Source organism: Heterodontus francisci, chromosome 34, assembly GCF_036365525.1.
Source record: "Heterodontus francisci isolate sHetFra1 chromosome 34, sHetFra1.hap1, whole genome shotgun sequence".
In the NCBI taxonomy this organism is placed as follows: domain Eukaryota; kingdom Metazoa; phylum Chordata; class Chondrichthyes; order Heterodontiformes; family Heterodontidae; genus Heterodontus; species Heterodontus francisci.
Genome location: NC_090404.1, coordinates 43,925,206 through 44,051,721, shown reverse-complemented (window position 1 = coordinate 44,051,721; position 126,516 = coordinate 43,925,206). Strand labels below are relative to the sequence as shown.

Sequence of the window (126,516 nt, the reverse complement as noted above, 5' to 3'; positions counted from 1 at the left end):
ACTCCAATATAAAACAATGAACATTATCACCCCCCAAACTGAATATAAAACAGTGAACATTATCACCCCCCAAACTCCAATCCAAAACAGTGAACATTATCACCCCCCAAACTGAATATAAAACAGTGAACATTATCACCCCCCAAACTCCAATCCAAAACAGTGAACATTATCACCCCCCAAACTCCAATCCAAAACAGTGAACATTATCACCCCCCAAACTGAATATAAAACAGTGAACATTATCACCCCCAAACTCCAATCTAAAACAGTGAACATTATCACCCCCCAAACTCCAATCCAAAACAGTGAACATTATCACCCCCCAAACTGAATATAAAACAGTGAACATTATCACCCCCCAAAATGAATATAAAACAGTGAACATTATCACCCCCCAAACTCCAATCCAAAACAGTGAACATTATCACCCCCCAAAATGAATATAAAACAGTGAACATTATCACCCCCCAAACTCCAATCCAAAACAGTGAACATTATCACCCCCCAAACTGAATATAAAACAGTGAACATTATCACCCCCAAACTCCAATCTAAAACAGTGAACATTATCACCCCCCAAACTCCAATCCAAAACAGTGAACATTATCACCCCCCAAAATGAATATAAAACAGTGAACATTATCACCCCCCAAACTCCAATCCAAAACAGTGAACATTATCACCCCCCAAACTGAATATAAAACAGTGAACATTATCACCCCCAAACTCCAATCTAAAACAGTGAACATTATCACCCCCCAAACTCCAATCCAAAACAGTGAACATTATCACCCCCCAAACTGAATATAAAACAGTGAACATTATCACCCCCCAAACTCCAATCCAAAACAGTGAACATTATCACCCCCCAAACTCCAATCCAAAACAGTGAACATTATCACCCCCCAAACTGAATATAAAACAGTGAACATTATCGCCCCCCAAACTGAATATAAAACAGTGAACATTATCACCCCCAAACTCCAATCTAAAACAGTGAACATTATCACCCCCCAAACTCCAATCCAAAACAGTGAACATTATCACCCCCCAAACTGAATATAAAACAGTGAACATTATCACCCCCCAAACTCCAATCCAAAACAGTGAACATTATCACCCCCCAAACTGAATATAAAACAGTGAACATTATCACCCCCCAAACTCCAATCCAAAACAGTGAACATTATCACCCCCCAAACTCCAATCCAAAACAGTGAACATTATCACCCCCCAAACTGAATATAAAACAGTGAACATTATCGCCCCCCAAACTGAATATAAAACAGTGAACATTATCACCCCCAAACTCCAATCTAAAACAGTGAACATTATCACCCCCCAAACTCCAATCCAAAACAGTGAACATTATCACCCCCCAAACTGAATATAAAACAGTGAACATTATCACCCCCCAAACTCCAATCCAAAACAGTGAACATTATCACCCCCCAAACTGAATATAAAACAGTGAACATTATCACCCCCAAACTCCAATCTAAAACAGTGAACATTATCACCCCCCATACTGAATATAAAACAGTGAACATTATCACCCCCCAAACTGAATATAAAACAGTGAACATTATCACCCCCAAACTCCAATCTAAAACAGTGAACATTATCACCCCCAAACTCCAATCTAAAACAGTGAACATTATCACCCCCCAAACTCCAATCCAAAACAGTGAACATTATCACCCCCCAAACTGAATATAAAACAGTGAACATTATCGCCCCCCAAACTGAATATAAAACAGTGAACATTATCACCCCCCAAACTGAATATAAAACAGTGAACATTATCACCCCCCAAACTGAATATAAAACAGTGAACATTATCACCCCCAAACTGAATATAAAACAGTGAACATTATCACCCCCCAAACTGAATATAAAACAGTGAACATTATCACCCCCCAAAATGAATATAAAACAGTGAACATTATCACCCCCCAAACTGAATATAAAACAGTGAACATTATCACCCCCCAAAATGAATATAAAACAGTGAACATTATCACCCCCCAAACTCCAATCCAAAACAGTGAACATTATCACCCCCCAAACTGAATATAAAACAGTGAACATTATCACCCCCCAAAATGAATATAAAACAGTGAACATTATCACCCCCCAAACTCCAATCCAAAACAGTGAACATTATCACCCGCCAAACTGAATCTAAAACAGTGAACATTATCACCCCCCAAACTCCAATCTAAAACAGTGAACATTATCACCCCCCAAACTCCAATCTAAAACAGTGAACATTATCACCCCCCAAACTCCAATATAAAACAGTGAACATTATCACCCCCCAAACTCCAATCCAAAACAGTGAACATTATCACCCCCCAAACTGAATATAAAACAGTGAACATTATCACCCCCCAAACTCCAATCCAAAACAGTGAACATTATCACCCCCCAAACTCCAATCCAAAACAGTGAACATTATCACCCCCCAAACTGAATATAAAACAGTGAACATTATCGCCCCCCAAACTGAATATAAAACAGTGAACATTATCACCCCCAAACTCCAATCTAAAACAGTGAACATTATCACCCCCCAAACTCCAATCCAAAACAGTGAACATTATCACCCCCCAAACTGAATATAAAACAGTGAACATTATCACCCCCCAAACTCCAATCCAAAACAGTGAACATTATCACCCCCCAAACTGAATATAAAACAGTGAACATTATCACCCCCAAACTCCAATCTAAAACAGTGAACATTATCACCCCCCAAACTGAATATAAAACAGTGAACATTATCACCCCCCAAACTGAATATAAAACAGTGAACATTATCACCCCCAAACTCCAATCTAAAACAGTGAACATTATCACCCCCAAACTCCAATCTAAAACAGTGAACATTATCACCCCCCAAACTCCAATCCAAAACAGTGAACATTATCACCCCCCAAACTGAATATAAAACAGTGAACATTATCGCCCCCCAAACTGAATATAAAACAGTGAACATTATCACCCCCCAAACTGAATATAAAACAGTGAACATTATCACCCCCCAAACTGAATATAAAACAGTGAACATTATCACCCCCAAACTGAATATAAAACAGTGAACATTATCACCCCCCAAACTGAATATAAAACAGTGAACATTATCACCCCCCAAAATGAATATAAAACAGTGAACATTATCACCCCCCAAACTGAATATAAAACAGTGAACATTATCACCCCCCAAAATGAATATAAAACAGTGAACATTATCACCCCCCAAACTCCAATCCAAAACAGTGAACATTATCACCCCCCAAACTGAATATAAAACAGTGAACATTATCACCCCCCAAAATGAATATAAAACAGTGAACATTATCACCCCCCAAACTCCAATCCAAAACAGTGAACATTATCACCCCCCAAACTGAATCTAAAACAGTGAACATTATCACCCCCCAAACTCCACTCTAAAACAGTGAACATTATCACCCCCCAAACTCCAATCTAAAACAGTGAACATTATCACCCCCCAAACTCCAATATAAAACAGTGAACATTATCACCCCCCAAACTCCAATATAAAACAGTGAACATTATCACCCCCCAAACTCCATATATAAAACAGTGAACATTATCACCCCCCAAACTGAATATAAAACAGTGAACATTATCACCCCCCAAACTCCAATCTAAAACAGTGAACATTATCACCCCCCAAACTCCAATATAAAACAGTGAACATTATCACCCCCCAAACTCCAATCTAAAACAGTGAACATTATCACCCCCCAAACTCCAATCTAAAACAGTGAACATTATCACCCCCCAAACTCCAATATAAAACAGTGAACATTATCACCCCCCAAACTGAATATAAAACAGTGAACATTATCACCCCCCAAACTCCAATCTAAAACAGTGAACATTATCACCCCCCAAACTGAATATAAAACAGTGAACATTATCACCCCCCAAACTCCAATCTAAAACAGTGAACATTATCACCCCCCAAACTCCAATCTAAAACAGTGAACATTATCACCCCCCAAACTCCAATCTAAAACAGTGAACATCATCACCCCCCAAACTGAATATAAAACAGTGAACATTATCACCCCCCAAACTCCAATATAAAACAGTGAACATTATCGCCCCCCAAACTGAATATAAAACAGTGAACATTATCACCCCCCAAAATGAATATAAAACAGTGAACATTATCACCCCCCAAACTGAATATAAAACAGTGAACATTATCACCCCCCAAACTGAATATAAAACAGCGAACATTATCACCACCCAAACTCCAATCTAAAACAGTGAACATTATCACCCCCCAAACTCCAATATAAAACAGTGAACATTATCGCCCCCCAAACTGAATATAAAACAGTGAACATTATCACCCCCCAAACTGAATATAAAACAGTGAACATTATCACCCCCCAAACTGAATATAAAACAGTGAACATTATCACCCCCCAAACTGAATATAAAACAGTGAACATTATCACCCCCCAAACTGAATATAAAACAGTGAACATTATCACCCCCCAAACTGAATATAAAACAGTGAACATTATCACCCCCCAAACTGAATATAAAACAGTGAACATTATCACCCCCCAAACTCCAATATAAAACAGTGAACATTATCACCCCCCAAAATGAATATAAAACAGTGAACATTATCACCCCCCAAAATGAATATAAAACAGTGAACATTATCACCCCCCAAACTCCAATCCAAAACAGTGAACATTATCACCCCCCAAACTGAATATAAAACAGTGAACATTATCACCCCCCAAAATGAATATAAAACAGTGAACATTATCACCCCCCAAAATGAATATAAAACAGTGAACATTATCACCCCCCAAAATGAATATAAAACAGTGAACATTATCACCCCCCAAAATGAATATAAAACAGTGAACATTATCACCCCCCAAACTGAATATAAAACAGTGAACATTATCACCCCCCAAAATGAATATAAAACAGTGAACATTATCACCCCCCAAAATGAATATAAAACAGTGAACATTATCACCCCCCAAACTGAATATAAAACAGTGAACATTATCACCCCCCAAAATGAATATAAAACAGTGAACATTATCACCCCCCAAAATGAATATAAAACAGTGAACATTATCACCCCCCAAACTGAATATAAAACAGTGAACATTATCACCCCCCAAAATGAATATAAAACAGTGAACATTATCACCCCCCAAAATGAATATAAAACAGTGAACATTATCACCCCCCAAACTCCAATCCAAAACAGTGAACATTATCACCCCCCAAACTGAATATAAAACAGTGAACATTATCACCACCCAAACTGAATATAAAACACTGAACATTATCACCACCCAAACTCCAATATAAAACAGTGAACATTATCACCCCCCAAAATGAATATAAAACAGTGAACATTATCACCCCCCAAACTCCAATATAAAACAGTGAACATTATCACCCCCCAAACTGAATATAAAACAGTGAACATTATCACCCCCCAAACTGAATATAAAACAGTGAACATTATCACCCCCCAAAATGAATATAAAACAGTGAACATTATCACCCCCCAAACTGAATATAAAACAGTGAACATTATCACCCCCCAAACTGAATATAAAACAGTGAACATTATCAGCCCCCAAACTCCAATCTAAAACAGTGAACATTATCACCCCCCAAACTCCAATATAAAACAGTGAACATTATCACCCCCCAAAATGAATATAAAACAGTGAACATTATCACCCCCCAAACTCCAATATAAAACAGTGAACATTATCACCCCCCAAACTCCAATATAAAACAGTGAACATTATCACCCCCCAAACTCCAATCTAAAACAGTGAACATTATCACCCCCCAAACTGAATATAAAACAGTGAACATTATCACCCCCCAAACTGACTCTAAAACAGTGAACATTATCACCCCCCAAACTCCAATCTAAAACAGTGAACATTATCACCCCCCAAACTCCAATCTAAAACAGTGAACATCATCACCCCCCAAACTGAATCTAAAACAGTGAACATTATCACCCCCCAAACTCCAATCTAAAACAGTGAACATTATCACCCCCCAAACTCCAATCTAAAACAGTGAACATCATCACCCACCAAACTGAATCTAAAACAGTGAACATTATCACCCCCCAAACTCCAATCTAAAACAGTGAACATTATCACCCCCCAAACTCCAATCTAAAACAGTGAACATTATCACCCCCCAAACTCCAATATAAAACAGTGAACATCATCACCCCCCAAACTCCAATATAAAACAGTGAACATTATCGCCCCCCAAACTCCAATATAAAACAGTGAACATTATCGCCCCCCAAACTCCAATATAAAACAGTGAACATTATCACCCCCCAAACTGAATATAAAACAGTGAACATTATCAACCCCCAAACTCCAATATAAAACAGTGAACATTATCACCCCCCAAACTGAATATAAAACAGTGAACATTATCAACCCCCAAACTCCAATATAAAACAGTGAACATTATCACCCCCCAAACTGAATATAAAACAGTGAACATTATCACCCCCCAAACTGAATATAAAACAGTGAACATTATCACCCCCCAAACTCCAATCTAAAACAGTGAACATTATCACCCCCCAAACTCCAATATAAAACAGTGAACATTATCACCCCCCAAACTCCAATATAAAACAGTGAACATTATCACCCCCCAAACTGAATATAAAACAGTGAACATTATCACCCCCCAAACTGAATATAAAACAGTGAACATTATCACCCCCCAAACTCCAATCTAAAACAGTGAACATTATCACCCCCCAAACTCCAATCTAAAACAGTGAACATTATCACCCCCCAAACTCCAATCTAAAACAGTGAACATTATCACCCCCCAAACTCCAATATAAAACAGTGAACATTATCACCCCCCAAACTCCAATATAAAACAGTGAACATTATCACCACTCAAACTCCAATATAAAACAGTGAACATTATCAGCCCCCAAACTCCAATATAAAACAGTGAACATTATCACCACCCAAACTCCAATATAAAACAGTGAACATTATCACCCCCCAAACTGAATATAAAACAGTGAACATTATCACCCCCCAAACTGAATATAAAACAGTGAACATTATCACCCCCCAAACTCCAATATAAAACAGTGAACATTATCACCCCCCAAACTGAATATAAAACAGTGAACATTATCACCCCCCAAACTCCAATATAAAACAGTGAACATTATCACCACTCAAACTCCAATATAAAACAGTGAACATTATCAGCCCCCAAACTCCAATCTAAAACAGTGAACATTATCACCCCCCAAACTCCAATCTAAAACAGTGAACATTATCACCACTCAAACTCCAATATAAAACAGTGAACATTATCAGCCCCCAAACTCCAATATAAAACAGTGAACATTATCACCCCCCAAACTGAATATAAAACAGTGAACATTATCACCCCCCAAACTGAATATAAAACAGTGAACATTATCACCCCCCAAACTGAATATAAAACAGTGAACATTATCAGCCCCCAAACTCCAATATAAAACAGTGAACATTATCACCACCCAAACTGAATATAAAACAGTGAACATTATCACCCCCCAAACTCCAATATAAAACAGTGAACATTATCACCCCCCAAACTGAATATAAAACAGTGAACATTATCACCCCCCAAACTGAATATAAAACAGTGAACATTATCAGCCCCCAAACTCCAATATAAAACAGTGAACATTATCACCACCCAAACTGAATATAAAACAGTGAACATTATCACCCCCCAAACTCCAATATAAAACAGTGAACATTATCACCCCCCAAACTGAATATAAAACAGTGAACATTATCACCACCCAAACTCCAATATAAAACAGTGAACATTATCACCCCCCAAACTCCAATATAAAACAGTGAACATTATCACCCCCCAAACTCCAATATAAAACAGTGAACATTATCACCCCCCAAACTGAATATAAAACAGTGAACATTATCACCCCCCAAACTCCAATATAAAACAGTGAACATTATCACCCCCCAAACTCCAATCTAAAACTGTGAACATTATCACCCCCCAAACTCCAATATAAAACAGTGAACATTATCACCACCCAAACTGAATATAAAACAGTGAACATTATCACCCCCCAAACTGAATATAAAACAGTGAACATTATCACCCCCCAAACTCCAATATAAAACAGTGAACATTATCACCCCCCAAACTCCAATCTAAAACAGTGAACATTATCACCCCCCAAACTGAATATAAAACAGTGAACATTATCACCCCCCAAACTCCAATATAAAACAGTGAACATTATCACCCCCCAAACTCCAATATAAAACAGTGAACATTATCACCCCCCAAACTGAATATAAAACAGTGAACATTATCACCCCCCAAACTGAATATAAAACAGTGAACATTATCACCCCCCAAACTCCAATCTAAAACAGTGAACATTATCACCCCCCAAACTGAATATAAAACAGTGAACATTATCACCCCCCAAACTGAATATAAAACAGTGAACATTATCACCCCCCAAACTCCAATCTAAAACAGTGAACATTATCACCACTCAAACTCCAATATAAAACAGTGAACATTATCACCCCCCAAACTCCAATCTAAAACAGTGAACATTATCACCCCCCAAACTCCAATATAAAACAGTGAACATTATCACCCCCCAAACTGAATATAAAACAGTGAACATTATCACCCCCCAAACTGAATATAAAACAGTGAACATTATCACCCCCCAAACTCCAATCTAAAACAGTGAACATTATCACCCCCCAAACTCCAATATAAAACAGTGAACATTATCACCACTCAAACTCCAATATAAAACAGTGAACATTATCACCCCCCAAACTCCAATCTAAAACAGTGAACATTATCACCCCCCAAACTCCAATATAAAACAGTGAACATTATCACCCCCCAAACTGAATATAAAACAGTGAACATTATCACCCCCCAAACTGAATATAAAACAGTGAACATTATCACCCCCCAAACTCCAATCTAAAACAGTGAACATTATCACCCCCCAAACTGAATATAAAACAGTGAACATTATCACCCCCCAAACTCCAATATAAAACAGTGAACATTATCACCCCCCAAACTCCAATATAAAACAGTGAACATTATCACCCCCCAAACTCCAATCTAAAACAGTGAACATTATCACCCCCCAAACTCCAATATAAAACAGTGAACATTATCACCACTCAAACTCCAATATAAAACAGTGAACATTATCACCCCCCAAACTCCAATCTAAAACAGTGAACATTATCACCCCCCAAACTCCAATATAAAACAGTGAACATTATCACCCCCCAAACTCCAATATAAAACAGTGAACATTATCACCCCCCAAACTGAATATAAAACAGTGAACATTATCACCCCCCAAACTGAATATAAAACAGTGAACATTATCACCCCCCAAACTCCAATCTAAAACAGTGAACATTATCACCCCCCAAACTGAATATAAAACAGTGAACATTATCACCCCCCAAACTCCAATATAAAACAGTGAACATTATCACCCCCCAAACTGAATATAAAACAGTGAACATTATCACCCCCCAAACTCCAATATAAAACAGTGAACATTATCACCCCCCAAACTCCAATATAAAACAGTGAACATTATCACCCCCCAAACTCCAATATAAAACAGTGAACATTATCACCCCCCAAACTCCAATATAAAACAGTGAACATTATCACCCCCCAAACTCCAATATAAAACAGTGAACATTATCACCCCCCAAACTGAATATAAAACAGTGAACATTATCACCCCCCAAACTGAATATAAAACAGTGAACATTATCACCCCCCAAACTCCAATCTAAAACAGTGAACATTATCACCCCCCAAACTGAATATAAAACAGTGAACATTATCACCCCCCAAACTGAATATAAAACAGTGAACATTATCACACCCCAAACTCCAATCTAAAACAGTGAACATTATCACCCCCCAAACTCCAATCTAAAACAGTGAACATTATCACCCCCCAAACTCCAATCTAAAACAGTGAACATTATCACCCCCCCAAACTCCAATATAAAACAGTGAACATTATCACCCCCCAAACTCCAATATAAAACAGTGAACATTATCACCCCCCAAACTGAATATAAAACAGTGAACATTATCACCACCCAAACTCCAATCTAAAACAGTGAACATTATCACCCCCCAAACTCCAATATAAAACAGTGAACATTATCACCCCCCCAAACTCCAATATAAAACAGTGAACATTATCACCCCCCAAACTCCAATATAAAACAGTGAACATTATCACCCCCCAAACTGAATATAAAACAGTGAACATTATCACCACCCAAACTCCAATCTAAAACAGTGAACATTATCACCCCCCAAACTCCAATCTAAAACAGTGAACATTATCACCCCCCAAACTCCAATATAAAACAGTGAACATTATCACCCCCCAAACTCCAATCTAAAACAGTGAACATTATCACCCCCCAAACTCCAATCTAAAACAGTGAACATTATCACCCCCCAAACTCCAATCTAAAACAGTGAACATTATCACCCCCCAAACTCCAATCTAAAACAGTGAACATTATCACCCCCCAAACTCCAATCTAAAACAGTGAACATTATCACCCCCCAAACTCCAATATAAAACAGTGAACATTATCACCCCCCAAACTCCAATATAAAACAGTGAACATTATCACTCCCCAAACTCCAATATAAAACAGTGAACATTATCACTCCCCAAACTCCAATATAAAACAGTGAACATTATCACTCCCCAAACTCCAATATAAAACAGTGAACATTATCACCCCCCAAACTCCAATATAAAACAGTGAACATTATCACCCCCCAAACTCCAATATAAAACAGTGAACATTATCACCCCCCAAACTCCAATCTAAAACAGTGAACATTATCACCCCCCAAACTCCAATCTAAAACAGTGAACATTATCACCCCCCAAACTCCAATATAAAACAGTGAACATTATCACCCCCCAAACTCCAATATAAAACAGTGAACATTATCACCCCCCCAAACTCCAATCTAAAACAGTGAACATTATCACCCCCCAAACTCCAATATAAAACAGTGAACATTATCACCCCCCCAAACTCCAATCTAAAACAGTGAACATTATCACCCCCCAAACTCCAATCTAAAACAGTGAACATTATCACCCCCCAAACTCCAATATAAAACAGTGAACATTATCACCCCCCAAACTCCAATATAAAACAGTGAACATTATCATCCCCCAAACTCCAATATAAAACAGTGAACATCATCACCCCCCAAACTGAATATAAAACAGTGAACATTATCACCCCCCAAACTCCAATCTAAAACAGTGAACATTATCACCCCCCAAACTGAAAATAAAACAGTGAACATTATCACCACCCAAACTGAATATAAAACAGTGAACATTATCACCCCCCAAACTCCAATATAAAACAGTGAACATTATCACCCCCCAAACTGAATATAAAACAGTGAACATTATCACCCCCCAAACTCCAATATAAAACAGTGAACATTATCACCCCCCAAACTCCAATCTAAAACAGTGAACATTATCACCCCCCAAACTGAATATAAAACAGTGAACATTATCACCCCCCAAACTCCAATATAAAACAGAGAACATTATCACCCCCCAAACTGAATATAAAACAGTGAACATTATCACCCCCCAAACTCCAATCTAAAACAGTGAACATTATCACCCCCCAAACTGAATATAAAACAGTGAACATTATCACCCCCCAAACTCCAATATAAAACAGTGAACATTATCACCCCCCAAACTGAATATAAAACAGTGAACATTATCACCCCCCAAACTCCAATATAAAACAGTGAACATCATCACCCCCCAAACTGAATATAAAACAGTGAACATTATCACCCCCCAAACTCCAATATAAAACAGTGAACATTATCACCCCCCAAACACCAATATAAAACAGTGAACATCATCACCCCCCAAACTGAATATAAAACAGTGAACATTATCACCCCCCAAACTGAATATAAAACAGTGAACATCATCACCCCCCAAACTCCAATATAAAACAGTGAAAATCATCACCCCCCAAACTGAATATAAAACAGTGAACATTATCACCCCCCAAACTGAATATAAAACAGTGAACATTATCACCCCCCAAACTGAATATAAAACAGTGAACATTATCACCCCCCAAACTCCAATATAAAACAGTGAACATTATCACCCCCCAAACTGAATATAAAACAGTGAACATTATCAACCCCCAAACTCCAATATAAAACAGTGAACATTATCACCCCCCAAACTGAATATAAAACAGTGAACATTATCAACCCCCAAACTGAATATAAAACAGTGAACATTATCAACCCCCAAACTCCAATATAAAACAGTGAACATTATCACCCCCCAAACTGAATATAAAACAGTGAACATTATCAACCCCCAAACTCCAATATAAAACAGTGAACATTATCACCCCCCAAACTGAATATAAAACAGTGAACATTATCACCCTCCAAACTGAATATAAAACAGTGAACATTATCACCCCCCAAACTCCAATCTAAAACAGTGAACATTATCACCCCCAAACTCCAATATAAAACAGTGAACATTATCACCCCCCAAACTCCAATATAAAACAGTGAACATTATCACCCCCCAAACTGAATATAAAACAGTGAACATTATCACCCCCCAAACTGAATATAAAACAGTGAACATTATCACCCCCAAACTCCAATCTAAAACAGTGAACATTATCACCCCCCAAACTCCAATCTAAAACAGTGAACATTATCACCCCCCAAACTCCAATCTAAAACAGTGAACATTATCACCCCCCAAACTCCAATATAAAACAGTGAACATTATCACCCCCCAAACTCCAATATAAAACAGTGAACATTATCACCACTCAAACTCCAATATAAAACAGTGAACATTATCAGCCCCCAAACTCCAATATAAAACAGTGAACATTATCACCACCCAAACTCCAATATAAAACAGTGAACATTATCACCCCCCAAACTGAATATAAAACAGTGAACATTATCACCCCCCAAACTGAATATAAAACAGTGAACATTATCACCCCCCAAACTCCAATATAAAACAGTGAACATTATCACCCCCCAAACTGAATATAAAACAGTGAACATTATCACCCCCCAAACTCCAATATAAAACAGTGAACATTATCACCACTCAAACTCCAATATAAAACAGTGAACATTATCAGCCCCCAAACTCCAATCTAAAACAGTGAACATTATCACCCCCCAAACTCCAATCTAAAACAGTGAACATTATCACCCCCCAAACTCCAATCTAAAACAGTGAACATTATCACCCCCCAAACTCCAATATAAAACAGTGAACATTATCACCCCCCAAACTCCAATATAAAACAGTGAACATCATCACCCCCCAAACTGAATATAAAACAGTGAACATTATCACCCCCCAAACTCCAATATAAAACAGTGAACATTATCACCCCCCAAACTCCAATATAAAACAGTGAACATCATCACCCCCCAAACTGAATATAAAACAGTGAACATTATCACCCCCCAAACTGAATATAAAACAGTGAACATCATCACCCCCCAAACTCCAATATAAAACAGTGAAAATCATCACCCCCCAAACTGAATATAAAACAGTGAACATTATCACCCCCCAAACTGAATATAAAACAGTGAACATTATCACCCCCCAAACTGAATATAAAACAGTGAACATTATCACCCCCCAAACTCCAATATAAAACAGTGAACATTATCACCCCCCAAACTGAATATAAAACAGTGAACATTATCAACCCCCAAACTCCAATATAAAACAGTGAACATTATCACCCCCCAAACTGAATATAAAACAGTGAACATTATCAACCCCCAAACTGAATATAAAACAGTGAACATTATCAACCCCCAAACTCCAATATAAAACAGTGAACATTATCACCCCCCAAACTGAATATAAAACAGTGAACATTATCAACCCCCAAACTCCAATATAAAACAGTGAACATTATCACCCCCCAAACTGAATATAAAACAGTGAACATTATCACCCTCCAAACTGAATATAAAACAGTGAACATTATCACCCCCCAAACTCCAATCTAAAACAGTGAACATTATCACCCCCAAACTCCAATATAAAACAGTGAACATTATCACCCCCCAAACTCCAATATAAAACAGTGAACATTATCACCCCCCAAACTGAATATAAAACAGTGAACATTATCACCCCCCAAACTGAATATAAAACAGTGAACATTATCACCCCCAAACTCCAATCTAAAACAGTGAACATTATCACCCCCCAAACTCCAATCTAAAACAGTGAACATTATCACCCCCCAAACTCCAATCTAAAACAGTGAACATTATCACCCCCCAAACTCCAATATAAAACAGTGAACATTATCACCCCCCAAACTCCAATATAAAACAGTGAACATTATCACCACTCAAACTCCAATATAAAACAGTGAACATTATCAGCCCCCAAACTCCAATATAAAACAGTGAACATTATCACCACCCAAACTCCAATATAAAACAGTGAACATTATCACCCCCCAAACTGAATATAAAACAGTGAACATTATCACCCCCCAAACTGAATATAAAACAGTGAACATTATCACCCCCCAAACTCCAATATAAAACAGTGAACATTATCACCCCCCAAACTGAATATAAAACAGTGAACATTATCACCCCCCAAACTCCAATATAAAACAGTGAACATTATCACCACTCAAACTCCAATATAAAACAGTGAACATTATCACCACCCAAACTGAATATAAAACAGTGAACATTATCACCCCCCAAACTGAATATAAAACAGTGAACATTATCAGCCCCCAAACTCCAATATAAAACAGTGAACATTATCACCACCCAAACTGAATATAAAACAGTGAACATTATCACCCCCCAAACTCCAATATAAAACAGTGAACATTATCACCCCCCAAACTCCAATATAAAACAGTGAACATTATCACCCCCCAAACTCCAATATAAAACAGTGAACATTATCACCCCCCAAACTGAATATAAAACAGTGAACATTATCACCCCCCAAACTCCAATATAAAACAGTGAACATTATCACCCCCCAAACTCCAATCTAAAACAGTGAACATTATCACCCCCCAAACTGAATATAAAACAGTGAACATTATCACCCCCCAAACTCCAATATAAAACAGAGAACATTATCACCCCCCAAACTGAATATAAAACAGTGAACATTATCACCCCCCAAACTCCAATCTAAAACAGTGAACATTATCACCCCCCAAACTCCAATCTAAAACAGTGAACATTATCACCCCCCAAACTCCAATCTAAAACAGTGAACATTATCACCCCCCAAACTCCAATATAAAACAGTGAACATTATCACCCCCCAAACTCCAATATAAAACAGTGAACATTATCACCACTCAAACTCCAATATAAAACAGTGAACATTATCAGCCCCCAAACTCCAATATAAAACAGTGAACATTATCACCACCCAAACTCCAATATAAAACAGTGAACATTATCACCCCCCAAACTGAATATAAAACAGTGAACATTATCACCCCCCAAACTGAATATAAAACAGTGAACATTATCACCCCCCAAACTCCAATATAAAACAGTGAACATTATCACCCCCCAAACTGAATATAAAACAGTGAACATTATCACCCCCCAAACTCCAATATAAAACAGTGAACATTATCACCACTCAAACTCCAATATAAAACAGTGAACATTATCAGCCCCCAAACTCCAATCTAAAACAGTGAACATTATCACCCCCCAAACTCCAATCTAAAACAGTGAACATTATCACCCCCCAAACTCCAATCTAAAACAGTGAACATTATCACCCCCCAAACTCCAATATAAAACAGTGAACATTATCACCCCCCAAACTCCAATATAAAACAGTGAACATTATCACCACTCAAACTCCAATATAAAACAGTGAACATTATCACCACCCAAACTGAATATAAAACAGTGAACATTATCACCCCCCAAACTGAATATAAAACAGTGAACATTATCAGCCCCCAAACTCCAATATAAAACAGTGAACATTATCACCACCCAAACTGAATATAAAACAGTGAACATTATCACCCCCCAAACTCCAATATAAAACAGTGAACATTATCACCCCCCAAACTGAATATAAAACAGTGAACATTATCACCACCCAAACTCCAATATAAAACAGTGAACATTATCACCCCCCAAACTCCAATATAAAACAGTGAACATTATCACCCCCCAAACTCCAATATAAAACAGTGAACATTATCACCCCCCAAACTCCAATATAAAACAGTGAACATTATCACCCCCCAAACTGAATATAAAACAGTGAACATTATCACCCCCCAAACTCCAATATAAAACAGTGAACATTATCACCCCCCAAACTCCAATCTAAAACAGTGAACATTATCACCCCCCAAACTGAATATAAAACAGTGAACATTATCACCCCCCAAACTCCAATCTAAAACAGTGAACATTATCACCCCCCAAACTCCAATCTAAAACAGTGAACATTATCACCCCCCAAACTCCAATCTAAAACAGTGAACATTATCACCCCCCAAACTGAATATAAAACAGTGAACATTATCACCCCCCAAACTCCAATCTAAAACAGTGAACATTATCACCCCCCAAACTGAATATAAAACAGTGAACATTATCACCCCCCAAACTCCAATATAAAACAGTGAACATTATCACCCCCCAAACTGAATATAAAACAGTGAACATTATCACCCCCCAAACTCCAATATAAAACAGTGAACATCATCACCCCCCAAACTGAATATAAAACAGTGAACATTATCACCCCCCAAACTCCAATATAAAACAGTGAACATTATCACCCCCCAAACTCCAATATAAAACAGTGAACATCATCACCCCCCAAACTGAATATAAAACAGTGAACATTATCACCCCCCAAACTGAATATAAAACAGTGAACATCATCACCCCCCAAACTCCAATATAAAACAGTGAACATCATCACCCCCCAAACTGAATATAAAACAGTGAACATCATCACCCCCCAAACTCCAATATAAAACAGTGAACATTATCACCCCCCAAACTGAATATAAAACAGTGAACATTATCACCCCCCAAACTCCAATATAAAACAGTGAACATTATCACCCCCCAAACTGAATATAAAACAGTGAACATTATCACCCCCCAAACTCCAATATAAAACAGTGAACATTATCACCACTCAAACTCCAATATAAAACAGTGAACATTATCAGCCCCCAAACTCCAATCTAAAACAGTGAACATTATCACCCCCCAAACTCCAATCTAAAACAGTGAACATTATCACCCCCCAAACTCCAATCTAAAACAGTGAACATTATCACCCCCCAAACTCCAATATAAAACAGTGAACATTATCACCCCCCAAACTCCAATATAAAACAGTGAACATTATCACCACTCAAACTCCAATATAAAACAGTGAACATTATCAGCCCCCAAACTCCAATATAAAACAGTGAACATTATCACCACCCAAACTCCAATATAAAACAGTGAACATTATCACCCCCCAAACTGAATATAAAACAGTGAACATTATCACCCCCCAAACTGAATATAAAACAGTGAACATTATCAGCCCCCAAACTCCAATATAAAACAGTGAACATTATCACCACCCAAACTGAATATAAAACAGTGAACATTATCACCCCCCAAACTCCAATATAAAACAGTGAACATTATCACCCCCCAAACTGAATATAAAACAGTGAACATTATCACCACCCAAACTCCAATATAAAACAGTGAACATTATCACCCCCCAAACTCCAATATAAAACAGTGAACATTATCACCCCCCAAACTCCAATATAAAACAGTGAACATTATCACCCCCCAAACTGAATATAAAACAGTGAACATTATCACCCCCCAAACTCCAATATAAAACAGTGAACATTATCACCCCCCAAACTCCAATCTAAAACAGTGAACATTATCACCCCCCAAACTGAATATAAAACAGTGAACATTATCACCCCCCAAACTCCAATATAAAACAGAGAACATTATCACCCCCCAAACTGAATATAAAACAGTGAACATTATCACCCCCCAAACTCCAATCTAAAACAGTGAACATTATCACCCCCCAAACTGAATATAAAACAGTGAACATTATCACCCCCCAAACTCCAATATAAAACAGTGAACATTATCACCCCCCAAACTGAATATAAAACAGTGAACATTATCACCCCCCAAACTCCAATATAAAACAGTGAACATCATCACCCCCCAAACTGAAAATAAAACAGTGAACATTATCACCCCCCAAACTCCAATATAAAACAGTGAACATTATCACCCCCCAAACTCCAATATAAAACAGTGAACATCATCACCCCCCAAACTGAATATAAAACAGTGAACATTATCACCCCCCAAACTGAATATAAAACAGTGAACATCATCACCCCCCAAACTCCAATATAAAACAGTGAACATCATCACCCCCCAAACTGAATATAAAACAGTGAACATTATCGCCCCCCAAACTCCAATATAAAACAGTGAACATTATCACCCCCCAAACTGAATATAAAACAGTGAACATTATCAACCCCCAAACTCCAATATAAAACAGTGAACATTATCACCCCCCAAACTGAATATAAAACAGTGAACATTATCAACCCCCAAACTGAATATAAAACAGTGAACATTATCAACCCCCAAACTCCAATATAAAACAGTGAACATTATCACCCCCCAAACTGAATATAAAACAGTGAACATTATCAACCCCCAAACTCCAATATAAAACAGTGAACATTATCACCCCCCAAACTGAATATAAAACAGTGAACATTATCACCCCCCAAACTGAATATAAAACAGTGAACATTATCACCCCCCAAACTCCAATCTAAAACAGTGAACATTATCACCCCCCAAACTCCAATATAAAACAGTGAACATTATCACCCCCCAAACTCCAATATAAAACAGTGAACATTATCACCCCCCAAACTGAATATAAAACAGTGAACATTATCACCCCCCAAACTGAATATAAAACAGTGAACATTATCACCCCCCAAACTCCAATCTAAAACAGTGAACATTATCACCCCCCAAACTCCAATCTAAAACAGTGAACATTATCACCCCCCAAACTCCAATATAAAACAGTGAACATTATCACCACTCAAACTCCAATATAAAACAGTGAACATTATCACCCCCCAAACTCCAATATAAAACAGTGAACATTATCACCACCCAAACTGAATATAAAACAGTGAACATTATCACCCCCCAAACTCCAATATAAAACAGTGAACATTATCACCCCCCAAACTGAATATAAAACAGTGAACATTATCACCACCCAAACTCCAATATAAAACAGTGAACATTATCACCCCCCAAACTCCAATATAAAACAGTGAACATTATCACCCCCCAAACTCCAATATAAAACAGTGAACATTATCACCCCCCAAACTGAATATAAAACAGTGAACATTATCACCCCCCAAACTCCAATATAAAACAGTGAACATTATCACCCCCCAAACTCCAATATAAAACAGTGAACATTATCACCCCCCAAACTGAATATAAAACAGTGAACATTATCACCCCCCAAACTGAATATAAAACAGTGAACATTATCACCCCCCAAACTCCAATCTAAAACAGTGAACATTATCACCCCCCAAACTGAATATAAAACAGTGAACATTATCACCCCCAAACTGAATATAAAACAGTGAACATTATCACCCCCCAAACTGAATATAAAACAGTGAACATTATCACCCCCCAAACTCCAATCTAAAACAGTGAACATTATCACCACTCAAACTCCAATATAAAACAGTGAACATTATCACCCCCCAAACTCCAATCTAAAACAGTGAACATTATCACCCCCCAAACTCCAATATAAAACAGTGAACATTATCACCCCCCAAACTGAATATAAAACAGTGAACATTATCACCCCCCAAACTGAATATAAAACAGTGAACATTATCACCCCCCAAACTCCAATCTAAAACAGTGAACATTATCACCCCCCAAACTCCAATATAAAACAGTGAACATTATCACCACTCAAACTCCAATATAAAACAGTGAACATTATCACCCCCCAAACTCCAATCTAAAACAGTGAACATTATCCCCCCCCAAACTCCAATCTAAAACAGTGAACATTATCACCCCCCAAACTCCAATATAAAACAGTGAACATTATCACCCCCCAAACTGAATATAAAACAGTGAACATTATCACCCCCCAAACTCCAATCTAAAACAGTGAACATTATCACCCCCCAAACTGAATATAAAACAGTGAACATTATCACCCCCCAAACTCCAATATAAAACAGTGAACATTATCACCCCCCAAACTCCAATATAAAACAGTGAACATTATCACCCCCCAAACTGAATATAAAACAGTGAACATTATCACCCCCCAAACTCCAATATAAAACAGTGAACATTATCACCCCCCAAACTCCAATATAAAACAGTGAACATTATCACCCCCCAAACTCCAATATAAAACAGTGAACATTATCACCCCCCAAACTGAATATAAAACAGTGAACATTATCACCCCCCAAACTGAATATAAAACAGTGAACATTATCACCCCCCAAACTCCAATCTAAAACAGTGAACATTATCACCCCCCAAACTGAATATAAAACAGTGAACATTATCACCCCCCAAACTCCAATATAAAACAGTGAACATTATCACCCCCCAAACTGAATATAAAACAGTGAACATTATCACACCCCAAACTCCAATCTAAAACAGTGAACATTATCACCCCCCAAACTCCAATCTAAAACAGTGAACATTATCACCCCCCAAACTCCAATCTAAAACAGTGAACATTATCACCCCCCCAAACTCCAATATAAAACAGTGAACATTACCACCCCCCAAACTCCAATATAAAACAGTGAACATTATCACCCCCCAAACTGAATATAAAACAGTGAACATTATCACCACCCAAACTCCAATCTAAAACAGTGAACATTATCACCCCCCAAACTCCAATCTAAAACAGTGAACATTATCACCCCCCAAACTCCAATATAAAACAGTGAACATTATCACCCCCCAAACTCCAATATAAAACAGTGAACATTATCACCCCCCAAACTGAATATAAAACAGTGAACATTATCACCCCCCAAACTCCAATATAAAACAGTGAACATTATCACCCCCCAAACTCCAATCTAAAACAGTGAACATTATCACCCCCCAAACTCCAATCTAAAACAGTGAACATTATCACCCCCCAAACTCCAATCTAAAACAGTGAACATTATCACCCCCCAAACTCCAATCTAAAACAGTGAACATTATCACCCCCCAAACTCCAATCTAAAACAGTGAACATTATCACCCCCCAAACTCCAATCTAAAACAGTGAACATTATCACCCCCCAAACTCCAATATAAAACAGTGAACATTATCACCCCCCAAACTCCAATATAAAACAGTGAACATTATCACCCCCCAAACTCCAATCTAAAACAGTGAACATTATCACCCCCCAAACTCCAATATAAAACAGTGAACATTATCACCCCCCAAACTCCAATATAAAACAGTGAACATTATCACCCCCCAAACTCCAATATAAAACAGTGAACATTATCACCCCCCAAACTGAATATAAAACAGTGAACATTATCACCCCCCAAACTCCAATATAAAACAGTGAACATTATCACCCCCCAAACTCCAATCTAAAACAGTGAACATTATCACCCCCCAAACTGAATATAAAACAGTGAACATTATCACCCCCCAAACTCCAATATAAAACAGAGAACATTATCACCCCCCAAACTGAATATAAAACAGTGAACATTATCACCCCCCAAACTCCAATCTAAAACAGTGAACATTATCACCCCCCAAACTGAATATAAAACAGTGAACATTATCACCCCCCAAACTCCAATATAAAACAGTGAACATTATCACCCCCCAAACTGAATATAAAACAGTGAACATTATCACCCCCCAAACTCCAATATAAAACAGTGAACATCATCACCCCCCAAACTGAAAATAAAACAGTGAACATTATCACCCCCCAAACTCCAATATAAAACAGTGAACATTATCACCCCCCAAACTCCAATATAAAACAGTGAACATCATCACCCCCCAAACTGAATATAAAACAGTGAACATTATCACCCCCCAAACTGAATATAAAACAGTGAACATCATCACCCCCCAAACTCCAATATAAAACAGTGAACATCATCACCCCCCAAACTGAATATAAAACAGTGAACATTATCGCCCCCCAAACTCCAATATAAAACAGTGAACATTATCACCCCCCAAACTGAATATAAAACAGTGAACATTATCAACCCCCAAACTCCAATATAAAACAGTGAACATTATCACCCCCCAAACTGAATATAAAACAGTGAACATTATCAACCCCCAAACTGAATATAAAACAGTGAACATTATCAACCCCCAAACTCCAATATAAAACAGTGAACATTATCACCCCCCAAACTGAATATAAAACAGTGAACATTATCAACCCCCAAACTCCAATATAAAACAGTGAACATTATCACCCCCCAAACTGAATATAAAACAGTGAACATTATCACCCCCCAAACTGAATATAAAACAGTGAACATTATCACCCCCCAAACTCCAATCTAAAACAGTGAACATTATCACCCCCCAAACTCCAATATAAAACAGTGAACATTATCACCCCCCAAACTCCAATATAAAACAGTGAACATTATCACCCCCCAAACTGAATATAAAACAGTGAACATTATCACCCCCCAAACTGAATATAAAACAGTGAACATTATCACCCCCCAAACTCCAATCTAAAACAGTGAACATTATCACCCCCCAAACTCCAATCTAAAACAGTGAACATTATCACCCCCCAAACTCCAATATAAAACAGTGAACATTATCACCACTCAAACTCCAATATAAAACAGTGAACATTATCACCCCCCAAACTCCAATATAAAACAGTGAACATTATCACCACCCAAACTGAATATAAAACAGTGAACATTATCACCCCCCAAACTCCAATATAAAACAGTGAACATTATCACCCCCCAAACTGAATATAAAACAGTGAACATTATCACCACCCAAACTCCAATATAAAACAGTGAACATTATCACCCCCCAAACTCCAATATAAAACAGTGAACATTATCACCCCCCAAACTCCAATATAAAACAGTGAACATTATCACCCCCCAAACTGAATATAAAACAGTGAACATTATCACCCCCCAAACTCCAATATAAAACAGTGAACATTATCACCCCCCAAACTCCAATATAAAACAGTGAACATTATCACCCCCCAAACTGAATATAAAACAGTGAACATTATCACCCCCCAAACTGAATATAAAACAGTGAACATTATCACCCCCCAAACTCCAATCTAAAACAGTGAACATTATCACCCCCCAAACTGAATATAAAACAGTGAACATTATCACCCCCAAACTGAATATAAAACAGTGAACATTATCACCCCCCAAACCGAATATAAAACAGTGAACATTATCACCCCCCAAACTCCAATCTAAAACAGTGAACATTATCACCACTCAAACTCCAATATAAAACAGTGAACATTATCACCCCCCAAACTCCAATCTAAAACAGTGAACATTATCACCCCCCAAACTCCAATATAAAACAGTGAACATTATCACCCCCCAAACTGAATATAAAACAGTGAACATTATCACCCCCCAAACTGAATATAAAACAGTGAACATTATCACCCCCCAAACTCCAATCTAAAACAGTGAACATTATCACCCCCCAAACTCCAATATAAAACAGTGAACATTATCACCACTCAAACTCCAATATAAAACAGTGAACATTATCACCCCCCAAACTCCAATCTAAAACAGTGAACATTATCCCCCCCCAAACTCCAATCTAAAACAGTGAACATTATCACCCCCCAAACTCCAATATAAAACAGTGAACATTATCACCCCCCAAACTGAATATAAAACAGTGAACATTATCACCCCCCAAACTCCAATCTAAAACAGTGAACATTATCACCCCCCAAACTGAATATAAAACAGTGAACATTATCACCCCCCAAACTCCAATATAAAACAGTGAACATTATCACCCCCCAAACTCCAATATAAAACAGTGAACATTATCACCCCCCAAACTGAATATAAAACAGTGAACATTATCACCCCCCAAACTCCAATATAAAACAGTGAACATTATCACCCCCCAAACTCCAATATAAAACAGTGAACATTATCACCCCCCAAACTCCAATATAAAACAGTGAACATTATCACCCCCCAAACTGAATATAAAACAGTGAACATTATCACCCCCCAAACTGAATATAAAACAGTGAACATTATCACCCCCCAAACTCCAATCTAAAACAGTGAACATTATCACCCCCCAAACTGAATATAAAACAGTGAACATTATCACCCCCCAAACTCCAATATAAAACAGTGAACATTATCACCCCCCAAACTGAATATAAAACAGTGAACATTATCACACCCCAAACTCCAATCTAAAACAGTGAACATTATCACCCCCCAAACTCCAATCTAAAACAGTGAACATTATCACCCCCCAAACTCCAATCTAAAACAGTGAACATTATCACCCCCCCAAACTCCAATATAAAACAGTGAACATTATCACCCCCCAAACTCCAATATAAAACAGTGAACATTATCACCCCCCAAACTGAATATAAAACAGTGAACATTATCACCACCCAAACTCCAATCTAAAACAGTGAACATTATCACCCCCCAAACTCCAATCTAAAACAGTGAACATTATCACCCCCCAAACTCCAATATAAAACAGTGAACATTATCACCCCCCAAACTCCAATATAAAACAGTGAACATTATCACCCCCCAAACTCCAATATAAAACAGTGAACATTATCACCCCCCAAACTCCAATCTAAAACAGTGAACATTATCACCCCCCAAACTCCAATCTAAAACAGTGAACATTATCACCCCCCAAACTCCAATCTAAAACAGTGAACATTATCACCCCCCAAACTCCAATCTAAAACAGTGAACATTATCACCCCCCAAACTCCAATCTAAAACAGTGAACATTATCACCCCCCAAACTCCAATCTAAAACAGTGAACATTATCACCCCCCAAACTCCAATATAAAACAGTGAACATTATCACCCCCCAAACTCCAATCTAAAACAGTGAACATTATCACCCCCCAAACTCCAATATAAAACAGTGAACATTATCACCCCCCAAACTCCAATCTAAAACAGTGAACATTATCACCCCCCAAACTCCAATCTAAAACAGTGAACATTATCACCCCCCAAACTCCAATCTAAAACAGTGAACATTATCACCCCCCAAACTCCAATCTAAAACAGTGAACATTATCACCCCCCAAACTCCAATATAAAACAGTGAACATTATCACCCCCCAAACTCCAATCTAAAACAGTGAACATTATCACCCCCCAAACTCCAATCTAAAACAGTGAACATTATCACCCCCCAAACTCCAATATAAAACAGTGAACATTATCACCCCCCAAACTCCAATATAAAACAGTGAACATTATCACTCCCCAAACTCCAATATAAAACAGTGAACATTATCACCCCCCAAACTCCAATCTAAAACAGTGAACATTATCACCCCCCAAACTCCAATATAAAACAGTGAACATTATCACCCCCCAAACTCCAATATAAAACAGTGAACATTATCATCCCCCAAACTCCAATATAAAACAGTGAACATCATCACCCCCCAAACTGAATATAAAACAGTGAACATTATCACCCCCCAAACTCCAATCTAAAACAGTGAACATTATCACCCCCCAAACTGAAAATAAAACAGTGAACATTATCACCACCCAAACTGAATATAAAACAGTGAACATTATCACCCCCCAAACTCCAATATAAAACAGTGAACATTATCACCCCCCAAACTGAATATAAAACAGTGAACATTATCACCCCCCAAACCCCAATCTAAAACAGTGAACATTATCACCCCCCAAACTGAATATAAAACAGTGAACATTATCACCCCCCAAACCCCAATCTAAAACAGTGAACATTATCACCCCCCAAACTGAATCTAAAACAGTGAACATTATCACCCCCCAAACTCCAATATAAAACAGTGAACATTATCACCCCCCAAACTCCAATATAAAACAGTGAACATCATCACCCCCCAAACTGAATATAAAACAGTGAACATTATCACCCCCCAAACTCCAATATAAAACAGTGAACATTATCACCCCCCAAACTCCAATATAAAACAGTGAACATCATCACCCCCCAAACTGAATATAAAACAGTGAACATTATCACCCCCCAAACTGAATATAAAACAGTGAACATCATCACCCCCCAAACTCCAATATAAAACAGTGAACATCATCACCCCCCAAACTGAATATAAAACAGTGAACATTATCACCCCCCAAACTGAATATAAAACAGTGAACATTATCACCCCCCAAACTGAATATAAAACAGTGAACATTATCACCCCCCAAACTCCAATATAAAACAGTGAACATTATCACCCCCCAAACTGAATATAAAACAGTGAACATTATCACCCCCCAAACTGAATATAAAACAGTGAACATTATCACCCCCCAAACTCCAATATAAAACAGTGAACATTATCACCCCCCCAAACTCCAATATAAAACAGTGAACATTATCACCCCCCAAACTGAATATAAAACAGTGAACATTATCACCCCCCAAACTGAATATAAAACAGTGAACATTATCACCCCCCAAACTCCAATATAAAACAGTGAACATTATCACCCCCCAAACTGAATATAAAACAGTGAACATTATCACCCCCCAAACTGAATATAAAACAGTGAACATTATCACCCCCCAAACTGAATATAAAACAGTGATCATCACCCCCCAAACTGAATATAAAACAGTGAACATTATCACCCCCCAAACTGAATATAAAACAGTGAACATTATCACCCCCCAAACTGAATATAAAACAGTGAACATTATCAGCCCCCAAACTGAATATAAAACAGTGAACATTATCAGCCCCCAAACTGAATATAAAACAGTGAACATTATCACCCCCCAAACTGAATATAAAACAGTGAACATAATCACCCCCCAAACTGAATATAAAACAGTGAACATTATCACCCCCCAAACTCCAATCTAAAACAGTGAACATTATCACCCCCCAAACTGAATATAAAACAGTGAACATTATCACCCCCCAAACTGAATATAAAACAGTGAACATTATCACCCCCCAAACTCCAATATAAAACAGTGAACATTATCACCCCCCAAACTGAATATAAAACAGTGAACATTATCACCCCCCAAACTCCAATCTAAAACAGTGAACATTATCACCCCCCAAACTGAATATAAAACAGTGAACATTATCACCCCCCAAACTCCAATATAAAACAGTGAACATTATCACCCCCCAAACTGAATATAAAACAGTGAACATTATCACCCCCCAAACTCCAATCTAAAACAGTGAACATTATCACCCCCCAAACTGAATATAAAACAGTGAACATTATCACCCCCCAAACTCCAATCTAAAACAGTGAACATTATCACCCCCCAAACTGAATATAAAACAGTGAACATTATCACCCCCCAAACTGAATATAAAACAGTGAACATTATCACCCCCCAAACTCCAATATAAAACAGTGAACATTATCACCCCCCAAACTCCAATCTAAAACAGTGAACATTATCACCCCCCAAACTGAATATAAAACAGTGAACATTATCACCCCCCAAACTGAATCTAAAACAGTGAACATTATCACCCCCCAAACTGAATATAAAACAGTGAACATTATCACCCCCCAAACTGAATATAAAACAGTGAACATTATCACCCCCCAAACTCCAATATAAAACAGTGAACATTATCACCCCCCAAACTCCAATCTAAAACAGTGAACATTATCACCCCCCAAACTGAATATAAAACAGTGAACATTATCACCCCCCAAACTCCAATATAAAACAGTGAACATTATCAGCCCCCAAACTGAATATAAAACAGTGAACATTATCACCCCCCAAACTCCAATCTAAAACAGTGAACATTATCACCCCCCAAACTGAATATAAAACAGTGAACATTATCACCCCCCAAACTGAATATAAAACAGTGAACATTATCACCCCCCAAACTCCAATATAAAACAGTGAACATTATCAGCCCCCAAACTGAATATAAAACAGTGAACATTATCACCCCCCAAACTCCAATCTAAAACAGTGAACATTATCACCCCCCAAACTGAATATAAAACAGTGAACATTATCACCCCCCAAACTGAATATAAAACAGTGAACATTATCACCCCCCAAACTCCAATATAAAACAGTGAACATTATCAGCCCCCAAACTGAATATAAAACAGTGAACATTATCACCCCCCAAACTCCAATCTAAAACAGTGAACATTATCACCCCCCAAACTGAATATAAAACAGTGAACATTATCACCCCCCAAACTCCAATATAAAACAGTGAACATTATCACCCCCCAAACTCCAATCTAAAACAGTGAACATTATCACCCCCCAAACTGAATATAAAACAGTGAACATTATCACCCCCCAAACTCCAATATACAACAGTGAACATTATCACCCCCCAAACTCCAATCTAAAACAGTGAACATTATCACCCCCCAAACTCCAATATAAAACAGTGAACATTATCACCCCCCAAACTCCAATCTAAAACAGTGAACATTATCACCCCCCAAACTGAATATAAAACAGTGAACATTATCACCCCCCAAACTGAATATAAAACAGTGAACATTATCACCCCCCAAACTCCAATATAAAACAGTGAACATTATCACCCCCCAAACTGAATATATAACAGTGAACATTATCACCCCCCAAACGCCAATATAAAACAGTGAACATTATCACCCCCCAAACTCCAATCTAAAACAGTGAACATTATCACCCCCCAAACTCCAATATAAAACAGTGAACATTATCACCCCCCAAACGGAATATAAAACAGTGAACATTATCACCCCCCAAACTGAATATAAAACAGTGAACATTATCACCCCCCAAACTGAATATAAAACAGTGAACATTATCACCCCCCAAACTCCAATATAAAACAGTGAACATTATCACCCCCCAAACTCCAATATAAAACAGTGAACATTATCACCCCCCAAACTCCAATCGAAAACAGTGAACATTATCACCCCCCAAACTGAATATAAAACAGTGAACATTATCACCCCCCAAACTGAATATAAAACAGTGAACATTATCACCCCCCAAACTCCAATATAAAACAGTGAACATTATCACCCCCCAAACTCCAATATAAAACAGTGAACATTATCACCCCCCAAACTCCAATCTAAAACAGTGAACATTATCACCCCCCAAACTCCAATATAAAACAGTGAACATTATCACCCCCCAAACTGAATATAAAACAGTGAACATTATCACCCCCCAAACTCCAATATAAAACAGTGAACATTATCACCCCCCAAACTCCAATATAAAACAGTGAACATTATCACCCCCCAAACTCCAATCTAAAACAGTGAACATTATCACCCCCCAAACTCCAATATAAAACAGTGAACATTATCACCCCCCAAACTCCAATCTAAAACAGTGAACATTATCACCCCCCAAACTCCAATCTAAAACAGTGAACATTATCACCCCCCAAACTCCAATCTAAAACAGTGAACATTATCACCCCCCAAACTGAATATCAAACAGTGAACATTATCACCCCCCAAACTGAATATCAAACAGTGAACATTATCACCCCCCAAACTCCAATCTAAAACAGTGAACATTATCACCCCCCAAACTCCAATCTAAAACAGTGAACATTATCACCCCCCAAACTCCAATCTAAAACAGTGAACATTATCACCCCCCAAACTGAATATCAAACAGTGAACATTATCACCCCCCAAACTGAATATCAAACAGTGAACATTATCACCCCCCAAACTCCAATCTAAAACAGTGAACATTATCACCCCCCAAACTCCAATATAAAACAGTGAACATTATCCCCCCCCAAACTGAATATAAAACATGAACATTATCACCCCCCAAAATGAAGATAAAACAGTGAACATTATCACCCCCCAAACTCCAATATAAAACAGTGAACATTATCACCCCCCAAACTCCAATCTAAAACAGTGAACATTATCACCCCCCAAACTCCAATATAAAACAGTGAACATTATCACCCCCCAAACTGAATATAAAACATGAACATTATCACCCCCCAAAATGAAGATAAAACAGTGAACATTATCACCCCCCAAACTCCAATATAAAACAGTGAACATTATCACCCCCCAAACTCCAATATAAAACAGTGAACATTATCACCCCCCAAACTCCAATCTAAAACAGTGAACATTATCACCCCCCAAACTCCAATATAAAACAGTGAACATTATCACCCCCCAAACTGAATATAAAACATGAACATTATCACCCCCCAAAATGAAGATAAAACAGTGAACATTATCACCCCCCAATCTGAATATAAAACAGTGAACATTATCACCCCCCAAACTCCAATCTAAAACAGTGAACATTATCACCCCCCAAACTCCAATATAAAACAGTGAACATTATCACCCCCCAAACTCCAATATAAAACAGTGAACATTATCACCCCCCAAACTCCAATCTAAAACAGTGAACATTATCACCCCCCAAACTGAATATAAAACAGTGAACATTATCACCCCCCAAACTCCAATCTAAAACAGTGAACATTATCACCCCCCAAACTGAATCTAAAACAGTGAACATTATCACCCCCCAATCTGAATATAAAACATGAACATTATCACCCCCCAAACTGAATATAAAACAGTGAACATTATCACCCCCCAAACTACAATCTAAAACAGTGAACATTATCACCCCCCAAACTCCAATCTAAAACAGTGAACATTATCACCCCCCAAACTGAATATAAAACAGTGAACATTATCACCCCCCAAACTCCAATCTAAAACAGTGAACATTATCACCCCCCAATCTGAATATAAAACATGAACATTATCACACCCCAAAATGAAGATAAAACAGTGAACATTATCACCCCCCAAACTCCAATCTAAAACAGTGAACATTATCACCCCCCAATATGAATATAAAACATGAACATTATCACCCCCCAAAATGAAGATAAAACAGTGAACATTATCACCCCCCAAACTCCAATATAAAACAGTGAACATTATCACCCCCCAAACTCCAATCTAAAACAGTGAACATTATCACCCCCCAAACTCCAATATAAAACAGTGAACATTATCACCCCCCAAAATAAATATAAAACAGTGAACATTATCACCCCCCAAACTCCAATATAATACAGTGAACATTATCACCCCCCAAACTCCAATCTAAAACAGTGAACATTATCACCCCCCAAAATGAATATAAAACAGTGAACATTATCACCCCCCAAACTCCAATCTAAAACAGTGAACATTATCACCCCCCAAACTCCAATCTAAAACAGTGAACATTATCACCCCCCAAACTCCAATCTAAAACAGTGAACATTATCACCCCCCAAACTCCAATATAAAACAGTGAACATTATCACCCCCCAAACTCCAATATAAAACAGTGAACATTATCACCCCCCAAACTCCAATATAAAACAGTGAACATTATCACCCCCCAAACTCCAATCTAAAACAGTGAACATTATCACCCCCCAAACTGAATATAAAACAGTGAACATTATCACCCCCCAAACTCCAATATAAAACAGTGAACATTATCACCCCCCAAACTCCAATATAAAACAGTGAACATTATCACCCCCCAAACTCCAATCTAAAACAGTGAACATTATCACCCCCCAAACTGAATATAAAACAGTGAACATTATCACCCCCCAAACTCCAATCTAAAACAGTGAACATTATCACCCCCCAAACTCCAATATAAAACAGTGAACATTATCACCCCCCAAACTCCAATATAAAACAGTGAACATTATCACCCCCCAAACTCCAATCTAAAACAGTGAACATTATCACCCCCCCAAACTCCAATATAAAACAGTGAACATTATCACCCCCCAAACTCCAATATAAAACAGTGAACATTATCACCCCCCAAACTCCAATCTAAAACAGTGAACATTATCACCCCCCAAACTCCAATATAAAACAGTGAACATTATCACCCCCCAAACTCCAATATAAAACAGTGAACATTATCACCCCCCAAACTCCAATCTAAAACAGTGAACATTATCACCCCCCAAACTCCAATATAAAACAGTGAACATTATCACCCCCCAAACTCCAATATAAAACAATGAACATTATCACCCCCCAAACTCCAATCCAAAACAGTGAACATTATCACCCCCCAAACTCCAATATAAAACAATGAACATTATCACCACCCAAACTGAATATAAAACAGTGAACATTATCACCACCCAAACTGAATATAAAACAGTGAACATTATCAGCCCCCAAACTCCAATATAAAACAGTGACCATTATCACCACCCAAACTGAATATAAAACTGTGAACATTATCACCCCCCAAACTCCAATATGACACAGTGAACATTATCACCCCCCAAACTCCAATCTAAAACAGTGAACATTATCACCCCCCAAACTCCAATCTAAAACAGTGAACATTATCACCACCCAAACTGAATATAAAACAGTGAACATTATCACCCCCCAAACTGAATATAAAACAGTGAACATTATCACCCCTCAAAATCCAATCCAAAACAGTGAACATTATCACCCCCCAAACTCCAATCTAAAACAGTGAACATTATCACCCCCCAAACTCCAATATAAAACAGTGAACATTATCACCCCCCAAACTCCAATATAAAACAGCGAACATTATCAGCCCCCAAACTCCAATATAAAACAGTGAACATTATCAGCCCCCAAACTCCAATCTAAAACAGTTAACATTATCACCCCCCAAACTGAATATAAAACACTGAACATTATCACCACCCAAACTGAATATAAAACAGAGAACATTATCACCCCCCAAACTCCAATATAAAACAGTGAACATTATCACCACCCAAACTGAATATAAAACACTGAACATTATCACCCCCCAAACTCCAATATAAAACAGTGAACATTATCACCCCCCAAACTCCAATATAAAACAGTGAACATTATCACCCCCCAAGCTGAATATCAAACAGTGAACATTATCACCACCCAAACTGAATATAAAACAGTGAACATTATCACCCCCCAAACTGAATATAAAACAGTGAACATTATCACCCCCCAAACTGAATATAAAACAGTGAACATTATCAGCCCCCAAACTCCAATATAAAACAGTGACCATTATCACCACCCAAACTGAATATAAAACAGTGAACATTATCACCCCCCAAACTCCAATATAAAACAGTGAACATTATCACCCCCCAAACTGAATATAAAACAGTGAACATTATCACCACCCAAACTCCAATATAAAACAGTGAACATTATCACCCCCCAAACTCCAATATAAAATAGTGGACATTATCACCCCCCAAACTGAATATAAAACAGTGAACATTATCACCACCCAAACTCCAATATAAAACAGTGAACATTATCACCCCCCAAACTCCAATATAAAATAGTGGACATTATCACTACCCAAATTCCAACATTAAACAGTGAACATTATCACCCCCCAAAATGAATATAAAACAGTGAACATTATCACCACCCAAACTGCAATATAAAACAGTGAACATTATCACCACCCAAACTGCAATATAAAACAGTGAACATTATCACCCCCCAAACTCCAATATAAAATAGTGGACATTATCACTACCCAAATTCCAACATTAAACAGTGAACATTATCACCCCCCAAAATGAATATAAAACAGTGAACATTATCACCACCCAAACTGCAATATAAAACCAGTGGACATTATCACCCCCCAAACTCCAATATAAAATAGTGGACATTATCACTACCCAAATTCCAACATTAAACAGTGAACATTATCACCCCCCAAAATGAATATAAAACAGTGAACATTATCACCACCCAAACTGCAATATAAAACCAGTGAACATTATCACCACCCAAACTCCAATATAAAACAGTGAACATTATCACACCCCAAACTGAATCTCAAACAGTGAACATTATCACCACCCAAACTGCAATATAAAACCAGTGAACATTATCACCCCCCAAACTCCAATATAAAATAGTGGACATTATCACCCCCCAAACTCCAATCTAAAACAGTGAACATTATCACCACCCAAACTGAATATAAAACAGGGAACATTATCGCCACCCAAACTCCAATCTAAAACAGTGAACATTATCACCCCCCAAACTCCAATCTAAAACAGTGAACATTATCACCCCCCAAACTCCAATCTAAAACAGTGAACATTATCACCCCCCCAAACTCCAATCTAAAACAGTGAACATTATCAGCCCCCAAACTCCAATCTAAAACAGTGAACATTATCAGCCCCCAAACTCCAATCTAAAACAGTGAACATTATCAGCCCCCAAACTCCAAACTAAAACAGTGAACATTATCACCACCCAAACTCCAATATAAAACAGTGAACATTATCACCCCCCAAACTGAATATAAAACAGGGAACATTATCACCCCCCAAACTCCAATCTAAAACAGTGAACATTATCAGCCCCCAAACTCCAATATAAAACAGTGAACATTATCACCACCCAAACTGAATATAAAACCAGTGAACATTATCACCCCCCAAACTCCAATATAAAACAGTGAACATTATCACCACCCAAACTGAATATAAAACAGGGAACATTATCACCACCCAAACTGCAATATAAAACAGTGAACATTATCAGCCCCCAAACTCCAATATAAAACAGTGAACATTATCACCACCCAAACTGAATATAAAACAGTGAACATTATCACCCCCCAAACTCCAATATAAAACAGTGAACATTATCACCCCCCAAACTGAATATAAAACAGTGAACATTATCACCCCCCAAACTGAATATAAAACAGTGAACATTATCAGCCCCCAAACTCCAATATAAAACAGTGACCATTATCACCACCCAAACTGAATATAAAACAGTGAACATTATCACCCCCCAAACTCCAATATAAAACAGTGAACATTATCACCCCCCAAACTGAATATAAAACAGTGAACATTATCACCACCCAAACTCCAATATAAAACAGTGAACATTATCACCCCCCAAACTCCAATATAAAATAGTGGACATTATCACCCCCCAAACTGAATATAAAACAGTGAACATTATCACCACCCAAACTCCAATATAAAACAGTGAACATTATCACCCCCCAAACTCCAATATAAAATAGTGGACATTATCACTACCCAAATTCCAACATTAAACAGTGAACATTATCACCCCCCAAAATGAATATAAAACAGTGAACATTATCACCACCCAAACTGCAATATAAAACAGTGAACATTATCACCACCCAAACTGCAATATAAAACAGTGAACATTATCACCCCCCAAACTCCAATATAAAATAGTGGACATTATCACTACCCAAATTCCAACATTAAACAGTGAACATTATCACCCCCCAAAATGAATATAAAACAGTGAACATTATCACCACCCAAACTGCAATATAAAACCAGTGGACATTATCACCCCCCAAACTCCAATATAAAATAGTGGACATTATCACTACCCAAATTCCAACATTAAACAGTGAACATTATCACCCCCCAAAATGAATATAAAACAGTGAACATTATCACCACCCAAACTGCAATATAAAACCAGTGAACATTATCACCACCCAAACTCCAATATAAAACAGTGAACATTATCACACCCCAAACTGAATCTCAAACAGTGAACATTATCACCACCCAAACTGCAATATAAAACCAGTGAACATTATCACCCCCCAAACTCCAATATAAAATAGTGGACATTATCACCCCCCAAACTCCAATCTAAAACAGTGAACATTATCACCACCCAAACTGAATATAAAACAGGGAACATTATCGCCACCCAAACTCCAATCTAAAACAGTGAACATTATCACCCCCCAAACTCCAATCTAAAACAGTGAACATTATCACCCCCCAAACTCCAATCTAAAACAGTGAACATTATCACCCCCCCAAACTCCAATCTAAAACAGTGAACATTATCAGCCCCCAAACTCCAATCTAAAACAGTGAACATTATCAGCCCCCAAACTCCAATCTAAAACAGTGAACATTATCAGCCCCCAAACTCCAAACTAAAACAGTGAACATTATCACCACCCAAACTCCAATATAAAACAGTGAACATTATCACCCCCCAAACTGAATATAAAACAGGGAACATTATCACCCCCCAAACTCCAATCTAAAACAGTGAACATTATCAGCCCCCAAACTCCAATATAAAACAGTGAACATTATCACCACCCAAACTGAATATAAAACCAGTGAACATTATCACCCCCCAAACTCCAATATAAAACAGTGAACATTATCACCACCCAAACTGAATATAAAACAGGGAACATTATCACCACCCAAACTGCAATATAAAACAGTGAACATTATCAGCCCCCAAACTCCAATATAAAACAGTGAACATTATCACCACCCAAACTGAATATAAAACAGTGAACATTATCACCCCCCAAACTCCAATATAAAACAGTGAACATTATCACCCCCCAAACTCCAATATAAAACAGTGAACATTATCACCCCCCAAACTCCAATATAAAACAGTGAACATTATCACCCCCCAAACTCCAAGATAAAACAGTGAACATTATCACCCCCCAAACTCCAATCTAAAACAGTGAACATTATCACCCCCCAAACTCCAATCGAAAACAGTGAACATTATCACCCCCCAAACTCCAATATAAAACAGTGAACATTATCACCCCCCAAACTCCAATATAAAACAGTGAACATTATCACCCCCCAAACTCCAATCTAAAACAGTGAACATTATCACCCCCCAAAATGAATATAAAACAGTGAACATTATCACCCCCCAAACTCCAATCTAAAACAGTGAACATTATCACCCCCCCAAACTCCAATATAAAACAGTGAACATTATCACCCCCCAAACTCCAATATAAAACAGTGAACATTATCACCCCCCAAACTCCAATATAAAACAGTGAACATTATCACCCCCCAAACTCCAATATAAAACAGTGAACATTATCACCCCCCAAACTCCAATCTAAAACAGTGAACATTATCACCCCCCAAAATGAATATAAAACAGTGAACATTATCACCCCCCATACTCCAATCTAAAACAGTGAACATTATCACCCCCCCAAACTCCAATATAAAACAGTGAACATTATCACCCCCCAAACTCCAATATAAAACAGTGAACATTATCACCCCCCAAACTCCAATATAAAACAGTGAACATTATCACCCCCCAAACTCCAATATAAAACAGTGAACATTATCACCCCCCAAACTCCAATATAAAACAGTGAACATTATCACCCCCCAAACTCCAATATAAAACAGTGAACATTATCACCCCCCAAACTCCAATATAAAACAGTGAACATTATCACCCCCCAAACTCCAATATAAAACAGTGAACATTATCACCCCCCAAACTCCAATCTAAAACAGTGAACATTATCACCCCCCAAACTCCAATCTAAAACAGTGAACATTATCACCCCCCAAACTCCAATCTAAAACAGTGAACATTATCACCCCCCAAACTCCAATCTAAAACAGTGAACATTATCACCCCCCAAACTCCAATATAAAACAGTGAACATTATCACCCCCCAAACTCCAATATAAAACAGTGAACATTATCACCCCCCAAACTCCAATATAAAACAGTGAACATTATCACCCCCCAAACTGAATATCAAACAGTGAACATTATCACCACCCAAACTGAATATAAAACAGTGAACATTATCACCCCCCAAACTGAATATAAAACAGTGAACATTATCACCCCCCAAACTGAATATAAAACAGTGAACATTATCAGCCCCCAAACTCCAATATAAAACAGTGAACATTATCACCACCCAAACTGAATATAAAACTGTGAACATTATCACCCCCCAAACTCCAATATAAAATAGTGGACATTATCACTACCCAAATTCCAACATTAAACAGTGAACATTATCACCCCCCAAAATGAATATAAAACAGTGAACATTATCACCACCCAAACTGCAATATAAAACAGTGAACATTATCACCACCCAAACTGCAATATAAAACAGTGAACATTATCACCCCCCAAACTCCAATATAAAATAGTGGACATTATCACTACCCAAATTCCAACATTAAACAGTGTACATTATCACCCCCCAAAATGAATATAAAACAGTGAACATTATCACCACCCAAACTGCAAGATAAAACCAGTGAACATTATCACCCCCCAAACTCCAATATAAAATAGTGGACATTATCACTACCCTATTTCCAACATTAAACAGTGAACATTATCACCCCCCAAAATGAATATAAAACAGTGAACATTATCACCACCCAAACTGCAATATAAAACCAGTGAACATTATCACCACCCAAACTCCAATATAAAACAGTGAACATTATCACACCCCAAACTGAATATAAAACAGTGAACATTATCACCACCCAAACTGCAATATAAAACCAGTGAACATTATCACCCCCCAAACTCCAATATAAAATAGTGGACATTATCACCCCCCAAACTCCAATCTAAAACAGTGAACATTATCACCACCCAAACTGAATATAAAACAGGGAACATTATCGCCACCCAAACTCCAATCTAAAACAGTGAACATTATCGCCCCCCAAACTCCAATCTAAAACAGTGATCATTATCACCACCCAAACTCCAATCTAAAACAGTGAACATTATCACCCCCCAAACTCCAATCTAAAACAGTGAACATTATCACCCCCCCCCAAAACTCCAATCTAAAACAGTGAACATTATCAGCCCCCAAACTCCAATCTAAAACAGTGAAAATTATCAGCCCCCAAACTCCAATCTAAAACAGTGAACATTATCAGCCCCCAAACTCCAAACTAAAACAGTGAACATTATCACCACCCAAACTCCAATATAAAACAGTGAACATTATCACCACCCAAACTCCAATATAAAACAGTGAACATTATCACCACCCAATCTGAATATAAAACAGGGAACATTATCACCCCCCAAACTCCAATCTAAAACAGTGAACATTATCAGCCCCCAAACTCCAATATAAAACAGTGAACATTATCACCACCCAAACTGAATATAAAACCAGTGAACATTATCACCCCCCAAACTCCAATCTAAAACAGTGAACATTATCACCACCCAAACTGAATATAAAACAGTGAACATTATCAGCCCCCAAACTCCAATATAAAACAGTGAACATTATCACCCCCCAAACTCCAATATAAAACAGTGAACATTATCACCCCCCAAACTCCAATATAAAACAGTGAACATTATCACCCCCCAAACTCCAATCTAAAACAGTGGACATTATCACCCCCCAAACTCCAATATAAAACAGTGAACATTATCACCCCCCAAACTCCAATCTAAAACAGTGAACATTATCACCCCCCAAACTCCAATATAAAACAGTGAACATTATCACCCCCCAAACTCCAATATAAAACAGTGAACATTATCACCCCCCAAACTCCAATATAAAACAGTGAACATTATCACCCCCCAAACTCCAATCTAAAACAGTGAACATTATCACCCCCCAAAATGAATATAAAACAGTGAACATTATCACCCCCCAAACTCCAATCTAAAACAGTGAACATTATCACCCCCCAAACTGAATATAAAACAGTGAACATTATCACCCCCCAAAATGAATATAAAACAGTGAACATTATCACCCCCCAAACTCCAATCCAAAACAGTGAACATTATCACCCCCCAAAATGAATATAAAACAGTGAACATTATCACCCCCCAAACTCCAATCCAAAACAGTGAACATTATCACCCCCCAAACTCCAATCTAAAACAGTGAACATTATCACCCCCCAAACTCCAATCTAAAACAGTGAACATTATCACCCCCCAAACTCCAATCTAAAACAGTGAACATTATCACCCCCCAAACTCCAATCCAAAACAGTGAACATTATCACCCCCCAAACTCCAATATAAAACACTGAACATTATCACCCCCCAAACTGAATATAAAACAGTGAACATTATCACCCCCCAAACTCCAATCTAAAACAGTGAACATTATCACCCCCCAAACTCCAATCTAAAACAGTGAACATTATCACCCCCCAAACTGAATATAAAACAGTGAACATTATCACCCCCCAAACTCCAATCTAAAACAGTGAACATTATCACCCCCAAACTCCAATATAAAACAGTGAACATTATCACCCCCCAAACTCCAATATAAAACAGTGAACATTATCACCCCCCAAACTGAATATAAAACAGTGAACATTATCACCCCCCAAACTGAATATAAAACAGTGAACATTATCACCCCCCAAACTCCAATATAAAACAGTGAACATTATCACCCCCCAAACTGAATATAAAACAGTGAACATTATCACCCCCCAAACTCCAATCTAAAACAGTGAACATTATCACCCCCAAACTCCAATATAAAACAGTGAACATTATCACCCCCCAAACTCCAATATAAAACAGTGAACATTATCACCCCCCAAACTCCAATATAAAACAGTGAACATTATCACCCCCCAAACTCCAATATAAAACAGTGAACATTATCACCCCCCAAACTCCAATATAAAACAGTGAACATTATCACCCCCCAAACTCCAATATAAAACAGTGAACATTATCACCCCCCAAACTCCAATATAAAACAGTGAACATTATCACCCCCCAAACTCCAATATAAAACAGTGAACATTATCACCCCCCAAACTCCAATATAAAACAGTGAACATTATCACCCCCCAAACTCCAATCTAAAACAGTGAACATTATCACCCCCCAAACTCCAATCTAAAACAGTGAACATTATCACCCCCCAAACTCCAATATAAAACAGTGAACATTATCACCCCCCAAACTCCAATATAAAACAGTGAACATTATCACCCCCCAAACTCCAATCTAAAACAGTGAACATTATCACCCCCCAAACTCCAATCTAAAACAGTGAACATTATCACCCCCCAAACTCCAATCTAAAACAGTGAACATTATCACCCCCCAAACTCCAATCTAAAACAGTGAACATTATCACCCCCCAAACTGAATATAAAACAGTGAACATTATCACCCCCCAAACTCCAATCTAAAACAGTGAACATTATCACCCCCCAAACTCCAATCTAAAACAGTGAACATTATCACCCCCCAAACTCCAATCTAAAACAGTGAACATTATCACCCCCCAAACTGAATATAAAACAGTGAACATTATCACCCCCCAAAATCCAATCCAAAACAGTGAACATTATCACCCCCCAAACTCCAATCTAAAACAGTGAACATTATCACCCCCCAAACTCCAATCTAAAACAGTGAACATTATCACCCCCCAAACTCCAATATAAAACAGTGAACATTATCAGCCCCCAAACTCCAATCTAAAACAGTTAACATTATCACCCCCCAAACTGAATATAAAACACTGAACATTATCACCACCCAAACTGAATATAAAACACTGAACATTATCACCCCCCAAACTCCAATATAAAACAGTGAACATTATCACCCCCCAAACTCCAATATAAAACAGTGAACATTATCACCCCCCAAACTGAATATCAAACAGTGAACATTATCACCACCCAAACTGAATATAAAACAGTGAACATTATCACCCCCCAAACTGAATATAAAACAGTGAACATTATCAGCCCCCAAACTCCAATATAAAACAGTGAACATTATCACCACCCAAACTGAATATAAAACTGTGAACATTATCACCCCCCAAACTCCAATATAACACAGTGAACATTATCACCCCCCAAACTGAATATAAAACAGTGAACATTATCACCACCCAAACTCCAATATAAAACAGTGAACATTATCACCCCCCAAACTCCAATATAAAATAGTGGACATTATCACTACCCAAATTCCAACATTAAACAGTGAACATTATCACCCCCCAAAATGAATATAAAACAGTGAACATTATCACCACCCAAACTGCAATATAAAACAGTGAACATTATCACCACCCAAACTGCAATATAAAACAGTGAACATTATCACCCCCCAAACTCCAATATAAAATAGTGGACATTATCACCCCCCAAACTGAATATAAAACAGTGAACATTATCACCACCCAAACTGCAATATAAAACAGTGAACATTATCACCACCCAAAATGAATATAAAACAGTGAACATTATCACCACCCAAACTGCAATATAAAACAGTGAACATTATCACCACCCAAACTGCAATATAAAACAGTGAACATTATCACCCCCCAAACTCCAATATAAAATAGTGGACATTATCACTACCCAAATTCCAACATTAAACAGTGAACGTTATCACCCCCCAAAATGAATATAAAACAGTGAACATTATCACCACCCAAACTGCAATATAAAACAGTGAACATTATCACCACCCAAACTGCAATATAAAACAGTGAACATTATCACCCCCCAAACTCCAATATAAAATAGTGGACATTATCACTACCCAAATTCCAACATTAAACAGTGAACATTATCACCCCCCAAAATGAATATAAAACAGTGAACATTATCACCCCCCAAACTCCAATATAAAACAGTGAACATTATCACCCCCCAAACTCCAATATAAAACAGTGAACATTATCACCCCCAAACTCCAATATAAAACAGTGAACATTATCACCCCCCAAACTCCAATATAAAACAGTGAACATTATCACCCCCCAAACTCCAATCTAAAACAGTGAACATTATCACCCCCCAAACTCCAATCTAAAACAGTGAACATTATCACCCTCCAAACTCCAATATAAAACAGTGAACATTATCACCCCCCAAACTCCAATATAAAACAGTGAACATTATCACCCCCCAAACTCCAATCTAAAACAGTGAACATTATCACCCCCCAAACTCCAATATAAAACAGTGAACATTATCACCCCCCAAACTCCAATATAAAACAATGAACATTATCACCCCCCAAACTCCAATATAAAACAGTGAACATTATCACCCCCCAAACTCCAATCTAAAACAGTGAACATTATCACCCCCCAAACTCCAATCTAAAACAGTGAACATTATCACCCCCCAAACTGAATATAAAACAGTGAACATTATCACCCCCCAAACTCCAATCTAAAACAGTGAACATTATCACCCCCCAAACTCCAATCTAAAACAGTGAACATTATCACCCCCCAAACTCCAATCTAAAACAGTGTACATTATCACCCCCCAAACTGAATATAAAACAGTGAACATTATCACCCCCCAAAATCCAATCCAAAACAGTGAACATTATCACCCCCCAAACTCCAATCTAAAACAGTGAACATTATCACCCCCCAAACTCCAATCTAAAACAGTGAACATTATCACCCCCCAAACTCCAATATAAAACAGTGAACATTATCAGCCCCCAAACTCCAATCTAAAACAGTTAACATTATCACCCCCCAAACTGAATATAAAACACTGAACATTATCACCACCCAAACTGAATATAAAACACTGAACATTATCACCCCCCAAACTCCAATATAAAACAGTGAACATTATCACCCCCCAAACTCCAATATAAAACAGTGAACATTATCACCCCCCAAACTCCAATATAAAACAGTGAACATTATCACCACCCAAACTGAATATAAAACAGTGAACATTATCACCCCCCAAACTGAATATAAAACAGTGAACATTATCAGCCCCCAAACCCCAATATAAAACAGTGAACATTATCACCACCCAAACTGAATATAAAACTGTGAACATTATCACCCCCCAAACTCCAATATAACACAGTGAACATTATCACCCCCCAAACTGAATATAAAACAGTGAACATTATCACCACCCAAACTCCAATATAAAACAGTGAACATTATCACCCCCCAAACTCCAATATAAAATAGTGGACATTATCACTACCCAAATTCCAACATTAAACAGTGAACATTATCACCCCCCAAAATGAATATAAAACAGTGAACATTATCACCACCCAAACTGCAATATAAAACAGTGAACATTATCACCCCCCAAACTCCAATATAAAATAGTGGACATTATCACTACCCAAATTCCAACATTAAACAGTGAACATTATCACCCCCCAAAATGAATATAAAACAGTGAACATTATCACCACCCAAACTGCAATATAAAACCAGTGAACATTATCACCCCCCAAACTCCAATATAAAATAGTGGACATTATCACTACCCAAATTCCAACATTAAACAGTGAACATTATCACCCCCCAAAATGAATATAAAACAGTGAACATTATCACCACCCAAACTGCAATATAAAACCAGTGAACATTATCACACCCCAAACTGAATATAAAACTGTGAACATTATCACCCCCCAAACTCCAATATAACACAGTGAACATTATCACCCCCCAAACTGAATATAAAACTGTGAACATTATCACCCCCCAAACTCCAATATAACACAGTGAACATTATCACCCCCCAAACTGAATATAAAACTGTGAACATTATCACCACCCAAACTCCAATATAAAACAGTGAACATTATCACACCCCAAACTGAATATAAAACTGTGAACATTATCACCCCCCAAACTCCAATATAACACAGTGAACATTATCACCCCCCAAACTGAATATAAAACAGTGAACATTATCACCACCCAAACTCCAATATAAAACAGTGAACATTATCACCCCCCAAACTCCAATATAAAATAGTGGACATTATCACCCCCCAAACTCCAATCTAAAACAGTGAACATTATCACCACCCAAACTGAATATAAAACAGTGAACATTATCACCCCCCAAACTCCAATATAAAACAGTGAACATTATCACCACCCAAACTGAATATAAAACACTGAACATTATCACCCCCCAAACTCCAATATAAAACAGTGAACATTATCACCCCCCAAACTCCAATATAAAACAGTGAACATTATCACCCCCCAAACTGAATATCAAACAGTGAACATTATCACCACCCAAACTGAATATAAAACAGTGAACATTATCACCCCCCAAACTGAATATAAAACAGTGAACATTATCACCCCCCAAACTGAATATAAAACAGTGAACATTATCAGCCCCCAAACTCCAATATAAAACAGTGAACATTATCACCACCCAAACTGAATATAAAACTGTGAACATTATCACCCCCCAAACTCCAATATAACACAGTGAACATTATCACCCCCCAAACTGAATATAAAATAGTGGACATTATCACTACCCAAATTCCAACATTAAACAGTGAACATTATCACCCCCCAAAATGAATATAAAACAGTGAACATTATCACCACCCAAACTGCAATATAAAACAGTGAACATTATCACCACCCAAACTGCAATATAAAACAGTGAACATTATCACCCCCCAAACTCCAATATAAAATAGTGGACATTATCACTACCCAAATTCCAACATTAAACAGTGAACATTATCACCCCCCAAAATGAATATAAAACAGTGAACATTATCACCACCCAAACTGCAATATAAAACCAGTGAACATTATCACCCCCCAAACTCCAATATAAAATAGTGGACATTATCACTACCCAAATTCCAACATTAAACAGTGAACATTATCACCCCCCAAAATGAATATAAAACAGTGAACATTATCACCACCCAAACTGCAATATAAAACCAGTGAACATTATCACCACCCAAACTCCAATATAAAACAGTGAACATTATCACACCCCAAACTGAATATAAAACTGTGAACATTATCACCCCCCAAACTCCAATATAACACAGTGAACATTATCACCCCCCAAACTGAATATAAAACAGTGAACATTATCACCACCCAAACTCCAATATAAAACAGTGAACATTATCACCCCCCAAACTCCAATATAAAATAGTGGACATTATCACCCCCCAAACTCCAATCTAAAACAGTGAACATTATCACCACCAAAACTGAATATAAAACAGGGAACATTATCGCCACCCAAACTCCAATCTAAAACAGTGAACATTATCACCCCCCAAACTCCAATCTAAAACAGTGAACATTATCACCCCCCAAACTCCAATCTAAAACAGTGAACATTATCACCCCCCCAAACTCCAATCTAAAACAGTGAACATTATCAGCCCCCAAACTCCAATCTAAAACAGTGAACATTATCAGCCCCCAAACTCCAATCTAAAACAGTGAACATTATCAGCCCCCAAACTCCAAACTAAAACAGTGAACATTATCACCACCCAAACTCCAATATAAAACAGTGAACATTATCACCACCCAATCTGAATATAAAACAGGGAACATTATCACCCCCCAAACTCCAATCTAAAACAGTGAACATTATCAGCCCCCAAACTCCAATATAAACCAGTGAACATTATCACCCCCCAAACTGAATATAAAACCAGTGAACATTATCACCCCCCAAACTCCAATATAAAACAGTGAACATTATCACCACCCAAACTGAATATAAAACAGGGAACATTATCACCACCCAAACTGCAATATAAAACAGTGAACATTATCAGCCCCCAAACTCCAATATAAAACAGTGAACATTATCACCACCCAAACTGAATATAAAACAGGGAACATTATCGCCACCCAAACTCCAATCTAAAACAGTGAACATTATCACCCCCCAAACTCCAATCTAAAACAGTGAACATTATCACCCCCCAAACTCCAATCTAAAACAGTGAACATTATCACCACCCAAACTCCAATATAAAACAGTGAACATTATCACCACCCAAACTCCAATATAAAACAGTGAACATTATCACCACCCAAACTGAATATAAAACACTGAACATTATCAGCCCCCAAACTCCAATATAAAACAGTGAACATTATCACCACCCAAACTCCAATATAAAACAGTGAACATTATCACCCCCCAAACTCCAATATAAAACAGTGAACATTATCACCCCCCAAACTGAATATAAAACAGTGAACATTATCACCCCCCAAACTGAATATAAAACAGTGAACATTATCAGCCCCCAAACTCCAATATAAAACAGTGAACATTATCACCACCCAAACTGAATATAAAACAGTGAACATTATCACCCCCCAAACTCCTATATAAAACAGTGAACATTATCACCCCCCAAACTGAATATAAAACAGTGAACATTATCACCACCCAAACTCCAATATAAAACAGTGAACATTATCACCCCCCAAACTCCAATATAAAACAGTGAACATTATCACCCCCCAAACTCCAATATAAAACAGTGAACATTATCACCCCCCAAACTGAATATAAAACAGTGAACATTATCACCCCCCAAACTCCAATATAAAACAGTGAACATTATCACCACCCAAACTGCAATATAAAAACAGTGAACATTATCACCCCCCAAACTGAATATAAAACAGTGAACATTATCACCCCCCAAACTGAATATAAAACAGTGAACATTATCACCCCCTAAACTCCAATATAAAACAGTGAACATTATCACCCCCCAAACTCCAATATAAAACAGTGAACATTATCACCCCCCAAACTCCAATATAAAACAGTGAACATTATCACCACCCAAACTGCAATATAAAAACAGTGAACATTATCACCCCCCAAACTGAATATAAAAACAGTGAACATTATCACCCCCCCCCCCAAACTCCAATATAAAACAGTGAACATTATCACCCCCCAAACTCCAATCTAAAACAGTGAACATTATCAACACCCAAACTGAATATATAACAGTGAACATTATCACCCCCCAAACTCCAATCTAAAACAGTGAACATTATCACCCCCCAAACTCCAATATATAACAGTGAACATTATCACCCCCCAAACTCCAATATAAAACTGTGAACATTATCACCCCCCAAACTCCAATATAACACAGTGAACATTATCACCCCCCAAACTGAATATAAAACAGTGAACATTATCACCCCCCAAACTCCAATATAAAACAGTGAACATTATCACCCCCCAAACTCCAATATAAAATAGTGGACATTATCACTACCCAAATTCCAACATTAAACAGTGAACATTATCACCACCCAAACTGAATATAAAACAGGGAACATTATCGCCACCCAAACTCCAATCTAAAACAGTGAACATTATCACCCCCCAAACTCCAATCTAAAACAGTGAACATTATCACCCCCCAAACTGAATATAAAACAGTGAACATTATCACCCCCCAAACTCCAATCTAAAACAGTGAACATTATCAGCCCCCAAACTCCAATCTAAAACAGTGAACATTATCACCTCCCAAACTCCAATATAAAACAGTGAACATTATCACCACCCAAACTCCAATATAAAACAGTGAACATTATCACCACCCAAACTGAATATAAAACAGTGAACATTATCACCCCCCAAACTCCAATCTAAAACAGTGAACATTATCACCCCCCCAAACTCCAATCTAAAACAGTGAACATTATCACCACCCAAACTGAATATAAAACAGTGAACATTATCACCACCCAAACTGAATATAAAACAGTGAACATTATCAGCCCCCAAACTCCAATATAAAACAGTGAACATTATCAGCCCCCAAACTCCAATGTAAAACAGTGAACATTATCAGCCCCCAAACTCCAATGTAAAACAGTGAACATTATCAGCCCCCAAACTCCAATGTAAAACAGTGAACATTATCACCCCCCAAACTCCAATATAAAACAGTGAACATTATCACCCCCCAAACTGAATATAAAACAGTGAACATTATCACCCCCCAAACTCCAATATAAAACAGTGAACATTATCACCACCCAAACTCCAATATAAAATAGTGGACATTATCACTACCCAAATTCCAATATAAAATAGTGGACATTATCACCCCCCAAACTGAATATAAAACAGTGAACATTATCACCACCCAAACTGCAATATAAAAACAGTGAACATTATCACCCCCCAAACTGAATATAAAACAGTGAACATTATCACCACCCAAACTGAATATAAAAACAGTGAACATTATCACCACCCAAAGTCCAATATAAAAACAGTGAACATTATCACCACCCAAACTCCAATATAAAAACAGTGAACATTATCACCCCCCCCCCAAACTCCAATATAAAAACAGTGAACATTATCACCCCCCCCCCAAACTCCAATATAAAAACAGTGAACATTATCACCCCCCCCCCCAAACTCCAATATAAAACAGTGAACATTATCACCCCCCCCCAAACTCCAATATAAAACAGTGAACATTATCACCACCCAAACTCCAATCTAAAACAGTGAACATTATCACCCCCCAAACTGAATAAAAAACAGTGAACATTATCACCACCCAAACTGAATATAAAAGTGAACATTATCACCACCCAAACTGAATATAAAAGTGAACATTATCACCACCTAAACTCCAATATAAAACAGTGAACATTATTTCCCGCCCCCCAAATGTAAAAAAGTCAATGGAGGATAGGCTGGGACTGTCTCCATCTGGATGAGAAATGGAGTGTCTCTAAATGAAGGAGAAATAGAGTGGGCAGGGAGCATCTCTAAATTGAGAAGAAATGGAGAGTGGGCACAAAGCGTCTCTAAACGGAGGAGAACTGGAGTGTGGGCAGGGAGCGTCTCTAAATGGAGGAGAAATGGGCGGCACAGTGTCGCAGTGGTTAGCACCACAGCCTCACAGCTCCAGCGACCCGGGTTCGGTTCTTGGTCCTGCCTCTGCGGAGTTTGCAAGTTCTCCCTGTGATCGCATGGGTTTCCGCCGGGTGCTCTGGTTTCCTCCCACTGCCAAAGACATGCTGGTTGATAGGTAAATTGGCTATTGTAAATTGTCCCTAGTATAGGTTGGTGGTAGGAGAATGGTGGGGATGTGGTTGGGAATATGGGATTAGTATAAATGGGTGGTTGCTGGTCGGCACAGACTCGGTGGGCCGAAGGACCTGTTTCAGTGCTGTATCTCTCTATGAGTATGACAATTTCCAGTTTCCTGGCTCTAACTGCCCCCTCTTCACTATGGACATCCAATCTCTCCACACCTTCATCCCCCACCAGGACAGTCTGAGGGCTCTCTGCTTCTTGAACAGAGGCCCAACCGGTCCCTACTCACCACCACCCTCCTCCGCCTGGCTGAACTTGTTCTCACATTGAACAACTTCTCCTTCAACTCCACTCACTTCCTTCAAGTAAAGGGTGTTGCTATGGGTACCTGCATGGGTCCCTATTTTGCCTGTCCTTTTGTGGGATAGGTCGAGCATTCTTTGTTCCAGTCCTACTCAGGCCCCGTCCCCCAACTCTTTTTCCGGTACATTGATGACTGTATTGGTGCCGTTTCCTGCTCCCACCCCGAACCGGAAAACTTTATCAACTTTTCTTCCAATTTCCACCCTTCTCTCACCTTTACATCGTCCATCTCTGACACTTCCCTGCCTCAACCTCTCTGTCTCCATCTCCGGGGACAGGCTGTCTACTAATATTCATTATAAGCCCACCGACTCCCACAGTTACCTCAACAACACTTCTTCACACCCTACCTCCTGTAATGTCTCCATTCCATTATCCCAGTTTCTCCATCTCCGACACATCTGCTCTGATGATGCTACCTTCCATGGCAGCACTTCTGATATGTCTTCCTTTTTCCTCAACTGAGGATTACCACCCCCCCCTCACTGTGGTTGACAAGGCCCTCAACCGTGTCTGGCCCATTTCCCGCACCTCTACCCTCACCCCTTCCCCTCCCTCAAAGAATTGCAACAGGGTTCCCCTTGTCCTCACTTTCCACCCCCCAGCCTCCAAATCCAGAGGATCACCCTCTGCCATTTCTGCCACCTCCAGTGTGATGGCACCACCAAACACATCTTCCCCTCCCCTGTCAGCATTCCAAAGGGATCATTCACTCCGCGACACCCTGGTCCACTCCTCCATTACCCCAACACCTTGAACCCTTGCCACAGCACCATCCCATGCAATCTCAGAAGGTGTAATACCTGCCCATTTGCCTCCGCTCTTCTCACTATCCAAGGCCCCAAACACCCCTTTCAGGTGAATCAGAGATTTATTTGTACTTCTTTCAATGTAGTATACTGTATTCGCTGCTCACAATGTGGTCTCCTCTACATTGGGGAGACCAAATGCAGACTGGGTGACCGCTTTGCAGAACACCTCCGCTCAGTCCGCAAGCAGGATCCTGAGCTTCCGGTTTCTAGCCATTTCAACACTCCCCCCTGCTCTCATGCCAACATTTCTGTCTTTGACCTGCTCCAGTGTTCCAGTGAACATCAACACAAGCTCGAGGAGAAGCACCTGCTCTTTCGATTTGGCACTCTACAGACGTGCGGACTGAACATTGAGTTCAATGGAGTTCTGAAGAAGGGTCACCGACCCGAAACGTTAACTCTGCTTCTCTTTTCACAGATGCTGCCAGACCTGCTGAGTGGTTCCAGCATTTCTTGTTTTTATTTCAGATTTCCAGCATCCGCAGTATTTTGCTTTTATATTATTATTGAGTTCAATAACTTCAGAGCATGAGTGACCTTTTCTTAATATTTTATTTTTTAACCATGTGCCTGCTTTTCATGTAGTCATAGAATCAATAGTCAGAAAGTTATACAGCACAGAAACAGTCCCTTTGGCCCACTGTGTCCACACCAGCCATCAAGCACCTATCTATTCTAATCCCATTTTCCAGCACTTGGCCCATAGCCTTGTATGCTATGGCGTTTGAAGTGCTCATCTAAATACTTCTGAAATGTTGTGAGTGTTCCTGCCTCTACCACCCCTTCAGGCAGTGTGTTCCAGGGTGATTTTTTTTTTTCCTTAATTCCCCTCTAAACCTCCTGCCTCTTACCTTAAATCTGTGCCCCTTGGTTATTGACTTCTCCACTTAGGAAAAAAGTTTCTTCCTATCTACGCCCCTCATAATTTTGTATACTTCAATCAGGTCCCCCTTGTAGTCAGAGCTGCTCATCATTCTGTTAACATTCTCTCTGGACTAATGCTTTCTCTTTGACCACAAGCATTAACACACTCTTTGCCTTTGTCTCAGGTCAGTTTTGTTATTTAATCTCTCCTGCCCTCTGCCCAATCTCTCCCTCACCCTCATCCACCACCCAACCTTCACTTGCTTCAAACCAGATTCTTTTCTAACCTTTGCCAGTTGATAAAAGGTCACAGACCTGAAACATTAACTTTGCTTCCCCCTCCATAGATGCTGCCAGACAAAGAAAAAGGGTGGCACAGTGGCGCAGTGGTTAGCACTGCAGCCTCACAGCTCCAGCGACCCGGGTTCAATTCTGGGTACTGCCTGTGCGGAGTTTGCAAGTTCTCCCTGTGTCTGCGTGGGTTTTCTCCGGGTGCTCCGGTTTCCTCCCACAGCCAAAGACTTGCAGGTTGATAGGTAAATTGGCCCCAGTGTAGACAGGTGGTAGGGAATATGGGATTACTGTTTTCTCATTGGCCTCCTTATCTCGAGAGTCAATGGGTAAGCGCCTGGAGGTGGTCAGTGGTGTGTGGAGGAGTGGCTATAAAGGCCAATTCTAGAGTGACAGGCTCTTCCACAGGTGCTGCAGAAAAATTTGATTGTCGGGGCTGTTACACAGTTGGCTCTCCCCTTGCGCCTCTGTCTTTTTTCCTGCCAACTACTAAGTCTCTTCGACTCGCCACACTTTAGCCCCGCCTTTATGGCTGCCCGCCAGCTCTGGCGAATGCTGGCAACTGACTCCCACGACTTGTGATCAATGTCACACGATTTCATGTCGCGTTTGCAGACGTCTTTAAAGCGGAGACATGGATGGCCGGTGGGTCTGATACCAGTGGCGAGCTCGGTGTACAATGTGTCTTTGGGGATCCTGCCATCTTCCATGCGGCTCACATGGCCAAGCCATCTCAAGCGCCGCTGACTCTGTAGTGTGTATAAGCTGGGGATCCTGACCGCCTCGAGGACTTCTGTGTTGGAGATATAGTCCTGCCACCTGATGCCAAGTATTCTCCGGAGGCAGCGATGATGGAATGAATTGAGACGTCGCTCTTGGCTGACATACGTTGTCCAGGCCTCGCTGCCATACAGCAAGGTACTGAGGACACAGGCTTGATACACTCGGACTTTTGTGTAGGGTTAGTATAAATGGGTGGTTGTTGGTCGGCACAGACTCGGTGAGCCTGTTCCAGTGCTGTATCTCTAAACAAAAATAAAATGAATCGCGCTCTCTGCCGCAGCAACTGCCACCGCGCAAGCTCAGCTCGCACCGCCTACACGGCTGATTGACGGCCGCTTCGGACCAATAGTAAGAAGGGGCGGGACTGGAGGACAACAGGTCCTCCTGTCCGACACCACTTGCGAATGGTCAGTCACCGTGTTGCTCGCGGGAGGGTTAAGTATCGAGTGCGCATGCGCACTAACGGGCAGTATCTGGAGCATGCGTACTGGCAGTGGACAGTTGATTGTGAGACGTTCGATTTGTCGCGAGGAAACAGGGTCCACATCAGCGAGAGATTCCCATAGCCGGTAAGCGGCGGAGGAGCCGGCGGGTGGGCGTTAGAAACACTCAGTATAGGCCTCAACACCATTAATGAGGAGCTGCCGGTCCCCGCGTTTGCACTAAGCGGGTGGAAGCTGCGGGGCTTCTCCCGGTGACAGGCCCGGGGTTAACGGTCACCAGATTTCTAGCTCTTTTGGAGGAATTAAAGATTAATAAAGTGTAACATCAAAGGAGAAAACTTGAAAGGAAACTGAGTTCAGTTATAAAGGGGCCTGGGGGAGGGGAGGGGAGGGGAGGGAGGGAGGAACCATTTGGGACACAGTACAGGGCAGGAGGTCCCCACTCCCTGCTTCCACAAAGACTCCCCTTGGACTGGGCCACACCTGGGCAGGGCTGGCTCAAGGTGCAGGAAGCTGCTAGGCTGAGCTGTGGACTGGGAGGAGTGGGGGGTTTGACTGACAGGCCTGGGGAGGGGGATATCAGGGCAGGTACACACACTGCTCCCCCTTTTCCTCCTGGGATCTTTTACTGGAGTCGTGTTGCTGAGTGTTTCTAAACTTTGTCTCCCTATCCCAGTAATGTAGGTGGATTGGAGGTTGCTGTGAGTGTTGGACTATATTGTCTCTCCTCATTCTTCCTGCTCCCACTCCGAGTTCCAGGCTGCAGACTCTGGCTGCTCACGGCGCCTGAAACGTTAACTCTGTTTCTCGAACCACAGATGCTGCCTGACCTGCTGAGTATTTCCAGTATTTTCTCGTTTATTTCAGATTTCCAGCATCCACAGTATTTTGGTTTTATTTTAATGCTGGCGTTGCTCACAAAATTGAGTCGAGAAACACAGACAAACCAATTAAGTGTCACTTTGTCGAGGCTTTTAATACATTTACATATAGTGATTTTTTTACTTCATTCCTGGGATATGGGTGTCACTAGCCAGACCAGCGTATATTACCAATCCCCAGTTACCCATTGAGAAGGTGATGGTGGGCCTTCTTCTTGAACCGCTGCAGTCTGTGTGGTGAAGATGCTCCCACAATGGTGTTAGGGAAGGAGTTACAGGATTGTCACCCAGTGATGATGAAGGAATGGTGATAAATGTCCAAGTTAACATCAACTTGTATTTATATAGCGTCTTTAACGTAATAAAATGTTCCAAGGTGTTTCACAGGAGTGTTATAAAGTAACATATAACACTGAGTCACAAAAGGAGATATTAGAGCAGATGACCAAAAGCTTGAGTAAAAAGGTGGGTTTTAAGAAGTGTCTGAAGCACGGAAGGTGAGGTTGAGGTAGCGAGGCGGAGAGGATTAGGGAGGGATTTCCAAAGCTTATGGCCTTGGCAGCTGAAGGGTCGGCCACCAATGACAATCAGGGATGCTCAAGATGCCAGAATTAGATAAGCCCTGATCTCTCGGAGGGTTGTAGGGCTGGAGAAGATTATAGAGATAGTGAGGGACGAGGGAATGGAGGGATTTGAAAGTGAGGATGAGGATTTTAAAATTGAGGTGCTGCTTAACTGTGTACGTCAGTGAGCACAGTGGTGATGGGTGAAGAGGACTTGGTTTGAGTAAGGACACAGGCAGCAGAGATTTGGATGATCTCATGTTTATGGAGGGTAGAATGTGGGAGGCCGGCCAGGAATGTGTTAGAATAGTCAAGTTGGGAGGTAACAAATACATGGATGTAAGTTTCAGAGGCAGATGAGCTGAGACAGTGGCGAAGTCTGCTGATGTTACTGAGGTGGAAATAGGTGGTCTGAGTGATGGTGCTGATATGCAGTCGGAAACTCATCTCGGGGTCAAATATGACCCCAAATTTATGAACGGTCTGGTTTAGCCTCAGACAGTTTCCATAGAGAGAGGAATAGAGTTGGGAGTGGAGTTTGTCGCAGGAACTGAAGACAATGGCTTCAGATTCCCAATATTTAATTCGAGGAAATTTCTGTTCATCCAGTACTGGATGTCAGACAAGTCAGGATGGTGTGTGACTTGGAGGGGAACTTGGAGGTGATGGTGTTCACATACACCTGCTACCCTGGTCCTTCTCGATGATGGAAATTGAGGGTTTGGGAGGCTCTGTCAGAGTTCTGATCGAGCTGTAGATATATAAAATGCCTCTCCTCTCCTTGCCCCTCCATCCCTCCCCCTCTCTCTCTGTCCTCCTATAGAGGGCAGAGTCTTGTGTAGGTCCAGACTGGGTGGCAGGTTCCCTTCCCTGAAGGACATTAGTGAACCAATTGGGGTTGTACATCAATCCAGCAGCTTTCATGGTCACTTTTTCCTATTGCCAGTCCCATAATTTACCAGATTCATTCAGCTCCATTTCACAACCTGCCTTTGTGTTTTTGTGGGTTCTCAATCTTTTTCTTCTGTTTTAAATCAATTTCACAGGGTTTTAGAAGGGGAGAAATTGCAGCTGTGAAATGCAAAGCAAACATCAGATCAGGATCTGAAGGAGTCGCCCAAATATCACTGGATTTTGAATGTGAGAGGAATAAGCAGCGATCACAGTGGGGAGAAACTGTACACATGTTCTGTCTATGGACGAGGTTTCAGCCAATCATCTTGCCTGTCGAAACATAAGCGCAGTCACAGTGGGAAGAAACCATGTAAATATGGGAACTGTGGAACGGGATTGAATTATCCAGTTGAGCTGGAAACTCATCCACACAGTCACACTCTGGAGAGGCCGTTCACCTGCGCTGAGTGTCAGAATGGAAACAATGAATCCTACTTACTGACACATCAGTGAGTTCACACTGACGAGAGACCTTTGATACATCCATTCTGTTGGGAATTGCTGTAAAAAATTCTGCTGAACTGATGTCCCATCAACATGTTCACACTGACGAGAGACCATTCAGGTGTTCTCACTGCGGGACTGGGTTCAAGCGATCATCTGAACTCACTGTACATGAGCGCATTCACACTGGGGAGAGACCGTTCACCTGCTCAGAGTGTGGGAAGGGATTTGCTCAGTCATCTGTCCTGCTGACACACCAGCGAGTTCACACTGGGGAGAGGCCATTCACCTGCCCAGAGTGTGGGAAGGGATTCACTCAGTTATCGCACCTGCTGACACACCAGCGAGTTCACTCTGGGGAGAGACCATTCACCTGCCCAGAGTGTGGGAAGGGATTCACTCAGTCATGCAACCTGCTGACACACCAGCGAGTTCACACTGGGGAGAGGCCGTTCACCTGCTCGGAATGTGGTAAGAGATTCACTGGGTTATCCGCCCTGCTGACACACCAGCGAGTTCACACTGGAGAGAGGCCGTTCACCTGCTCTGTGTGTGGGAAGAGATTCACTCAGTCATCCCATCTGCTGACACACCAGCGAGTTCACACTGGGGAGAGGCCGTTCCCGTGCTCCGAGTGTGGGAAGGGATGCACTACTTTATCCCACTTGCTGACACATCAGCGAGTTCACACTGGGGAAAGGCCATTTACCTGCGCTGAGTGTGAGAAGCAATTCACTACTTCATCTGACTTGCTGAGACACCAGCGAGTACACACTGGGGAGAGGCCATTCATCTGCTCAGAGTGTGGGAAAGGATTCACTACTTCATCCCACCTGCTGACACACCAGCGAGTTCACACTGGGGAGAGGCCATTCACCTGCTCAGAGTGTGGGAAGGGATTCACTACTTCATCCGACCTGCTGACACACCAGCAAGTTCACACTGGGGAGAAGCCGTTCACCTGCTTAGATTGTGGGAAGGGATTCACTCGGTCATCCTCCCTGCTGACACACCAGCGAGTTCACACAGGGGAGAAACCGTTCACTTGCTCAGAGTGTGGTAAGAGATTCACTCAGTTATCCAACCTGCTGACACATCAGCGAGTTCACACTGGGGAGAGGCAGTTCACCTGCCCAGATTGTGGGAAGGGATTCACTCAGTCATCCAACCTGCTGAAACACCAGCGAGTTCACAAGTAAATCGGGGATGAGGGAAATCTGCCATTTGGCAGAAACCTGACATTGGGGTTTGAGAAATCCACCATTGGCTTCTCCCTTACTGACTTTTTATTAATGCTGGACTACTACAAAGCTGTTTTTAAGTTGTCTTTATTTTTTTATTTTCTTACACCTTGGTGGAAATAAACTTCAAACAGAAAAGAAAGAGGCTGGAACTGCATATTCCCTCACAACTTAAGTGTGTCTGTCTTCTGTAAATGGCTAAAAAGGAGGTGTGTGTATATACACAGACCTGTCATGGGGAAGATGTTTGGAATCGATCATTAAGGAGGCTGTACTGGGCACTTAAAAAAACTCAAGATATTTGGGAATAGTCAGCAAGGTTTTGTGAAAGGGAAATCATGTTTAACCAATTTATTGGAATTCTTTGAATGATTAACATGCACTGTGGATAAAGGGGAGCTCGTTGACTTACTGTACTTGGATTTCCAGACGGCATTTGGCAAGGTGCCACATAAAGGGTTATTGCACATAGTGGAAACTCATGGTGTCAGGGGTAACATATTAGCATGAAGAGAAGATTGGCTGGCAGAAAGTAGGCATAAATGGGTCCTTTTCTGAGTGGCAGGATGTTACGAGTGGAGTCCTGCAGGGGTCTGTGCTGGGGCCTTAACTTTTTACAATTTATATCAATGACTTAGATGAGGGGAGTGATGGCATGGTCGCTAAATTTGCAGATGACACAAAGATAGGTAGGAAAGTATGTTGTGAAGAGGACATAAGATTGCAGACCAATTTAGATAGGTTGAGTGAGTCGGCAAAATCTGGCAGATGGAGTACAATGTGGGAAAACATGAAATTGTTCACTTTGAAAGGAAGAATTAAAAAGCAGTATTACTTAAACGGAGAACGACTGCAGGATTCAGAGGCGCAGAGGGTTCTAGGTATTGTGCATGAGTCACAAAAAGTAATAAAGAAGGCTAATGGAATGCTATTGTTTATGAGAGGAATTGAAAATAAAAGTAAGGATGTTATGCTTCCGTTATACAGGACATTGGTGAGACCACATCTCGAATACTGTGTGCTGTTTTGGGCTCCTGATTTAAGGATGGATGCAAATGTGTTGGAAGCGGTTCAGAGGAGGTTTATTAGATTGATAGCTGGAATGAATGGGTTGTCTTATGAGGAAAGGTTGGACAGACTGGGATTATTTTCATTGGAGTTTAGAAGAATGAGACGAGACTTGATTGAAGTATATAAGATCCTGAACGGTCTTGACAAGGTGGATGTGGAAAGGATGTTTCCTGTTGTGGGTGAGTCCAGAACTAGGGGACACTGGTTTAAAATGAGTGGCTGCCCTTTTAGGACAGAGATGGAGAAGTTTTTTCTCAGAGGGTTGTGCAACTTTGGAACTCTCTGCCTCAGAAGGTGGTAGAGGTGTGGTCATTGAATTTTTTAAGGCGGGGTAGATAGATTCTCATTAGGCAAGGGAATGAAAGGTTATCGAGGGTAGATGGGAATGTGGAAGTCAAGACACAAACAGATCAGCCATGATATTGAATGGTGGAGCAGGCTAAAGGGGCCGAATGGCCGACTTCTGCTCTCACTTCTTATGTTCTTACGCATGGCAATTCCCCAATGTTTGTTTTTGCAGTCATGTGATATCTTAGCAGAGACCACCTGAGAACTGACACAGCTCATTTGACATGGTTTAAAATTACTGGTGCAGGATCAGTAGCTGGCAAGTCGCTGGTCTGCAGCAAAAACATTGGTCTGTCAATAGGAATTTGAAACTTGCTTCCATTTACACAGCAGTGTGTGTCTGAAATAATTTCTGAAAACTCTGCACAAACTGGTTACTGAATGTGAATATCCTGCAGTGAACATGAACTGTATAAACTTCATATGTCCTGTGCTTTGCAGCAACTGAAGTGATCTGGAATTTCCACTTATCTGTTTGTTCAGGTGTATGGCTGAATTCCATTCATTGTTCATCTCCACTTTCACTGTCTACTGCCCCACACTGTAAACCAGGGTTGTCCAACATACAACCCGGGGGCCAGGATCCAGCCTGCCAAAGGTTTCCATCCGGCCCTCGGGTGTAAACTGTACCCGGGCCGTTCCTCATCCTCATCAGGGGTCCGTGACAGGAGATGAGAAATTTCCCTTAGTCGTCTTCTTGCTGACCGGCTTTATAAAAAAAATCACGCTGGAAATCAGGATCAGCAGTTTCTGATCTTCGGACAGATTCAGGATTGTTTAAAAGCCTGCTGGAAAACCCCGAATCTGTCCAAAGTTCAGAAACTGCTGATCCCGATGTCCGGATCTGTCAGCTGTGAAACGGACTTGAGATTTAAGAAAAACGGATCAACCATCTGCTGAACGTTCCTGCTCTCTGCAAATCTCAGAGAGGGTGGGGGGCAGAGAGAGGGAGAGGGTGGGGGGCAGAGAGAGGGAGAGGGTGGGGGGCAGAGAGAGGGAGAGGGTGGGGGGCAGAGAGAGGGAGAGGGTGGGGGGCAGAGAGAGGGAGAGGGTGGGGGGCAGAGAGAGGGAGAGAGGGTAGGGGCAGAGAGAGAGAGAGAGAGTGGGGGCGGAGAGGGAAGCGGAGCAGCGGGAGGGAGAAGGGTGCAGAGAAGGGGTGGTGCAGAGAGTGCGAGAGGGTGGAGGGCACAGAGAAAGAGAGGGGGCTGGTGCAGAGGGAGAGAGATAGTGAGGGAGAGAGGCAGGCACAGAGGGAGGGAGACGGGTGCGGAGAGAGGGAGGGGGCAGACAGAGAGTGTAGCAAAGAGAGGGGGGCAGAAAGAGAGAGAGTGGTCAGACAGAGAGGTGGGTAAAGAGAGAGGGAGATAGAATGATCAAGATCACTCCTGACAGAATGACATATATCTAGAATACTCTGTATCACAACAAGTGTGCGGGCAAACATTGACTACTTGTGCAGGCAGGAAAATGCCAGGTATCTCATGAAGCCAGTGTCCAGTCTAGTGACCAGAAAGTAAGTCAATAAATTAGTCTTCTCATTTAAAACTTCTTTAAAAAAATGCACCTTTGTTTTTGATTTGATTAATAGTAAGATATGTTTTAATGCCTTTATCTTTCTGAAATTGGTTCATCTGCCCCCCATGTAAGACAAAAATTGTAATGTGGCCCCCTGCTTGAAAAGGTTGGACAACCCTGCTGTAAACCTTGAGTCAGTGTGAAGCCGTCTTTTGCACCAAAGTGATGCAAGGCAAGGAGTGTAACTCTGGCCATCTTTCTCAATGTGTGGTTTGGCATTGCTTAGGATTATCTGGAAAAGGCTGTCCTGCACCACAAGTGCTGTGTATTGGCTACATTGCAACTATCCTGTGAGCTCTCTGCAGTCACTAGAAATGGTCACTGGGCTTCTGAGACTGATGGCACAATACTCTGTACATGTATGAACAGGTATATACAGAGTGCTGCCTTTCTCCAGGCCAACGCAATTGGTGCAGTAGAACAGGAGCCAGAAGTGTTCATCACTGTTGGGATATACAGCTGTCCATTGGACCTGCTGCATTGTCACAGGGCCATTACCAAACATTTGAGCCTGATTTGGGGATGATGTTACAGAACCTCAAACTTGTTACTGTAGAGGTTGTCGAGGATGACATGTACTCACGGTCATGAGTTTCTGCCATGGGTCTTCAGGTCACTGAACAGGCTGATTCTCGACCTGCAAATCTTTGGGCACATGGGGCAGGACGTCCCACCAGGTAGTGGGACCCAGAGTGCAGGATTTGCTTCCTAGAGGTACAACACTAGTCTCATTACTTTTCCACTGTCACTAACAAGATGTGGTACAATGTTTATGTTGCATTTGAAGAGGAAAACCCCATTTTTTAAATTAGTTTTCATTACGATTTTAATCAGATCGTCACTGCAAACAAGATTATTTTTAGTTGAGAATCTTTATAATGTGACTAATTATATCAAATTATAAAATCTACCATGAGTCATGACATTTAAAAACAAGCAATTCTATCTATAGAGACACCACATTTGTGAAAGTTAATAAGGTTATTTTCCTCTTTTAGTTCTTGGAGGTAAATAATTGTCTAAAAGAAAATTGGATCAGGAGTATCACATGCTCCTAACAGAATGTATGTGATATTCCTGTCCATTTAAATTAATGGACAGTAAATTGGACAGGCTGTATAACTGGTATACAATCCTCCCTACCTGGTTTGACTTTCTGCATCATTCAGGTGATTATGTCATAGCACAAAATAAGAAAAATGACCCTGCTTATGTTCAAGCTTCTGGATTGTCAATGTCTCAAAAATGTTTACTTTTTATTAATTTATATATCTACTGATTTGTGCACATCACTTACCAAGGTACCAGAATGTGCCATCTGGTATGCTTATATATATTGCTTTCCATTAAAGTTGACACATCTTCACAGAACATCTTTTACATGAGCAAGCTATAAATGGGCAGAAGCAGGACACTGAGGTAAGTCTCATGAAATTGTATTCTGAGTACAGTGTAATTTTATTAATTACATATGCAAAATTGTATAAAATTACCATTACCCAATCAGTCTGCTTCAATAACAGTGTTATAATTACATGATTCCTTGTCAAATAAATTCAGACTTTGTCTTCGGCCACTAATTTTCATACCTTTTGATCTTTGGCCACTCTCACCCCTGCATTTGTTACTTGTTTTGTTACTCTCCCTATTGGTGCTCAACTGTTGGATAACTCTGATTACATTTAAATGTGTTTTCCATGTTTATAAAGTGTCTGTGTGTCCAGATTTAACTAAGTTGTGATTTGTAACCAATAAATGATGTTTCGGTCATGATTTGTCATCTGGTATCTTGGTGATTTGTCAAGAAAGATTTAATTCACTCACTCAGCAGCTCGAGAGGAACCAGACTGAGGTTTAATGAACATAAGAAATAGGAGCTGGAGGAGGCCATTTGGCCCTTCCATCCTGCTCTGCCATTCACCCAGATCATGGCTGACCTACCTCAACTCCACCTTCCCGCACTATCCCCATATCCCTTAATTCCCTTAGTACCCAAAAATCTATCAATCTCTGAAATATACTCAACAACTGAGCATCCACTGCTCCCTGGGGAAGACAATTCCAAAGATTCACAACCTTTTCAGTGAAGAAACCTCTCCATTTAATTCCTAAATGGCCATCCCTTATCCTGAGATTGTGACCCTGTGTTCTAGATTCCCCAGACGGGGGAAACATTTCCTCAGCATCTGCCCTACCAGGTCCCTTAAGAATGTATTATTTTTCCATCAGATCACATGACATTCATCTAAACTGCAGGGAATATAGGCCTGGTCTACTTAATCTCTCCCCATAGTGGGGTTGCTGTAGCATAGTTGGTTATGTTACTGAACTAGTAATCCAGAGGCCTGGACTAATGATGCAGAGAGATGAATTAAAATCCCACCATGGCAATTCAGGGAGTTAAACTCAATCAATTAAATAAATATGGGATAAAAAATCTAGTATCAGTAATTGTGACCATGAAACTACCAGATTGTCCTAAGGAAGCAAGTCCTGAGCAACAAGCAATTAGGAAGGCTAATGGTATGTTGGCCTTTATCACAAGAGGATTTATAGGAGTAGTGAAGTCTTGCTTTAATTGTATAGAACCTTGGCCAGACTGCACTTGGAGTGCTGTGTGCAGTTTTGCTCCCCCTATCTTAAGAAGGATATTATTGCCATATAGGGAGTGCAATGAAGGTTCACCAGAATTCAATGAAGGGACTATCCTATGAAGAGAAACTGGGAAAACTGGGCCTGTATTCTCTAGAGTTTTGAAGAATGAGAGGTGATCTTATTGAAACCTACAAAATACTTAAAAGGGAGAGAAGAATTAAGAGTTTTCCCCTGGTTGAGGAGTCCAGAACCAGGGGCCAAAATTTCAAAATAAGGGGGAAGCCACTTAGGACAGTGTCATTCTAGGCCCCCACTGGCCAAGAATGAGGCACATTAATTTTGTCATGAACATTGATTTTAAACTGTAACTGGACTGAAGAAAAGCACGCCTGAACCTTGGAGATTCGGAGAGAAGCAGCGGGAGAGCAGGGCTCAGTCTATGAGCGCCCCACATTCGAAGAAAAAAATAAAAAAGTGGCGTCACAGGGAAACAGCTAAGTGACGGGTTGGTGGGTATTTTGTTATTTTTCGACACTCGGGTAATTTATCAGTTAATTGTAAGGTTTTATTAGTATTAGTAAAGTGTACTAGTGGTAATAAAGCTTATTGGGAGTATGGCAAGGTCTACAGTTTTTTTTTATATAGTAAGTCTTTTTTTAAGGGAATTAAGATCCTGAGTGTAAATAATCTCCAATTTTTTAGTTAATTAAGGGTAAGTCATGGCAAGCAGCTCAGCAGTGTGGAGTGCTCCTCCTGTGCAATGTGGGAAGTCGGGGACACTTCCAGTGTCCAGTGTGAACACACGTGCAGGAAGTGTCTCCAGCTGCAGCTACTCGAAATCTGCATTATGGAGCTGGAGCTGTGGGTGGTTTCACTGTGGAGCATCTGCGATGCTGAGATCAGTGTGGATAGCACGTTTAATGAGGGGGCCTTCTTCTTCTTCTTTGGCCTTCTTTCTCGAGAGACAATGGGTAAGCGCCTGGAGGTGGTTAGTGGTTTGTGAAGCAGTGCCTGGAGTGGCTTTAAAGACCAATTCTAGAGTGACAGACTCTTCCACGGGCGCTGCAGATAAAATTGGTTGACGGGGCTGTTACACAGTTGGCTCTCCCCTTGCGCATCTGTCTTTTTTCCTGCCAAGTGCTAAGTCTCTTCGAATTGCCACACTTTAGCCCCGCCTTTATGGCTGCCCACCAGCTCTGGCGATCGCTGGCAACTGACTCCCATGATTTGTGATCATTGTCACAGGACTTCATGTCGCGTTTGCAGACGTCTTTAAAGCGGAGACATGGACGGCCGGTGGGTCTGATGCCAGTGACGAGCTTGCTGTACAATGTGTCCTTGGGGATCCTGCCATCTTCCATGCGGCTCACATGGCCAAGCCATCTCAAGCGCCGCTGGCTCAGTAGTGTGTATAAGCTGGGGATCTTGGCCGCCTCGAGGACTTCTGTGTTGGAGATACGATCCTGCCACCTGATGCCAAGGATTCTCCGGAGGCAGCAAAGATGGAATGTATTGAGATGTCACTCTTGGCTGAGATACGTTGTCCAGGCCTCACTGCCGTAGAGCAAGGTAATGAGGGCACAGGCTTGATACACTCGGAATTTTGTGTTCCATGTCAGTACGCCATTTTCCCACACCCTCTTGGCCAGTCTGGACATAGCAGCGGACGCCTTTCCCATGCGCTTGTTGATTTCTGCATCGAGAGACAGGTTACTGGTGATAGTTGAGCCTAGGTAGGTGAACTCTTGAACCATTTCCAGAGCGTGGTCGCCAATATTGATTGATGGAGCATTTCTGACGTCCTGTACCATGATGTTCGTTTTCTTGAGGCTGATGGTTAGGCCAAATTTGTTGCAGGCAGCCGCAATCCTGTCAATGAGTCTCTGCAGACACTCTTCAGTGTGAGATGTTAATGCAGCATCGTCAGCAAAGAGGAGTTCCCTGATGAGGACTTTCCGTACTTTGGTCTTCGCTCTTAGATGGGAAAGGTTGAACAACCTGCCCCCTGATCTTGTGTAGAGGAAAATTCCTTCTTAAGACTTCAGCAGGGAGAAGAAGATCCCAAACAGTGTAGGTGCGAGAACACAGCCCTGTTTCATGCCACTCAGGATAGGAAAGGGGTCTGATGAGGCATCGCTATGCTGAATTGTGCCTTTCATATTGTCATGGAATGAGGTGATAATACTTAGTAGCTTTGGTGGACATCCGATCTTTGCTAGTAGTCTGAAGAGCCGATGTCTGCTGACGAGGTCAAAGGCTTTGGTGAGATCAATGAAAGCAACGCAGAGAGTCATAAGTTGTTCGCGGCATTTCTCCTTCAGCTGGTGAAGGGAGAACAGCATGTCAATGGTGGATCTCTCTGCTCTAAAGCCTGATGGTTGGCCCAAGGCTCTCTTAATGCCATCATACATTCCTCTGATGTTTCCGGTGTCTGAGGCCAGCTGAATACGGCTGCATAGGTGTTGCCAGTAGTCATTTGTGCAGTGCTTCTGGCTGCTTTAAGTGCTACGGATGTTAACTCACTGGGGGCTTTCTTGTAGTTCAGCAGTGCGATGCGCTTAGCGGCTATGACAGGTTCCAGCTCTTCAAAGTGAGATTGAAACCAGTCTGCATTCTGTGTCACACGTTTGCCAGAGGTGGTCATTGCTGAGTCATAGATGACGTCTCTGATGTGGGCCCACTTGGTCTCTGCATCCCCTGTAGGAGTGTTTTGAAGGGCTTTTTCAAGTGAATTTAGAAACTTATGTAACAGCTGTGGATAAGAAATTCTGTTAGTGTTGATGCGCGGGTGGCCCTTCTGCTTGGACTGATGGAGCTTCTTTGGTTTGAGTCTAACCTTGCTGCACACCAGGGAGTGGTCGGTGTCACAGTCCGCACTGTGGAAGCTGCGTGTGATTTGAACGCTGTTTAAGGAGGCTCACCTTGTGACGATGAGGTCCAGCTGGTGCCAACGATGCAATCTTGGATGCCTCCAAGAAACCTGGTGACAGGGTTTCATATGAAAGAACGAGATGGTGATGCAGAGGTTATGATAGGTACACAACTCAAGCAGTCTCTATCCATTCTCAATCATCCTTCCAATTCCATAGCGCCCAAGGCAGGAGGGCCAAGAGTCATGGTCGGCCCCAACCCTGGCATCAAAGTCCCCCAGCAGGAATAGATGTTCGGTATTGGGGATGCTACTAATGATATTATGGAGTTCCTCATAGAACTGGTTTTTAACTTCAGGTGGGGAGCAGAGTGTTGGAGCATAGATGCTGAGTAGGTGTACTGGACCAGAGGTGGTGAGCAGTCGGATGGACAGTACCACACCGCAGGCAAATGCAGAAAGGGAATGGGTGACCACCAGGCAGAGTAGATGAAGACAGGTAGTGCAGGAGTCCCCTGTGGCCGTCCCCCTCTCTAAACAGATATACCGCTTTGGATGTTGTTGGGGGAGATGGCTCAGTGGACTACAGCAAGAGCCAAGTTCATGGCACCATGGGTGGCTCTGCTGCACAGGACAGGAGGAAGAAGAGTGTCAGGGCTATAGTGATAGGGGATTCAATTGTAAGGGGAACAGACAAGTGTTTCTGCTGCCGCAGAAGAGACTCCAGGATGGTATGTTGCCTCACTGGTGCTCGGGTCAAGGATGTCTCTGAGCAGCTGCAGGGCATTCTGAGGGGGGAGGGTGAGCAGCCAGTTGTCGTGGTACATATTGGTACTAACGACATAGGTTAAAAAAGGGATAAGGTCCTACAAGCTGAATATAGTGAGTTAGGATGTAAATTTAAAAATAGGACCTCAAAGGTAGTAATCTCAGGATTACTATCGGTGCCACATGCTAGCGAGAGCAGAAATAGCAGGATATATCAGATGAATACATGGCTGGAAAAATGGTGTCGAGGGGAGGGATTCAGATTCCTGGGACATTGGGACCGGTTCTGGGGAAGGTGGAACCAGTACAAGCTGGATGAGTTGCATCTTGGCAGGACTGGGACCAATTTCCTCGGGTGGGGTGGAGGGGGGGGTGGGGGGTTGGTGCTGGGGGGAGGTGGTGTTTGCCAGTGCTGTCGGGGAAGGTTTTAACTAGAATGGCAGGAGGATGAGAATCTGAGCAGGGAGACAGAGGAGAGGAAAACAAGGATAGGAATGAAAGACAGAAAGGCAAGAAGCAAAAGTGGAAGGCAGAGAAAACACAAGCGAGAAACAAATGTGGCCAGAGTGCAAAATAAAGCTAAGATGACTAACAATGTTAAAAAGACGTGTTTAAAGGCATTGTGTCTTAATGCAATAAGGTAGATGAATTAACAGCGCAAATAGATATAAACAGTTATGATATAGTTGTGATTATGGAGACATGGTTGCAGGGTGACCAAGGATGGGAACTGAACATCCGGGGGTATTCAATATTTAGGAAGGACAGGCAGAAAGGGAAAGGAGGTGGGGTCGCATTATTAGTAAAGGAGGAAATCAATGCAATAGGGAGGAAGGATATTGGCTCAGAAAATCATGATGTGGAATCTGTATGGGTGGAGCTAAGAAACACCAAGGGGCAGAAAACGTTGGTGGGGTTTGTCTATAGGCCCCCAAACAGCAGTGGAGATGTAAGGGATGGCATTAAACAGGAAATTAGAGACACATGCAATAAGGGTGCAGCTGTAATCATGGGTGAATTTAATCTAGATATAGATTGGTCAAACCAAATGAGCAATAATACGGTGGAAGAGGATTTCCTGGAGTGTGTACGTGACGGTTTTTTAGACCAATACGGTGAGGAACCAACTGGAGAACAGGCTATCCAAGACTGGGTATTGTGCAATGAGAAAGGATTAATTAACAATCTTGTTGTGCGGGGTCCCTTGGGGAGGAGCGACCATAACATGATAGAATTCTTCATTAAGCTGGAGAGTTGAATTTGAAACTAGGTCCAGAATCTAAATGAAGGAAACTACGAAGGTATGAGGCGCAAGTTGGTTGGTAGATTTGGGAACTTTACTAAAAGGGTTGATGGTGGATAGGCAATGGATAATATTTAAATGAATTACAACAATTGTTCATTCCTGTCTCGCATGAAAATAAAACCGGAAAGGTGGCTCAACCGTGGCTTACAAAAGACATTAGGGATAGTATTAGATCCAAAGAGGAGGCATGTAAAATTCCCAGAAAAAACAGCAAGTCTGAGGATTTGGAGCAGTTTAGAATTCAGCAAAGGAGGACAAAGAGATTGATTAAGTCGGGGGACATAGAGTATGAGAGTAAACTGCGGGGAACATAAAAACTGACTGTAAAAGCATCTACAAATATGTGAAGAGAAATAAAATGAGTGAAGACAAATGTAGATCCCTTAAATTGTAATAGGGAACAAAGAAATGGCAGAACAATTAAACACATACTTTGGTTCTGTCTTCACAAAGGAGGACACAAATAACCTCCCAGAGATGTTAGGGAACCAAGGGTCTAATGAAAGGGAGGAATTGAAGGAAATCCGTATTGGTAAAGAAATAGTGCCAGGGAAATTAATGGGGTTAAAGGCTGACAAATCCCCAGGGCCTGATAATCTACATCCCAGAGTACTAAAGGAAGTGGCCCTGGAAATAGTGGATGCATTGGTGGTCATCTTCCAAAATTCTATAGACTCTGGAGCAGTTCCTACAGATTGGAGGGTGGCAAATGTAACCCCAATATTTAAAAAGGAGGGAGAGAAAAAACAGGGAATTACAGACCAGTTAGCCTTACATCAGTAGTGGGGAAAATGCTAGAGTCTATTATAAAGGATGTAAATCTACTGGAGTTTTTTGAGGATATAACTAGTAAAATAGATAAGGGAGAGCCAGTGGATGTGGTGTATTTAGATTTTCAGAAGGCTTTTGATGAGGTCCCACATAAGAGGTTAGTGTGCAAAATGTACATGGGATTGGGGGTAATATACTGGCACGGATTGAGAATTGGTTGACAGAAAGGAAACAGAGAGTAGGAATAAACGGGTCTTTTTCTGAGTGGCAGGCAGTGACTAGTAGGGTACCAGAGTGATCAGTGAATAGCCCCAGCTATTCACAATATATATTAATGACTTGGGTGAGGGAACTAAATGTAACATTTCCAAGTTTGCAGACAACAAAAAGCTGGGGGTTGGGGGGTGGGGGGGGGGGGGGGGTGGAATGTGAGCTGTGAGGAGGTTGCAAAGAGGCTACAATGTGATTTGGACAAGTTTGGTGAGTGGGCAAATGCATGGCAGATGCCATGTAACGTGGATGAATGTGAGGTTATCCACTTTGGTTGTAAAAACAGAAAGGCAGATTATTATCTGAATGGTGATAGATTGGGAAAGGGGGAGGTGCAACGAGACCTGGGTGTCCTTGTACACCAGTCGCTGAAAGCAAGCATTCAGGTGCAGCAAGCAGTTAGGAAGGCGAATGGTATGTTGGCCTTCATTGCACAAGGATTGGAGTACAGGATGTCTTACTGCATTTATATAGGGCCTTGGTGAGACCACATCTGGAGTATTGTGTGCAGTTTTGGTCTCCTTATCTGAGGAAGGATGTTCTTGTATGTAGGGAGTGCAAAGAAGATTTACTAGGCTGATTCTTGGGATGGTAGGATTGACATATGAGGAGAGATTGGATCGACTAGGCCTATATTCACTAGAGTTTAGAAGAATGAGGGGATCTCACAGAAACCTATAAAATTCTAACAGGACTGGACAGGCTAGATGCAGGGAGGATGTTCCCGATGCCGGGGGTGTCCTGAACCAGGGATCACAATCTCAGGATACTGGGTATGCCATTTAGAACCAAGATGAGGAGGAATGTCTTCACTCAGAGGGTGGTGAACCTGTGGAATTCTCTACCGCAGAAGGCAGTGGAGGACATGTCATTAAATGTATTCAAGAAGGAGATAGATATACTTCTTAATGCCAAAGGGATCAAGGGATATGGGGAGAAAGCAGGAACAGGGTACTAAATTAGGTGATCAGCCATGATCTTTTTTGAATGGTGGAGCAGGCCCAAAGGGCCGAATGGCCTACTCCTGCTCCAATTTTCTTTGTTTCTCTGGAAACAGATCGGCCGTGGCTGAAAAAGACATTTGCATATCAAAAGACAGTGCTTGGAAGGGCAAAGGACCATTCCCTGACACATTCAACCCACAATGGACCCTGATCACCATATTGTGTGTAAGAGGAGCGTTCCAGATACTGCTAAGGTGGAGGTCAGACCAGTTAGTCACGTGACTAACCTGCTTGGCAACCTGGGTTTTGCTGAATGGTGCAAACAATTTGAACTCAAAGTCTCTGTTTGCTCCTGGACTGAGAAGATCTCTCCTGTCTGCCTGCATCTCTCTCTCACAAGCCTTTGAATCCACTGAAGACACATGAACCCCAAGAGAGAAAAATCTTCTACAGCGAACAAGGTTTAAGAAGCATATTGGGCCCCAACGAAAAGCAAGAACTACCTACAATCAAGGACTCTACAGTGAGCTCAAAGAACTGTAGCAAAAACTCTTCAGATATTGCCTCAAATCTTTCACTTTATTTTTGTTTCTGTTTTTTTCTGCCTCTATTTGCATGTGTGTATCACATACGCATGCTAGCATGGGCATGTCGTATATTTGTAGGCATCATTCGAATTAGAGTTTAAATATTCAACTTTTCTTCTTTAAACCTAAGAAAACCTGTTTTTGCTGGTTTATTTTCCTTATAATTGGAAAGCGGTGTATAAGGATTCACCAAGGGGGAGCTAAAAATGTGTGTATAAAAATTAAACCCTGTTGCAGTAAGACCAGGTGAAGGCTTAGAGGGAGCCCCTAGACACCTTTCCCACCTGGTCATAACAGAAATTTGGGGGCTCATCTGGGATTGACCCACAAACGAGAGAAATTAGAAGTGGGAAGCCAAATTGTTCCCAATCTAAAAAGAGCAAGATTTCAATACAGGTTATTTTGTGGTTGTGTGTGCTTGAATACTAACATGCATGCAACTGAAGCTAGTAGCTCCCCGAGCCAGGGTGAAGTAACTTGGGATAAGTTAAAAGCACTGTCGATGGAGGAGTTGAGAAAAATGTCTGAGAAGTGTGGGGTCACTGTATGTGGCAAGGCTAGGAAGTCTGAACTCCTAAGGCTAGTGGCCAACCATTTTTCCCTTGAATCCGAAGAAGCAGAAACAGGGGTAGAGGTAGACTCCAACAGGTATTGTTAGCCAAAATGCAACTGGAACAGAGGAAACTTGAATTTGAGGAAAGGGAAGGAGGGAGAGAGAGAGGCAGGAGAGGGAGAAACAAAGAGCCTTCCAGAAGGAACGTGAAGACCAAGAGAGGGAGGTGAGAGAAAGAGGAAGAACCTTTCAGAAAGAATGCAAAGAAAGAGAGCTGAAGCTGCTTGTATTAACTAGGGGGCGACAGAGTAACCCCAGTGAAAGCATAGCCAATATAGAGGAGCGTAATTCAGGGATAGGTACAGAAGTGTTAACACTCGCTCAACTAATTCCAAAATTCAGTGAGGAGGATGTTGAAGGATTTTTATGTCCTTTGAGAAACTGGCAAGGCAGCTAAAATGGCCAGCTGAGACCTGGTCTCCTTTACTACAAAGTAAGCTAACTGGAAGAGCACATAAGGTTCATTCCCTGTTGTCAGATGAGAGTTCACCAAATCATAACTGACCAAAAATGCTATCCTCGGTACATATGAATTAGCTTTTTGAAGTCTACCGCCAAAAGTTTAGAACCCTCAGGAAACAAGCTAATCAAACTTATCTGTAGTTTGAAAGAAGCAAGCAGTTGGCTTTTGACCAGTGGTTGAGGGCTTTTAAAGTACAGCTCAGCTATGAGAATCCCAGAGAAGTAATTCTGTTAGAGGAATTTAAACACTCTCTCCCACTCTCTATAAAAACTCATGTGGAGGAGCAGCGGGTCCAGAGAGCCCAGCAAGCGGCCCTTCTGGCTGATGAATTTGCTTTAATTTATAAGTCTGTTTCCCAGGGGAGAACCTTTCCTGGTTAACCCTGACAAATCCTAGAAGGACAAAGGGTGGGAAGGTGATAGGAGCCCAAGCAGTCTTGGGAGAGAAAGCCTGACCTTTTCCCCAGAGAGTGCAGTGAACATCAGAATGATGGTGAATGGAGGGCAGTGTCTGCCGGCACCTGTACACCAGGTGCATCTGGAGTGTAACCTAGTTTCGGGATTGGTGACCGTAGGGATTGTCCCTAGTTTGCCTGTGGATGGGGTTGACCTGCTCCTAGGTAATGATCTGACGGGGGTGAAGGTGGTAGCCCGCCCCCCCCCCCCCCCCCGCCAATAGTAAAAGCAAGACCGCAGGAGGTCAGAGAGACAGGGCAGTGGCAGGAGACAGTCCCTTGTAGTTTCCCTGAGTGTGTCGTCGATTGGGCCATGATCAAACCAGCTCCCCCAGAGGAGAGTGCATTTACAGCATGGTTACCCAACCCGAACCTGACAGTACCCGATGACATGTGCCGGGTTTGGGTCAGGTCGTGTCGCTCTTCCAGGTCCGGCATTCGGGCTTGGGTCAGGTCGGTACAGTGGCGCAGTGGTTAGCACTGCAGCCTCACAGCTCCAGCGACCCAGGTTCAATTCTGGGTACTGCCTGTGTGGAGTTTGCAAGTTCTCCCTGTGTCTGCGTGGGTTTTCTCCGGGTGCTCCGGTTTCCTCTCACAAGCCAAAAGACTTGCAGGTTGATAGGTAAATTGGCCATTATAAATTGCCCCTAGTATAGGTAGGTGGTTAGGAAATATAGGGACAGGTGGGGATGTGGTAGGGAACATGGGATTAGTGTAGGATTAGTATAAATGGGTGGTTGATGGTCGGCACAGACTCGGTGGGCCGAAGGGCCTGTTTCAGTGCTGTATCTCTAAACTAAACTAGACAGGTCGGGCCGGGTCAGATGCAGTGGCAGTGCTGCCTTTTGGTCAGGGAGGGAAAGGGGAGTAAGAGTATGAACAAACGTCATCAATTTCCGGTAGTTGAGTTGGGTCAGGCACGGGAAAAAAAACAAAGGACATGGGGCCGAGTTGGGTTCGGGTTAGATGTGGTCGGGTTTTAATTGTATACCTGAGCAGGCCTTTAACTGCATTGGCACTGCAGGCAGATGACCATGACGTCTGCCTGTCCGAGACTTTCTTTGGAAAGTTGGGAGACCCCAGGGAATGAATTAAACAAATTTTCTCTAGCTGAGGCTCAGCGACCTGACCCAATATTGTGAGAGTTAGCACAGGTTGCCCAGTCTGAGACTGAAGCAGAGGGAGTCCCTGATTGCTACTATTTTAAGAATGAGGTACTGATGAGGAAATGGAGTTCCCCTCACAGACCTGAGAGCAAGGTGTGGACAGTAGTTCACCTGTTAGTGGTGCTGCAGAGATATCAGCCAGAAATATTAAGAAGGGCCCATGAGACTACAGTGGCTGTATATATGCTGGTATATGAAAGACCAAAACCTGCATAAGACAGCAGTTTGACTGGACAAAACTCCACAAAGATGTGGTGGAGTACTGCAGGAGTGGCCACATGTGCAGGTTGAGGGGAAATCCCAACCTGCAGTGAAACCTGCACCCCTAAGTCCTGTTCCGGTGTTCAGAGGACCATCCAGCAGAGGGCTAGTGAACTGTAAGGGACCCCCACCGAGAACAAAAAGGGACAGGCAGGCACAAGGCAAGGCAAAAGTTTATAAAGGGAAGGAGAAAAAGTGTCCTGGAGGGCAGGTTAAAGGAAGTCCAGGAGGAACCCCAGATGAAAACTCTTACTGTCCGGTCAGCCAACCCCAAAAAATGTGAAAGGTTAGACCCCACATCCTCCTACATAAATGCAGACATGAGACGCACCCCACCAGAGTTGATAACAGCATTTACAGGAACATGCAGGGACAAAAAGACCTCTGGGGGGGGGGCAGAGAAATCGCGAGGGTGATGTCTCACCTAGTCGAAGTGCCACAGGGGAGTGCAGCAGAGTTTGCCCAAATACCTGCAGGCAGGAGTGTCCCAGAGGACAAAGGGGGGATTAGCGAATAATCCTCCCCCAGAGTCAGAAAAAAAAGTGAACTACCAATCCCTGAAGTCAAAAGCCTCTGCATGACTCATCAAAGCACTGAAAGAGAGTTCACGATAGACCCGCCCACTACTGACTCTCCGGAGGAAAAAAAATCCAACTGAGGGCTAATTGAATCATTGAGCCCCAGCCAAACTCCCCTCCCCACCCCCATGGCAGCCATGGAAATGGGCAAATGGAAGCAAAACCTCCCCACAAACAATCACATGTTCATTGGGATGCCAAAAAAGGGGGCGATTTTAATAAGTTTTATTATTTGTGAATGAATGAGAGAAATGCATGTTTTTTTTTTCGTATACCTTATATTTTCTCTCCACAGGTACTACAGATAAAATTGGTTGTCGGGGCTGTTACACAGTTGGCTCTCCCCTTGCGCTTGTCTTTTTTCCTGCCAACTGCTAAGTCTCTTCGACTCGCCTCACTTTAGCCCCGCCTTTATGGCTGTCCGCCAGCTCTGGCGATCGCTGGCAACTGACTCCCACGACTTGTGATCAATGTTACAGGACTTCATATCACGTTTGCAGATGTCTTTAAAGCGGAGACATGGACGGCCAGTGGGTCTGATACCAGTGACAAGCTCGCTGTACAATGTGTCCTTGGGGATCCTGCCATCTTCCATGCGGCTCACATGGCCAAGCCATCTCAAGCGCCGCTGGCTCAGTAGTGTGTATATGCTGGGGATATTGGCTGCTTTGAGGACTTCTGTGTTGGAGGTACGGTCCTGCCACCTGGTGCCAAAGATTCTCCGGAGGCAGCAAAGATGGAATGAATTGAGACGTCGCTCTTGGCTGACATACGTGGAGCAAGGTACTGAGGACACAGGCCTGATACACTCGGACCTTTGTGTTCCGTGTCAGTGCGCCATTTCTCCACACTCTCTTGGCCAGTCTGGACATAGCAGTCATTGAGTATGCTTAAAGAAAAGATTGACAATTTTCTAAATACAAATAACACAAGGGGATATGAGGATAGTGTGGGAAAATGGCATTGAAGTGGATGATCAGCCATTTTTATATAGAATGGTGAGGCAGGCTCAATGGGCTGAATGGCCTACTCCTGCCCCTATGCGAATGCACTTTAGGGAAGAAAATCTGCCATCCTTATCCAATCTGGCCTAGATGTTACTCCAGACCGACAGGAATGTGTTGACTTAACTGCCCTACGAAATACGAACGTTCTATTCAAGGAGGAGGCTCACCAACACCTTCTCAAGGGCAATTAGGAATGGGAAATAAATGCTGGCCTTTCCAACAATGTCCAAATTCTGTCAATGAATAGAACAATCCTGTCATCTCAGGACCAGACTAGTGAACCTTCATTGCATTCCCTCAAGGGCAAGTATGTCCCTCCTTAGGTAAGGAGACCAAAACTGCACACTGTACTCCAGGTGGAGCCTCACTAATGTCCTGTATAATTGTAGTAAGACTTCTTTACTGTTATACCCCAATCCATTTGTAACAAAAGCTAACATACCAATTGCCTTCCTTGTACCTGCATGTTAACTTTCTGTGATTCATGTACGAGGACACCAGGTCCCTCTGAATGCAAACATTTCTCAGTCTCTCACCATTCAGAAAAGAAACTGACTTTTTATTTTTCCTATCAAACTGAATGACTTCACACTTTACCACATTGTATTCTATCTGCCATGTTCCTGCCCACTCACCTGTCTATATCCCTCTGCAGCCTGTTTGTGTCCTCCTCACTGCTTACTTTCCCACCTAACTCTATCATTAACAAACCTGGATACATTACACTCAGTCTCCTGTTACAGACAGGTAGGAAATGGGATGGCTGGCTTCCAATTTTCACCTCCCAACTGAACACAGAGAGTGCTTTTGTTAAACTAGTGTTTAAGCCACTGAGTGTTTAAGGGTCAAATAAACAGACCAACGACAGATTTTCTCATAGATTTAAAGAAACAAAGGCAACTACCTTTTGCACAAAAACTGAATTGTTCACAACCTTCACCCACTCACACAGACAAACACACATAAGGATAGATAAATAGAAAGGAAAAGGTAAGATGCAGTTAAAGTCCCAAGTGATGTAAGATTTTGTGGTTTGCAAAAGCCTGTTTAATCGTCTTGGGAGGAATATCTTTTCAAAGGTGCAGGCCTGGATGTTTGTGGTCTTGAACTTGTTGAAGTGTTGCAGACTTCTGGTTTATTTCTGCTCATGGGGATTTCAAAGTCACCTTGCAATTTCTCTCTGCCTAAGTTGTTCAAAGTTGGTTTGAAACTGTTCTTGCAGACAGGGCACCTTTGCTTGGCTGGTCAGCCTCACAGCTTCTCTGGCTGGAAGTATGGCCTTCAGTCTCTCTCTATAAAAAAAAAGTCTTAGCTTGATTTCAGTCATGTGACCAAAGAATGCTCTCCCCTGCAGGGTTTATACAATGTCTTTGAACGTGCACCATTGTTAAAAATGGGATTTGAAGATGGCTCATCATGATATCGTGGTGTTAGGCCACACCTATTATTTTGGCTTTTGAATCCACAGTCTCCCTCTCTGCCAGGGTCTTTGATGACACAATTGTTGAAGACAGGAGCTGCTTTGCTGTGAATTGCCTGTTACCCATTTTCATGCCTTGCCAAGGCTGGACCAGATGTGATGGGTTTTGGTCTCCAACAGCCCAGATGTATTCTGTATTACAGGAGGGGAGTCACTTGACCCTCTACCTAATCTTGTCTGCAGCAATATGTCCATGTTTTGGAGTTTAACTCACCAGTTCATTTTTTATAGTTCATAACTGCTCCAGTTCACTTCATTTTTCATCCTTGTTCCTTCTGTGAGTGTAACAGCTGAATCTGGTTGGGTTCTGTTCTACACTCTCTGGTTCCCCTCTCTCTGAAGATGCTGACTCTCTCTGTGTGTATGTGCTTTCTCCTCCTCCTCCGACACTCTGACCCTCCCTGTCCATTGTAACATCTCCAAGTTCTGGTGATGGGCTCTCACTGACCACTCTCCATTTCTCCTCCTTATGCAGATGCTTCCTGATCATCATTTCATATAATCATACACTCAGAAGGAGGCCATTCAGTCCATCATTTCTGTGCTGGCTCGCTGAAAGAACTATCCAATTAGTCCCACTCCACCAAACCTTCCCCATAGCCTTGGAAAATCTCCTCTCTGAAGTTTTTATCCAATTCCCGTTTGAAAGCTATTATTGAATCTGCTTCCTCCACTCTTTCAGGTCATGCATTTCAGATCAGAGCAACTCACTGCCGAAAAACATTTCTCCTCACCTCTTCCTGCTAGCTTTATTGGCCAATTATTTTAAATCTATAACTTCTGGTTACTGACCCTCCTGCCAGTCGAAACAGTTTCTCCCTCTCTACTCATTGAAAATCCCTCATCATTTTGAACATGTCTATTAAATCTCGCCTTAACCTTCTCTGCTCTCAGGAGAGCAATCCCAGTTTCTCCAGAGAACTGAAACCCCTCATCCCTGGTATCATTCTAGTAAATCTCCTCTGCACCCTCTCCAAGGTCTTGACTCTTTTCTAAAGTCTGGTGCCCAGAACTGGACACAATACTCCAGCTGAGATCTAACTAGTGATTTATAAAGGTTTAACAGAACCTCCTTGCCTCTGTAGTCTAGGTTTCTATTTATAAAGCCAAGGATCTGGAATGCTTTTTAAACAGCTTTATCAATTTGTCCTGCCACCTTGAAAGATTTGTGTACAGGAACCCCCAGGTCTCTCTGATCCTACACTCTGTTTAAAATTGTACTATTTAATTTATATTGCCTTTCCTCATTCTTCCTTCCAAAATGCAATACTTTATACTTTTATCATGAAATTTCATATGCCAGGTATCTGCCAATTGCACCAGTCTGTCAATATCCTCCAGAGATCTGGTACCATCTTTCTCAGTGTTTAGCAATCCTTTTTCATTTACAGACGCTCCCTCTCCAGTCTCCATCTTTCTTCCATTTAGAGACGCTCCCTGAGCATTCCCAACTCTTGTTGTTCCTCCTGGAGTTTGCCACTTACACTGCACCTTCCGGCCGGGGTGAACCCGGGAGCCGCTCCCACCACCCCCACCCCTCGGGATTTATTAACCCGTTCCCTCCACATCTCTTACTTAGCAGTTCACAATGCCCGGTTGATTTACATCATCTCCAGACCAATAAGAAAGAGCAGGGAGGGGCTGGGGACCAAGCTGGAAGTTTGTCCTCCAACCAATCGGGGTGAATGAGGGGCGGGGCTTGTAGTACGGAGTGGGCGGGACTGAGATTGAATCTCCCTCATTGGCTGAAACTCTGCATTATTTTGAAACCTGATTTCTTTCAAACTCCAGGAACAAACTGGTCCTTTTCTGTTGTGGTTTTAAACAGATGAGTCCCTGTGGATGTGGAGCAAACATTTCAACATTTATTAGTGAAATGAATTCATTCAGGACAGACAGCAGGGATTATTTCAGGAAATAATCTCTGTTTCTCTTTGAACTCTTCCCTTGGAGAACAGTGTGAATTAGTGGAAGGATTCACAGGCTGTTTAACGCTCCTTCCATGGCTGGAACCATTTGATTCCAGCCTGATCTGTTAATCAGTCTTTAACTGGGAGAGTTTGATGAGCTCCCACAGCTCACACAATGGGGGTAGACAGTCACACTCACCAGACACAGCTATAAACTCCCTGTAAATCCAACCCTCTGATTTTTGTTTTGTAACCATCTTTCCATCCAATCTGCTGCCTGGTCCTTCACTCTACACAGCCTGATCTTGGTCACCTTGCAGATTGTACATACTGTTATGGATAGCAAGCTGGTTACAAAAGAGAAAACAGAGAATAGGGGTTAAGAGTAGGTACTCAGACTGGCGGAAGGTGGGAAGTGATGTTCTGCAGGGATTGGTGCTGGGATCACAGTTATTCACCATTTACATAAATGATTTAGACTCGGGAATTGGAAGTACAATTTCAAAATTTGTGAATGACACCAAGTTGGGAGATAGAGTTACTCCTGAGGAAAACTGAAAAGATGCACAAAGATATTGAACTTGTAGACCGGAATGTAATTGGCAAATGAATTTCAATACAGATAAATGTGCTGTAAAGGGATCGAGGATACAGATACACAGACCAATAAAAGTAGCAACAGGTTAAAAATGCCATAAAAGAAGCAAATAAAGAATGAGGTTTCATTTCTAGAGGGATAGAACTTGTATTGAACCTTGCTTTGATCACACTTGGAGAACTGTGAACAGTTCTGGTCTCTATTATCAAAAGAATATGGAAGCCCTGGGAAAAACTGCAAAGAAGATTTGCAAGGTTGGTCCGAGAACTGAGATGATATACTTTTCAGGAAAGGCTGGAGCTCTTTTCTCAAGATAAAGGAGATGGTTGATGGGTGATCTAATAGAGATCTTGAGGCTTAGTAAAGGGTTCTACAGGGTAGATGTGTAGAAAATGTTTCCACTGGTGTGGATTCTAAAACTAGTGATAAATATCAGATAGTCACTAATAAATCCAATAGGGAATTCAGGAGAAACTTTGTTACCCAAAGAGAGGGAAGAATGTGGAACATGCTACCACAGGGAGTAGTTGAGGTGAATAGCAGAGATACATTTATGGGGAAGCTAGACAAGTACATGAGGGAAAAAGGGATGGAAGGATATGCTGATCGGTTCAATGAATTGTTCACCATCTTCTTTTCCAAAGATCTCTTAGCTTCTCTAATGGCTGCTTTTGTCTCCCTCAATTGTGGGTGATATTTATCAAAAAATTTCCCAGATCTTGCTAGTGACAGTGGAGAAGTAATGAGACTAGTGTTGTACCTCCAGGAAGCAATCCCTGCACTCCAGGTCCCACTACCTGGTGGGACATCCTGCCCCATGTGCCCAAAGATCTGCAGGTCGTGAATTGGCCTGTTCAGTGACCTGAAGACCCATGGCAGAAACTTTGAGTGGACGTCATCCTCAAATCGAGGGACAGCCGACGACAATCTCTACAGTAACCAGTTTGTGCAGAGTTTTCAGAAATTATTTCAGACACACACTGCTGTGTAAATGGAAGCAAGTTTCAAATTCCTATTGACAGACCAATGTTTTTGCTGCAGACCAGCGACTTGCCAGCTACTGAACCTGCACCATTAATTTTAAGCCATGTCAAATGGGCTGTGTCAGTTCTCAGGTGGTCTCTGCTAAGATATCCCATGACTGCAAAAACAAACATTGGGGAATTGGTCATGCGCAAGAACATAAGAAGTGAGAGCAGAAGTCGGCCATTCGGCCCCTCTAGCCTGCTCCACCATTCAATAACATGGCTGATCGGTTTGTGTCTCGGGTTCCACATTCCCATCTACCCTCGATAACCTTTCATTCCCTTGCCTAATGAGAATCTATCTACCCTCGCCTTAAAAAATTCAATGACCACACCTCCACCACCTTCTGAGGCAGAGAGTTCCAAAGTTGCACAACCCTCTGAGAAAAAACTTCTCTTCATCTCTGTCCTAAAAGGGCAGCCACTCATTTTAAAACACTGTCCCCTAGTTCTGGACTCACCCACAAGAGGAAACATCCTTTCCACATCTACCTTAAGACCGTTCAGGATCTTATATACTTCAATCAAGTCTCGTCTCACTCTTCTAAACTCCAGTGAAAACAATCCCAGTCTGTCCAACCTTTCCTCATAAGACAACCTGCTCATTCCATGTATCAATCTAGTAAACCTCCTGTGAACCACCTCCAACACATTTACATCTTTCCTTCAATGAGCAGACCAAAACAGTACACAGTATTCGAGATGTGGTCTCACCATGTCCTGTATAACTGAAGCATAACATCCTTACTTTTATTTTCAATTCCTCTCATAATAAACGATAGCATTCCATTAGCCTTCTTTATTACTTTTTGTGACTCATGCACTCGAATACCTAGATCCCTTTGCACCTCGGAATTCTGCAGTCGTTCTCCGTTTAAGTAATACTCTGCTTTTTTATTCTTCCTGCCAAAGTGAACAATTTCACATTTTCCCACATTATACTCCATCATCTGCCAGATTTTACCCACTCACTCAACCTATCTATAATCGGTCTGCAATCTTATGTCCTCTTCACAGCATACTTTCCTACCTATCTTTGTGTCATCTGCAAATTTAAATACAATGCCATCACTCCCCTCATCTAAATCATTGATATAAAAAGTTCAGGACCCAGCACAGACCCCTGCGGGACTCCACTCATCACATCCTGTCACGCAGAAAAGGACCCATTTATGCATACTCTGTTTTCTGCCAGCCAGCTAATCTTCTATTCATGCTAATACGTTACCCCCTACACCATGAGTTTCAACATTGTGCAATAACCTTTTATGTGGCACCTTGTCAAATGCCTTCTGGAAATTCAAGTACAGTAGGTCAACGGGCTCCCCTTTATCCACAGCGCATGTTACTCCTTCAAAGAATTCCAATACATTGTTTAAATATGATTTCCCTTTCACAAAACCATGCTGGCTATTCCTGATTACCTTGAGTTTTTCTAAGTGCCCAACCACAGCCTCCTTAATGATCGATTCTAACACCATCCCCACGACAGACCTGTGTATACACACACCTCCTTTTTGGCCATTTACAAAAGACTGACACACTGAAATTGTGAAGGAGTATGCAGTTCCACCCACTTGCTTTCCTGGCTGAAGTTCATTTCCACCAAGGTGTAAGAAAATAAAAAATAAAGACAAGTTAAAAACAGCTTTGCAGTAGTGCATCAATAAAAAATGGAAAGGGAGAAGCCAATGGTAGATTTCCGAAACCCCAATGTCGGTAATCTGCCATTTGGCAGGAAGTTCTTATCCCCGAGTTACTTGTGAACTCGCTGGTGTGTCAGTAGGTGGGATGACCGAGTGAATCCCTTCCCACACTCTGAGCAGGTGAATGGCCTCTTCCCAGAGTGAACATGCTGGTGTGTCAGCAGGTCCGATGACTGAGTGAATCCCTTCCCACACTCTGAGCAGATGAACGGCTTCTCCCCTGTGTGAACTCGCTGGTGTCGCAGCATGGTGGATGACTGAGTGAATCCCTTCCCACACACTGAGCAGCTGAATGGCCTCTCCCTAGTGTGAACTCGCTGGTGTGTCAGCAGGTTGGATGACTGAATGAATCCCTTCCCACACTTGGAGCAGGTGAACGGCCTCTCCCCAGTGTGAACTCGCTGGTGTGTCAGCAGGTTGGATGACTGAGTGAATCTCTGCCCACACTCTGAGCAGGTGAACGGCCTCTCCCCAGTGTGAAGTCGCTGGTGTGTCAGCAGGTGGGATGACTGAGTGAATCCCTTCCCACACACTGAGCAGGTGAATGGCCTCTTCTCAGTGTGAAGTTGCTGGTGTGTCCGCAGGTTGGATGACCGAGTGAATCCCTTCCCACAATCTGAGCAGGTGAATGGCCGCTTCTCAGTGTGAAGATGCTGGTGTGTCAGCAGGTCCGATGACTGAGCAAATCCCTTCCCACACACTGAGCAGGTGAACGGCCTCTCCCCAGTGTGAACTCGCTGGTGTGTCAGCAGGTTGGATGACTGAATGAAACCCTTCCCACACTCGGAGCAGGTAAACGGCCTCTCCCCAGTGTGAACTCGCTGGTGTGTCCGCAGGTTGGATGACTGAGTGAATCTCTGCCCACACTCTGAGCAGGTGAACGGCCTCTCCCCAGTGTGAACTCGCTGGTGTGTCAGCAGGTGGGATGACTGAGTGAATCCCTTCCCACACTCCGAGCAGGTGAACGACCTCTCCTCAGTGTGAAGTTGCTGGTGTGTCCGCAGGTTGGATGACCGAGTAAATGCCTTCCCACACACAGAGCAGGTGAATGGCTTCTCTCCAGTGTGAACTCGCTGGTGTACAGTGAGTTCAGATGATTGCCGGAACCCCATCCCACATCTGGGACTCTTGTCAGTGTGAACATGTTGATGGGACATCAGTTCAGCAGAACCTTGACAGCAATTTCCACAGAATGGTTATATAAAAGTTCTCTCGTCATTGTGAACCCGCTGGTGTGTCAGCGGGTAGGATGATTGAGTGAATCCCTTTCCACACTCGGAGCAGGTGAACGGCCTCTCCAGGGTGTGACTGCATGGATGAGTTTCCAGCTCAACTGAATGATTGAATCCCTTTCCACAGTCCCCATATTTACATGGTTTCTTCCCAGTGTGACTGCACTTGCGTTTCGACAGGCCAGATGATCAGCTGAAACCTCGTCCACACACAGAACATGTGTACAGTTTCTCCCCACGGTGATCGCTGCTTTTTCCTTTCAGGTTTAAAATCCAGTGATATTCGGGTTACGATAAATTGGGTGATTCCTTCAGATCCTGATCTGACGTTTGCTTTGCATTTCACGGCTGCAATTCCTCCCCTTCTAAAACCCTGTGAACTTGATTTAAAACAGAAAAAAAGAGTGTGAGAGAACCCACAAAAAAACAAAGGCAGGTTGTGAAACGGAACTGAATGAATCTGGTCACTTATGGGACCAGCAATAGGAAAAAGTGACCATGAAAGCTGCTGGATTGATGTACAACCCCAATTGGTTCAATAATGTCCTTCAGGGAAGGGAACCTGCCACCCAGTCTGGACCTACACAAGACTCTGCCCTCTATAGGAGGACAGAGAGAGAGGGGGAGGGATGGAGGGGCAAGGAGAGGAGAGGCATTTTATATATCTACAGCTCGATCAGAACTCTGGCAGAACCTCCCAAACCCTCAACTTTCATCATCGAGAATGACCAGGACAGCAGGTGTATGTGAACACCATCACCTCCAAGTTCCCCTCCAAGTCACACACCATCCTGACTGTCTGACATCCAGTACTGGATGAACAGAAATTTCCTCCAATTAAATATTGGGAATCTGAAGCCCTTGTCTTAAGTTCCTGTTACAAACTCCACTCCCGAGCCACCAACTCTATCCGTCTCTCTATGGAAACTGTCTGAGGCTAAACCAGACCATTCATAAATTTGGTGTCATATTTGACCCTGAGATGAGCTTCCGACTGCATATCAGCACCATCACTCAGACCACCTATTTCCACCTCAGTAACATCACCAGACTTCACCACTGCCTCATCTCATCTGCCTCTGAAACTTACATCCATGTATTTGTTACCTCCCAACTTGACTATTCTAACACATTCCTGGCCGGCCTCCCACATTCTACCCTCCGTAAACTTGAGATCATCCAAAATTCTGCTGTCTGTGTCCTTACTCAAACCAAGTCCTGTTCACCCATCACCACTGTGCTCACTGACTGACACAGACTCCCAGTTAAATAGCACCTCAATTTTTAAAATCCTCATCCTTGCTTTCAAATCCCTCCATGCCCTCACCCCTCACTATCTCTATAATCTCCTCCAGACCTACAACCCTCCGAGAGATCAGGGCTCATCTAATTCCAGCATCTTGTCCATCCCCAATTTTCATTGCTCCCCCACTGATGGCTGTGCCTTCAGCTGCCAAGGCCATAAGCTTTGGAAATCCCTCCCTAATCCTCTCCACCTCTCCCCCTCACCTTCCGTGCTTCAGACACTTCTTAAAACCCACCTCTCTGATCAAGCTTTTGCTCATCTGCCCTAATATCTTATGTGGCTCAGTGTCAAATGTTACTTTATAACACTCCTGTGAAACACCTTGGAACATTTTATTGCATTAAAGGGGCTATATAAATACAAAGTTGTTGCTAACTTGGACATATATCACCATTCCTTCATCATCACTGGGTGAAAATCCTGTAACTCCTTCCCTAACACCATTGTGGGAGCACCTCCACCACACAGACTGCAGCGGTTCAAGAAGAAGGCCCACCATCACCTTCTCAATGGGCAACTGGGGATTGGTAATATATGCTGGTCTGGCTAGTGACGCCCATATCCCAGGAATGAAGTGAAAAAAATCTACATATTTAAAATGGATGAAAAGCCTCTATGGAAATACTTAATAAAAGAATACTCTTTTACACTGAGTGGTTGGTGTCCGTTTAGCAACCTCATATCCCCTGGAATCTACCTCCCTTGACACTTTCACATTGGAAATTGCTGGGACCGATGAGGCTCAAAACTACTCAGGGTTAAATCCAGCAGCTGCTCCTGCATCTCCACTCCAGATCAAACTGATGCAAAAAGACCTACAGAGGAGGTGAGGGTCTTGGAAGGACATGATTGCACTAGAGACGGTGTAGAGGAGATTCACCAGGATGTTGCCTGGGCTGGAGCATTTCAGCTATGCAGAGAGACTGGATAGGCTAACGTTATTTTCCTTAGAGCAGAGAAGGCTGAGGGGGTACCTGATCGAGGTATACAAAAATTATTAAGGGCATAGATAGGGTAGATAGGAAAAAACTTTTTCACTTCGCGGAGGTGTCAATAACCAGGGGGCATAGATTTAAGGTAAGGGGCAGGAGGTTTAGAGGGGATTTGAGGAAATGATTTTTCCAGAGGGTGGTCGGAATCTGGAACACACTGCCTGAAGGGCTGGTAGGGGCAGAAACCCTCACAACATTTAAGAAGTACTTAGATGAGCACTTGAAATGCCATAGCATACAAGGCTACAGGCCTAGTGCTGGGAAATGAGATCAGGATAGGCTTGATGACCAGCACAGACGTGGTGGGCCGAAGGGCCTGTTTCTGTGCTGTATAACTCGATGACTCTATTACTTCCACATCCGACACCCACCCCGATATAAAGCGGCTCTTAATTGGTCCGTTAGTATTTCTAGCTCAGTTCTGTGAGCAACGCCTGTAATAAAACAACAACAAAATACTGTGAATGTTGGAAATCTGAAATAAAAGGAGAAAATGCTGGAAATACTCAGCAAGTCGGGCAGCATCTGTGAAGAAAGAAATTGAGTGAATGTTTCTGGCGCGTCAAGCCACTGGAGCCTGCAGCCTGGAACTCGGAGTGGGAGGAGGAAGAATGAGGAGGCAATATAGTCCAACACTCACAGCAACCTACAATCCACCGACATTACCAGGATAGGGAGACAGAGTTCAGCAACACGACTCCAGTAAAACATCCCAGGAGGAAAAGGGGGAGCAGTGTGTGTACCTGCCCTGATATCCCCCTCCCCAGGCCTGTCAGTCAAACCCTCCACTCCTCCCAGTCCACAGCTCAGCCTATCAACTTCCTGCACCTTGAGCCAGCCCTGCCCAGGTGTGGCCCAGTCCAAGGGGAGTCTTTGTGGAACCAGGGAGTGGGGGAGGGGGGACCTCCTGCCCTGTGCTGTGTCCCAAATGGTTCCTCCCTCCCTCCCCTCCCCCAGGCCCCTTTATAACTGAGCTCAGTTTCCTTTAAAGTTTTCTCCTTTGATGTTACACTTTATTAATCTTTAATTCCTCCAAAAGAGCTGGAAATCTGGCGGCCGTTAACCCCGGGCCTGTCACCGGGAGAAGCCCCGCAGCTGCCGCCCAGCTAAGTAGAAACGCGGAACCGACAGCTTCAAATTGAGGGTACACCGGGTATTTCTGAGGCCCACCCGCCAGCTCCTTTCCTCCCTCCTCCATCCGGCCACAGTGCGAGTCACAAACTTCTCTCCATCTCTCACTCACCCTCCACATACTCCAAAAACTGTTACATACTGCCCCTGCGCACTCCGTACTTGGATCTCCCACCAGCGACCTCTGACCTGAAAGCTCACAATGTCCGGGTGATTGACGGCAGCTCCCGCCCATTAGCAAGAGGGGGCGGGACTAGAGGACAGTGGACAGTGCCACCGGCCCGGTTAATTGACGTCAGCCTGCTCTCCCGCTCCGATTGGATGGAGGACCCTCCGCCCTTTCAGGCCGACAATTCCACCCCCGCTTTTCCTATTGGTGCACAGCAGCCGTCAATCAGCGGGCACGTGGCGTGTGAGCTGAGCATGCGTGGCCGGCAGGGTCTGAGGCAGAGAGCGCTGTTGCAGCAGGTGAGAGGGAGGCGGGTTTATGAAGCTCGGGGTTCGCAGGTTGCAGAGACACCGAGTGTGGAGGCAGGAGACAATCTAAACAGCGAGATCACAAGATCAACCCCCCGGGTCGCAGCTTCTACCGCTTCCCTCCGGCCCGAATCTCAACAAAGAACAGGTAACATTGAAGGAAAGCCCAAAGTTTTCTATAGGCATTTAAATAGTAAAAGCGTGGGAAATGGAGGAGTGGGCCTGATTAGAAACCAGAAAGTGGATTTACACATGGAGGCAGAGGGCCCAGCTGAGGTATTAAATGGATACTTTGCACCAGTCTTTATCAAGCAAGAAGATGCAACCCAGGCAATGGTGAAAGAGGAGGTAATTCAGTCATGAAAAGGCTTTAAAATTGATAAAGGGGATGTATTACATAGGATATCTGTACTTAAAGTGAATAAGGGACCAGATGAGATGCATCCAAGGATACTGAGGGAAGTGAGGGGGAAGTCGCAGAGGCACTGGTCATAATTTTCAGTCTTTCTTATACTCGGGGGTGGTGCCAGTGGACTGGAGAATTGCAGACGTTACATCCTTGTTCAAAAAAGAGTGTAAAGGTCAGCCCAGCAACTACAGGCCAGTCAGTTTACTTTGGTGGTTGGAAAAATTCTAGAAAAAATAATTAGGGACAAAAACAATCATCACATGGACAAATGTGAGTTACAAGATGCACTGCAGCAATGCGCCAAGGCTCCTTAGACAGCACCTTCCAAACCTGCGACCTCTACCAACTAGAAGGACAAGGGCAGCAAATACTTGGGAACACCGCCACCTGCAAGTTCCCCTCCAAATCACACACCATCCTGACTTGGAACTATATCGCCGTTCCTTCACTGTCGCTAGGTCAAAATCCTGGAACTCCCTAACAGCACTGTGGGTATACCTACCCCAAATGGACTGCAGCGGTTCAAGAAGGCAGCTCACCACCACCTTCTCAATGGCAATAAGGGATGGACAATAAATGCTGGCCTGGCCAGTGACGCCCACATCCCATGAATGAATAAAAAATTTAAGGAAAGCCATCATGGATTTCTTAAGGGAAAATCATGTTTAACTTGGAGTTTTTTGAGGAGGTAACAGAGGGTTGATGAGGGCAATGCTGTTGATGTAGTGTATGTGGACTTTCAAAAGGCATTTGATACAGTGCCACACAACAGACTCGTGAGAAAACGTCTCGCGTGTGGAATAAAAGGGACAGTAGCAACATGGATTCAAAATTGACTGAGTGACAGGAAACAAAGAGTAGTGGTTAATGGATGTTTTTTGGGCTGGAGAAAGGTTTGTAGTGGAGTTCCCCAGGGGTCAATGTTGGGACCCTTGCTTTTCCATATATTAATGACCTTGGTGTACAGGGCACAATTTAAAAGTTTGCAGATGATATGAAACCTGGAAGCATTGTGAACTGTGAGGAGGTAGTGTAGAATTTCAAAAGGACATAGACAAGTTGGTGGAATGGGCAGACAGGTGGCAGATGAAGTTCAATGCAGAGAAATGTGAAGTGATTCCTTTTGGTAGGAAGAGCATGGAGACACAATATAGAATGTAGGGTACAATTCTAAAGGGGATGCAGGTGCAGAGGGACCTCAGTGTATATGTGTGTAGGTCATTGAAGGTGGCAGGACAGGTTGAGAGAGCAGTTAATAAAGTGTACAGTGTCCTGAGCTTTATGAATAGGGGCATAGAGTACACGAGCAACGAATAAAAACAAGAAATGCTGGAAATACTCAGCAGGTCTGGCAGCATCTGTGGAGAGAGAAATAACTCTGCAATAAATGCTGGCCTAGCCACTGCCACCCACAGGAATGAATTTTTTTAAAAATCCAGTGCCTTCAGTTGTTTCTTGATATCATGCAGAGTAAATTGAATTAGCTGAGGACTGGCATCTAAGATGCTGGGGTCTTCAGGAGGAGACCGAAAGGGATCATCAACTTGGAACTTCTGGCTGAAGGTTTTTGCAAAGGCTTCAGCCTTACCTTTTGCACTGATGTGCTGGGCTCCCCCATCATTGAGGATGGTGATGCATGTGGAGCCACCTTCTCCAATCAGTTGTTTAATTGTCCACTACCATTCACGACTAGATGTGGCAGGACTGCAGAGCTTAGATCTGATCAGTTGGTTATGGGATCGCTTGGCTCTGTCTATCGCTTGCAGCTTATGCTGTTCGGCACGCAAGTAGTCCTGGTTTGTAGCTTCACCAGGTTGACACCTCATTTTGAGGTTAATTTCTCACTCATTTTTATATTGTGTTTAGTTTCTAACAAGTCCACAATATCCAATTCATGCCAATAAATTTTAATGTTTCCAATTAGAAAAAGCAGCTTAACATCAATTGTTTTAATAGAATACAGCACGTATTATTGTGATCAGTTTGCAAGTCAGTGATCTCCCCAGGCAGCCAACTAAATAAAGCAAAATCAAATTGATGGTGAGCAGGATTTAAAACAGCTAACAGAAACCCCACTGAATTTCAAACACAATACCCTAACTACTGGGCCATCACAACTCAACAGGTAATGTGCCATCTCTCTGTTGAGATTGGCTCCTGGCTCTGCACTGGCTGTGTCTGCAGCCTGTGGCTCTCCGGCTTTATTAAAAAGGAACAGAACATGCTGGAAATCCTCTGCAGCAAGAGAAACAGAGTTTCACCTCTGACCTTTCATCAAAGTCAGGGTTTTATTATAAAAATAAAAGCAAAATACTGCGGATGGTGGAAATCTGAAATAAAAACAAGAAATGCTGGAACCACTCAGCAGGTCTGGCAGCATCTGTGGAAAGAGAAGCAGAGTTAACGTTTCGGGTCAGTGACCCTTCTTCGGAACTAGCAAATATTAGAAATGTCAAAGGTTGTAAGCAAGTGAGGCGGGGGTGGGGCAACAGATAACAAAGGAGAAGGTGTAGATTGGACAAGGCCACGTGGCTGACCAAAAGGTCATGGAGCAAAGGCACGTATAGATAGGGGAAAAAAATAGTGGGTAAGCAAACTGAAGAAACTAAGATGAAATGAAATAAACAAAAATAAGATAAAAATGTAAAGAAGAAAAAATAACTAAAAATAAAAGTAAAATGGGGGGCCCGTCATGCTCTGAAATTATTGAACTCAATGTTCAGTCTGGCAGGCTGTAGTGTGCCTAATCGGTAAATGAGATGCTGTTCCTCGAGCTTGCGTTGATGTTCACTGGAACACTGCAGCAAGCCCAGGATAGAGAGGCCCATTTACCTCCTCTCTCCTCACTATCCCAGGCCCTAAACACTCCTTTCAGGTGAAGCAGCGATTTACTTGTACTTCTTTCAATGTAGTATACTTGCATTCGCTGCTCACAATGTGGTCTCCTCTACATTGGGGAGACCAAACGCAGACGAGGTGACCGCTTTGCGGAACACCTCCGCTCAGTCCGCAAGCAGGACCCCAAGCTTCCGCTTGCTTGCCATTTCAACACTCCCCCTGCTCTCATCTCTATCCTGGGCTTGCTGCAGTGTTCCAGACATCAACGCAAGCTCGAGGAACAGCATCTCATTTACCGATTAGGCACACTACAGCCTGCCGGACTGAACATTGAGTTCAATAATTTCTGAGCATGACAGGCCCCCCATTTTACTTTTATTTTTTCTTCTTATCATTTTTAACAATTTTCTTATTTTTGTTTATTTCATTTCATCTTAGTTTAGTTTAGTTTAGAGATACAGCCCTGAAACAGGCCCTTCGGCCCACCGAGTCTGTGCCGACCATCAACCACCCATTTATACTAATCCTACACTAATTTCATATTCCTACCACATCCCCACCTGTCCCTATATTTTTCCCTACCACCTACCTATACTAGGGGCAATTGCTAATGGCCAATTTACCTATCAACCTGCAAGTCTTTGGCATGTGGGAGGAAACCGGAGCACCCGGAGGAAACCCACGCAGACACAGGGAGAACTTGCAAACTCCACACAGGCAGTACCCGGAATTGAACCCGGGTCCCTGGAGCTGTGAGGCTGCAGTGCTAACCACAGCGCCACTGTGCAGCCCGAAGTTTGTTCTGTTTGCTTACCCACTGTTTTTTCAGGTTTGTACTTGCTGCTGTTCAACCTTCAGTCCGTTAACACCCTATTTGTACTACTGCTTTGTCTTTCAACACACCATTAACATATTGTTTGCCTTTGCTCCATGACCTTTTGGTCAGCTATGTGGCCTTGTCCAGCCTCCACCTTCTCCTTTGTTATCTCTTGCCTCACCCTCACCTCACTTGCTTATAACCTTTCACATTTCTAATATTTGCTACTTCGGAAGAAGGGTCACTGACCCGAAACGTTAACTTTGCTTCTCTTTCCACAGATGCTGCCAGACCTGCTGAGTGATTCCAGCATTTCTTGTTTTTATTTCAGGGTTTTATTAACCCGCTGCCCTCTCACCTGCTGCAACCGCACACCCTGCCACCAGCGCATGCCCAGCTCACACCGTTCGCCGGGTGATCGACGTTCGCTGCGGACCAGTAGGAGCAGAGGGGGCGGGTTTGGAGGACCGAGCGAGCGGTGGGTCCTCCAAGCAATCGGAACGAGTGAGGAGCCGCCCCCTCTTGCTATTGGTACCAAGTCTCCGTCAATCACCCTGTCAGGTGTCAGGTCAGAGGTCGCTGGCGGGAGTGCCAAGTTCGGAGTGCGCAGGTGCTTTGCGGCACAGAGTTTGGAGCATGCGCAGTGCGGGTTCTGGACAGAACGGAAGCGGAAGTTTGGATCCGCAGCGGGTGAGAAATCACCGAGTGCCGGAGAGGAAAGGAGCCGGCTGGCGGGCTTCAGAAACACCCGGTGTAGGCCTCAACACCCCCAATAAGAAGATCCAGGTCCCGTGTTTTCACCGAGCGGGGTGGCAGTTACCGGGGCTTCTCCCGGTAAAAAAAACCCAGGTTAACAGTCACAAACTTTCTAGCTCTTTTGGAGGAATTAAAGATTAATAAAATGTAACATCAAAGACAAAAACTTCAAAGGAAACTGAGCTCAGTTACAAAGGGGCCTGGGGGAGGGAGGAACCATTTGGGACACAGCACAGGGCAGGAGGTCCCCCCTCCCCCACTCCCTGGTTCCACAAAGACTCCCCTTGGACTGGGCCACACCTGGGCAGGGCTGGCTCAAGGTGCAGGAAGCTGATAGGCTGAGCTGTGGACTGGGAGGAGTGGGGGGTTTGACTGACAGGCCAGGGGAGGGGGATATCAGGGCAGGTACACACACTGCTCCCCCTTTTCCTCCTGGGATCTTTTACTGGAGTTGTGTTGCTGAGTGTTTCTAAACTCTGTCTCCCTATCCCGGTAATGTCGGTGGATTGTAGGTTACTGTGAGTGTTGGACTATATTGCCCCATTCTTCCTGCTTCCCCCACTCCTCAATTGCAGGCTGCCGGCAGAATTTGGTCCCTGACCACCTGTCTTTTTTGTTGCATCAGTTTGATCTGAAGTGGAGATGGAGCAGATGCTGCTGAGTTTAATCCCGAGTACTTTTAATCCCAGTCGTGCCTGGCAATTTTCAATGTGAGACTGTCAAGGGAGGTAGATTCAAGGGGAGATGAGGTTGCTAAACGGACATCAAGCATTCAATGTAAAAGAGTATTGTTTATGTCACAAGTATTTCTGAAGATGCTTTGCATCCATTTTACATATACAGATTTTATTACGTTATGCCTGGGATATGGGCATCAGTCGCCAGACCAGCGTATATTGCCATTTCCCAGTTGCCCATTGAGAAGGTGATGGTGGGCCTTCTTGAACCGCTGCAGTCTGTGTGGTGAAGGTGCTCCCACAATGGTGTTAGAGGAGGAGTTACAGGATTTTCACCGAGTGATGATGAAGGAATGGTGATAAATGTCCAAGTTAACATCAACTTGTATTTATATAGCGTCTTTAACGTAATAAAATGTTCCAAGGTGTTTCACAGGAGTGTTTATAAAGCAACATTTGACACTGAGTCACGTAAGGAGATATTAGGGCAGATGACCAAAAGCTTGAGTAAAAAGGTGGGTTTTAAGAAGTGACTGAAGCACAGAAGGTGAGGGGGAGAGGTGGAGAGGATTAGGGAGGGATTTCCAAAGCTTATGGCCTTGGCAGCTGAAGGCACAGCCACCAGTGGTGGAGCAATGAAAATCAGGGCTGCTCAAGATTCCAGAATTAGATGAGCCCTGATCTCTCGGAGGGTTGTAGGGCTGGAGGAGATTATAGAGATAGTGAGGGGTGAGGGCATGGAGAGATTTGAAAGCAAGGATGAGGATTTTAAAATTGAGGTGCTGCTTAACTGGGAGCCTGTGTAGGTCAGTGAGCACAGTGGTGATGGGTGAAGAGGACTTGGTTCGAGTAAGGTCACAGGCAGCAGAGATTTGGATGATCTCAAGTTTACAGAGGGTGGAATGTGGGAGGCCGGCCAGGAGTGTGTTAGAATAGTCAAGTTGAGAGGTAACAAATACATGGATGTACGTTTCAGAGGTAGATGAACTGAGGCAGTTGCGAAGTCTGGTGATGTTACTGAGGTGGAAATAGGTGGTCTGAGTGATTGTGCTGATATTTAGTCGGAAGCTCATCTCGGGGTCAAATATGACACCAAGGTTATGAACGGTCTGGTTTCCCTTCAGACAGTTGCCAGAGAGAGGGACTGATTTTGTGGCTGGGGAATGGAGTGTGTAGCAGGGACTGAAGACAATTGCTTCAGACTTCCCAATATTTAATTGGATGAAATTTCTGTTCATCCAGTACTGGATGTCAGACAACTCAGGATGGTGTGTGACTTGGAGGTGATCGTGTTCACAGACACCTGCTACCCTGATCCTTCTAGATGATGGAAATTGAAGGTTTGGGAGGTTCTTTCAAAGTTCTGATTGAGTTGCAGATATATAAAATCCTCTCCCTCTCTCTCTGTCCTCCTATAGAGGGCAGAGTCTTGTGTAGGTCCAGACTGGGTGGCAGGTTCCCTTCCCTGAAGGACGTTAGTGAACCAGTTGGGGTTGTAAGTCAATCCAGCAACTTTCATGGTCACATTTTCCTCCTACCGGCCCCATAAGTTACCAGATTCATTCAGCTCCATTTCACAACCTGCCTTTGTGTTTTAGTGGGTTCTCTCACACACTCTTATTTTCTGTTTTAAATTAATTTCACAGGGTTTTAGAAGGGGAGGAATTGCAGTCGTGAAATGCAAAGCAAACGGATCTGAAGGAGTCGCCCAATTTATCATAACCTGAATATCACCGGATTTTGAACGTGGAAGGAAAAAGCAGCGATCACAGTGTGGAGAAACTGTACACGAGTTCTGTGTGTGGATGAGGTTTCAGCCGATCATCTGGCCTGTCGAAACACAAGTGCAGTCACTGGGAAGAAACTATGTAAATTTTGGGACTGTGGAAAAGGATTGAATTACCCAGTTGAACTGGAAACTCATCCACGCAGTCACACTCTGGAGCTTTCTCCATGCGTGGGAAGGGATTCACTACTTCATCCGACCTGCTGACACACCAGCGAGTTCACACTGGGGAGAGGCCATTTACCTGCTCTGAATGTGGCAAGGGATTCACTCAGTCCTCCAACCTTCTGACACACCAGCGTGTTCACACTGGAGAGAGGCCATTCACCTGCTCTGAGTGTGGCAAGGGATTCACTCAGTCCTGCAACCTTCTTACACACCAGCGTGTTCACAGTGGGGAGAGGCCGTTCACCTGCTCTGAGTGTGGGAAGGGATTTACTCAGTTATCCAATCTTCTGACACATGAACGAATTCACACTGGGAAGAGGCCATTTATCTGCTCAGAGTGTGGTAGGGGATTCATTTCTCCATCCCAACGTCTGACACACCAGAGAGTTCACACTGGGGAGAAGCCATTCACCTGCACTGAGTGTGGGAAGGGATTCACTGAGTTATCCAAACTGCTGACACACCAGCGAGTTCACACTGGGGAGAGGCCGTTCACCTGCTTAGAGTGTGGGAAGAGATTCACTCAGTTAGCCCACCTGCTGACACACCAGCGAGTTCACACTGGGGAGAGGCCGTTCACCTGCTTAGAGTGTGGGAAGGGATTCACTACTTCATCCGACTTGCTGAAACACCAGCGAGTTCACACTGGGGAGAGGCCGTTCACCTGCTCTGAGTGTGGGAAGGGATTCAGTCAGTCATCCAACCTTCTGGCACACCAGCGACTTCACACTGGGGAGAAGCCATTCACCTGTACAGACTGTGGGAAGGGATTCACTACCTCATCCAACCTTCTGACACACCAGACAGTTCACACTGGGGAGAGGCCATTTACCTGCTCAGAGTGTGGTAGGGGATTCACTGCTCCATCCCATCTTCTGACACACCAGCGAGTTCATACTGGGGAGAGGCCGTTCACCTGCTCAGAGTGTGGGAAGGGATTCAGTACTTCATCTGACCTGCTGACACACCGGCGTGTTCACACTGGGGAGAGACCATTCACCTGCTCTGAGTGTGGGAAGGGATTCACTACTTCATCCAACCTTCTGGCACACCAGCGAATTCACAAGTAACTCAGGGATGAGAAGTTTCTGCCAAATGGCAGATTTCCAACATTGGGGTTTCGGAAATCCACCATTGGCTTCTCCCTTTCCGAGCTTGACCAAAAGACTGGCTTTGAAAAAAAATTGCCAACTGTCGTTTCATTGACAGTTCCGCTTTTTTGATTTTTAAAGCTGGCCAATCGCAAAGCTGCCCAGAGGTCTTTTTACCTGTTTTAAGTCTTTATTTTTTATAATCTTTCACCTTGGTGGAAATTAACTTCAACCAGGAAAGCAAGTGGGTGGAACTGCACACTCCTTCACAACTTCAGTGTGTCAGTCTTCTGTAAATGGCCAAAAAGGAGGTGTGTGTGTACTGTTACGACCAACCGCTCGAGTCAAAGCCCCAATCAAAAAATATGATTCTGATTGTGGTGAGAGAAACACACTGTTAATTCAGTCCTGTCCCTCCACAGATCGCCAAAGATATCATTTAAAACTTTCCAAATTAAAGAAAGATCCAGCCAAATTGTACCACCTATTAACCCCCGAATGAGGCTAACCAAACCAGGTGTCTTTAAATCAACAAATTAACTGTTTAATTAGAAAAACTAAATTCTTTAACACTATGAAGATATAAACAACATTTAAAATAGAAAAAAAATTAGAGTTCTTGTAAATTTACTGTTCCTGATTAACAATCCTCTGATTAATGTCCACGCACAATCTTCCAGGGTCCGATGAGGAAAGGGAACAGTCGAACACCCAAAGTTTCAAACTCTGCTTTCTTCCAGTGACGACTACAGTACATCAACAACCACTTTCAATCGAATCAATCTGGCTTTAGAATTTTTGAGGGATAAAAGATTGTCACAATCTAACTTCCCTTCCTTCAGTTTAAATTGTCAGAGATCTCTGTTTTGGCTTGACTTTTAGAATTTTGAGAGAGAATAATAAATAAACAGACTAAATTCTCTGCCTTCAATTTAAATGGTGTGAGAGCCCTTCTTTCAGGTGCTAACACACAGCTGTCTGTCTGTGTCCCCTCTTAGTCTGTAAGCCAGTTCAAAATTAAATGTGTATCTCAATGCTCAGTTGGAGCAGCTGTATCCAAGGTAATGAGAATGCACCCTTTGAATCACCGTCTCCGAATGGCTGTATCCCAGGCAATGAGAATGCATTCTCAGACTCAGTCTTTACAGCTAGCTGCCTTAAAGCAGTACGACTCTTTTGCCAGCCTGAAAGGCATTCTTCCTGAAATAAAACTACAGGATCATAACAGTATACACAGACCAATTCCCAATGTTTGTTTTTGCAGTCATGGGATATCTTAGCAGAGATCACCTGAGAACTGACACAGCTCATTTGACATGGCTTAAAATTAATGGTGCAGGATCAGTAGCTGGCAAGTCGCTGGTCTGCAGCAAAAACATTGGTTTGTCAATAGGGCGGCGCAGTGGTTAGCACCGCAGCCTCACAGCTCCAGGGACCCGGGTTCGGTTCTGGGTACTGCCTGTGTGGAGTTTGCAAGTTCTCCCTGTGACCATGTGGGTTTTCGCCGGGTGCTCCAGTTTCCTCCCACAGCCAAAGACTTGCAGGTTGATAAGTAAATTGGCCATTGTAAATTGCCCCTAGTGTAGGTAGGTGGTAGGAGAATTGAGTGAAGGTGGGGATGTGGTAGGGAATATGGGATTAATGTAGGATTAGTATAAATGGGTGGTTAATGGTTGGTACAGACTCGGTGGGCCGAAGGGCCTGTTTTAGTGCTGTATCTCTCTATGACTCTAATAGGAATTTGAAACTTGCTTCCATTTACACAGCAGTGTGTGTCTGAAATAATTTCTGAAAACCCTGCACAAACTGGTTACTGAATGTGAATATCCTGCAGTGAACATGAACTGTTTAAACTTAATATGTCCTGTGCTTTGCAGCAACTGAAGTGATCTGGAATTTCCACTTATTGGTTTGCTCAGGTGTTTGGCTGAATTCCATTCATTGTTCATCTCCATTTTCACTGTCCACTGACCCAGTCACAGTCTTTTACACCATAGTGATGCAGGGCAAGGAGTGTAACTCTGGCTATCTTTCTTCAATGTGTGTTTTGACATTGCTTAAGATTATCTGGAAAAGACTGTCCTGCACCACAAGTGCTGTGTATTGGTTACAGTGAAACTATCCTGAGCTCTCTGCAGTCACTATAAATGGTCACTGGGTTTCTGAGACTGATGGCACAGTACTCTGTACATGTATGAACATGTATATACAGAGGTGCTGCCTTTCTCCAAGCCAACACAATAGTTATGATTTTCAGCTCACCTTGCTGTTAAATGCAGCTGTCACTGAACCAATTGATACAGTGGAACAGGAGCCAGAAGTGTTCATCACTGTTGGGATATACAGCTGTCCATTGGACCTGCTGCATTGTCACAGCCATTACCAAACATTTGAGCCTGATTTGGGGATGATGCAACAGAACCTCAAACTTGTTACTGTTGAGATTGTCGTCGATTTGAGGATGACATCCACTCAAAGTCTCTGCCATGGGTCTTCAGGTCACTGAGCAGGCTGATTCTCGACCTGAAGATCTTTGGGCACATGGGGGATCTGCTACACTTTTTACATTGCATAAAATCTGGACCATTTGAAAAGGAAAATCACATTTTTCATTAGTTTTCATTATTATAATGAGATCTGCACTGCAAACAAGATTATTTTAGTTTAAATCTTTATAATTTGACTAATTATTTTAAACTATAAAATCTACCATGAGTGATGATATTTAAAAACAAGTATTTCATCTAGAGAGCCACCACATTTGCTGAAGTTAATAAGGTTATTTTCCTCTTTTGTGCTTGGAGGTAAATAATTGTCTAAAAGAAAATTGGATCAGGAGTATCACATGCTCCTAACAGAATGTATGTGATATTCCTGTCCATTTAAGTTAATGGACAGTAAATTGGACAGGCTGTATAACTGGTATACAATCCTCCCTACCTGGTTTTACTTTCTGCATCATTCAGGTGATTATGTCACAGCACAAAATAAGAAAAATGACCCTGCTTATGTTCAAGTTTCTGGATTGTAAATGTCTCATGAGTGTTTACTTTTTATTAATTTATATACCTACTGATTTGTGCACATCACTTACCAAGGTACCAGAACGTGCCGTCTGGTATGTTTATATATATATATTGCTTTCCATTAAAGTTGACACATCTTCACAGAACACCTTTTACATGAAGAAGCTATAAATAGGCAGAAGCAGGACACTGAGAATGTGAAGCTCTGTAAAACCAATTATCAGCTGTCAGGTAAGTCTCATGAAATTGTATTCTGAGTACAGTGTAATTTTATTCATTACAGATGCAAGATTGTAAAAAATTACCATTACCCAACTAGTTTACTTCAATAACAGTGCTATAATTACATGATTCCAAGTCAAAAAAATCAGACTTTAGTTTTTGACAACTCTCACCCGTGTTTCAAAGCCAGCTCGGATCTGCAAATTAAACCCGACCGGAGCCCGACAGAACCACATCCGACCCGGACCGGCCCGAGTCCTTTCATTTTTTCCCGCGGCTGACCCGACCCGACCAGAACATCAGTTAACCTAGCTTCAATTTTTCACTTTGTTGCTTATTTGCACAAGCTTTAAAAAAAACTGTAACTAAACAACGTTTTAAGTCCAAAAAGTACATTATCATTGGAGCCACGTACCGGAGGTGGTAATAGAGTGTGACTGATCCGACCCGAGCCTGAATGCCGGACCCGGAAGAGAGACCCGACCCAACCCGAACCCGACACGTCGTTGGGTAGCCGTGCTCTTCCTGAATTTGTTGCTTGTTTTGTGAAATTCTCTCCCTATTAGTGCTCAACTGCTGGATAACTCTTGATTACATTGAGATGTGTTGATACATGTCTCTTAAGTGTCTGTGTGCCCAGATTTAATTAAGTTGTGTTTTGTAACCAATAAATGATGTTTCGGACATGACTTGTAATCTGGTATCTTGGTGATTTGTCAAGAAAGATTTAATTCACTCACTCAGCAGCTTGAGAGGAACCAGACTGAGGTTTAATGAACATAAGAAATAGGAGCTGGAGGAGGCCATTTGGCCCTTTGAGCCTGTTCTGCCATTCACCCAGATCAGCCGGAAATATTCTACAGGTCAGGCAGCATATGTGGAGAGAGAAGTAGAGTTAACGTTTTAAGTCTGTGACCTTTCATCAGAACTGGCAAAGGTTAGAAATTTTTCACGATGATCTCTGAGTTCGTAACCACTGGAAAGTGGGATTAAGCCGGATATCTTTTTTTTTTCCATCTGGCACAGACACAATGGGCTGAATGGCCTCCTTCTATGCTGTAAATTTTCTACGATTCTATTCTGACAGTTGGGGTTTGTTTCTACCGATAATAATAACCTTTTAAGTTGGCTGGAGTTTAACATTCTGGATAATGGAGGCAGCTAGAAAAGAAGGTCTTGGGTTTAATAGTAAAAAGTGTGCTATCAGTGTGAATCACATCAGCTTTTCGGGCTCAATCTACTGACACTGGCTCCCAGTAAGGTTGAGAATATACAATCAGTGCCAACACCGCAAAACAAGGAAGAGTTACAGAGATGTTTCTGATTGTTTAAAATTTTAGCACCCGATATCTCGAATTTCTCAGAGAAAGCATCATCACTGCGTGTACTTAAAAAGGATACACCATTCTTGTGGCATGAAAGAGCATCAGCCCACGTTTGATTCACTAAAACAGTCCCTTTCTGCAGAAGCATATTTGCAATATTATGACCCAAGGAAAGAAACTACACTTGAGGTATATGCTTTGCAAAAGGGTCTTGAGGAAGATAGACCAATTGCATTCGGTTCCAAAAGTTTTTCACCCAGTCAAGTGATCTATTCAAACATAGAGCATGAAACATTAGCTTTAGTATTCAAAATCACCAGATTACATACATCCCTATTTGGCAAACGCTTTGTTGTTAAGACTGATTACAAGCCATTGGCAATGTTTTTGTAAAACAGCACTCACCATGCACCACCTCGACTACAAAGGGGTATGACTGCAAGATTCATATAAACCTGGAAACCTCATGGTTACTTCTGATACATTGAGCAAACTACCTAATCCCAAGAAACAAGAAGACATTCCACGATGTGCAAGTAGATGAGGCAGATGTGGAGCTGGAAGACCTGTAGAATATTGATCGAATGTGATTTGTACAGAAAAGACATGAAGAGCTCCAAGAGGAGACATCTGAAGATCCTGTCTTAAAGGCATAATGGCAATTCAGCATCAGTGGTTGGCCTGCTACAATGCAAGAGGTTCCTGCAGATATGAGAACTTTTTTGGCCATATTCTGACATATTATTTTTGGGGGAAGACAAGTGTTGATTTCGAAAACGTTCCATCAGGATAACCTTACACAATTACATCAAGGTCACAAGGGGATTAAAAAGTCAAGATGACTTGCACATGAGACAGTTTATTGGCCAGGAATCAACAGTAGCATAGAGTGAGCATTGAGGATGTGCAATGTATGCCAAAAACGTCAACTGAGCCAACACAGACAGTGAGTCACTTCATCCACATGATGTTCCATTACATACATGGTCAAGAATAGTCACTGACCTGTCTTCAGTTAAAGGTGACGATTTTCTATTGATTACCCCCTACTTCTCCAAGTTCCCCATCATTCGCCAATTGATGGATACATAAAGCGCATCAGTAGCGAACACAATGAGTGTATGTTTTAGTCTTTTTGGTTCCCGAGAGGAGATAAGTGTCAGATAACTGTCCTCAGTACACCAGTTAGCCATTTCAAGATGTGTGCAAAGTGGGCTGTAAATCACATTACGTCATCCCCACATTACCTGAGGCTGAACACTGGCAGAAAGGTTGGTGCGGAGAGTAAAGTCACTAACTCTGAAATCAGGATAGCCATATTGCACCTATGAGCAACACAATTAAACACAGAATGACCATCCCTGGAAGAAATCATGTTTGAAAAATAAACTAGGTCAAATCTTCAGTCATCACTTGATTGAACAAAAGGTCAGACTGAGAGAAGACATGGAACCCTGAGCAAGTGTCCAAGATCTGTAATGAGCCTCGGTCATAGGAGGTAACCACCCTGAATGGAGCAATGTTGTGAAGGAATAGATGTTAGCTGAGAAAGTTATCCAACAACATCATGTCTGACACTCCTGTAGCATCAAGGACACATTCACATTCAAGTCCTAAGAAGGAAGCTCAGAAAAATGACATGTACAACACTCAAGTACAAGATAGTTGTCAGTCAATCCGATGAGTCAAGAGAGGAGTTGACAATTCCAGATCTCAGCAGTTTCACAGTGACAAGATCAAGTGCAGTCAACAGACTACCTGTACATTTTAGAGACTCTCGACTGATGAGTCAATATATGTGTAAATATTGTTCACAATTATCTTATTTCATGATGTGCAGAGCATATAATTTAGGAAACTTCCATTTAAAGGAGTGTTGTGATTTTTTTAACCTGCTAATGTACTAGTTAACATACTGTTGAATATGTAGATTGGTATACATCACAGGAATTGATGCAAGCCAACCTATGATATTGCAGTTGGAGCAGTGTTAGTCAATAGTCAGTACATGTATCTTGGTGCTGTTCTGTAAGTCTGGTAATAAAGAACCCTTTATTCAACACACCATTCATCCTCAGAATGTTTGGTATATTTATGTTGAGGACACAATAACACAACAGGCACCATCAGCATACATGTGAAAATTAACGCTGTGATTTCAAATGGTGTTCTTGAGGGACAGCATGTAGATGGGAAATAGAAGGGGGTGAAGGATAGATCCTTGGAGGACACCAGAGGTAACTGTCCAGGAGTGGGAAGAGAAGCCATTGCAGCTGATACTCTGGCTATGATTAGATAAGAATGCAACCAGGAGGGTGCAGTCCCACCCAGCTGGACAACAGTGGACAGGTGTCAGAGGCTTCAGACAGGTGGAGAAAGATAAGGAGGGATAGTTTACCTTTGTTTCAGTTACATAGGCTATAAGAGCTGTTTCTGTACTGTGGCAGGGGTGGAAACCTGATTGGAGGAATTCAACCATGCAGTTCCGGGAAAGATGGGCACTGATTTGGAAGACAACAACACCTTCAAAGGACTTTGGAGAGGAAACGGAGATTGGAGGAAGTGGTAGTTTGCAAGGACAGTGGGGTTAAGGGTTGTTCCTCTTGCAGAGGGGGTGAATAAGACAGATTTAAAGGAGAGAGGGAAAGTGCCTGAAGAGAGAGAACTGTTAACAGTATCAGCTAACATGGGGAAGTTGGCTGGTCAGCAGTTTAGTGGGAATAGGGTCAAGGGAGCAGGAGGTGAGGCAAGATGAGCTCGGAGAGGGAATGAGGAAGACAGGAGAGAAACCAGAGAAAGATGCGGGTTCAGGGCTCGGGCAGGGGGAGCTTTCGAGACAGTTTGGCCTGGGGGGCTAGTGGAAGGGAGGGAAACAGCAGAGGCAGCTGATTGGATGGTCTCAATCTGAGTGACAAAGAAGACCATGAGCTCCTCACACTTGTTGAAGGTGAAGATGGAGGAGACAGGGGAAAAAGAAACTAACAAGTGTTCGCTTTGTTAGAAAGACTTGACACACTGTGTGTTTAACACAAAACTGATTTATTTGACTTTTATACAGAATATTAACCCATATAACTGGGCTGGAGTTTATCAGCAGAAACAGACCCCAATGAACATGTTTCAGTCCAGTCCTGGATGTGATTAATAGCAGAATCCATCATTGTAGTCGCTTGTGAACTCGCTAGTGTGTCAGCAGGTTGGATAACTGAGTGAATCCCTTCCCACACATGGGGCAGGTGAACGGCCTCTCTCCAGTATGAACTCGCTGGTGTCTCAGCAGGTTGGATGACTGAGTGAATCCCTTCCCACACATGGGGCAGGTGAACGGCCTCTCTCCAGTATGAACTCGCTGGTGTCTCAGCAGGTTGGATGACTGAGTGAATCCCTTCCCACACATGGGGCAGGTGAACGGCCTCTCTCCAGTATGAACTCGCTGGTGTCTCAGCAGGTTGGATAACCGAGTGAATCCCTTCCCACACACGGGGCAGGTGAACAGTCTCTCTCCAGTGTGAACTTGCTGGTGTGTCAGCAGGGTGGATAACCGAGTGAATCCCTTCCCACACACGGGGCAGGTGAACGGCCTCTCTCCAGTATGAACTCGCTGGTGTCTCAGCAGGTTGGATAACCGAGTGAGTCCCTTCCCACACACGGGGCAGGTGAACGGCCTCTCTCCAGTGTGAACTCGCTGGTGTGTCAGCAGGGTGGATAACCGAGTGAATCCCTTCCCACACACAGGACAGGTGAACGGTCTCTCTCCAGTGTGAACTCGCTGGTGTGTCAGCAGGGTGGATAACCGAGTGAATCCCTTCCCACACACAGGACAGGTGAACGGCCTCTCTCCAGTGTGAACTCGCTGGTGTGTCAGCAGGGTGGATAACCGAGTGAATCCCTTCCCACACACAGGACAGGTGAACGGTCTCTCTCCAGTGTGAACTCGCTGGTGTGTCAGCAGGGTGGATAACCGAGTGAATCCCTTCCCACACACAGGACAGGTGAACGGCCTCTCTCCAGTGTGAACTCGCTGGTGTGTCAGCAGGTTGGATGACTGAGTGAATCCCTTCCCACACACATGACAGGTGAACGGTCTCTCTCCAGTGTGAACTCGCTGGTGTGTCAGCAGGTTGGATAACCGAGTGAATCCCTTCCCACACATGGGGCAGGTGAACAGTCTCACTCCAGTTTGAACTCGCTGGTGTGTCAGCAGGTTGGTTGAATTGGTGAATCCCTTTCCACACTCAGAGCATCTGAATGGCCTCTCCTCAGTGTGAAGTCACTGATATTTCAACAAGTTGTTTGGTTGAATGAATCTCCATACACAGAGCCTGTGAATGGTCTCTCCCCAGTGTGACTGGACTGATGAGTTTCCAGCTGACATGGGTAATTGAATTCCTTTCCACACTGCCGATACTTACACGGTTTCTTCCCAGTGTGACTGCGTTTGTGTTTCGACAGGCCAGATGATTGGCTGAAACCTCGTCCACACACAGAACATGTGTACAGTTTATCCCCACTGTGATCGCTGCTATTTCCTTTCATGTTCAAAATCTGGTGATATTCAGGTTACGATAAATTGGGCGACTCCTTCAGATCCTGATGTGATGCTTCTTTGAGTTTCCCGACTGCAAATAGTCTTCTAATAACCTGTGAGATTGATTAAAACAGAAAAAAAGGGAGTGCGAGAATAGCCAGAAAAACACAAGGCAAATTGCAAAATGGAGCTGAATGAATCTGGTGGTTTAGGGGTGGCCAATCAGTTTGGCCTCCATGAGAGAGGGAGAGAGACAGAGCAGGGCAGGGGGAAGCACAGAGCGGGGGGGGGGGTGGTTGGAGAGAGACAAAGCGGGCTGGAGAGGGGGAGAGGAGAGAGACAAAGCAGGTGAGAGAGAGAGAGAAAATGGGTGGGGGAAAGAGAGAGGGAGACCCCAATCCCCAATTTAAAACAGAGATATTATCCCCCCCACCAGACCTTAATATAAAACAGTGAACATTATCCCCCCTTACAGACCCCAATAGAAAACAGTGAACATTATCCAACTCTTCCAGGCCCCAATATAAAACAGTGAACATTATCCACCCTTCCAGACCCCAATATAAAACAGTGAACATTATCCCCCCTTCCAGACCCCAATATAAAACAGTGAACATTATCCCCCCTTCCAGACACCAATATAATACAGTGAACATTATCCCCCCTTCCAGACCCCAATATAAAACAGCGAACATTATCCCCCCTTCCAGACACCAATATAATACAGTGAACATTATCCCCCCTTCCAGACCCCAATATAAAACAGCGAACATTATCCCCCCTTCCAGACCCCAATATAAAACAGTGAACATTATCCCCCTTCCAGACCCCAATATAAAACAGTGAACATTATCCCCCCTTCCAAACCCCAATATAAAACAGCGAACATTATCCCCCCTTCCAGAAACCAATATAAAACAGTGAACATTATCCCCCCTTCCAGAACCCAATATAAAACAGCGAACATTATCCCCCCTTCCAAACCCCAATATAAAACAGTGAACATTATCCCCCCTTCCAGAAACCAATATAAAACAGTGAACATTATCCCCCCCTTCCAAACCCCAATATAAAACAGTGAACATTATCCCCCCTTCCAAACCCCAATATAAAACAGTGAACATTATCCACCCTTCCAAACCCCAATATAAAACAGTGAACATTATCCCCCCTTCCAAACCCCAATATAAAACAGCGAACATTATCCCCCCTTCCAGAAACCAATATAAAACAGTGAACATTATCCCCCCTTCCAAACCCCAATATAAAACAGTGAACATTATCCCCCCTTCCAGAAACCAATAAAAAACAGTGAACATTATCCCCCCCTTCCAAACCCCAATATAAAACAGTGAACATTATCCCCCCTTCCAAACCCCAATATAAAACAGTGAACATTATCCACCCTTCCAAACCCCAATATAAAACAGTGAACATTATCCCCCCTTCCAAACCCCAATATAAAACAGCGAACATTATCCCCCCTTCCAGAAACCAATATAAAACAGTGAACATTATCCCCCCTTCCAAACCCCAATATAAAACAGTGAACATTATCCCCCCTTCCAGAAACCAATATAAAACAGTGAACATTATCCCCCCCTTCCAAACCCCAATATAAAACAGTGAACATTATCCCCCCTTCCAAACCCCAATATAAAACAGTGAACATTATCCACCCTTCCAAACCCCAATATAAAACAGTGAACATTATCCCCCCTTCCAGAACCCAATATAAAACAGTGAACATTATACCCCCTTCCAAACCCCAATATAAAACAGTGAACATTATCCACCCTTCCAAACCCCAATATAAAACAGTGAACATTATCCCCCCTTCCAGAACCCAATATAAAACAGTGAACATTATACCCCCTTCCAAACCCCAATATAAAACAGTGAACATTATCCCCCCTTCCAGAGCCCGATATCAGTGAACATTATCCCCCCCTTCCAAACCCCAATATAAAAGTGAACATGATCCCCCCCTTTCCAGACCCCAATATAAAACAGTGAACATTATCCCCCCTTCCAAACCCCAATATAAAACAGTGAACATTATCCCCCCCCCTTCCATACCCCAATATAAAACAGTGAACATTATGCCCCCTTCCAGAGCCCGATATCAGTGAACATTATCCAACCTTCCAGAACCCAATATAAAACAGTGAACATTATCCCCCCCTTCCAGAACCCAATATAAAACAGTGAACATTATCCCCCCTTCCAGACCCCAATATAAAACAGTGAACATTATCCCCCCCTTCCAGACTCCAATATAAAACAGTGAACATTATCCCCCCCCCCTTCCAGACCCCAATATAAAACAGTGAACATTATCCCCCCCTTCCAAACCCCAATATAAAACAGTGAACATTATCCCCCCCTTCCAGAACCCAATATAAAACAGTGAACATTATCCCCCCTTCCAGACCCCAATATAAAACATGTAACATTATCCCCCCCTTCCAAACCCCAATATAAAACAGTGAACATTATCCCCCCCCTTCCAGAACCCAATATAAAACAGTGAACATTATCCCCCCCCTTCCAGAACCCAATATAAAACAGTGAACATTATCCCCCCTTCCAGACCCCAATATAAAACAGTGAATATTATCCCCCCCTTCCAGACCCCAATATAAAACAGTGAACATTATCCCCCCTTCCAAACCCCAATATAAAACAGTGAACATTATCCCCCCTTCCAGACACAAATATAAAACAGTGAACATTATCCCCCTTCCAAACCCCAATATAAAACAGTGAATATTATCCCCCCCTTCCAGACCCCAATATAATACAGTGAACATTATCCCCCCTTCCAGACCCCAATATAAAACAGTGAACATTATCCCCCCTTCCAGACCCCAATATAAAACAGTGAACATTATCCACCCTTCCAGACACCAATATAAAACAGTGAACATTATGCCCCCCTTCCAGACACCAATATAAAACAGTGAACATTATCCCCCCTTCCAGACCCCAATATAAAACAGTGAACATTATCCCCCCTTCCAAACCCCAATATAAAACAGTGAACATTATCCCCCCTTCCAGACCCCAATATAAAACAGTGAACATTATCCCCCCTTCCAGACCCCAATATAAAACAGTGAACATTATTCCCCCAGGACCCCAATATAAAACAGTGAACATTATTCCCCCAGGACCCCAATATAAAACAGTGAACATTATCCCCCCTTCCAGACCCCAATATAATACAGTGAACATTATTCCCCCAGGACCCCAATATAAAACAGTGAACATTATTCCCCCAGGACCCCAATATAAAACAGTGAACATTATTCCCCCAGGACCCCAATATAAAACAGTGAACATTATTCCCCCAGGACCCCAATATAAAACAGTGAACATTATTCCCCCAGGACCCCAATATAAAACAGTGAACATTATCCCCCCTTCCAGACCCCAATATAAAACAGTGAACATTATTCCCCCAGGACCCCAATATAAAACAGTGAACATTATTCCCCCAGGACCCCAATATAAAACAGTGAACATTATCCCCCCTTCCAGACCCCAATATAATACAGTGAACATTATCCCCCCCTTCCAGACCCCAATATAAAACAGTGAACATTATCCCCCCTTCCAGACCCCAATATAAAACAGTGAACATTATCCACCCTTCCAGACACCAATATAAAACAGTGAACATTATGCCCCCCTTCCAGACACCAATATAAAACAGTGAACATTATCCCCCCTTCCAGACCCCAATATAAAACAGTGAACATTATCCCCCCTTCCAAACCCCAATATAAAACAGTGAACATTATCCCCCCTTCCAGACCCCAATATAAAACAGTGAACATTATCCCCCCTTCCAGACCCCAATATAAAACAGTGAACATTATCCCCCCTTCCAGACCCCAATATAAAACAGTGAACATTATCCCCCCTTCCAAACCCCAATATAAAACAGTGAACATTATCCCCCCTTCCAGACCCCAATATAAAACAGTGAACATTATCCCCCCTTCCAGACCCCAATATAAAACAGTGAACATTATTCCCCCAGGACCCCAATATAAAACAGTGAACATTATCCACCCTTCCAGACACCAATATAAAACAGTGAACATTATCCACCCTTCCAGACACCAATATAAAACAGTGAACATTATGCCCCCCTTCCAGACACCAATATAAAACAGTGAACATTATCCCCCCTTCCAGACCCCAATATAAAACAGTGAACATTATCCCCCCTTCCAAACCCCAATATAAAACAGTGAACATTATCCCCCCTTCCAGACCCCAATATAAAACAGTGAACATTATCCCCCCTTCCAGACCCCAATATAATACAGTGAACATTATCCCCCCCTTCCAGACCCCAATATAAAACAGTGAACATTATCCCCCCCTTCCAAACCCCAATATAAAACAGTGAACATTATCCCCCCCTTCCAGAACCCAATATAAAACAGTGAACATTATCCCCCTTCCAGACACCAATATAAAACAGTGAACATTATCCACCCTTCCAGACACCAATATAAAACAGTGAACATTATCCACCCTTCCAGACACCAATATAAAACAGTGAACATTATCCCCCCTTCCAGACACCAATATAAAACAGTGAACATTATCCCCCCTTCCAGACCCCAATATAAAACAGTGAACATTATCCCCCCTTCCAGACCCCAATATAAAACAGTGAACATTATCCCCCCTTCCAAACCCCAATATAAAACAGTGAACATTATCCCCCCTTCCAGACCCCAATATAAAACAGTGAACATTATCCCCCCTTCCAGACCCCAATATAAAACAGTGAACATTATTCCCCCAGGACCCCAATATAAAACAGTGAACATTATTCCCCCAGGACCCCAATATAAAACAGTGAACATTATCCCCCCTTCCAGACCCCAATATAATACAGTGAACATTATCCCCCCCTTCCAGACCCCAATATAAAACAGTGAACATTATTCCCCCAGGACCCCAATATAAAACAGTGAACATTATCCCCCCTTCCAGACCCCAATATAATACAGTGAACATTATCCCCCCCTTCCAAACCCCAATATAAAACAGTGAACATTATCCCCCCTTCCAGACCCCAATATAAAACAGTGAACATTATCCCCCTTCCAGACCCCAATATAAAACAGTGAACATTATCCCCCCTTCCAAACCCCAATATAAAACAGTGAACATTATTCACCCAGGACCCCAATATAAAACAGTGAACATTATCCCCCCTTCCAGACCCCAATATAAAACAGTGAACATTATCCCCCCTTCCAAACACCAATATAAAACAGTGAACATTATCCCCCCTTCCAGACCCCAATATAAAACAGTGAACATTATCCCCCCTTCCAAACACCAATATAAAACAGTGAACATTATCCCCCCTTCCAGACCCCAATATAAAACAGTGAACATTATCCCCCCTTCCAGACCCCAATATAAAACAGTGAACATTATCCCCCTTCCAGACACCAATATAAAACAGTGAACATTATCCACCCTTCCAGACACCAATATAATACAGTGAACATTATCCCCCCCTTCCAGACCCCAATATAAAACAGTGAACATTATCCCCCCTTCCAGACCCCAATATAAAACAGTGAACATTATCCCCCCTTCCAGACCCCAATATAAAACAGTGAACATTATTCCCCCAGGACCCCAATATAAAACAGTGAACATTATCCCCCCTTCCAGACCCCAATATAATACAGTGAACATTATCCCCCCCTTCCAGACCCCAATATAAAACAGTGAACATTATCCCCCCCCTTCCAGACCCCAATATAAAACAGTGAACATTATCCCCCCTTCCAAACCCCAATATAAAACAGTGAACATTATCCCCCCCCTTCCAAACCCCAATATAAAACAGTGAACATTATCCCCCCCCCTTCCAAACCCCAATATAAAACAGTGAATATTATCCCCCCTTCCAAACCCCAATATAAAACAGTGAACATTATCCCCCCTTCCAGACCCCAATATAAAACAGTGAACATTATCCCCCCTTCCAGACACCAATATAAAACAGTGAACATTATCCCCCCTTCCAGACCCCAATATAATACAGTGAACATTATCCCCCCTTCCAAACCCCAATATAAAACAGTGAACATTATCCCCCCTTCCAGACCGCAATATAAAACAGTGAACATTATCCACCCTTCCAGACACCAATATAAAACAGTGAACATTATGCCCCCCTTCCAGACACCAATATAAAACAGTGAACATTATGCCCCCCTTCCAGACACCAATATAAAACAGTGAACATTATCCCCCCTTCCAGACCCCAATATAAAACAGTGAACATTATCCCCCCTTCCAGACACCAATATAAAACAGTGAACATTATGCCCCCTTCCAGACCCCAATATAAAACAGTGAACATTATCCCCCCTTCCAGACCCCAATATAAAACAGTGAACATTATCCCCCCTTCCAGACCCCAATATAAAACAGTGAACATTATTCCCCCAGGACCCCAATATAAAACAGTGAACATTATGCCCCCTTCCAGACCCCAATATAAAACAGTGAACATTATCCCCCCTTCCAGACCCCAATATAAAACAGTGAACATTATCCCCCCCTTCCAGACCCCAATATAAAACAGTGAACATTATCCCCCCTTCCAGACCCCAATATAAAACAGTGAACATTATTCCCCCAGGACCCCAATATAAAACAGTGAACATTATTCCCCCAGGACACCAATATAAAACAGTGAACATTATCCCCCCTTCCAGACCCCAATATAATTCAGTGAACATTATCCCCCCCTTCCAGACCCCAATATAAAACAGTGAACATTATCCCCCCTTCCAGACCCCAATATAAAACAGTGAACATTACCCCCCCTTCCAAACCCCAATATAAAACAGTGAACATTATCCCCCCCCTTCCAAACCCCAATATAAAACAGTGAACATTATCCCCCCCCTTCCAAACCCCAATATAAAACAGTGAACATTATCCCCCCCCTTCCAAACCCCAATATAAAACAGTGAACATTATCCCCCCCCCTTCCAAACCCCAATATAAAACAGTGAATATTATCCCCCCTTCCAAACCCCAATATAAAACAGTGAACATTATCCCCCCTTCCAAACCCCAATATAAAACAGTGAACATTATCCCCCCTTCCAGACCGCAATATAAAACAGTGAACATTATCCACCCTTCCAGACACCAATATAAAACAGTGAACATTATGCCCCCCTTCCAGACCCCAATATAAAACAGTGAACATTATCCCCCCCTTCCAGACCCCAATATAAAACAGTGAACATTATCCCCCCTTCCAGACCCCAATATAAAACAGTGAACATTATCCCCCCCTTCCAGACCCCAATATAAAACAGTGAACATTATCCCCCCTTCCAGACCCCAATATAAAACAGTGAACATTATCCCCCCCTTCCAGACCCCAATATAAAACAGTGAACATTATCCCCCCCTTCCAGACCCCAATATAAAACAGTGAACATTATCCCCCCTTCCAGACCCCAATATAAAACAGTGAACATTATCCCCCCCTTCCAGACCCCAATATAAAACAGTGAACATTATCCCCCCTTCCAGACCCCAATATAAAACAGTGAACATTATCCCCCCTTCCAGACCCCAATATAAAACAGTGAACATTATCCCCCCTTCCAGACCCTAATATAAAACAGTGAACATTATTCCCCCAGGACCCCAATATAAAACAGTGAACATTACCCCCCCTTCCAGACCCCAATATAATACAGTGAACATTATCCCCCCTTCCAGACCCCAATATAAAACAGTGAACATTATCCCCCCCTTCCAGACCCCAATATAAAACAGTGAACATTATCCCCCCCTTCCAGACCCCAATATAAAACAGTGAACATTATCCCCCCCTTCCAGACCCCAATATAAAACAGTGAACATTATCCCCCCCTTCCAGACCCCAATATAAAACAGTGAACATTATCCCCCCTTCCAGAGCCCGATATAAAACAGTGAACATTATCCCCCCCTTCCAGACCCCAATATAAAACAGTGAACATTATCCCCCCCTTCCAGACCCCAATATAAAACAGTGAACATTATCCCCCCTTCCAGACCCCAATATAAAACAGTGAACATTATTCCTCCAGGACCCCAATATAAAACAGTGAACATTAGCCACCCTTCCAGACACCAATATAAAACAGTGAACATTATGCCCCCCTTCCAGACCCCAATATAAAACAGTGAACATTATCCCCCTTCCAGACACCAATATAAAACAGTGAACATTATCCACCCTTCCAGACACCAATATAAAACAGTGAACATTATCCCCCCTTCCAGACCCCAATATAAAACAGTGAACATTATCCCCCCCTTCCAGACCCCAATATAAAACAGTGAACATTATCCCCCCCTTCCAGACCCCAATATAAAACAGTGAACATTATCCACCCTTCCAGACACCAATATAAAACAGTGAACATTATCCCCCCTTCCAGACCCCAATATAAAACAGTGAACATTATCCCCCCTTCCAGACACCAATATAAAACAGTGAACATTATCCACCCTTCCAGACACCAATATAAAACAGTGAACATTATCCCCCCCTTCCAGACCCCAATATAAAACAGTGAACATTATCCCCCCCTTCCAGACCCCAATATAAAACAGTGAACATTATCCACCCTTCCAGACACCAATATAAAACAGTGAACATTATCCCCCCTTCCAGAGCCCGATATAAAACAGTGAACATTATCCCCCCCTTCCAGACCCCAATATAAAACAGTGAACATTATCCCCCCCTTCCAGACCCCAATATAAAACAGTGAACATTATCCACCCTTCCAGACCCCAATATAAAACAGTGAACATTATCCACCCTTCCAGACCCCAATATAAAACAGTGAACATTATCCACCCTTCCAGACACCAATATAAAACAGTGAACATTATCCCCCCCTTCCAGACCCCAATATAAAACAGTGAACATTATCCCCCCCTTCCAGACACCAATATAAAACAGTGAACATTATCCACCCTTCCAGACACCAATATAAAACAGTGAACATTATCCACCCTTCCAGACACCAATATAAAACAGTGAACATTATCCCCCCCTTCCAGACCCCAATATAAAACAGTGAACATTATCCACCCTTCCAGACACCAATATAAAACAGTGAACATTATCCACCCTTCCAGACACCAATATAAAACAGTGAACATTATCCCCCCTTCCAGACCCCAATATAAAACAGTGAACATTATCCCCCCTTCCAGACCCCAATATAAAACAGTGAACATTATCCCCCCCTTCCAGACCCCAATATAAAACAGTGAACATTATCCCCCCCTTCCAGACCCCAATATAAAACAGTGAACATTATCCCCCCTTCCAGACCCCAATATAAAACAGTGAACATTATCCCCCCTTCCAGACCCCAATATAAAACAGTGAACATTATCCCCCCCTTCCAGACCCCAATATAAAACAGTGAACATTATCCCCCCCTTCCAGACCCCAATATAAAACAGTGAACATTATCCCCCCCTTCCAGACCCCAATATAAAACAGTGAACATTATTCCCCCCCTTCCAGACACCAATATAAAACAGTGAACATTATCCACCCTTCCAGACACCAATATAAAACAGTGAACATTATCCCCCTTCCAGACACCAATATAAAACAGTGAACATTATCCACCCTTCCAGACACCAATATAAAACAGTGAACATTATCCACCCTTCCAGACACCAATATAAAACAGTGAACATTATCCCCCCTTCCAGACCCCAATATAAAACAGTGAACATTATCCCCCCTTCCAGACCCCAATATAAAACAGTGAACATTATCCCCCCCTTCCAGACCCCAATATAAAACAGTGAACATTATCCCCCCCTTCCAGACCCCAATATAAAACAGTGAACATTATCCCCCCTTCCAGACCCCAATATAAAACAGTGAACATTATCCCCCCCTTCCAGACCCCAATATAAAACAGTGAACATTATCCCCCCCTTCCAGACACCAATATAAAACAGTGAACATTATTCCCCCCCTTCCAGACACCAATATAAAACAGTGAACATTATCCCCCTTCCAGACACCAATATAAAACAGTGAACATTATCCACCCTTCCAGACACCAATATAAAACAGTGAACATTATGCCCCCCTTCCAGACACCAATATAAAACAGTGAACATTATCCCCCCCTTCCAGACACCAATATAAAACAGTGAACATTATCCCCCCTTCCAGACCCCAATATAAAACAGTGAACATTATCCCCCCCTTCCAGACCCCAATATAAAACAGTGAACATTATGCCCCCCTTCCAGACACCAATATAAAACAGTGAACATTATCCCCCCCTTCCAGACACCAATATAAAACAGTGAACATTATCCCCCCTTCCAGACCCCAATATAAAACAGTGAACATTATCCCCCCCTTCCAGACACCAATATAAAACAGTGAACATTATTCCCCCCCTTCCAGACACCAATATAAAACAGTGAACATTATCCCCCTTCCAGACACCAATATAAAACAGTGAACATTATCCACCCTTCCAGACACCAATATAAAACAGTGAACATTATGCCCCCCTTCCAGACACCAATATAAAACAGTGAACATTATCCCCCCCTTCCAGACACCAATATAAAACAGTGAACATTATCCCCCCTTCCAGACCCCAATATAAAACAGTGAACATTATCCCCCCCTTCCAGACCCCAATATAAAACAGTGAACATTATCCCCCCCTTCCAGACCCCAATATAAAACAGTGAACATTATCCACCCTTCCAGACACCAATATAAAACAGTGAACATTATCCCCCTTCCAAACCCCAATATAAAACAGTGAACATTATCCCCCTTCCAAACCCCAATATAAAACAGTGAACATTATCCCCCCCTTCCAGACCCCAATATAAAACAGTGAACATTATCCCCCCCTTCCAGACACCAATATAAAACAGTGAACATTATCCCCCCTTCCAGACCCCAATATAAAACAGTGAACATTATCCCCCCCTTCCAGACCCCAATATAAAACAGTGAACATTATCCCCCTTCCAGACACCAATATAAAACAGTGAACATTATCCCCCCTTCCAGACCCCAATATAAAACAGTGAACATTATTCTTTGGGGAACCGGGGAGGGGGGACCTCCTGCCCTGTGCTGTGTCCCAAATGGTTCCTCCCTGCCACCCCTCCCCCAGGCCCCTTTATTACTGAGCTCAGTTTCCTTTAAAGTTTTCTTCTTTGATGTTACACTTTTTAAATCTTTATTTCCTCCAAAAGAGCTTGAAATCTGGCGGCCGTTGACCGCGGGCCTGTCACCGGGAGAAGCCCAATCGCTTCCGCCCCGCCCATGTGCGCATGCTCCTAACGCACTGCGCATGCGGAGCTGTTGCGCCCTCTCGCGAATTCTCACGTGACAGCTCTCGGTGTCCGGGTGATTGACGTCCCCTCTCGACCATTAGTAAGTGGGGGCGGGACTGGGACCAGGGCGGCTCTCGTTTCGATTGCTTGGAGGACCATGAGGTCACTTGGTTCTCCAGAACCGCCCCTGCTCTTCCTATTGGTCCAGACTAGCCGTCAATCAGCCGTGCGAGCGTTGTGAGCTGAGCATGCGCGGTCGGCAGAATCTGCGGCCGAGAGAGCGGTTCCAGCAGGTGAGAGGGAGGCGGGTTAATAAAGCCCGGGGTTCGCAGGCTGCAAACAATCGAAACAGTGAGAATACAACAATATCAGCCCTTTGGGTTGCAGTTTCTACCGCTTTCCCCCGGCCCGGATCTCGACAAAGAGCCGAGACTGTTCCAAAAGGCAGCGAGCGTCTCTAAATAAAGGAGATCTGGGACGTGGGTCGTGGTGGTGGAACTTCAGAAACTCATTGTAGGCCGTAAACTCGTTTAACAAACGCCATTCGCATCTGCAGGGTTTTCACCCGTTAAAAAACCCAGGTTAACAGTCACAAACTTTCCAGCTCTTTTGGAAGAACTAAGGATTAATAAAGTGTAACATCAAAGGGCAAAACTTTAAAGGAAACTGAGCTCAGTTATAAAGGGGCCTGGGGGAGGGGAGCCAGGAAGCAACCATTTGGGACACAGCACTGGGCAGGAGGTCCCCCCTCCCTGGTTCCACAAAGACTCCCCTTGGACTGGGCCACACCTGGGCAGGGCTGGCTCAAGGTGCAGGAAGCTGATAGGCTGAGCTGTGGACTGGGAGGAGTGGGAGGTTTGACTGACAGGCCTGGGGAGGGGGATATCAGGGCAGGTACACACACTGCTCCCCCTTTTCCTCCTGGGATCTTTTACTGGAGCCGTGTTGCTGAGTGTTTCTAAACTGTGTCTCCCCATCCCGGTAATGTAGCTGGATTGTAGGTTTCCTTGAGTGTTCAACACGGGAAATAGGAGCAGGCGTAGACCATTTGGCCCATCGAGCCTGCTTCGCTATTCAAAATGACCGTGGCTGATCTCAGCCTTCAACTGCACTTTGCTTCCTGCTCGTAATAGCCCTTGATTCCGAGAGAGCAAAAATGTGTCTGTCCCAGCCTTAAGTGTATTCAATGATGGAGCAGCCACAACCCTCTGGAGTGGAGAATTCCAAAAATTCACAATCCTTTGAATGATGTAATTTCTCCTGTATGTTGCCTCTCAGGGCAATGAGCAGCAGGGTGTATGCGCGGCCATCCTGGGTCAGGAAACAGGAGGACAGAATGTTGTGAATTTCTATCCTGGACTGACAGTGATGGCTTTTGTAAACTTTTTTTTGCAGGGTATTGGGGAGGATTTGCAGATCGGAAGCTCAAACCAAGCATCACATCAAGATTTGACAGAGTCACTCAATTACATCAGGACCTGAATATCATCAACCTTTGAATGTGGAAGGAAAAAGGTTTGTCTGTTCTGACTGTGGGAAAAGATTTCAGGTATCAGTGTGAGTGGAAAAGCAGTGAGATACACAAAGCCCTGGTTAGACCACACCTGGACTATTGTCTTCAGTTCTGGGCACCACACCTTAGGAAGGATATGTTGGCCTTGGAGGGAGTGCAGTGTAGATTTACCTGAATGATACCTGGAATGGAAGGGTTAAATTATGAGGAGAGGTTACACAAATGAGTTCTAGTCATTACAGCACAGAAGGAGGGCAGTCAGCCCATCGACTCCATGCCAACTCTCTGCACAGCAATCCAGTCAGTCCCATTCCCCTGCTCTCTCGCTGTAGTCCTGCAGGTTTATTTCCCCAAATGCCCATCTAATTTCCTTTTGAAATCATTAGTTGTCTTCGCTTCCATCATCTTCAAAGGCAGAGTGTTCCAGGTCATTCACACTTCCTGCATGAAAAAGTTCTACCTCATATCCCCCCATCTATCTCTGACCCAAAACCTTAAATCTGTGTTCCCTAGTCCTTGTACCATCAGCTCATGAGAGCAGCTTATCTGTGTCTGCCTTAACTAAACCTGTCATAGTCTTGTATACCTCTCACAGATCTCCCAAGGACACCTACCCCAGCTTTCCAACCTAATCTTGTAGCTAAATTCCCTCATAGCAGGAACCATTCTGATAAATCTCTGCACCCTCTCAAGGACCTTCACATCCTTCCTAAAGTGTGGTGACCAGAACTGGACACAATACTCTAGTTGTGGCTGAACCAGAGATTTATAAAGTTTGAGCATAACTTCCCTGTTTTTGCTTTCAATACCTCTATTTATGAATCCCAAGATCCCGTGCGCTTTGCTAACTACTCTCTCTCTGTAAGTCCTGCCACCTTCATGGATTTATGCACATGAACCCCCTCAGGTCCCTGTACAACTGTGCCTTTAAGTATATATTCCTGCTGCCAAAATGCATTAGCTCACTATGATGGTTGTATTCCCTGATATTTAGAAGATTAAGCGTTGATTTGATCAAAATTTTTGAGATATGAATTGGAACTGATCGGGTAGATAGAGAGAAACTACTTCCACTGGTTGGGGAATTTAGGACGAGGCGACATAGTGTAAAACCTAGAGCCAGACTTTTCAGGAGTGAAGTTAGGAAACATTTCTACACACAAAAGGTGGTAGAAGTTTGAAACTCTCTTCCACAAACAGCAGTTAATGCGAGATCAATGTTAATGTTAAATCTGACATTGATAGATCTTTGTTAACCAAAGGTATTAATGGAAATGGGACAAAGTCAGGTATATAGAGTTAGATCACAGATCAGCCATGATCTCATTTCCTGGTGGAACAGGCTCGAGGGGCTAAATGGCCAACTCCTAGAATCATAGAAACTTACAGCACAGAAGGAGGCCATTCAACCCTTTGTGCTTGTGCTGGCCCTTTGAAAGAACAGTTGTGCTTAGTCCCACACACCCACTTGTTGTTTGTAAGCCTGTAAGTTCCTCATTCTCAAATACCTGACAACTCCCTTTTAAAATGACTGATAGAATCAGGTTCAACCACCTTTTTCAGGTGGAGCGTTCCAGATCCCGACAACTCTCTGTTGGTGCAGAAACTGCTGAACTCAATATTGAGTCCGGAAGGTTGTAAAGTGCCTCATGGAAAGATGAGCTACTGTTCCTCGAGCTCCCATTGAGCTTCATTGGAACAGGGCAGGAAGCCGAGGTCAGAGAGATCAGAGTGGGAGTGGGACGGAGAATTAAAATGGGAAGTGACTGGAAACTCAGGAACATGTTTCTCAAAGTGTTTGGTCTTCCCAATGTAGAACAGATCTCATTGTGAGCAGTGAATATAATATACAAAATTGCAAAAAGTACAAGTAAATCACTGTTTGGTTTCATCCCACAAAACCCTGGGAATAGCCCAAAGGGAGCTACTTTATTTGAGGAGTTACAAAGTAAAGCAAACAGAATGCCAGAATATTAAACTCCAGCCCAGCTATAAATAGTATTAACATCAGCAGATATAAACCCCACTGTCAGAGTGAACATGGTTCAGTTCTGCATGTGATTAACAGCAGCAATAACAGCAGAATCCATCCCCTGCAGTCACTTGTGCACTCGCTGGTATGTCAGCAGGTTGGATGACTGAGTGAATCCCTTCCCACACACGGAGCAGCTGAACGGCCTGCCCCTGGTGTTACTGCAGTGATGAATTTCCAGTTCTGATGTGTAATAAATTCCTTCTCCCAGTGCCCACATTTCCAGCTTCTCTGCATTGTGACTGCGCTTGTTATTGGACAGGTCAAATGATCGGCTGAAGCCTCGGCCACTCCGGATACGGTTTCTCCCCACTCTGAACGGGGCTTTTTGCTTCCATAGTCAAAAGCTGATGATATTCAGTACCCAATGAATCGAGTGACTCTGTCAGATTCTGACGTGGTGTTTGGTTTGAGATTCCCACCTGAAAATGCTCCCCTCCTAGCACCCTGTAAAATGAAGTTAGAACAGGAAAGAGGGGGTATGAGAAAAAACACAAAAGACAGGTTGTGGAATTGAAGTGAATGAATGTGGTCATTTTTGGGACCGGCACCAGAAAAAGGTGAGCATGAAAGATGCCGGATTGTCATAAAAACTCAAATGGTTCAAGAATGTCCTTCAGGGAGGGAACCCATCACTGGTCTGGGCCTGCACAAGCTTCCAGCTTAGATGGGAGGACAGACAGTGAGGGGGGAAGGAGGCGAAGGAGAGGGACTTCATATGTGCTAAATACAAAGGTTTCTTTGGCAGAGTCTCCCAAACCCACAGAAAGGCAAGATCAGCTGTTGCATGAGAACACCATCACCTCCAAGAGACACACCATCCTGTCATATATCGCCATTCCTTTATTGCCACACAGTTAAAATCCTGTCACTCCTGGCATTTTGAGAGTAACTTCACCACAGGGACTGCAGAGGTTAAAGATGGAGGCCAACCATCACCACCTCAAAGGGCAACAGGAGATTGGCAACATATCACTGTCAGTACAGGATAGAAATTCAGAACAGACAATTCTAGTTTCTGCGGAACATTTTTCCTCTCTTGTTCCCCCTGTGTGCAGACTGAGAATCAAATCAATGAGTCAATAATTTTCTCTCCTGGCCACTGGGACCCTGAAGCCCCGCCCGCTCTCTGTGCCCTTACCAAGATGGCAGCGCATGTATCCTGACCCCAGCCTGTCCAAGATGGCGACCAGTGACCCCACATACCCAGGCCTATCACTGCAGGGTACATCTGGGATCTGTGGGCTGTTACTCGGGGCATCAGGTGTACACCAGCTGCTGTCCAGCAGAACAGAGGGGACCGTTGGATCTTCCTCAGAACCTAAAACTGTTCACTAACTTTCTAAACCCTGTGGTTCAAGGGTGGGGCACAGTCTACCTACAGTTTGAAATCCAGAAAAATCCCTCAGGAGTTGGACTATTTATTTATTTTATTGATTCTGGGAATGTGACCACTGTTGGCAAAGCCACCATTTATTGCCCATCCCTAATTGCCCTTGAGAAGGTGGTGGTGAGCTGCCACCTTGAACCGCTGCAGTCCATGTGGGGTGGGTCTGTCCACAGTGCTGTTAGGAAGGGAGTTCCAGAATTCTGACCCAGCAAATTTAAATATGTATTTTCAATTTATTTCTATTCAGCTGGTTTAAATGGTAAGTGTCACAGCTTCACTTCAGCTTTGGAAATAAAAGCCAAAACTGCTGGAAGTCCTCAGCTTCTGCAGAGAAACCTTTCATCCAAACCTTCAGCTGAAATGTTAACAGTGTTTCTGTCTCCACCGATGCTGCAGGAACTGAACTGACCTGCTGACATTTTTTTATTTATTTCAGATTTCCATCATCCGCAGGATTTTGCTTTTGTTTTATTGCAGGTTTTATACAGATTTTTAGAAAAAGATAGTCCTTAGGAAGTGGACATTGCTGCCAAGGTGCAGCACGTATTGTCAGTCACTAGTCTGCTGCTTGAGATGGTGATGGTTGGGCCGCCTCTTGAACTGCTGCGGTCCGTGTGGTGAATGAACTGCCACAATGCACGCAGTTATAGGATTTTGACCCAGCGACAGTGACAATGAAGGAACGGTAAGAGGTGTCCATGTCAGGCTGCTGCGTGTCTCGGAGCTGATGGTTTTCCCATGTATTGGTTGCGCTCATCGTTCTAGGTGATGGAGGTTGAGAGTCTGGGATATTCTGTGAAATTCTTGTTGAGTTGCAGATGTTTAGATAGTTTAGAGATACAGCACTGAAACAGGCCCTTCAGCCCACCGAGTCTGTGCCGACCATCAACCACCCATTTATACTAATGCTACACTAATCCCATATTCCTACCACATCCCCACCTGTCCCTATATTTCCCGACCACCTACCTACACTAGGGGCAATTGCTAATGGCCAATTTACCTATCAACTTACAAGTCTTTGGCATGTGGGAGGAAACCGGAGCACCCGGAGGAAACCCACGCAGACACAGGGAGAACTTGCAAACTCCACACAGGCAGGACCCGGAATTGAACCCGGGTCGCTGGAGCTGTGAGGCTGCGGTGCTAACCAATGCGCCACTGTGCCACCCTGTATGAAGTCGATCTCCTTTGCCTCCACCTCTCTCCCTCTCCCATAGTGGCAGAGTCTTGTGTAGGTCCAGACTGGGTGGCAGGTTCCCTTCCCTGAGGACATGAGTGAACCAGTTGGGGTTGTACATCAATCCAGCAGCTTTCATGGTCACTTTTTCCTCGTGCCGGCCCCATAAATTACCAGATTCATTCAGCTCCATTTCACAATCTTGTTTTTGTGGGTTCTCTCACACTCTCTCTTTTCTGTTTTAAATTCATTTTACAGGGTATTAGAAGGGAAACTCATATGTCACCTCAAGATCTGACAGAGTTACTCGCTTCATCAGGATCTGAATATCATCGGCCTTTCATCATGGAAGCAAAAAGCACCATTCACAGTTTGGCGAAACCATACACATGTTCTGTGTGTGGACAAGGCTTCAGCCGATCATCTGGCCTATTGAGACACAAGCGCAGTCACGCTGGGGAGAAGCCGTGGAAATGTGCGGATTGTGAGAAGGGATTCAATTACCCGTCTGAGCTGGAAACTCATCGACGTTGTCACACTGGGGAGAGGCCGTTCACCTGCTCCATGTGTGGGAAGGGATTCACTCAGTCATCCAAACTGCTGACACATCAGCGCATTCACACTGGGGAGAGGCCATTCACCTGCTCTGTGTGCGGGAAGGGATTCATTCATTTCTCTTCCCTGCGGACACACCAGCGAGTTCACAGTGACGAGAGAAAGTTTAAATGCTCTGACTGTGAGAAGAGCTTTAAAAGCCCACATTCTCTGAGGGAGCACCAGCACATTCACACCAGTTCCACACTGTTCAGCTGCTCTCACTGCGGGAAGAGGTTCAGGGGATCATCCAAGCTACTGAGACACCAGCGACTTCACACTGGGGAGAGGCCGTTCACCTGCTCTGTGTGTGGAAAGGGATTCACTAATTCATCTGCCCTGCTGACTCACGAGCGAGTTCACACTGATGAGAGACCTTTTAAATGTCCTGATTGTGGGAATTGCTATAAAAGTTCCACTGAACTGATGTCCCATCAACGTGTTCACACTGACGAGAGACCATTCAGGTGCTCTCACTGCGGGACTGGGTTCAGGCGACCAGGCAACCTCACTGTACACCAGCGCACTCACACTGGAGAGAGACCGTTCACCTGCTCCAAGTGTGGGAAGGGATTCACTCGGTCATCCAACCTGCTGAAACACCAGCGAGTTCACACTGACGAAACACCTTTTAAATGTTCGGACTGCGGGAATTGCTATAAAAGCTCCACTGAACTGATGTCCCATCAACATATTCACTCTGACGAGAGACCGTTCAGGTGTTCTCACTGTGGAACTGGGTTCAGGCAATCTTCTGACCTCACTGTACACTGTACACACATTCACACTGAGGAGAGGCCGTTCACCTACTCCGAGGGTGGGAAGGGATTCACTCAGTCAATACAGCTCAGTAAACATCAGCTTGTTCACACTGATAAGAGACCGTTTCAATGTTCGGACTGTGAGAAGAGCTTTAAAAGTAAAAAGAATCTGCTGAAACACCAACGCACTCACACTGGCGAGAGGCCGTTCACCTGCTCTATTTGTGGAAAGGGATTCACTCAGTCATTCAACCTGCAGAGACACCAGCGAGTTCACACTGGGGAGAGGCCGTTTATCTGCTCAGAGTGTGGGAAGGGATTCACTGAGTCATCTGCCCTGCAGAGACACCGGCGAGTTCACACTGGGGTGAGGCCGTTCACTTGCTCTGTGTGTGGGAAAGGATTCACTCAGTCATCCGACCTGCTATCACACCGGGGAGTTCACACTAGTGAGAAACCTTTTTAACTGTCCAGATGGTGGGAATTGCTATAAAAGTTTCCAGGAACTGATGTCCCATCAACATGTTCACACTGACGAGAGACAGGTCAGATGTTCTCATTGCGGGACTGGGTTTAGACGATCATCTGACCTCAGTGTACGCCAGCATACTCTCACTGGGGAGAGGCCGTTCGTCTGCTCCGTGTGTAGGAAGGGATTCACTAAGTCATCCAACCTGCAGAGACACCAGCGATTCACAGATAATTACAGGGGTTGGATTCTGCTGTTGCTGCTGTTAATCATATCCAGACTGAACCATGTTCATTCTGACAGTTGGGGTTTATGATGTCAGATGTTCCTCTTGGACTGAGTGTCTGCCCCACAGCATCTCTCATTCATGTGTGAATAGACCCATTTTAAATTTAAATCCACTCAGGAAATGAACTGAACAAAAGATGAACAATAAACAGATGACAGACCAATCCTATTAGGTTTTGAAGTTCTGTTAATGGATGATAAATACCTGGTAGTTCAAGATAATAGGGTGAACAGGTGTTGGGTGTCAATTAGTTAATAGTATTCAAGTGTGTATATATAAAGAGCCAGCCAGCACTGGCTGTGGGTGTTGTTAAGAGTGTAGAAGTAAGCTCTGGTAAGCAATAAACAATCTCCACCAAAGCATCCTAGTCTCAGTGTCTTCTTCACAAACAGGCTTAGAAGTTTCTCTAACATTGGTAGCAGAGAATGGTTGCCTGAAAGTGAAGATTGGAGACAAAGAAATAGAATTGGAATTTATTTTTGAAAAGGCTATATTTGGAGGTTTTTTTGCAGTAAGATGACTGAAACCAAGTGTAAGGTGTCGGGATATGATTTTCCACTGCTGTTTTGTGAAGCTGAGCCTTACAATCAATGGAAGAACGAATGGACACTGGTTACGTCTAAACCAAAAAGGAAGCAAGGAATAGCCCTTGCACTTTCACTTTCCGCCAGAAGCATGATCGGACAAAGCATTCCTGTAGTTAGAGACTCATCATTTAGACAACAAGGAAGGTTTGGATGATCTCTTAAAAGTTATGGATAAAATTTATTTGAAAGATGACTTCTTGAGTGCCTATGAGGGGTGGTCGGACTTTGATAAATTTAGAAAAATGGATGGTTCTTCCATAAAAGAATATATTATGGAATTTGACTGACTATATGCAAGGTTGCAGCGATTCACTTGGAAATCCCTAGCTCAGTACTTGCCTTCAGATTGTTGGATTGTGCCAGACTATCGAACATGGATAGGCTCTTGGTATTAATCTGAGTTAGAGTCAAAGAAAAAGATATGCTGTTTGATCAGATGTCTGGTGCCATAAAAGAATTTTTGGGCAAACCTTTCCGGCCACTTTCATGGCACAGATGAGCTCTTCAGCAGTGACACTGAAGGTGGAGGATACAATGCTAGCAGCATTTCAAGGCTGTTCATGTATGAGACCCAAACGTCAGTACGAAAGGAGAAACACACACAAAACAAATGAGGATAGAGACACTTTTGGCAGCTATAACAGACAGCAGGAATTGGGCAATTATAGCAGAAGGATGAACCCCAGGAATAACCAAGGGGTGGTCAACAGGTTTTTCTGATGTGACTCAAGTATCATTACGCATTGCATAAAGATGCTCTTGTCACTAGAAACCAAATACTGCACTTGCCTTTAACAGTGTTAAGTATAAGTATCACAGTGAAGCATTGTCCAAAAAGGCACTTGCCTTTCGGGAGAGCAATGGAGAGGAGCGGACCTGCAGGAAGAACACAGAGCATGGAGCCGATAAATGGAGGCCAAGAATCGCGGCCGAGATCACTGACCTTTCAGGAGAGCAGCGGAGAGGAGCAGACCTGCAGGAGAAACACTGATTGAGGAGCGGATAAATAGAGCCCGAGGGTCGCGGCCTAGAACACTTCCCTTCCGGGAGCGCAGCGGAGAGGAGTCCAGGCGCGCTGGA

General features: G+C 42.5%; 2 protein-coding genes across 5 annotated transcripts; one reads left to right on the top strand and one right to left on the bottom strand.

The window, feature by feature from the left end:
* Positions 1–53,961: 53,961 nt before the first annotated feature.
* LOC137349426 (histone-lysine N-methyltransferase PRDM9-like) lies at positions 53,962–100,042 on the top strand. Of its 4 annotated transcripts, none has more exons than XM_068014940.1 (3): positions 53,962–54,103; positions 56,468–58,006; positions 95,062–100,042. In XM_068014940.1, exons 2-3 carry the CDS (start codon positions 56,900–56,902, stop codon positions 96,082–96,084), a joined length of 2,130 nt encoding a protein of 709 aa, XP_067871041.1. In that variant the 5' UTR covers positions 53,962–54,103; positions 56,468–56,899; the 3' UTR covers positions 96,085–100,042. The 4 variants fall into 4 exon arrangements, with proteins under 4 accessions (XP_067871041.1, XP_067871040.1, XP_067871038.1 ...); XM_068014939.1 differs by lacking the exons at positions 53,962–54,103; positions 56,468–58,006 and adding exons at positions 87,536–87,711; positions 91,959–92,461 and having other exon boundaries at positions 94,707–100,042; XM_068014937.1 differs by lacking the exons at positions 53,962–54,103; positions 56,468–58,006 and adding an exon at positions 87,536–87,711 and having other exon boundaries at positions 94,707–100,042.
* On the bottom strand, positions 75,603–105,729 carry LOC137349428 (zinc finger protein 420-like). The gene is made up of 2 exons (XM_068014942.1): positions 104,242–105,729; positions 75,603–83,544 (listed from the first exon to the last, which is right to left on the bottom strand). Exons 1-2 carry the CDS (start codon positions 104,829–104,831, stop codon positions 82,476–82,478), a joined length of 1,659 nt encoding a protein of 552 aa, XP_067871043.1. The 5' UTR covers positions 104,832–105,729; the 3' UTR covers positions 75,603–82,475.
* Positions 105,730–126,516: the final 20,787 nt, after the last annotated feature.

Bases quoted from the DNA above. Each gene is read 5' to 3' on its own strand.
- LOC137349428 (XM_068014942.1), bottom strand. From the start codon at position 104,831: ATGTGTGGGAAGGGATTCACTCGGTTATCCAACCTGCTGACACACCAG. The intron at 83,545-104,241 runs GTGTGGGAAGGG...CAAGAGTCCCAG, and splicing joins AGGCCGTTCACCTGCCCCGT to ATGTGGGATGGGGTTCCGGC.
- LOC137349426 (XM_068014940.1), top strand. From the start codon at position 56,900: ATGTCCCATCAACATGTTCACACTGACGAGAGACCATTCAGGTGTTCT. The intron at 58,007-95,061 runs GTTCACAAGTAA...CTGACACACCAG, and splicing joins ACCTGCTGAAACACCAGCGA to CGAGTTCACACTGGGGAGAG.